Genomic DNA, 108917 nt, shown 5'->3' with positions numbered 1-108917 from the left:
CCCCAAAAACCCCCCCCCCCCCCCCCCTCGCATGAATACCAGAGTAACGAAATCATCAAGAGGTGAAATACAATTTCTGCTTAACACTCACATAGATGTAGCAGATAGTCCTACACCTCGAAACACACCAGCTCTCCCACCACTGCCAATGACCCAATGTTAAGCTTTGCACTCAGCGTGTGCCTCCACCCCCCATTGAATAATCAACCCAAAAACGCATGTGAGTTCATGGTTTCCACGTCTGACTAAACGGCACAAGTTCAAGTTCACACCCCGACTCTTGCCCAGAAAGCTGTGCATGAACGCGAACAGCAGCAAATTTCGTACCCCCCAATTCCTTAAACCCAATCTTCAACGCCTCTGCCCGCATTGTCCTCGCCCATACATTGGGGTAAAACCTGATATCGCGACTGTATCCGACGGGTGTTTAGTGCAGACAGAGACTCTTGTCTAAAGTTGCACTGTTTATCCCCTCTCGCTCATCAATCCTGGCCTCCAACTCGATGACAAACCTGACAGCGTTATCAAGGGGCACGCGAAGGATATCAAGGCCAGTGGCATCGGGTCTTTCGATGGGCAGAGCGAATGGTTTGAGAGGATCTAGAGAGATGTGGATACCGGTGCTGGTACGACTTGTTACTCCGATAAGAATGACGAGCACGGTCTGTGTCCTCGCTACTTCGCGTAGACTAACGAAGCCATCTGTTCCTCCTTTAGCTCTTGAGTCACGGCGGTCGCATACGAGGATAACGGCAGGGAGAAGCGGATGCACTGAATAGTTCTACATATCCAACGAGATACGCTGTGCTTGAGCATAAAGCGACAAATGCGCCTCAAGATTGCGGTAGACTCGATGGACCCGTACCCGCAACCCTCACGGGCGCAGCGAAAGAATGGCCAAACTCGATATTTAGCTTAACATAACTTCGACGCCATTCTTCGTATATAGCCGCAAAGACACCACCAGACATGCAAGACTTCTCGGGGGCATGCGGAGCCCCTGTCTGCGCTGACTGGAGCCAATAAAATGCCGTGGGCCTGTTGCAGAGTTCCTTTGCTATTTCGCCTACCGTGCCCTCGACGTCGCGAACGACTACACGATAGCGGTCAATCGAGGTCCAAATCACTTTTTGCATCAAGCGAAATCGGGCTTCTCTTTGGAAGTGCCGGGATCGTTTTAAGTCGGCGAGGATGAGTGATCTTGGTAGCGATTCGAAGATGATCGCGGGGTTGCGGCATGGGTATGGTCGTCCGCCCATGAATTGTTCGTGGACATTACTATTGTGCTGCAGAAGGTATTGAACGCGGTGGCGGTTTTTTGTGCGTTCAGGAGGAACTGAAAAGAGATAATGCTCTCCAACAAATTGAGCGAGCGCTAGGTCTTCACTTTGGTACGCCAAGTATGGCAACCTGGAAGAGTACTATGGGTCTCTATGGAGACCGAATGTGTACGTTCGTGCGATTTGACAGTAAGAAAAGGATTTTGTAGACCGCGTGTCTGGTGAACAACTAAATTGCTGTTAGCCACGAGAAATCCATAGCTAGAAGTGATGACAGGCAATGTAGACAGAAGGAAGAATTGATACGATAATTCTCGCAAGTGGGAGAGCGTGTATATTGACAATCCAACCAACTCATCGCTTTACTACTACAATCCAAAAGCTACCACATGAGTAGCCAAAGCCAGCCGCAATCCAATTTGAACGCGCTTCAACGCACATCGAGCCATTCTATCCAATAAAACGCCAGCAACAGGAGTATTCGTGTGCTTAATCATTCGTGACTCCACCCAGAAAGCAAGCAAAAATAAACGTAACAATGCTCGCTTCCAGAACGCCAGGTAGTATGGGCCATAACAGATCAGGCCGCTCAAAGATATGTTTCGCTGCCACCCATGCAGTCCGTGGAGACATTTCCCACAGCGGTGCGTTCGATCCATAATGATCCTTCGCAATGAGATGGATCCAGCCTCGACAAAGATAGGAAAAAGGAGAAATTTGAGCGATAGGGTATAGTGAAAAGACGCAATCTTCCTCTCAGATTCGTCAAAACAATGGAGAGTAGAGTAACACAAAAGAAAAATGACTTCCAGCTCGTCTAGCGGGGTCCACGCGGTCTCACACCAGCCTCCGTCGCGCTCCTCACTCTGATAGCGGGACGCCGTATCTCTGGTGTATCAGCCATCGCGGCATCATAGCTCGGAACCGGTGGACTTCTTTCGCCAGACTGCTGCTGATTCTGTAGGAGCGGTGCTCGCTCGTCCCAGTATCCGTTTCGTTCGTGGTCGGCCGTGTTGCGCAGGTTGGGCGAGCCAACAGGACTACTGTACTCAGGAGGGAGTTCGCCTGGTGACAGAAGACCAAGACCCTGGCGTTGGTCTACGGGGATTGTGGTTGTCGCGTGATCGTCGTGGCTAGTCCCTTCACCGACATCTTCGTTAGAATCGACCAGACTAAGGGCGGCTAATGAGATGTCGGTTGGACTGCGTTGCGGACCGGGACTCGTTGGCACTTGGCGTCCGAGACGCATTTGCTGGCTGCTGGAACGGCCGTGGCCAAAACCGGCTTGGATGTAGCTTCCGCCCATGCCTTCTCTTATGCCCTCGCGACCAGAGTCGAGGAGTATGGATCCTTGTTCGCTGCCGTAGGGAGGTGGGGGTGCGAGGCTGCCGGTTTGGGGGGCTAGACCCCATTTCTTGACGTTGGCTTCGATGAAGACGAAGCCCATTTGGCCGAAGTTGACGTGAACTTGGCATGGGCCGTTTGCGCCTACGGTGGGGAAGAAGTTTTGTGTTTTGAGACCGTGGGCAACGTCGTCGAGTTTCTTTCCATTTCGCGTGAAGAAGATTGTTCCTGTGCGAGGTCTGTATCCAACGCCAATGACGTCTCCTTGAACGTAGGAGGGACCGTAAGCGGAGGGTTGGAAGGGCTGGTTGTATCGGCGGTTTCCGTTGGACATGTACGATATCGAGGCTTTGTGGTATCCTGACAAACGTTAGTAAACGAAAAAAGAGAAGGCGTGGTCGTTGACAAACCTGGTAGTCTGAACAACGGGTACGGCTTCGTTGTGACGCCAATCGCAATGCTAGTGTTCTCGGGCTTCTCGTAGACCTTGGCTTCCCAGTAGTAGACTTCGTTTTGCTTCGGGATCGGGAGGTTGCTCTGGACGCTGCACTCCGAATCAAAGAACTCAATTTCCGTGCGGCCTTCGACAAAGCAGTTGGCAATCTCTAGTTCGGGCTCAAATTCCCAGGCGGACACTCCCTTCTCTTGTATAGCCAAGAACTGCGATAGTGATATGTCGGTTTGAACGGACTCGGGCGGGTTGGCTTGCACAAAAGCTGTGGAGGTTAGCTGGTGCTCTCCCTGCACAATAACCTGCCTGGCATACCTTTCGCTCTCATGTACTCTGTTCTTTGCAGGTCGTCCATATCCTCTAGCGCCTCGGCCTCCTCCTTGGCAAACTGCTGCTCGTCGTCATATTCACCCGGCCGTGTTATCCGGTCGAGGAAGATGCGCCCTGTGTTGGTGTAGCGGAAGTAGTAAACAATGGCGGCAATGATAAGGCACACGCCCGCAGCGCCCAGCACGGAGAATATGCCTATCATGATGCCCTTGGCCGTCGAGCCGAGAGTGTTGTTGTATCTTGATATCCGCACGTCATCGAGCTGTGAAGCCGGTTCTCCGGTAAGGATGGTGGCATGCGCAAAGGGCGCATTGCCGGTCGGGTAGTAGGACCGGGAGAGCGTCGTGTGCGGCGAGCCCGCTTGCAGCGGTTCTTGAGGCAGCATAATCGACTGCTATGGGGGTTGCGATTCGGTGAGGGCGGGTGCGATGGGCGCAGCAGCGCTCGTTCCGGGATGAAGTCGTCCAGTGGAGTCGCTGGACGGATCAGTGGGGGCCGGTAACCACTCGTTGACGTGCCGCGGCGGATGGCTGGCAGAGCTGGCGACAGGGCAGCGACGCGATGGGGCGTGGTGAAGGTGCGAATTGCCGTCGGTAGCAGTGCGCCGTCGTGGGTGAGGGTGAAGGAAAGGCGTCGAAGTGTGATGATGGATTGGCGTGATTGTGAGATCGGCGTGAGACGTCAAGTGCCTGACGCAGCTTGGCTTGGAATCGCGCGGCGCTTTGCCACCTCCGCCTGCACACGACACTCTGAGCCCCCGGTCCTGGATTCTGCCGATCTACCCGTCACGTTACAGATTCGCCGCGAAACACCACACTTGGGAAAATCAATACTTTCGTAGGCTTCAACGGCGTCCCTTAGCATTGCGCTGGCTCCCTTCGCCGTCTTGAAGCGGTAATCTCGACCATGGTAGTCGTCGCGCAGCAATCCAGACCGAAAAACCAACTCAGACTTGCATGGCCACGACATCATGCGTGCACTACTCTTCTAGAAGGCTGCGAGCTTTCCTACGACACAACAGAAAGTGCTAGACTTGCATCACTCTCGGTTCTGGTCCCTCGCAAAAAGTAGACATATCGCTACTCCAGACATGCCAGAATAGACAGGCCAAAATTAGCACTTGACGCGATTGCTTTTGTTCAAGCGCGGGGAAATGCTTCTGAGGCACTTGATCCACTGGCGAACCCATGTCGTACAGTCCTGAAACACCAACATAGCAGAGCCGCCTTCAAAGGCGCTTCAGCAGCTAGTGTCTGTGCCTGATATCGGTAAGCCCTATCAATATCTCGTTACCGCATACATAGCAAGTGAAGTGCTCTTTTGAGCTCGTCTTGATGTCTTGGAGTTGTCAATATGGTTCATCCTTTTTCATCACGCAAGGGGACTTCTTTGAGTCGCGACGACTTCATAGCCTGTTGACATCATGTTGTGTTACATGGCCGATTGCACTGGAATTTGTCCCGCGCTTCTATCACACACAGCCTGGACATCAGTCTTGCGTTGTTCTACGGATAGGATGCCGACCCGCTCGCCATTGACGTCAAAGACGTCAAAGCTCATACCCTGAGTAATCGATAGCGGCTCCAATACGTTAATGAGGAAGAAGCAAGAATAGTCATGAGTTGTCGAATAAGGCGTATGATACATGACTTGATAATTTGAAGGAAGCAGTTGGAAGTTTGGAGACAGACCATGCTCTCTCAAAAGAGGCGTAACTTCAGTAATGGCTTCGTGCATGGTCCAAAGGAGAGAAGTCACTTAGGTAGTGTCGATTATTGTCAGATGACATCGAACAACAATACATTCGCGCAGACATTTGTTCGGAATGGTGTAACTTGAACCTGCATCAAGTTGCACGGGAACATAGTAGTAGACAACTGTCCGTGGGGGTATTCATGGGTGTGATATTCTGACTTCACAGACGGCGCATGCAGACGCGGCTCATCGACATAGGCTGCAGGTAGTTCAAGTCTGATACGAGCCCCCGTCCTCTGTCATCAACTGAGGATGGTGAGGTCCTAGTGACGCACTCTTCTTTTTGGATCAGATGTATTGCTTTGGCCTTGCTGGCAGCCATGGGGCTGTCGCCCTTGTGTAACTGTAAGGAGGCTCAACTCTACTATCATCATAACACAAGGCCCAATATGTCCATGTCATGGTACACGCGAATCACGCAAGCACCCAAGTGAGCAATGGATGCTATCCGGAATCAGTTCTGTGCCTTGCTTACAGTGGGTCATTGACCATCACAATGTGACTTCCGTTGTCGGCGCCTTCTGGCTCTTGACGACTGGCTCGTGTTGTCGACGTAATGCTGGTACATGGGCTGTGCGGTACCTTGAGCGTGGAGAAATGTATTTCGAAGACGGGTAGTGTATTGCGTGACTGAGAGAAATGATCGCGCCTTGATGTTCTTGATGCTTTTGAGACTTCCTCACGGGGTCTCTGGAAGGGAGGTCGAGGAGTAAGGGTCATCGAGCTAGTAAAGTGAGACAAGCTTGGAACAGGAAGGAGCGATGGCGATGCACGTGATTTCCCTGAAGCCCTCACATGACTTTTAAGGTGCTGCCCGGACGTCAATTCTCGACTGACGCGATACCGGACGGCGTTATCGAAGCAGGAGCACGATGCAGGTGCTGCGGTACGACGTGTGCTAAAAGCACCGACTTGTACAACAAACGGCTGATGACAGGTGCTGTTTTCGACTACCGCGCAATATCGACCATTGACATACCGTGTGAATGATGAGGCGCGATGAGGGCGACTTTGTTTGTTGGCGTGGAAGAGCTGGGGAATGTCTTGCACGCGTCTCGCAGTCACGTCGCCCTTTTCTACCGAGCCCGCCCGACTTGGGCGGTCGCAAGCAGGCACATCACCCCAGCAGACGCGCACTCACTGAAATTACGACCTCGCCCGCTTTATACCGCCCCTGAAGCTCACCGTCTCGGCCTTGGTAAAGGCTGACTGCGCTCGCATCCTCGACTGAGTCGCACGGCAGCTGCTCCTTCCTAGCTCACCGCCCGCTGCGCATAATTGGGTCGCAAGCAGAACCCACTGCACGTTACGGGCTCCCGCGTCATTCTCGAGCAAACTTGTTGCACTACACGCAAAATATTACAGCGAGGAAATAATTTGTCGGCCGCTAGAAAAACATGTTCGTCGCCTTGTAGCCCGCCCTATTGTCTGTTTCGCGTGAAAGGCTGGTGAGCACTGCCCCTCATTGTTCATTCGCCCATGGCTTTCCCCATCAGAGCTAACCATGAAGCGTACCAGCAGAACAAGCTTAAGTCGCCAGGGTCTACTCTTTTTTCCGCCTGCTTCACCTCCGCAGCGCAGCCCTGCTTTTCCGCACATACCCAATTCGAGGGTGCTACTAGACTCTCGCACACACCTTCCCCGCACTGCGAAGTAATCCACCGCAAATATGGCGTGGCAACCCCAAGAGGAGCCCCTGCGACAGCTGGCGCAGTGTCTGAGGGACTCGCTGAGCGGCCATGATCAGAATGCGCGCAAGAATGCCGGAGAGGTTCGTCTGTCCCTGCTATACATCGCATTGCTGCAATGTGCTGACCGCGGCGACCACACAGATGCTCAAGTCGGCCCAAACTTCACCTGATATCGACAAGTACCTCGCCTACATCTTCTCCAGCAGCCAGCCCCCGTCCGTCGTGAACATGGACGCCTCTCAATACTTCCAGACGCGCGCTGCCGCTGCCGTTATGCTCAAGAACGACATCAAGACCGGCTACAAATCGATGCCCGACTCCACCAAGGACTACATACGATCAGTGATACTTGCGGGATTGCAAGACTCGACTACGCAAATACGGGGCTACGCGGGAAATGTCATAACGGAGATTGTGCGCCAGGGCTCTATCATGGGCTGGCCCCAGATTCTCTCAGAGCTGGTCGGCATGGTCAGCAACGCCGACGGCAATGTCTCGACACAGGCGCAAGAAGGCGCCATGGGTGCGCTGCTGAAGATCTGCGAGGATAACAGGAAGGCTCTGGACCGGGACTACCAAGGACAAAAGCCCCTCAACTTCCTCTTCCCCCAGCTGCTCGAACTCACAACGAGCCCCCAGCCCCGGGTACGCGCCGACGCATTGGCCGCTATCAACGTATTTGTCCCAGAGAAGCCCCAGGCCGTCGTCGCGAACATCGATATGCTCATGCAGCAGCTTTTCAAACTAGCCACTGACCCCAGCGAAGACGTGCGGAAACACGTCTGCCGAACCTTCGTCCACATAGCCGACATCGCTCCTCAGATGATAATACCACACATGGAGGGTCTGGTCGAATTCATGGTCGCACAGCAGCGCACCGAGAACAATGCAGATCTGGCTTTGGACGCGGCCGAGTTCTGGCTGTGCGCCAGTGAGGACGAGAAGATGAGGGACCACCTTGGACCATATCTGGCCAAGATAATACCTGTATTGCTATCCAGCATGGTGTATAGCGAGGATGAGATTCTCCGTCTAGAGGGTGAAGAGGAGGACTATGAGCAGGAGGATCGGGAACAAGACATCAAACCTCAGTTCGCATCAAGCAAGGCCGCGCGACTTACCACAAACGCGAACGGCGAGACGGTCCCAGGCTCGAATGGAGCCGGATTACCCACAGGCGATGACGATGGTCTCAGCGACGGCGAGATTGACGACTTTGACGACGATGACGAGTTCGGCGACCCCGAAGAGATGTGGAACCTTCGAAAGTGCTCCGCTGCGGCCCTTGATGTCCTCGCATCCGTCTTCCACGAGGCCGTATTCCAGGCGACTCTTCCATACCTCACAGACAACCTTAACCACGCTGAATGGCCCAACCGGGAGTCCGCAGTTCTGGCTCTTGGCGCTATTGCGGATGGCTGCATGGAAGTTGTGGAGCCGCATCTTCCCATGCTCACTCCATTCCTCCTGACACTACTGAACGACCCGAAGCCTGTTGTGCGCCAAATCACATGCTGGACTCTCGGTCGCTACTCAGGATGGGCTGCGCATCTTGACGGGGCTGGCAAGAAGCAGTTCTTCGAACCAATGATGGAGGGCATTCTGGTGAAGATGCTCGACACCAACAAGCGCGTCCAGGAAGCTGCGTCGTCAGCCTTTGCAAATCTCGAGGAGAAGGCCAACGTTGAGCTAACCCTATACTGTCCCGTCATTGTCAAGCAGTTCGTACAGTGCTTTGCTATGTACAAGGACCGGAACATGTTCATCCTTTACGACTGCGTTCAGACACTGGCCGAACACGTCGGACCTGCACTGGCAGACGACTCGCTCGTCCAGACACTTATGCCCGCGCTCATTCAACGATGGAACAAGGTGTCAGACCAATCAAGAGAAATGTTCCCATTGCTGGAGTGCCTCTCCTATGTTGCCACAGCTCTCGGACCCAAATTCGCGCCATATGCAGCTGGCATATTCGCCAGGTGCATGAAGATCATCCACCGCAACCTCGAAGAAGGTCAAATGGCGGCTGAGATTCAAGGTTTCGAGCCTCCGGACAAGGACTTCTTGGTAACAAGCCTCGACTTGCTCAGCGCCATCATCCAAGCCCTCAACTCCCAGGACAGCGCGACACTGGTCACACAAGCACCAAACTTCTTCAACCTACTAGTTGTCTGTATGCGGGACCCAAACAATGACGTGCGACAGTCTGCATACGCACTTCTCGGAGACTGCGCCATCTACGTCTTCCAACAACTCCAGCCCCATCTGCGAGACGTATTGACCACCCTCATCACACAGTTAGACGTTTCGCGGATAGATTCTAACAGTCTCGACACTGGATACTCAGTCATTAACAACGCCTGCTGGTCCGTAGGCGAGATTGCCATGTGCCACAAAGAAGGCATGGAGCCCTATGTTGAGCAGTTGCTCCAGAAGCTGGGTAACATCCTCTTCGACGAGCGCGTTCCAGAATCTTTGAACGAGAACGCAGCCATTGCTCTCGGTCGTCTAGGTCTTGGTAGCGCGCCCTTACTCGCCCCCCATCTCGCTCAAATCGCCCCTCCTTTCCTCCGCGCCATCAGGAAAGTGCAGTGGACAGATGAGAAGTGCCACGCACTCACTGGATTCATGTTGATTGTGCTCGCCAATCCAGGAGCCATGGAGCAATCGCTTCTGGAGTTCTTCAGCGATATGTCACAGGCTGATCGGAATGTTGTTCGCGGACCTACGGCTGGTCGACAGGTGCAGGAGACGTTCCAGAAGGTAGGATCACATCCATACTTGACAACGCGGAGTACATTCAGCTAACACCGTTACCAGGTCATCCAACAATACAAAGGCATGATCGGCAACTTCGACGCCTTCATCGGAGGCCTGCCTTCGGAGCAGCAAGCTCGCTTCCGCGAACTGTACTCGGTATGAGTCGAAAGCAAAAACGTATCAACTTCCGATACCATCATTTCCCACATGTGTGTGTGCTACCGCGGGCGTTGAATAAGGGGACAAGGGCATGTCTGGTCTGGATCTCAGCTTAGAGGAAGAGGTGGAACATACCGGAAATACCAGATAAGAGGAGGAAATGGGACTAGTGATAGCATTTTCGGCAGGCAAATAGGGGGGTGGCGGGTGATATCTATATAGAACATGTGTGTTTTATCTTTCTTTTTTCTCTAGCGAGCGCAGCGGTTTTCAGTTGTTTATGCGACGAATGAAGAGGCGATGATACGCACGCACGTATGAGAACATTTCAAAGGCGTTTTGTTTTGAGCGAATGTAGGTAGTATAGTAGGTAGTCTTAGTTTAGCTTAGTATTAGTTCAAGTTCAAGTTTTTTCTCTACGGCGTCTTCTCGATTTAGCCACGTCGCCTTTGACGCACGCTCTACGTGCGCTATGCTCATTACATTGAGAGGCGGGTGGAGTAGCAAAAAAAGATGGTCAAAAAGATGGTTCAAATGGCAAAAACATACAACAGCGGGGATTCCCCGGTGGTCACCCACCCGAGTACTAATCCGCCGGTATCTTGCTTAAGTACCGCTGAGCGAACGGGAAGCGCTGTGTCTCAAGATCCTGTGGTCGTATGTGGAAGGTTGAGGATTTTGATGGAATATGAAGTCGGGTAAGATCTGGAGGGAAGTGTGAGTTGTGGGGATGGCTGGGTATGTGGACGATGGGAGATGGAGTGGTGCGTTGATATCCAGCGATGAAACACTGCTTCGGCTGGCGTGGTGATACGATGTACTGCGGCCATGCTCACATTTAGATTCGGCGCTAGATTCGGGTCGTGGCTACCACATAGCGTAGCCTGACATCACTCCAACACTACACAGCTCAGCCTCACATTCAGCTCGCAACAGCCACGCATCTCTTGGCCGCGCTACAATCACTGGAACGAGGGCTCATGCCGCAAGAAGTTTGTATTTGTGCTCATGTCTGGTTGGGCGTATCAACCTCCACAAATATTAGTTACGGCGAATGAGACGTGCGAGTACGAACGATTGAGTAGGAGTGCAGTTTGCCAGTGGATTGGGGTATGACCTCCGCTTCAGACTACTATTATTACCTTTCGCTAACTCATCGCCAGAGGGTTTACCAATGGGGCTTCTCCTCGATACAGCTCTTCTGCATGGACATCAAGCTCCTAGTCTGGACGATTGGAATTGTCGCAGTATCGTGGCGCGCCCAACCACCAAGCTCAAGCGGGGCAGAGACACTGTCGCTAGCACACACATAGCTGTGCTTGAGCTCGTGGCGGCAATGTCGAGAGAGCTTGGTGTGGACGTTATCGACCACAAGGCTGTCTCCGAAGAGCAGGCACCAAAGCGCATCACTGAAGTACATGGAGGACGCATTCATATGACTCTTCACTCGTCATGGAGATGCGACTGCCCGATACATCATTTCGGCGATGGCTGGCGGAGGATACCTAGGTACGTGGTGGTATCTCGTAACTTTAGTATTTGTGCTCATGTCCAGTTTCATATGGTGAGTCGACGTTTGGTTCTGCATCCAGACGATTGGACTGACGGTTGGTCTTTTGTGCGCGCTTCTTATGGCGACGACGCTGAAGAACTGGGATATGATGATCTTGGCGTGCACGATCCTTTCGTTTGTATCAGTTGCTATTCTCCAAGTAGGTACGCCGTAGAACGATGACGAGATTTGTTTGCGGCTCCTTCGAAGCACATCAAGCACGATTCGACCCTGGATCGCGGCGTATATTTGGGCTGTCAGAGTATGCAGGAGGCATACGATCATTTCCGGTGAAGAATTCAGTGAAGCTGATTCGATGGCGGGTGGCCATGGTGGGGTAAAGATGACGAGTGGGCTGAAGGTTGCTTCAGCCACTCGGCTGATCGATTCAGCTGCCTTGTCTTAACGATATGTCAAACAAAAATCCTTTACTGCCCTAAGGCTGTACTTCTCAACATGTTTCAAGCTTGATCATCCGATTTCTAAGACACACGCAGACACCGACACGTAATGTCAAAACTCGTACTTCGTCTCCGCGGCGCTCCAGCCCCCAAGATCCACACGTCACCGTACCAAGTCAGTTCGGGCACGGGAGAAGTAAGGACTATAGATCCAAAGCTTTTTCCACCTGGAACTTGCACCTCGTGCCAAAAAATCACGCTCGATGATATCTTGGCCTCCTCAGCCCGCTTTGGCGGAAGGTGCTGGCTTGACTATGTTCAAGATCTGCCCACAAATTGTACTATGTGCAAAATGATCGTTGAATGCATCCATTCCCGACGTGAGAATGCGACAACCGGATATTTTGATATTGGGTTGGGTATCGATCATTATTATATTGGGAGACGAACCCGCGAAATTTATGTGTTTGGTTGGCATATGGATTGGCGCAGTGGGAGCCATGGAGATGGACTTTTCCGCATACATGCAGAACCAGGTACGCAACTCATGGCCTTCGCCTCTACATCTTCGCTTCTATGTCTGACACTGGTAGATTCATACGCTTCAAGATTTGTGCAGGGCAGACGCGCACCATCATCTAACCTTTCCAACAGCACATTCGAAAAGATCATCCATTGGATCAGTGAATGCGATGAAACGCACACGGCTTGCTGGACCCACCCATGGCAGTCCCTAGAAGCAGAGATGCGATATTTGCCTGCCAGAGTCGTCCATGTTGGGTCTGCAACTCGACAGCCACATTTGTACATTTCCCATTCACAGCAGAGCGATCGCTACATTGCGTTGAGCCATTGCTGGGGTACTAACTCACCAATTAGAACGTTGAATGCGAACATCGAACAATTTAGAGAAGAAATCTTCCTCGACGACCTGCCGAAGACCTTTCAGGATGCGATCCGTGTAGCGAGACGCCTGGGTATTGAATACATATGGATCGACTCATTGTGCATTGTACAAGACGATGATGATGACTGGATTCGAGAGTCCGAGCGCATGGGTAGCGTTTACATGAATGCCTACGTCACCATAGCTGCAACTTCGGCGACGGATGGAACCGGTGGATTAGACAGCATCCGCGCTCAAAGTAACTGGATTAAATTCCCTTGCGATGGCTCTGATGAAGCCAAAGGATATATGTGGTTCACCGATGCCGAGTGGACTGCTGAAACCGATGTCACTGATGCACCACTGAACAAGCGTGGTTGGGTGTTTCAAGAAAAGATACTTTCGCGGCGGATTCTCCACTACACTGCCACACAGGTATACTGGGATTGCAAGCGGCGCTTCGCAGGAGAAGAATATGAGATACAATTACACCCCACACTGGCATCATCGAGCTTCTGGCACTCAGTGAAAACCGTTCCTCACGTTGGAACGACACTCACCGAACGCAAAAACGCAATCAGTCATACGTATGATGGTGTCTCATTCTACCATGAATGGAGAAACCTGATTCACTATTACTGCACCAGACAATTCACCAAAAAGAGCGATCGATTGGTAGCTTTGCTGGGAATCATCCGACATGTTGAGAAACAGACAGGGCTTCGTTGCATCGACGGCCATTGGGACGACGGATCATGGAAGTTCGTTGGAGGACTAATGTGGCGCCCTAAAGAACAAAGAGCGCTGCTGGTAGTTGATGACGATGGGCGATTTAGGCTATGCTCATCGTGGTCGTGGGCATCTCTAGAGGGACCGATAGAGCACCCGTTTCGCGTGATCCTCTTCGAGGGTACCCGGGAAGCCTGGCAAGACTACGGTCTGAAGCATTGTGACCTCCATCTCGAGGCAATCGAGCACCCAGTCTACGTTCCCTGGCGAAGCCATCCTCTGAAGGTTTCGGGCATGCTGAGAACCTTTTACAAAGGTGATCCTAGAGAGAGTCTACGAAGAGGAGCATTTGCGGTAAAGGAAGAGGTGTCAAGTGTCGCTAGAGGGTGGGTATACTTCGACCGCGACGATGAAGAGCCTGAGATGTTCTATTTTTCGCCTGTGTGTCTTCGTGACTCTGTAGTTGTATGTCTTGCTTTGATCCAGAGACACGAGGCTTATGGCAGGAAGCGTTGTTTTGAGCGTGTAGGTCTGGGGCAAATTCATTTTGATCTTATGGACCGTTATCGTATAGAGCGTAAGAGCACAGGGCTTTTTGAGACCTGCGAAAGATCAACGTACTACATAATTTAGTCATATTTGCTACATGCAATAAGACCATAAAGCTTGTAATGCCAGACTTCAAACCCTAGGCTCAATCAATCGACATGTAGTTGTGCGTAAGCTAATTCAGCGCAAGCACGATCCAAACTAGTCGCATTAAGCTACCTAAGTATGACCGAGTCTTCCCTCCCCTGCTCTTCGTTCTGCCTATCTTTAGCCTCAGAGACTTGAAATGAAACTGCCTATCTCACAATCTCCGAAGCATACTTTGGGCATTCAACTTTGCCTTCGTTCCTTGTCGGCTGTGCTCATCTTTAATCGGGGACTGCTTGAACAATTATTGAAGAAGCAGTGAACTTAATACATCACCGCTACAGCAGGCAATCGCATGTGAGTTTCCGTCCAAACCCAGCAACCCAACCTTCATCGTTCACTGATGACCACAAAGGCATTCCGATTCTCTACAAGCCCTTCCATCCTGACACAACGTCAAGCGAGCAACAGCTCGCAAAGCCACCAACTGCTTATTACTCAATTTAGCACTATGTTGATGCTGACAGTTTCCAAATTTCTCCAGATAAGAACACTTCCCAAGCAAATAGAACTGGTTGCAGAGCCTGCGACCTTTCATCGCCATGAAGTCTTTGGACGTGTAGCTCAGCGGTGAGTCCACACGTTCGCCAGATTTGTTAAGGAGTACTGTAGCAGCTGTAGTAGGCTGCTTGGTGACAGCGGGGTTATGCGCTCTAGACGACGAAGATGAAGAAGGTCCTGTTGGAACCTGAGCAGCGGCCATTGCGTAGTCTGCCGATGGTGTTCGTGGCGGAGTCGGGAGAGACACCGTTGCGCGCCTAGGGGTGATCACCAGCATTTGGCTCCGGAACACCTTGTCGAATGATGCAGTGTGGTATCTGTCCTTGATCGCAGCTAACTCGCGGGCGAATGGCGGGCCTTCCAAGAGGGTGATACGGCTTCGTACTGCGTCGTCTTCGTTGTATGGGCCTAACAACCGGGCATAGCCATTATCGGCTGAGCCGCCGAAGAGGATTTGCTGACAGTGCATGTCCGCTAGATCGTGCCGAAACATTGCTTTTGAGAGATGAGTGTTTGCGTGTGAAGACTGGGCGATGTATTGCGTACCTTTGATCTTCTCATCCGAACACTCTTTGCCGTTACCAGCATCAATATAATCACACATGGGATCGCCCATATTGAAACCACGTACAAACTCGTCAAGTGACGCTAACTGTGGGAGAATTTCAGCGTCTTTGTATGTCTTCGCCAGGCCCTTCATGTTCGCGTAAACACGAATGACCACCTGGATATGGTGGGCCAACGCAGGTGGAGATGATCGAAGTTCTTCCTCAACAGCTTGTTTGAGTAAGCCGGCGGCTCTCTTTCCACCTTCTAGTCCGGCTTCCACAAGGTCATCATTGAACTGAAACCAGGTTAGAGCTGACGGATGGTTGGAGGTAGAAGACTTACCAGCACACAGTCACCATCGATCAAAACGGATGCGAAGGCATGACGAGCCTTCTCGGCTCGCAAAACCTGAATTTGCTTCTCGGCGTCTTCGATACGATCGCGTGTCAACTTGATCACGTCTTTCCGATCACGAAGTTCGTACTCGGCCTCTGACCACCGAGCAGAGAGATCGGCCACCAATGCAAACAAGTTCTGGGTTTGGAGTAAGTGACTGAAGGATCGCTGAGGAATGTCTTACTTGCCTTGATCAAGACATGCTTCTGATCGTCGTTCGTCTGGCAAGTGTCCCACACGCCTTGCAAACACTCCAACTGCGCTTGCAGATCCGCCATTCTGTGATCTCGAAACGTTGCAGACGCGAAATGGTCTCAATGATGAGACTCTTGCAGCAGAAAGTCTGGGAGAGAGCAGAAATAAATAAGGCTGGCAAGGACTGGGTTCACAGGTAAGTGTCTAGAGGCGCAGCACGAGGCACGTTACACAGCATTCGTCTCGTCGAATACTCTTCGAACGCATAACAATGCAGGCGCCAACGAACCGCTCATCCAATCATTCGCATAGGCAGCACATGTGCATCCATCCTCATGTGCTGTACACCCTGGTCACATAGCCCCAGCGGCACGGTCCGGTGTATTGAATGTTGCCTCAGGCATCGTTTCCCGAGAAGAGTGTCGAATTTGAGGCTTTGACGTGGTAGTAGGCGCTCGATGTCGTTGCGCAGTATGAATTGGACGAACAGAAGAACTCGTGTTTAGTAGGCACGCCGCCACCAGCGCTTGCAACCAAACTGGGTTGAGTACGACCTGTCGAAGATCCATCCTTCTTCTGACGTGCAATTAGACCTTGTTCAAATTGAAAACTAACGACCCTAGAGTCTGCGTTAAAGTTAGGGAGCATATCTTTTATTTCTCCACTTTGATGTAGGTTGCAAATCCTAGTGTCGAGTTCAGTAGTGGTTCAGGTTGCGATAGATGCGATATCGCGTCGCAACAATGCGGTAATGAGTGGCATGGAAATTCTCCACAGCCCAAACTGAGGCATAGTAATTCGGCACTCATGATCTCGCGATTGAGTCATGATAAGATTCTGAAGTTGTATGACAGCGCGACATGCGCGTAAGGCTGGAGGACGGTTCCCCGCTCATCACCGCGGGACAGCTAACCAGGCAAATGATGTACCTTTGAAGGACCGATAGTATGAAAAGACGTATCAAAAGAGATCGGTCATGTGAAAGACAAAATAGATGGAAGAGCACATGCGGTTCTTGGGATAGCTATAGTGGATGATGGTGCAGGTTATTGGGTAGTGCAAACGCTGATCGGCACCGGTCTAGCCTCGGCGATAGCGTGAGCGGCTGGATGATGATGGGATCACAGCAGTGGAGGAATGAGGCACAGGTCACAGCCGCTCAACACTTTCCCCTCAATCTCGGCCTCGTAGGGCGCGTAGGATTATAAGACCTCCCTGCCCCCATCTGCCATTGTTGGGCATCGATAGCACGCTGAATCATCCGCCCCGCTTCGCCAATCGCGCGCAACACGGTACCACTACCATCACGCCCAACGTCCCGTACCGTCCGCCGTATCGCTTCGCCGCCCCACAAACAGGCTAGCAGGCTATTTATCAGCAAGCGCCCATCCGAAGTTGGACGAGATGGCCTCGCGCACTTCGACACCTTCGCGGTCGCGTTCCTCCTCCAACAGCAGCAGCTCTTCCGACACCACCATGATAGACGCACCGCCGCAATCAGCCAGTCGCCCAGCGCGCCTCCGCAACCCTTCGCATTCGCGTAGCGCCGCACTGCCCACGCCTACAGCCTCCCAGATGCCGACCCACGAAGTTCTTCCCGATTCGTGCTTCTCACTCCTCTTGTCTCTACCGAGAGAGCTCCGCGATCGCGTCTACACGTATGCCCTGGTTTCCAACACGCCGTTCCTGTGGCCCGGTGCCGTGTCCCAATCGGCGTACAGCAAACATCGCCATGTCAGCGTGAACCTCCTCCGGACGAACAGACAGGTTCACGACGAAGCCGTGATTGTTTTGTACGCACAGAACAAGTTTCTATTCACACATCCCAGCGACTGCAACATCTTCCGCGTCGTCACGTCTCCCGCCTCGGCAAACATAACGAGCGTGTACATCCGCATAAAGGACAAGGACCTGCCATTATGGACAGCATATATGGGAAGCGGGAAGGAAGTGAGGAGCCTAAGAGCTGATCTGCCTAAGTTGAAGAGTCTCTGGGTATTCCTCAAATTGGGAATGTGCCCACACTTCATGTCAGGCGTACTGGCTGGGATACAACGCCCAATGCTCGGACCCCAACCAGCGGGACACCTACCGGCGGTTCAGAATGCTGTGGGACATCAGATACACACCCTACAGCAACACGTCCAGAACGCCATAAACCAAGTCATGACTACCGCCGGCGTGCAAATCGTCGGTGGCACAGGCGGCCATGCGCATACTCCTGCCAACGCGAACCAAGTCCCGCCTCCGCCCCCGCCAGCTCCCGCTATGCCGTTTCCGCAATTCATGCAAGGAGCGTTAGGCATGGGCGGCCATGGACAGCAGCACCAACAAGCGATGCCAGCACCGCACGCCCACGGCCAGCACAACCACCCGCCGAACCCCAGTCCGCTAGCACAACATCTCCAAGCCCAACAGGACAATCCCACCGTCCAAGTCATACACCCACCTGCTCAGCAAACACCACCACCCACAACCCCCACGAACGGCGCAGACCCCAACAAGCTCTACTCCGGCATGATCCGCTCCAACCGCTTCAAAGTCGTCACATCGCTCTGCCTCCAACTCCACGACGTCTTACACACTAAACCCACTCCGTCTGCGCTATCCCCCGTATCCTCCACTTCCATCACCCCTACCGAATCGTTCGGCACACGACTACGCGAATTACGACAAGTCGGACCCGAACGACCCACTGATCGAACTACTGGTGCTAGCGCCACGTCCGGTAACCCCTCCCGCCCCCCCAGCGACAGCAAGTCTTTCCCCAAAACAACGCAATGTGAGACCCTTCCACCGCCGCCCAACACGGAGATCAAAATTGTGACTATAGTACGACCGGGCAAGAGATTCGTCAAGAGGCTACTTGAGACTTTTCCGGATGAGCTGGAGGTTGATCCCGTGACTAAGGATGCCAGAACAAGGTTTAGGAAGATGCATGGCGTGGATGTTAGTTGGGAGTTTAACGGGTTGAGTGATGTTGAGGCGAGCAGTGCGGGAGGGGTTGTGGTTCCTTGGGACGGGGGGTGGTGAGAGGATGGGATTGAAGGGGGGAAGGTCAAGACAAGATTGGTATGGTGATTTGGACCTCGAGGGGACTATTGAGGCGCTGTATTTCGGCCGGGTGTTGCAACTTTTCTCATCTTGGGAACAAGACCTAGCCTCATCCATTAGACTTTCATCTAGCAAAGTCACACTAGTACAATACTCCAAACCTAAGCATAAACATAGCAGAACGGCCCCCCAACCGTACTCATCGCCTCCCTAATCGTCACATTCCCAACCCCAACGTACGCCCCCAGCGTAATAACATCCTCCAACGTCCCTGCCTCCCCTGGATCCCCCACCCCACTCGTCCCACCCGCAATCGCCTCCTTCCTCGCCTCCAAATCCATATTCTGCCACGTCCAATACACACGATCAACCATAGCATGATGCGCAAAGAACGCAGGATCCGCAGGCGAATTGATGAAGTCGGAACCTGCGTCACCGCCGATGGTGTTGTGGCCGCCAACGTGAGGACCCATTTTGCCTTGGGCGAATTCGCCGCCGAGCACGGTTTGGAAGGATGTGATGGTGGTGTTGTCTTTGATTAGGGCGGCGACGACGGAGTCCCGGGTTTCGGCAGAGGATTGGAGGGAGATGTCGCGGGAGAGGCAGCGTGGGTTGTAGCCCAGGCCGTCGGGCTGGGGGTTGGGGGTGGGTGGGGGGAGGGAGACGGCGGCGAGGGGGCCGAGGTTGATCTTCCAGCTGGATGGGGGTGTTAGTAATGGGCGTTGTTGGAGTGAAGAGAGATCGGTGGGGTGATAGTTACTCTTTGAATGGACCAGATGTTACGCAACCGCCTCCACTTCCGGGTTGAAGCTGGATGTAGCACTGTTCGGTTGATGGGAAACAGACTGAAGTTCTGTTTGCGATGTATGCGCCGTCTCCTGACATGCTGGTGTCGCTGCCGTCGAAGAAGGGTGAGGCTTTTGGGTTGTCTGCCCAGTGGCCCCTGATGGTTGGCATAGATGTCAGTATGGGTCTCGCGGGTTCTACGAGACAGGTACGTACCAATTGTAGTAAGGCTGATACCCTTTGTACCCGCATTCATTCCTCAGCATCTGCTCGAAAGCCCACGTATAGTAGCGGTGCCAAGTTAAAAAGTTGGCCGTGCCATGAATTGTAAACGCTTGCAGGATGTGGGTAACCACAAGGTCATCGTATCGGCTTTTTGCTCCTGAGGCGATGGCTGCGGGTGTCTTTGCTGGCAGTTTCGCTAGGCATTTTACGGCTTTGATGTAGCTGCGCCTTTCGTGTTTACTCAAGGCTGACCTGCAGTGTGTGAGTTGGAGCGGAATGGGATGGTAGGTATTCATCTGGCTCACCAGTCTCGACGAACGGCTACGTTATCCAGTGTGCATGTTCCTGGGTTCGGTAATGGGTTCTCTGAGTAGTAGGCCTGCATTCGATGTAGACTTTCGGCAGCTAGGGCGTCTACCTCATTAGGCTTGTCTTTGTTCGTTGCGCTGGCGGTACTGGCTAAGGCCGCTATCAGAAATTTGGAGAGCTTCATATCTGGTGTCGGATTGAGAGTGACGTGAAGAAACTTTTATGTTGGATCGAGAACATTCAAGATGCATAAGAACTGCATTGACGCTTGGAACCGTACCAACCAAGAGCATACCCTGGTATCACTACTTACCCGGGCTGTTATTGCCGTCTCCCAGCACGTCTTAGGCCAGGCGCGAGAATCCTTCGCAGCGTGCCGTAAGCCGCAGTGGGGCGTTCAGAGTAATCATCTGCAGTGCTGTGATCTAGTCGCCATCCTTCCAAGCTGTGGAGTGTAGTTGTTGTGTTTATGTGACTTCTTCTTCCAAGGTTCTCCAGGGTCCTTGAGAGTGTGCATGGTATCAGAGGCGTCTTCGAAAAAGGAGTATCATTTAGAACTGCATTTGCGATCCATTGTTTCTCATAGGAGCGGTGTTGAAAGTATCTGTTGTGCAAAGTATGAAGGTATCTACCACCTTCGAGGGTCCAGACATGAGAGTTCCCGCATGTCGCCAAGGCGCTAGATTTGGCGGCATGCACGGTGCTCCAGGGTCCATTCTTCCGGCTGTGTCCCGCGGCGCCTTCCTTTGTATCTTTCCTCCAGTAATCCAACGTTTGAGGGGGCTGTTAAACCTTCGGAGAAACGCACGGCTGCGTAGCCAATCCACCTTATACAAGGGCAAAACCAAACACCCAAGAGCCTACATTGAGATAAAAACACGCAAAGTAGGTGGGCTGACGTTAACGTAGGCTCTAGGCGTTTACTTTTTCCCTTGTATAAGGTCGATTGATTGCGGCAGCAGGTGCATACCATTGGGCGACGGCGCGCTGACTGCATCTCGCGTGGCACCGCCCCCAAAGCTGAGAAACATGAACGCCCAGAACTCTGCCATAGCCTTGTGGCTATGAGCAACCTTCTTTTATCATCGTCTTACACTCCTGCAACTCATCACACAGCAACGCCTCCTTCAACGACGAATCTCACAGCTACCGCATGGAGGATATTTACCGACCGCTCGAAGGCGACGAAATTCGCTTTGTGAGGATTCAGCCTGGTGCCTGGACGGATCCCATTCAATGCGATATGTTATATCTACCGCTGCCTAACACTGAAGTCGATCTGGTAGAGGCATGGTTTTCGGGTAAACCGCTGCCGAGATTGCTGAATCAAGAGTTATATGACCCACGGTCCTTAGGTCGGTCATCACCAGCAGAAGAAGAAGATCAAGACAATGATTCTGCTGCGGCAGCACCCACGTCCAGAATATCACCTTTTGTTGCATTGTCGTATGCATGGGGCGATCCAACCCGCACGGAAGAGCTACTTCTCGATGGCCAACCTGTACAAAAAACCGTCAATCTTATCGCTTGTCTGCGACGACTGAGAGCTTTGCTGAAGAGCAGCAGCATATTCTGGATTGACGCGCTGTGTATCAATCAGGCAGATGAGGCAGAAAAGTCGGCCCAGGTACCACGGATGGGAGCGATCTATGGCGCTGCAGAGCTTGTCTTAGCCTGGCTAGGAGAGAACGAAGCAGACGGCGGCATCCAGGAACTCATGCGTTTAGTTCATGAAATGGATACATATGACGAATCGGAATCCGAAGATGATGACGAACTGGAATCCGGAGACGATGATGACGAACTAGAATCCGAAGATGATGAGGGCTGGGATGATGAGGTCAATCGTTGCATGCTCAGAATCTCTCAGTTCAGCAACATCGAGCTCTTGGACATCTTTCACGCTGCACAAGATATCTCGAGACGGGCATGGTTCGAAAGATTATGGGTTGTACAAGAAATTGTGAGGGCACAACATGTTGTCCTCTTAGCGGGTTCCCATTGGTGCGACTTTAAAGAGTTTTCGTGTACCTGTCTTTATGTCAACAAAGTTGTTCGAGATCGACAACTGGCCGATGTGGATAGAGAGACCATGACTCGACTGTCAAGTTACCTCTATATCCATGACAAAGTCCGCGAAAAGATCCGGCATATCTTCCACTGGCATGATATCGATTCAGACGGCTCTTCTATTCTGACACAAGATGCAGATGTGCCTTCTGTGTCAACGCAAGATGTAGACGAAAACGAGAGTGTCATTTCCCCATCGCTTGAACATGAAGAGTAAATCCCTGAATACTGGACCAACGTGCTACAAGAGCCAAACTGGAGTCCCTTGCATGCAGAAGAAACTCTCAGGACACGGATTTTTGCCGTTATATTGGAGGCGGCGTTTTCGAGTATGATGGTAACACTCAAAGCAACACTTCCCCATGATTACATCTACGGCGTACTTTCCATTGGTGGTAACCTGAGATGCCCTGATGCGCTGGTGCCGGACTACACACTTCCCTTTGCTGAGCTCTTTCACACGTATAGTATGGCCATATTGAAACACACAAGCGTTCTTTCCATCATTCCTCGCATCACAAACAAGCTTGAAGGAGTACCCAGTTGGGTTCCAGATTTTCGATCGCCTCGACCGGTTTTGTTCAATGATTTCTATCGTAAACGTGGAAAGATCAAGATCATGGAAGACGGTCGGGTCTTGGTAACACCAGGTGTCCATCTAGGCGAAGTGGTGCTCGTACACGGGCGCTATTACGATACTGCCTGTGAACTCCAGGTCCACGATATCATCGATCATTTCGACAAATTCATTGAGAGCGCCTGCGCAAAACAATCTCTGGACAAAGAAGATGTTGTGTCGCGGATTCTCGAGAAGATATCTAGGTGGACACTAATGGACATGACAAAGAGCCAGATCGAAGAGATATATGACGACTGCCTGTATTCCTCGTTACTCGTGTACGATCAAAGCAGGACCTTGTCAAGCGACATAAAGATTATCTTATCCAGGGAAATTGCGGAGCTTTCGTGGACAGTCACTTCGCAAGGGATCATTTCTGCCCTGGTAAGAGACGACGATAGACCGCAAACAGGAGATGTAGTAGCCTTGATGGATGGAGACGTATGTCCGTGGCTACTCCGCCCTGCTATCGCATCTGGCCAAGAGGAATTCTTAGTCGTCGGAGCTTGCCGAGAAATTGTCCAGCAACTGGGAGAACATAATAATTATCGTGGTACGCATCGCGAAGTCAGGGAGTTCCGTTTAGTGTAGCTCCGAAGACAAATCTCAATTCGTTCTAATACGGACCACTCTCTCAGTAGCATTTGGCCCCAATGACAAGAATTGTCTATAGGTTTATCCCACGTTTCACATTCTCATCTTGTCAAGCAAAGCACCCATAACGCAAAATATGTCCCGACAGATAAATTACAGAGGTCCGACACATGGTTTCAGGCGGTTCCGTACTCAAAGATCGTCGCAGTTACTCTCGTCTCATACACACAACCTCTTTTCCTCGAAGAAAGAAAAGAGAAAGTGTAGTGTGCATCCAGCTCGAAATCTGCTGATGGAACAGCGGATTGAGCGAGGCAAGAGACCGTTCTACAAAAAGCGCGCACGTTTGGCTCCCGAAGCTTCGCGTCGACAGCGCGTCTCGCTTCACGAGTTGGTGAGGGCAGCGTTGGTGGTGTACCTGTGAGAGGGTGTGTACGACATGAGCACACAAACTTCACACGCGCGTGGTGATGGTGGCACCAGTTGTGGTTGGGCAGAGTAGGCGGGAGAAAGCGCGGCGTGAGCAAGGGAAAGTTTTTCACGATTATGTCATCGTAGCACTAAGCCTGTAGGGTACTAGCGTTCACTGTCAACCCGCGCAATTCATCCCAACTTCTGCCAGTTCACGCGGCATGTTCAGCACCCGCCAATCATCATCGTGCGCAGATGGAGTGCCCAGGGTCCTGGATTGGCCGCCGGCTTCGCTTGCAGCTTGCGGACGTTTGGCATGCCGGACTGGTGTTGCGCTAGAGTTTATGTGGCATCCCGTGGATATCCAAGCCGTGCGTGTAGAGTCAAGCGATGTCTAATCATTAACTACAGTCCTGTCTGCCTGTCTCTCATCTCCTGTTCTTGATCGCGCGATCTCATTCGCGACATGTCTTCCAACATGGCGGCCACCCGACCGGATGAGAAGGCGACGGCCTTATCTCCCCATGACGCCGAAACAGCCTTGGACCCAACGGCAACCGACAAAGACATAGCAATCAATCTCGTCGGCGAGCACGCTCAAGACATTGACCCAGCAATTGAAGCAAGAGTTCTCCGAAAGATCGATTGGTTCCTCATCCCCGCCATGATCGTGGGTACGTCAATCCCACCAACCTCGTCCATACCATCCATCTCTCGCCATCATGACTACCGCATGATTTCCATCTAACATCGAAGCTCAGGCTACGGTCTAGTGTACTACGACAAAGCCATCCTCGGTTCCGCCGCCCTCTTCGGCATGACAACCGACCTACATCTCACCCAAATCCTCTCTCCCGCTACACCGACTTCCCCAGCGGTAATCTCCACGACACGTCTCTCATGGGCGACTTCATTGTTCTACTTCGGGATGCTAGCAGGCCTCTACCCCCTCACCTTCGCTCTCCAACGCTTCAACCTAGGCCGCATCCTTGGCGCAGTCGTGCTACTTTGGAGTCTAATATGCATGTTGACAGCCGCTGTTACAGACTACAGGGGATTGTATGTCCAGCGCTTCTTTTTGGGATTCGTGGAAAGTATCATCCCGACAGGTTTCATGACGATAGTAAGCAGCTACTACACGCAGCGCGAGCAATCCGTGCGTCAGTCTTGGTGGTTCAGTTCCACAGGTCTTTTCACCATCATCGGCGGCGCGCTGAACTACGGCTTCGCGCAAATTACGTCAGGCGCGCTGAGGAGGTGGCAGTACATATACCTGCTCGCGGGTTGTCTAACCTTCCTCTTTGGATGTTTCTGCTTCTTCATCCCAAATTCATGCGCCGAAGCCTGGTTCTTGACGAAAAGCGAGCGTGTCGTTGCTGTTGAGCGACTGAGGAAGGGCGCGACGGGTGTGCGGTGCCAGAAAATCAAGATGTATCAGCTCAGGGAATGTGTCACGGACGCTAAATTCTACCTCGTATTCCTGCTCATGGGTAGCGCATATACGGTCAACGGCGCAGTCTCTGGATTCGGCCCACTCATCGTGAACACATTCGGCTGGTCGCCCCTGGCATCCATTCTTTGGCAATTTCCTCTTGGACTTATCTGCCTCGTTACGATCCTCCTCTGCGGCTATCTCTCCTCGCGTCTACCCAACATACGAATCATTCTCCTCATCGTAAACTGCCTCCCCGTCATCGCCGGCTGCGCGATGATCTGGAAGTCGGAGTGGACATACCACGCACCCACCCCAGTCGCTGGCTACTCTATTATCGGCACTTTTGGCGCGGTAGTCAGCCAGACGATCGTCATAGCCATGTCCAATGTCAGTGGTGCGACGAAGAAGAGCGCCATGGCTGGCACGGTGTTCGTAGCATACTGCGTTGGCAACATCGTCGGTCCACTGCTGATCAGGAGTCAGGAGAAGGGTGCACATTATCCTAGGTTGTGGACAGGTCTGATGATCTGTTATTGTATCACGATAGCGTCTGCGGTAGCGCTATACGCCGTACTGAAGAGGGAGAACAAGAGGAGAGAGACGATGAGCGTGGACGAGGAAGAAAGGGATAAGATGGCGTTTATGGATTTGACGGATGGCGAAAATATGTATTTCAGATATGTCTTGTAGGGTATCATGGCTGTCTGCATCGGAACTTTGGGGAGTTGAGCGCAGTGTATATGTATCATTTGTATACAATCTCTATAAACAAGTTCTTGTTTTAGTAGCTAACGTTGAGTCCCGCCCTGTGTACCTACAATATCGCTCTATACTAATCTAAACATGCTTAGCTGCCGAAGCTATCTAGAAACCGAGGAAGCGAGCGTAGACTTACTAGCTAACCTCTTACTCCTTCTCGTAACCTGATGTTCACCCTGGAAGCACTGCGCGTCTCAGCGATATACTCAACGAGTGGAAGGTCGATTATGCGCAGCTGCGTTTGATTGGTCAGACCAATGGTAGGGGACCATTGCACGACGAAACCACTGGCAAGGATTGCGAAGGTTACAAGGTCCGGATAGACTTCCGCCTTTTGAGATGGATACCAGATCGACTTACCATAATCTCTTCAGGAACTGCAGTCGCTGATGCTGATCTATGGGTGGCCGGATAACTTTGATCGTGAGAACTGTAGGAAGTCTATGTTAAAGCGAGATCAGGAGAGGTGGGAACGATACTGCAATAGGACTAGGAACGATTAGCTAGCTTAGAACACACGACCGCGATGTTGAACAAGTTTGTCAATTACTCTAAGATATATGCCTTCTCCTATCTGTTCTCACCTAACCTCACCCCATTACTCCACCCTTATACCTCGCCATCTATCTACCTATATTCTACCTCTCAGGCATATACATAACCCTTTTGCCTGTTCTTGAAGATGGTCCCTAGTAGCAAAGGGCAAGTCTATACTATGCTTGTACAACTAAGTAACAACTAGTATCCGATCCTCACATCTTCGCCTTATGTGCCCTTTCGCATGTGCACTTCCTCTTCGTCGATGGCTCGCCGTTGTCGTAACGAATGAACATGGCACTTTGTTCTGCAGACCTTTCGGCCAAGAAGCGGTCCATCGAATTCATGTTGTTTGTGTACGTGTTGGAGGCTGAAGATAAGAGGCTGATATGGTAGGGGCAGAGTGCGACGGTATCGGTTGACCTCTGCTGAGGTAGATTGACTGTACCACTATGCGTTGGTCAGTAAGAGAAGACAATGGGGTTGTCAATGATGAAGGTGTACTAACGACGAAGTAGCTTGCTGAGCCATGGTGTATGGAGAGATTTGGATTGTGACGCTGGCGGCGAAAGAGGCAAAGGCTTGAATGGATAAGAGATGATGGGATGTCTGGAAACGAAGAGGCACAAGGAGTAGACATCTTTATACATCTTGAGGGGGGAGGGAAGTGCGCATCAAGGACAGGTCAGCCTCTCAGTCCTGGAGCAAGTCTTGGTGAAGGCCCGAGTATGCGTGATGCATTTAGAGTAACATGGGTCAATATGTGTTAACATGCTCTTGTCAGGTTGGCGGGTGTCTCGCGTTATGATCCCGCTGTCTGAATACGGTAAGAGCCTGATTTTAATCGCAGCACATTGGTCTGCCGACTTTGGTTCATCTTGGTAGGCCACCCTTGCAGGAAAGCCACAAAATCCGAGTCTTTATATTGGACAGAGAACTTTTGTTTACCTTGGCTTTTGGATGGTGCGCATGGATGTAACGTCCGGGGTCGATACTAAGCTTTCACAAGCTCCACCCTCATCGATTTAGATCCACCTTAGTGAGAGCATCTCTTATTATCTTATCGGAAGTATGGAAAGGATGTACTTGAGATAGGTGGTGAGGGCCGCCGCTCGTCTGGCGAGGGAAAGCGGTGCTTCCTACTCTTTCGCTCGCGGCATTCATGGCTGGACAATGGTAACGGAATTAGTAACAGAGAGCCTCGAGATGCTGAGAGCAGGCACTGATGGGCAGTGTGCCACAGCGCAATGGCTAACGTCGTGTTGCTTCGCTAGGCGTTCTACGCGTCGCCGCTCAAGCGCCGGTCACGCCCGCATCACGGCCATTGGCCAGTGAACCTTTGCTCGACTTGGCACGCCGATCGGTGTTGGTTTCAGAATGGAGGACTCTTGCAGGCAAACAAGGCGTCGGCACACCTTTAGCCTGTGCAGCGCCAGAACAAATGTGCGTCAGGGAACGTCATCCCGTTGGCTGTCGAACTTTTGTTCGTCTTGGCTGTGGCACGTGTCAGAAATTCCAGACAGGGTACCAGAACGCCATAAGAAGGGGATAAGCCAGCCTGCCGCAATACAGCAAGTTCGAGATTTCGACAGCCTCTCTCCTTCCGATCAAGCAGCGGTCCTTACAATATCTACATTCTTCTTCTTCTTTGCGCCCGGCTTGACTGTCACATCCACGTGTGCTTGTCCTTGATGAGTTCAGCCGCGTCAGGATCCGCGGATCCTTGGGAGAATGTAAAACCGACCCTAGAGTCCCTCTGGCTGACAGAAGGTTGGAAGCTCAATGACATTGTTGAGGAAATGAGGAACAAGCACAGCTTCCATCGAGTGTGCGTCAGGCATATCCCTTTCTGTCTTTGGCGAGAGGACCTACGAGCTGACAGGTCTAACATATAGCGAGCGCCAATACAAAACCCAGTTTGGAAAATGGGGGTGGTCAAAGAATGTTCGCAAGAGTGAGATCATCAAAGCTGTGAAGCATTACAAAGGCCGTGCTGCAGTCGGCAAGTTCTCCACACGAGTCGCTATCGATGGGAAGCAAGTTGATCGTCAGAAGGTCAGACGGGTGATGAAAGAAGAAATGCGAGAAACCGAAAGATTAATCTCCCTTAATCGCAACCAAATCACGACCGTAGACGGACACGTGCTGCCATTCACCAACAGTTTGTAAGTAGTCAACGTTCGGATTGTATGCTCGTGTACTAACGTCAAAGCTTCCTCAAATGGAACCTACCCTACGCTGCCATACGTCACTCATACGTACGACCTTTCGATCATTCGTCGCCCTTCGATCAACCAACGCCCCATAGCAACATCGAAGTTACCACCCCCTCATCGGCCGCGTCCCCAAACGATGCACCTTCACCGACGATCCAGCTCACGAAAAAGCTCACGATGGTTGAAAGAGCCGGCATGTTTGCACAAGGTCACCATGAGAAGCTTTTGAAGGCCCTGAATGGAGAAGAGAGAAGGTAAGACCGAAGCCGTGCTATATTTCTTTAGTTGACAATATAGTAGGGCCTTGTCCGACTGGCTGTACCAGTATTGGTTCTTTTGCTTCAAGACCGCCAAACACTGGGGTAAAGGACCAAGGATATGGACGGCGGAGCTTTTGAACTTCGAACAGTATCTTTCCACAGGCCGTTCTAGTCTTCCAGGAACGCCCCAGGATTTGACACACGGCTCCACACCACATAGCGACGATGAGCCAACGCCACCTTCGGATCTTTGTCGATGGTACGTTCATGTGCATGAGCAGCGATATGAGCCGATACCGGAAGACGTATCTGAACCCCAAGCCTTTCCTCAGCCCGACCCTGATGACGATACCACCTGGGCATCATGGTCTCCAAGTGAGCAGCAAGCTTCATTGCAGGCGCACCTGCGAAATGCGCTTGAACACAATGACTTCAGCCCTACCCCTGCCGCAGATCTCCCTGTAGCGATTCCACAGATTGCCAAAGCTGCAGACGAGGAACGTTCGAGCGAGTTGCTCGTCGAGTCTCTTGGTTTCAGCATCATGAGTCGAAATCTCGATCAGATTGTGCGAGTCTTCCTGCAGTTACAGGCCAAACACATCGATCCAGCATTAGCGCATCCATTTCATCTAGCAACGAGTTTCCTCGATGGGTCTAAATCTTGTTGCGATGTGTTCGTTGTGGTCTCGCAGTTTGTCGATCCAGGCCATGTCTCTGAGATGTACCTGGATGAGCATGGTCACACCATACTTGACAACCTGATGATCACGATCATCAAGTCTCACACAAGCGCAAAACCTGTTGTTGTAGACGATAATCTCAAAGACGTCTCACGTTTCATCGGAGAAGAAGTCGATATTTGTGGCCGTTGGGATGCAGACTCCCCTTGCGTACGCCAGCTTCATGCCCATGGCTGTCCATCGATACCGTCTAGCTGGAAACACAAGTTCTGCAATACATCAATCCAGGCAATATGTCACTGTATTAACCGGATGTTCCGGCGTATGCCACACCGTCTGCTACTAGAAACACCAAGTGGATTATACATCCGACGCTGCTTCGGTACTGACTGTGGCAAAAAGTTGCAACTGCAACCTTTGCATAGTCTGGTAATGACGGCGTACCATCTTGCTACCCAGGGAAAGAACGGTGAAGATCTATTTGGTATACTAGCGTGCGCTCTTTGCCTCATATTTCACGGCTTTGACCCTTCCGTCCGAGCTGATGTTTCAGTCGCTGCGTTGTTATCACTTGACTCAATCATTGAGTGTGATCACGAGGAGCTTACGGCTGCAGGACTTGCAGAGGAGATTCAATCTGTACCAGCATTCGAGACTTGGAATGCCGAGCTCAGGACAGGATGGACTGCACTGGCCGGCGTACTACGTCGTTGTGAGACAGCGCATGTCGAGCAGGTCGGCAACAGAGACGACGACTCAGAGTCGAGTGATGATGATGCCCATTTTATGGGATCCACTGAGCCTGATCACACTTTGCTAGACGAACATTGCTATGGAACCGACGTTCCGCTCTGCTTTTATGGGAGGAAAGATCTCGGTACATTATGGTGTTCGGTTCAAGCGGAATATCTGTCGTATCGACGTCTTAACGACGGACTTGCCTGGACGTCGCGGTATTTTTCGATGGAGACTCTACGAGAGCAGCTAGAGCAAGATGAAGACCTTGTGGTGGGATATGCTGAGTACAGTTTATTGAAAGCTCACTGTGCCTGCCACAGCTTCGGTCGCTTTCCGATGACGCTGCTGGATGACGCGATCGATCCTAATCTTGCAAATCTCGATGTCTGGGGGAGGGCCACATATGAAGTAATCGACTTAGAATGGTGGGAATAGAATGGTGGTCTGGTTGAGCTTCTCGTCCATTCAGTCATATACAAGCAGCGTACCGGCGAATTTGAACAACTATACACAGAACACATGGTTCTCCTACTCGTTCCCGTTCTACAAGATGGACTTCTAGTAGAACATAATTTCTCTAATAGATGGCTGATAGGCTAAGATTCGGTGTCAAGCATGCTGGATCTGCTGGAGTGTGCCTATACAAACTCCGAGTTCAAGAAACAAAATCCTTACTAACACTGCGCCTTAACCACCACCACTGACGGTTCATCCATTTCTGTAACTCGAGCTCGCGTTTACCGATTAGTATTACTATCGTGTCCTACAGCGAGGCGCCGATGTACTTAATCATGATAGGAAGGCTCGAGCGCAAAAACCAGGAGATGGCAGGTGGAGTGCCCCATGCTTGTGGCGTCCATTCAGAGGATCGTACGTAAGCGCTGGACAGCTGCTTTATTAGTAGCGCCTACGCGCTAGTGCATGGCGGAGGAAGCCACCAACACAGGACTGTGTGCTAATAGTCCGTATACAGAGAGGAGGCTTACTAAATACAAAAGAATTAACGTAGGTGCATGCTTCGCGGTCTAGCATGCTTCGCGGTCTACCTGTGCTAAGACCCTACTAAAACTACCTCTACCCTATAATGCCTAATTAACTACACTAGATAGAACTACTAAAGGAAGCTAGAATATAGACTACGCTTTAGGCTATTAAATAAGACGTAACTCTCTTATTGCGACGCGCTACAGCTACCTATAACGTCTCTTATATAACTCTACGCTATTAACGCGCTAGATAACTCTTATAGGTAGATTGCAGGCTAATAATAATAAGTTTGCATAAGACTAAGAAGAGAGTAATTGTTTAGTATATACTTAACTTAGTTAAGCGAGAATTCCCCTCTCGCCTTATAGATATAGCTAATATAGCTAATTCCTTACGCGCTAAGCGCAATCTAGCCTAGGTTAGCCTAAGATAGCCTAGTATATTTGTTAAGCGCTAACTAGAGCTCTAAGTAAAGTTTAATCGCAAATACAACTATAAGAGAGCTCTCTGCAAAGACTCTATAGCTATCTAAGCCTAGTTCTAGCTAGTAGCTAATATAAAAGCTAAGTATAGCATCTAGAATAAGAATACTTATAACTTTAATAAGACTAGCTTTATAATAGGCATAATATTAACTAGAGCTATAGTTATAGCTTTAGAGAAGCGAGAATAACTAAAGTCTATCTAGCTAGGCAATTACAAGTAGACTATAGTTATTTAGAATATTAATGTAATAGAATAGACTATTCTACTCTATATTATCTTTAAAAGGTAATATTACCTCTTTACCTAGTATAAAAAGAACGCTATACCTTAAAATTAGTTAATCTTAGTCTCTAAGAATAGTTAGACTATAAATAAGATTAGTTTCTAGTAGTTAGAGCACTTTAATGCCTATATAGAGAAGCGTACTATAAAATAGCACTAGCTACTTATTATTAACAAATATAAGAGCTATAATACTCTTTAGTTTAAGTAATACTGCAAAGAGAAGAAGATTATTACTCTCTATATGCCTCTACACTTATCTTACCTACTATAGCTACTTAATATAGATTATTTTAGGCTATTAAAGAAGGCGTATAGCTACTAAGCTAAGAAGCTAATACGTAACTAAATTAGCTATATTATAAAACTTAAGTTTCTACTATACTTTAAGCGCGCCTTTAACGCTGCAATTACTCTTAGTAATATCTAAGAAGAGTTTTAAGGCGCTAGATTAGTTCTATTTAACCTAGAGAGGGTTATAATAGGCCTTAACGTATAGTTGCGCACCTCTTTACTACTACTTATTAGCAACTTGCCTTAGCTATCGCAAACCTCTAGCAATACTCTTAAAATAGAGTTGTAATTAATGCTAGTAAAGCAAAGGATTTAGAGATATATAGATAGCTCTCTAACTTCTATAGTAGAGGCCTTTAAGAAGGTCTTAAAGAGCGTAGTAATAATTATATATAAGCTAGTGTTAGCCTAAAAGAAGATTACTAAGCTTTAGGCAGCTAATAAGGCTACTACGCAGCGCAAATTGCATAAAAGCAAGCAGGTTAGAGTAGAAGAGTCTATAGTAGTAGAGAATAGCTAGCGCAGGATAGCTTTATAAGAGTTTAGAGCGCGTAATAATAGAAGAAGAGCAAAAAGGCTAGCGCGTGTTAAAGAGAGTAAACTGTTCTAAAGACGCTGTAGACGCTGTAATAACATAGAGTATAACGCGCAAATATATAATTATAAAGTAGAGGTAGCCTCTTAATTTTATTTTAGTATCTTTTATGCTATATTATGCTAAAGTAGGTTGTAATAGGCTATAACAGGGGGAGGTTTTAGTAGGGTCTTAGCACAGGTGGACCGCGAAGCATGCTGGACCGCGAAGCATGCACCTACGTTAAGAAACTTTGTAATGGTTAAGAGAAAGGTAGGCTTCCTGTCTACTTGGCTATATATAAGTAGTGTACTAGCAGATTAGTAGTTAGGTAGGTAACTACTAGCAAATCCCCGCTGTTGTACGTTTTTGGCATTCGAACCATCTTTTTTGCTGGTGCTCGTGAACCTTGTAGTGAGGAGAGGGAGGCGTACAGAGGAGTGCGTGCGTAGATACGCAGTACTAGTAGCGGTGGCGAGTGCTTCGTATGCTTGCGAGCAGACGTATACTTTTGCAAAAGTTTGTTAGCTTAGGTGTACGTAGAATGGTAAGCGACAGTGAAATGATAGGATAAGGGAAGAGAGGACGACCGTTACGTTGTGATGTAGCGTCCTGTGGATAAGTCTTGATTCTCAACACTTGGTCTTGACACTGGTGTTGTATTGACAGCAAGACAGGATACAGCACACATAACCACGTCATCAACAGTCCATCACAGGAAAGACATCAGCATCAAGTCTACGCAGTAATCATTACAACTATAAACCACCGGCCAGCAAATATACCCATTCCACAGAACATACCACTTCAGAAATCAAAGTAGTCAAAGTGGTATAAACGCCTAGTTCCAATGTTATGATTGGGAAGTTGAAGCCCCGAAGGCCCCGAAGGAGGAAGAAGAAGTGAGTGTACAAAAAAGGGTGGATGGGAATGAATCTATTATTCTCCTTGGCGAGAAGAAAAGCTATAACAGCTTTTGCTTTGCCTTACAAGACTTTTGGTGCTACATGATTGGGTTGGAGAGGGTGCTGTGCGATTCGGGTTCGACGGGGGGATGCGCATTGGTGCTGGGGTCGGGAGTCGCGGGATCGGGGTGCTGAATACGTTTCGTGTCGACTTTAGGCAAATTCGGGATGACCGCAGCCACCTGGAGTCTTTTCCGCGGGTGGACGATAGGTTGAGACACCATTGACCAATTCCCAATGTCCAAATCTATGGACACCATCGTTGTACGACGAAACGACTCCGCCTCCTCCTCCGAATTGGGACGCATGCGACGACGCTGCTCTATCAAGGATTTCCGGGTAAGTGCGAGGGACGTAAACCGATGACCCAGGGGGAGCGAAGTTCCGTGCGCGACGACATTCTTCGAACGGATGGGCTCCGTACTGTGCTTCGAGGTGCTGGGATACGCGAGGGGGAGCTAGAACCTATGTTTTAGCCACATGCTAGACGGTACCTCCAGAGAGGTTATCCAACATCTTGGCCAACACAAGATTCAAGCAGTGCTGGGGGAGGGAAGGGGTATCAAGACAATCAAGCCATTACGCCTTGGTTGCCGCCTGGGAAGGGGAAGTCAGTGGGCTGGAGTACATATAAGGTGGGGATGTCGATTTCACTAGAGAGGAGCGGGGCGGAGGTAGGGGTTGTAGCCGAGCGACGTACCGACTTGACGCTTGATCTGTTCACGTGCCCATCGAGCAGTGTCTCGAGTCCGGCCGCTGAAATCTTGGTTTGCGCGTGTCTCCCTCGCCATCGCGGTGAGGAACTCGTGACGGAAGTACTCCCGGAAGTCACCAGCTGGGAACGCATCCGCGAGGTCACTAAATAGTGTTAGTAGGATATATTGAACGAGGGACGCCTGTACATACCCGATAACACCACACGAAGATCGGAGGAGAGCCTCAGTGCGGTTGCTGTCTGCTTGGATAGTGCGGAGAAGGTCGAAGATGGAGTCAAGGTATGGGACGATGAGTTGAGCTGTAGCTGTTAGTGTGGGATCAACGTCTTGGATTACAAAACTTACTCTTGTTGCTGCTCTTCATGGCAACGATGCATCCGTCCCATGCATCCATAATACCCTCACGGAGAGAGGTAATGTAATCGATCATCTCGTAGTTGCCCTCGGTGGTCAATGTGACTTGTCCAGCTTGTTGCAGCACTTGGGCAACAACAGTCAGGTAAGTCTCGAACGCGCCGTGGATGGCATGTGCGATATCACCAAAGCATTGCAGGATAGCTGGCTTGAGCTGGTTACCAAGTTGAGGGCTGCGGAGGTTGTGGAGAAGCGAGTTCATGAAGGCATCGCAGAATGGCTGGACGTTCTCGCCCAGAGATCGGGTGATGTCAGAAACCAGACCAATGGCCATGGAGCAGAGCGCGGGCTCTTCCTGGTTGTTAAGAGCATTGTACAGGAATGGCGAGAAAGCCTCCATGTACTTCTGGAAGTCCTCCTCGAGAGCCGTCGCGATCGAACCAATGGCGGCAAAGACAGTGTCTGGAACACTGGACTTGGGAGGCAGAGACGAAAGCAGACTCAGCAGCGCCTGCATGATGCGGTCGGCCTGGGGCCTGATGTCGCTCTCCATGCGCTGGATGATGGCCATGATGACACTAGCCAAGCTAGTCTGCATCTCTTCGAGAGTCAGCTTGTCCTCAACGTTGACAACCTGCGATTGGAGTGCCATGGACTTCTCCAGACGCTCCAGGATGACGTTGGCGAGCTCGTTGACGAGAGGAACGCTGTCACCAGCGGCGTTGTTGACGAAGGAGTTGAGTACTTCGTATGCGGCTGTGCGGAGAGTGTTGTCGGCATCAGCGCGCTCGGTGACCTGCAAGAGGCTCTGCACGCTCTGTGCGAAATGAGGCGACAATGGGTTGGTTGTGCAACCGGGCTCTCCGGCGAACCTGTCAGCCAAGTTCATCAGCGACCAACAGCACGATGCGGCCATCTTAGGGTTGCTGGCGAGACCGTTGAAGAGAGCTCCGATCAGAGGAGGCAGGTGCTGCTGTGCGTCGAGTGCGCTGGGAACAGCCTCGCAGATACGGCCCAAGGCGTATGCGGCGGAGTCCTTGACGTGGATGTTCTGGTCGTCCATCATTCCGATCAAAGTAGGCAGAGCTTGCTTGACAATTGGGTCTAGCACACTCTCCTCGGGACCCTCCATGATGGCACCGAACGCGGAAACGGACGCATCACGGTAGTGCCAGTCTTCTGAGCGGATGTACTTCTCGATGAAAGCAAGGACTGGGGGCATAACGCCGCTACCGACACACTGTGCCCAGAGCTGCAAACATTGGTATGCGGCGCGGGAAGTGTTGTACTCGTTGTCGTCGGCGTCCTCGTCTTGCTTGGCAAGAAGCTCGAGAAGCACTGGCACGACCTCTTGTGTGGCAACTCGGGCAAAGTTGAAGTATTCGCGGAGCTCGGTGGAGCCCTCGGCTTGAGCTTGAGTGTTGTCGTCCTCGATGGCGATTTCCTCCTCGCAGACGGTGCACCAGAACTCGACGGCCAGCTTGGCGACATCCTCTTCCTCGCTCTTCATGCCTTGGATGGTAAGACCGAATAGCGCCTTCTCCATATAGAAGCGCATCTTGTCGTAGTACAGACCCATGATGCGGTTGAGACATCCGTACGAACCCTGCTGGATGCGGCTGTCGTCCGCTTGTGTGGCTTCGCAGATGACCTGCATGATGTAGTTGCGCTCGCCCTCATTGTCGAAGTTGGAGCGTACAAACTCGATCGAGTCGCTGAGCGCGTTGATGGCGGCTACACGGACGTCGTTGTTGGCCTCCTCCTTGCGGGCACCCTGAACGACAGCCGTCAGGATAGCGTTGGAGTGCTGTGCTAGCGCGTCCCTCAACTCTACGTCGTCTGTGTCACACACGAAACCGATTGTGGTAAGCGAAGACTGCTTTTGGGCGTCGCTGCCCTGACCGACACTCTCGACGAGCGAGGTCATGAGCTCCGGCCATTGATTGCGGGGTATCTCGATAGCAGCCACGGAGGCGATGAACTGTGCGGCGGCGGAGCCTACATTCTTGTTGGGTGTGGCCAGAGTCCGCAGGGCCATGTCCTTGACCTGCTGCTTGATCTGGGTGTCGAGGCTGAGCCATCGTTCTTGGACCTGACGTAACCGGGCATACTCGCGAGCGGTGAAGGCGTTCTTCAGGGCCAGGGCGGCGGCCTGTCGGATCTGGGGCGCGGCTTGTTCATTTGCGAGTTCGCCGCCGAGGACGGTGAGGTATTGAGGCTGAGGATAGACGTTAGTGGATATGTTCTGGCTATGTCTCGGGGGGCATGCAGCCTTCTGGCAGCGGGGGACTCACAAAGTCGGAGTCGGCAGCCTGGATGAGCTGTTGCTCGGCGCTGTTACGGATGCTAGCGTCTGCAGAGGGGTCAGTCGAGCTTCTAGAAAAGTGCGGGTCTCAGTAGAGGCAGCATACCGGCGGAGTAGGTCCCCTCCAACACCTGGTTGATATCCATAACTGCTGAAGGGTGCTTCAAAGATTCAGGCGGGGTATCTGGCGGTGGGAAGAATCAAAGGGCCGCGGTGGCGGGAGAAGCAGAAGGTGGTGCGGCAGGAAGGCAGGGAGTGGTGAGGTTGCGGAGGGCGTCCGTCGTAGGGAGGGAATTTGAAGCGAAAGAAGGTCGAGCGTAGACAGGCCTAGTTCACGTGTTGTTTTCCTCCTAAAGGGTCTGCCCCACTAACAGTGCGGACTTTGGTGCAAGGAGACGGGCGTAAGGGCAGCCAGTCAAAGAGCAGCAAGCAACAGGCAAACACGGCGTTTGACAGTGAGACGGCGTCGTGAGGGCGAGGGTGAGGTGAGAAATTTATTCTTCCGCTGCTTCAGGCACCGTCGATGGGTTCGTTGGAGGAAGGAGCGGCGCCCGCCTGGCAACGGCGCATTGGCTCGCTTGCGCATCGTGCTTTCCCCCCCAGATTGAGCTCGCCCTCCCGCATGCAGCCCTGTGAGAGCCATGACACTGAACGAGGGTCCTACCGTCCTGCACAGACACTGCATAGAGTTATGACATCCAGCCTAGTCGTTGTGCACTTTGAGTTCTTAATACTGTTACATCGCGTCGCCGTGGTTCTGTCTGGAAGCCAAGCCAAGCGTCTACCTGCAGCCCGTCAATCACCCCAAGGCTATTGGACGATACACGCGCATCATGACGAATCGCATCGATGCAAAACTCTAGTACGCGAACATCATCATCTTGGAAGTTCCCAGTCATCGCGGCAGCCTACATCGTGTGTCTTTTAAGTAGTTGGTAGCGACGGCAGCCTACAACTGAGCCTATGTATGGACGACTATGAAGAGGTCACAGGGAACGAGTCTTTGATTAGAACTGGGTTCATGAACGACCGTGTATCGAATTAAGTGCTCACGTGTGATGCTACTTCATCAGGGAGTAGATAGAAGGTATCCTTCTCACGGTTGTTTGACGCCCCTTGTTGCTACTGGCAGAGGGTTTGACTAGGCCTAAACTATATCTCGACTATAACCTTTGCCCCGTGTCTGCCTACAGGGCGTGGAAAGGCCAAAAGATGAGCTTCTTCCGAGGATCGACATAGTAGTTCTATATACAATGCATCCAACCCACTCGCTATATCATCAACAAATACAAGAAACCCCCTCACATCCTCCCACTAGCCCTCGGATTCTCCGCCTCCTGCCTCCTCCAATCCCTCATCTCCTTCGTCCCCAGACTCCCCAAACCCCCCTCGCCCCTCCTCTCCCAACCCCCTAACCTAACAACCAAGCCCGTCGCATTATCTGCCCCCTCACTCCCCGTGCTCGTCTCAGTAGCAAAAGCCACAACATCCCTCGCCGCCTGCTCCGGCGTCTTTGCCTCTTTAACAATATCCACAATCTCTTGATCACTAAGATGACCCGACACACCATCTGAACACAAGATGAGGAATGAGTATTCCGCGGGCGAAAGTTCTATACGCCGGATTTCGGGTTCTGCGCTTACGCCAACGCGTTTGTGTGCCATGTCGCCGAAAGAACGGGTGTTTGCCAGACCGGACATGCGCTCTTCGCCGAAGGAGTCTGTGACGAAGGAGGCGGCGAAGCGGCGGAGGCGGGTTGCTTCTTCGGGGAGGGAGGGGTGGTGATTCGATGTTAGGGGTACGGCGAGCCCGGTTGCGGTGTTGCAGAGAAGAATCCTAGTATCGCCGACATGAGCGGTTATGAGGGAAGATGGCGAGGACGGGTGCCAGAAGGGTGAGGGCGTGGGCGTCGAGATGAGGGCTACACTGCATGTGCTGCCGCCTTTGAAGCGGCTTGTGCCGCCGATGTTTGTGCTGGTTTGGCGTGAGGGCTGCCCGAGGATGTCGTCGTCGTTCAGAGCCTTGTCTGCGCGGACAGGGTCTTCTTCCTTTTTGCCGACTTGGGCGGCGACGAAGTCGTAGTCGGCTTTGAGGAAGGCGTATTCGAGGACGGTCTCGATACCGATGCCTTCTTTGACGTCTTCGGGTATTGTGGGGTTGCTGGTGTGACGCTTCTCAATGACTTCTTTCTCAGCCGGGTGGCCGCGTCCGCCTGCGGACATGGAGAAGTACTCGGGCTTGAAGCGTCTGAAGTAACCGCCTACGAGCTCCTTCCATTGCTTGACCAGCTGCTGCTCGAGCTCTTCGGCTTTCCGTACGCTGTCTGACTGTCGCACTGGAGCAACGCCTTCAATTGGACCGTCCATAGATTTGGAGCCGGCGGTTGGCAGCTGGTCTTTGCTTCCAGGCTGCGGCGGCTTCATAGCTGTTGTGCCCGGTGGCGTATGCGTTTCTATAGCATTCAGGCTCTCCTTGTCCCTCTGCCTTCGGTCGCCAGAAGAAGCCTCGCCCTTGGCCTTTGGGTTGCCAGACTGGGTCTCGGTTCTTTCCCGTGCGAGGCTGCTCGTGAGCTCAAACTGCTTGGTCGCCTTCTCCAGGTAGTCGTGTAGCTGCTCCCTCAGGAAGCCAGAGCACTCAGCGCCGCCATGGCCATCGAAGACGCCAAAGTAGAAGACCTGCGGATCTCCACTCGCGCCTACGTCTGGTGTGACCTCGGTGTCCGCGCTCTGTCCCTTTCTGCTGAGAGAGATGGGGCGCCGCCGTGCGAAAGCGGGGAGGTCAATGGTGCCCGCCTGGAACGCATCTTCGTTGTATGGCCGCGACCCCCGCGACAAGGAGACGCCGAAATGGTGTTTTGCGCTCTTCAATGGTATGCGGACGACGGTCATCTCGCGCGACGTGCCCACGACGGCAGCCGGCGACCGCCCCGACTTGTCCGCATTGTACGGCGTGCTCTTGTCGCGCGGGAGCTTGTGGTGCAGCGCAGGCTGGGTGACTCGCGAGTCAGGATGCAGCGACGTCGATGGTATGTGGGTTATGAAGTATTCGTGGAAGCAGCGTCGCTGGCGGGGGTGGTGATAGGTCGGGGACAGCCTGGGGGCGTGGGCGCAGATGCAGGCGACGCGGTGTCCTATCGTGCCTCTTTGGGCGTGGAGGTTCGGTTTCCACATGTCGTCTCTTGCTGCGAAGGACGCATGGCGCGGTTAGGTGGGTAGTTATGTCATGGTTGGTGACCTTGGGATAACCAATTCCAAGCTCCAAACTCGCCATGTTCCGCTGTTCCTGGGGCCGCACTCCCGCCTTTGCCTTTTTCGGCACCTCATCCGTTAGCCCTACTCCACCACGCCATCAGGGCGCCGAGGTAATGTTGAGCGCCGCGACATTCATCAATATTCGAGAGGCCTTTGTTGAGCCACACACCCTTGTCTGGTCAGCTGACAAGAGATCGATTGCAGTTTGGGATACCACATTGAATCGACAATAGTCCAAGACGACAACCCATCTGGGGCCGACGGGGTACGCGGGACTCAATCATAAAGTAATAATTTGTATTACTGACAGCACATTGAGTCCTCCTGGGTCTTCTGTGAAACTTTTGATATCTTATATACGCGTAATCGCAGTTCAGTGCATTATATCATATTATCGTGCCTCGTTGGTGGTGCACCTGGGGCTGGGCTCATCCTCCCCTTCACTACAATCATCCTTTGCACATCCGCCGTGGCAACAATCGTCGGGCTCCACGGATCTAGATCCTCGCTGACTCTGTACACGCTGTGCTTCTTGTTGTTCTTCATCTCCTGCGCGACCATGTCTTGGCTCCTCAACGCAATGGAGTCGTCGGGCTGTAGGGACCCTTTGCGTGAGTTGGAGTAAGAAGACGCCTTTGATCGAACATCCGAAGCGATTTTGCGGAAGAGCGGCCGAAGGATGGCGATTGATGCTGCGATTATGCCTGTGCCCGGCTCGGCGGTCGCCCATATTGTTGCTTTGACGGCGTCGACTAGATAGTTGTTAGTACATGCTTGAATGCTGTCATGTAGGTGAAGAAAGACTCACCATGTAGTCCCGGGCCGTTATATCCCAGTCCCTTCAGGTAGACCATCCTGAGGATCGAGCTCACACTGCCCACTGCACCCAACGCCATAACCATGCTAACGCTGATCTTACTCCTTCGATCGAGGTCACTATCCAGCAGGACGGAGATTGGTATCAATACAAACGTCCAGTCAGCGATTACGTTGACGATGCCGTAGAGATACCCGGAGGTGAGAACAAGAACGGATGGCAAGCAGTTGGGCGATGACGGTGATCGCAGGTTATCGGCGAGGCGTGTTGGGTCCCCGCAATGAAAAATGATGATCAGGACGTAGTAGAGGCCGTATGTTGCGCTGATGACGAGAACGACGTGAAATAGATGCCTTTGCCATCTCTTGGTAAGGACCCTTAGAAAGAAGAGACCTAGCGAGACTTTGAGGAAGCTCGTCGTTAGGACGTAAAAGACTTCGGAAAGTTGAATAAACTGCAATCTAATCAGCACTGTAAGGGATAGTAAGTCTAGAGGCATACTCACAATTAAAGTGACGTGGATGTCCTCTTCGCCGAAGAGTTTTCGGTCCATGCTCCGAAAGGTGATGGCCATTACGAAAGCGCAATAGCAAGTAAACAGTAAAAGTGAGGCCACCATAGCAGCGTCGTCCCAACCTGGAGATCTCGTGATGCGATACCGCACCCATAACCGCAAACCGACTGTAACATAGCTCAAGATGATAAGTGTTATTATACCATAGAAGGTGATTCGACCCAGGAGCACCAGCTCCATAAGCTTTTCGCTTGCCATAGTTTAGAAGGAAATTAACATTGATGTAAAGATATAAGGTCCGAAATCGGAAAAGGACCAACCACGCACTGGCGGAAGATTAGCAGTCGAGAAGTAGCACGACGGTGAAGGATCCGAGCTGCAGGTAGAGGTAGCCGGGCATTATGAACGCATGGCCTTGACCACGATGGCCGCGGTAGGAAACATCCCGGTAGAACGCGTTGCATGCATGGTGAGGGATCGGGTGTGTGGTATGGGTCATGAACTTTGTTGTTCTGCAAGCCTTCACCGATTGGCTACTGACGTAGGTGGTAACCCGAATGGTTTGTGAATGACCTGGATGTCGCAGCTCAAGCATCCCAGATGTTTGGTGTTTAGTAATGTAACCCATGCGGATCAGATCCCGCCACAGTGTTCTCGGCAGTCCGAAGAATGTTTGATGCGTGGGAGCCCCTGTTGTCATGGTCATGGTGTCTGGAGAGGCTCGTCGATCTTGAAACACTGCTTCCACGTCCAGCGGGTGGGCATGAGCACCGAGGTCATGTACGCTGGGGAAGCTGGCCTCATCGATGACGCTATGAAAGAAAGCCTCGTCGGATTGCGAAGTCGTACCATATCTGAGTGTGGATATGCCTGTGAATACTCGGCTTTGCCGATGGATGGGCTGCACTACTGAATATTCCAGGAGGTAGTGCCATCCGCATAGGTCTGGAGTTGACTCATCAGAAACACAAGTTTCGATACAAAGAGCCTCGACGACTCGTTCTCCGCATGACAATAAGGAAACGCGCTCGATGTTATACAAATCTGGAATTATGGTATGATTGACAGCGGAGTGTACTTTTGACCATGTATCAATCTGCTCTCCAAGATGCGATAGGTTGGTGTTCTCGAAAGCTCTCATGTTTGACTAAACAGTCCGTGTTTGACGAGGGCGCGTGAGGCGTGTTTCGCGTGGGCCTGATGCAGAAGGGAACATCCCCAAACGACTCCCGTGCAGATGCGGCGCGCATGTTTGATCGTCCCAACATTAGGGGAGAACCGAACCCGTGGATACCTGAGGCGAACGTCACTCGGTGTTCGCAAGGCCCACGGTTGTGGCCACAGGTGTCAAGGCGGGAAGGCCCGTGTGGTTGAAGATGGTCCGGGATCTCGGCGACATAGTTGCTCCGACCCTAGTGCCTCGGCAAAAGTTTTCTTCTTTGTATTCGAGCTGCCGCGCCTCAACTTTTACTTCACATGCGCAGTGCGTTCGCAAGGGAACGTCTTTGAACACTATGATCTTGGATTCTCACGATCATAATGTGCAAAGTGATCTTCTGCGAAAGCCTCGCGCATGTGCCTTCGATCAGGGCTCTCAGCGCGTCACAGCGCGCGACATGACTATATATTAGACTTCGTACATGCTCACTTCTAGTGCAGCGCGAGACTAATCCAGCGTTTGGTAAGTTCAGTCATTCCTACATCCTCCCCTTTCATGATGAAAAAAAGACAAAATTCACAGACCTGTTCGTAAAAATTGTGTCGAAAACTTTGCTTTATATAATCTGATCACCTTCTTTGGCTACCTGTTTCTCTCCGTCCACATTAGAGAGCTCATTGGCTAACAAAGAATAGTTACTCGTCTATACGATCCACTTGTCCACGATACCAGGCGGTCCGGAGTCTTGTTCAACACCACATCTGCTTGAGATAAGCCATCGCCACGATGATGAGTGGGGCTGTTCTTCAATTGATAGAGCAACTCGAACAATGCTGGTAATTCATCGCCTGGCCGCCCTTTCAAGGCCGCTTTGTAGCTCAGCACAATGATGCACACCATAGTATACTTACACTCGACATTCCTTTGTCCAAATCAAATCTGTAACCTCACAAGACTCGATGAAAGAATCTCGTGAGCTCTCATATATATACGATGTGAGCCGTGTTATCTGTGCGTCCCGTACGCCGTGAACCTATCAGATCGCTCAAGCTATGTATCCATCTACCGTTTCACGCATCTCGCCAATCTCTCTAAGGTCACACAAGGATCAACCCGCAAACACATACACCCAATACGACTTACAGTCAGGACTTCCAACGGTTCACGCTCGTCAGCCCGATTCGATAACAGATTCTCATCTACAAACAGGTCATGCTCATACAGTATCAGGAACCGGTTCCGGCGCTGTGCTTGGTCTACCCAGTACAATCGATCCTTGCCTTCTCGGCGAGTTTGACTTGGCGCAGTTCAATCTCAACGAAGACTGCAACGATGATATGTTCGGTCTAGACTTCGACTGGATACCTAATAATGGCCTTGATGTGCCCATGGATGAGGTGCCTTTGAACGGGGTCGACGCAGGTGCATTCCAACTCGGTGACTCCTCTCAGGAATACCAAACTGGCCAAGGATTCGTATCTGCGCTTGTGCAAGATAAGACCAATGATCAATCACATCAGTTGGTCAACCAGAATGAGGTTGGACAAGTGTCGACTGATTTGGTTCCCGTAGAGCCGCATGGCTACCAGCCTACTGACCCTACCTATGACTTCTCGCAGGATCTTGGTCTCTGGGATACTAACTTCCAGATCCCATCTCAGTTCTTAGACACCACTCCCGGCTTATCCGCGTTTCCGGGTGGCAACGCGTTCATGCAGGACATGTCGCAGTACCCTGTTGCTGCCCAGCCTTCACAGACGTATCCTGACCCATTCACATCGATTTACCCAGTTCAGCCGTACTACCAACCAACACAACAGCCGTATCCGCAACAGCACACTGGATACGTGGCGATGCCTACCGAGCAGTATACTGGATCACACCAATTCAACAAAACCTTTCCTTCAAGCTCTCGCCAATCCAGTCGCCCTGCACCGCAATTACCCAAACGTAAACGTACTCGATCTGGCTTCGGATCTGATGATGACGCTTATGTCACCAAGCAACCTCCCAGGCAGCTTACACATCGATCCCGATCATCAGTAGATACTCGTCACGATTCTAACGTTTCATGCGCGAGCTCGGTCAGCAAACCGGTCAAAGTAGCTGTCGTGCGAGCTGGAGAAAAGCCAAAGAAATGCGACGACAAGCCTTGGGTTCGCGTTAACAACACAACTAGGGGCGAAACCACGCGTACCGCCCGTATCAACCAACACGCAGAAGAAGGTCGCAAGTACAAAACCAAGCCTCTTCCTCACGGCAACTGGTCATCATCATCGGGGTTTAAATTTGAGTACAGCCAAAATAACGGCATGCACGAGTTCAAGAAACGTACCATGACTGCCCGCGAGATTCATGAGTACATCACGCAGTATCCCGGCGACAATCTGCGCATTTGGATCCAGCCCGTAGCTTCAGACTCCGCCCGTCGCTATGCTTCTGCATCTCACAGCCACTGTCGCTTCGACGCATGCCCAATGCGTGTGTACACCGGCAAAGGCACAGCGGAAGTCGGCAACTACCGCGTCGCATTCGACGAAAAGCACCGAACCTACGGCACTGGTGTAGTTGATCCGTACGACTGCGTGGGCTTCGCTCATCTATACTGTATGGAGCGCTTCCTAGACTTTGCCTACATCTGCCAGGTAGCTAACGTCAAGGTTGATCAGCGTGTAGGCATGGAGAAAGAGCCGAAAGGTCATTTCGCATCCGCTTTCGGCTCGAAACATCATTACGAAGCGGCGTTGGCTAGCAAGTTCATTGAAGCTGCTAGCAAAGGCCGATTAGGTGATACCCACGAGTTCTCTGACTACCCCGTCCATGAACACTACAAGGGTGGTCATCCTAAGCCTCACGAACGCACGCTCATCTACGCACTCTACGGCATGAACATGAAGCACCGCGCGAAGTCACAGATGAAACAGTTCATTCTCCAACGTAAGATCCGCCCCGGTTCTTTCCCCGTTCACCGCGGTGACATGGAGGTTAAGCTTGTTGACAAGAAGATCGAGAAAATGGATGTATACATTGACTACAAACGGGAGGGATCAAAAAAGGAGTTCGACTACTCAGCCTACTACGATATCCTTCATCCAGAGATCAACCAGCGCATTGCGGAAATGGAGAAGAAGCGAGATGAATTCATCAAAGAAGACGAAGCGGGTATTGGTGGTAAGCGCAAAACACCGCGTCGGACTATTACTTTTGCGGACTCGGATGATGAACAACAGGCTCCTTCGCGGAAGCGTTCGCGGTCTAAGAAACGTCAGGCTACTGATAGCGATTCATCTGATGACGAGCGTCCGGCACTTAAACGCACGTCTACGGCACGATCTACGGGACGTATAACCGCTCTCTCCGACTCCGAAGACTCAGACTCCTTCGAGAAACTCATCAACGGCCCCAAACCCCGTCAAGGTTCCCGCGCAGGCCTCCGCAAGAATCAGCGCATCAACCACTCCGAGCCCGCCGAACTCCCTGTGCAATCTGCCGCGCCTCCTCCGTCTAGCGATTTCATGTCCAACTACGCGCCCGCCATTCCCTTCGACGACCGTAAACAAAGTCTCAGCGCCTTCTTCCCCGCTAACAACGATCCGTCTTGGTCTAATTTAGACCTCGATGAGTTTTCCATTGAGGGCATGGATGATGTGTGTATGGATGAGGAGGCTGTTGATGCGCTTATTGGTAATAATGCGAAGTATCGGAGACAGAGTTCGACGTTTGAGAATGGGCCATGGGCGGCTGGGAGGACTGCGAGTTTTAATGCACAGCCCGTGTCTGGGAGTAGGGAGTTTAGGAGGGAGGATCCGCCGAGTTGTGTTGCGGAGAGGGGAATTGTGGAGGAGGTAGAGGATGGGTCAGTGGGAGGAATGAGGAGGAGTAAGAGGTTGGCTGGTAAGGGTACGCCCGCTTCCTCTGTGACCGGTTAGTTTAGGTAGTCAACATGCTCGGGTCAAAACAAGATGGAGATATCTGTAATCCGAGCTGGAGTTGGTACAAGCTACCAAGATAGCACCTCGTTTATAAGAACCGTATACAGATTATACATATAGTACGTGAAGGTTGGTGCACACGCTACTACAATCCTAACGCCTTCAACAAAGCAAGGTACTCTGCATCCTTCACGGCTCGGTAAAGCTTAGCATACTGCCATTTGGGCGAAATCCAAAAGAAAAAGCACAGTACCCATGCGTATCCTGCCAGTCTCGCCACAACGGCAGAGCGGAACATGCGGCCATAGCTACCATGGATCGACAACAGCCCTTTAGATAGCTTCGCAACTTGTAACTCCACCATGACAAAGAAGAAGCTTGTCAGAAAGAACTTGATGTCCCTCAAAGGATCAACAGTATCTCCGGCTTGCCAGTCTGAAATCGCGTGGAACAGTCCGGAGACTAGAAAGGTCCAGAAAGCGACTAGAACTTTTTCACTCCGCGAGCCGGCTCTCATGCCTAACAAATTTCTAGTGATCCGATGTCCAGAGGCGATGCACGCGGGCGTGGTGAGTCTGTGCCAGAACCGTGACCAAAACCGCCCAATACTGTAGGCTTCCAACGGAGAGCCAAACAGCGGTCGCCACTCTTGTGGCCCATCGATGCGCAGGACTGCAACAAAGAAGATGGAAAGGATGACATGGCACGTATCTAGCATGAGATACGATATCCAGATCCAGTAGTACGACACGAAGATACGAATCTCGGTCTCTCTGGCCGTGATCGGCGGCCCTGGATGTTGAAACAAGAGTCGTTTGATGTAGCCTTCTCGCTCAGGCGCAAAGTCTTTAGAGATCAATCGGAAATGGCCCGGTATCGCTGCTACGGCATACCAATGTAAGATCCAGCAGAACATCGACTTGGCCAGCCGATTACACGCGAACCCTACTCGCTGTGAAGGTAGTACGTTTTCATCTTTCATTCTTTGCGGCAGTGTGACCCAGTCTACACGCCGCTGAGGATCGCACCAGCTCTTATAAGCGTAGATCCAGCGCTCTTTCGTTATGCCTAAAGGCAGCTCAAAACTCTCGAAGAATAACAGCGACATAGCATCGTGCATCCAGATGCATTGGAACAGGCCCCATAGTGCTGGAATTCCTTGGAACTCTGGTAGGTAAGAGCATGTGCAAAGAGAGACGATTGCGCTACCCATTAAGAAAGGCGATAGGTAGATGCGCATCTTCCTGGGTGATTGGATAGCGAAGAGGAATGTTGCTGTTGAGAGACAGAAAGCCAAGATCGGGGTAAAGGCCGCCAGTGGTGACATTTTCAGGATGAGAAGAGTTTGAGAGTGAACGGTCGATGCACAGAGGGGAATCAAGATATGCTGGGAAGGCTACGCCATTTATATATCCTACGCCGAGCACGGCCTCCAGCGTGCATGGCATTCAAAGCCAATTAAGGAAGTTCGGCTACCAAGTCTTCCGTTGAGATTAGCGCGTCTTTGCGCACGCGTCCTTTTGTTCTATATATCCGCTCCAATACATATGTAAGCCTTGTATGCTTGGTCGCCCCGAAGCCTGTGGCTCTCATGATCACTTTAATCCGGAACTTCCGGGATAATTCAGAACGCATGTTTCTATTTGCTTATAAAGAGATATGTACTATCCCAGACGAATGTGCATACAAACATCGACCAGCTGGGCACCATGCTGTGCTATCACACTTCAATCGAAAATATATGAAAGAGTGACTGTTGACGCGAAATGCTAGCGAACGTGACATTCTCGTGCTTTTGAATAAACCCATTAAAGTACATCTCCAGTACTCTGACAATCTTCCGTGACGGTAGTTTGCAACTCGGACACCAAGAGCGGGGAGCCTTCCAATGACATATCTTCAGAGAAGACCATTTGCAAGATTGACCAAGTTGACCATTTGATCCTGAGGCAAGTCCACGTAGTCCAGGCAAGACGTTCCGCAAGGGATAGGGCTTCCTTCATCAGTGAACAATGCCGCAAAGTTCATGCACTCTGGCGCTAGCCCTTCAATGCGCATAGCTACAAGTCACGATTGTTAGCACCCAACATTCTGAGTTAATTTGAGAGCAACATACAGTACTCGCCCGTCCTTGTGAGCGTGACTTGTCGGCCCTCATTAGTGACCCTGCACTGCTCGATAGATTCTTCAGAGACACCTGGAGGCCAGTCTTCAGACTGACGAGTAGCTATCTCGATAGGCTCGGTCCGTTTGCTAGATCGTGTGAACTTGCGGGCGCAGCACTGAGGCACATCGAAAACGCCCCCGGCACCGAGACCCACTGCAACGATACCGCCAGCAAGTGGAGCAGCGACGGCACCAATAACTCCGGATACGATTGCACCGGCCATTGGTGCTGGGCAAGAAGGGATCGTGGACAGCGCTGCTAGAGCGGTGCCCGTGAGAAGTAGTTTGGTATGCATTATGCTGGAGGGATTGAATTGTTTGGTTGAAAGAGTGGGAGTGGGGATGTAGAGCAACAGTATGATACCGATGATCATTCTTATAGCAAGAAATGGGGGGCCTTTCTTTCGATCCCAAGTAAGCCAAGATGGATTGTTTTCAATGTCTCTCGTAACTTCACACCAACATGATCCTTCCTATCCGGCATCTTTAATTTTGCCTGAACATAGGCTCGGCAAGGCGTTTCGACTCCAAGCCGTACACGAATTTAACCCATCTAATCACAAGCAGGATACACGGGCCCTGCACCTATACATCTTATCCATACGTAATGTTGCATGCAACAACAACTCGATATATACAGGGCAACGATCCTTCTGACATACGCCCCGTCTCAAGAAGGTGGTCGCTACGGTCCGATCCCAACATCCTTCTCATCCTTCCAATTCTTCTCACACACCTCAAGCTTCTTATCCTTCTCGTCCTTCCTATTCTATCCACTCTTCTCACGGAAACACGGCCTCAACAATTCTACGGCCAAGATACGACCTGCCTGTTTCGTGTGAGTAGCTCAAGGCAACCTTCCAAGTCTATGAGGTGGCCGAGGAATCCTTTCTCACCATGCTTTCGCCTTCCTCGTCATTGTATCGGTAACGACTGAAAGCTTTCCCGGTTTGCCAAGATACGTCAAATCGCTAACAAGGGGATGACGGTGTCCTTCGCTGACGATTATACCTAGATACTTTTGTTCAAATCGCACCAGTACTATTGTACCCTTCTTGAATACAATCGCTCTTTCATCTGCTCTCACAGCTGCTGCCGCACTCTAACTCGATCACTTCAATATGCATTCACCATGGCCTTCGATCTCTCGAATCACCAGTATTGCTCCCATCGTTTGGATGGTGGGAACACTCATCACATCATATCTCAGTCTCTGCATCGTCACAAACTCCACGCATCCAATCCTCGTGGTATCCTCACAATCCATGGAGCCGACTTTCTATCGAGGCGATATCATCTTCCTATGGAATAGACAGGAGACGATCCGAGTTGGCGATATACCTGTGGTGTGGTTCAGCGGGAAAAAAGAGCCGATGGTGCATCGTGCAATTAAGATCGAGCACCATCAGAGCGTTCATTTTGATGAGAGTAGCAATGAAATGACCATACAAACAAGGCACGTTTGCGAATCAAAGTTGAATAAGTCTCTTTCATCTAGAAAAGGCTGACGTAAAAGTGCGTAGGCAACTCGTGCTGACGAAAGGTGACAACAATGCCGTTGACGACGTTGGCATGTATCCCGATGGGCGCGAATGGGTTCATCGCGAGGAAGTGGTGGGTCTGGTGAAGTGCTCTATCCCGATGATTGGTGGGATCAATCTGTTTATGAAGGATCATTTGGAGGCCTTGTATGTAGTGCTGACGGCTACCTTGGTTATAGGAATCCTACTATAACGACTGGTTGTAGAAGCGACGCTGTAGCCAGTAGCATTTGTAGAAACAAGATAGTAGTATTGCTACTAAACCGATAAGTCGAGTAAATCGCTTAGATTATCCAAGCGCCACGTCGGAGTTACGGCACATTATGTCTTTTATTTTGGAAGTTTTGACCATGCTGTGCCACCCGGGCGTAAAGTACGGAGGAGCTCGTACCAAATTGGTCACCCCACCCTACGTCAACCAAGCATTGGCGATGTTGGTCCCACTGGTTTGACCATTGTTATGCACAGAGCTACTGCCATTATATCCACAACGCTGCGAACTTATCAGCCACTTGCGACACTCTCGCCAGGCACAACATGGGCGCGAAATCGGATTACACCCAGGGCATCGAAAAGTCGGATTCGACTGATGCCAAATCCAACGCCAACGTCAACAGAAACAACAGCGATTCCAACGAGACACCACCAATCTACTACGACGCTGAGCCATCAGCTCAGCCACCAAAATACCCTGACAACCAGACCATTTCTTCTACATCACGGCCCGCGCCCACAAATCAACGACACAGCAGCGGCGCACCAGCAAGTACCATCGCAGCAGTCCTCGGTTCCGAATACACCGATTTAGATGCTCAGCGACGAGCAGACCGCAAGAAGAAAACCCTTCGCGAGCGCTGGAATGATTTCAAAGAAAGAAACTTTGGCGACTATGATCTTTCTGAGGATAGGGCTGGAGCGGGGAGTGCGGCGGAGTGGAATGTGCAGGGAGGGAGGGTAGGTGGGGGGATGGCGAGTCCGTATCGGAGGAAGGGGAAGTAAATTGGTGGGGGTGGGGTGTGGTGATGTAGTGATTGTGTTCTTGTGGTGATTGAGTTATGGTAGTGGATATGGGAAGAAGATAAGAGGAGAGATAGATATACAACATTCAAAGCGCGATACTTGACATCTTCCGTGCCCATTTCTCCGGCACTACTCTCCTTATCTCCATGCGTTATCTATCGCCACTTACAACTCCTTCTTTAAGAAGTGCTCAGGCCTGTGATCTGTCTCGTAATCGACATGCACATATGCCCTCTCTACATCAGGCAGACTCTCCAGCTTGATCTGAAGTTCCTCGGCTACATCATGTGTAGCACGTAGAGTGGCTTCAGGGTCCATGACGATGTCGACTTCGACGATGAGACGTGGACCACTGTGGTAGGCGCGTACGGTGTCGATTTGGAGGATGGTGGGGGAGTGTGTCATCGCTGCGAGCACATTTAGTAGATTGAAGGAAATAGTCGGAGTGGGAGGATGTCTTACAGATATAAGTAATATGCTGCAGCATCGCAGTATCAGCCGTCACACCAATGAGGAGCTGGAACTCCGAGTACGCCGTCCTCGACCAAAGGAAGATGATGAGAACAGAAAGTATCATCGCGCCCATGGGGTCCAACCACCACTTCAACTTTGATCCACCGACACTGGTCAAGACACCGAATCCGTTGATGAAGAGATCGTTCCTGTGATCCTCCCACAGAATGCGGACTTGGCTGTAATTGTTCCTCAACGCCCAACAGTACAGGAATAGCGAGAACTTTGTCGCGAATGCTATACTGACGGCGATGACAGACGGAAGGAAGAAGTCGTTCGTCTCAGGTCCGTTGTGTTCGGCGACTGTGCGGATAGACTCGACGATAATGACCACCGAAACGGTAATCATAAGCGCGCAGAACGACAGGTTTCCCGCTGTTTCAATCCTCGCCTTCCCGGAGGGAAACTTCCTCGCATCAACCCTCGCAACAGCGCGATTGCACATAATCAGCGTAAGATTACTCAACGGATCAAACAGCGAATCCGCCATAGTCGTAAACAGCGACAACGACCTTGAACTAACCGCCGCATAAAGCTGCAACACAGCCAGTATAATATTCGCCGCAAAACTCCCAATAACCGCAATCTTATACTTGAGATGATTCGCCGTATCCTCATCCTTGGCCGCCGCCCTATGCTCCGCCACGGGCTTAAGCAACCTCTCTATATTCTCATTTTGGGCCGAGTAAAACTCCTCTAGCCTCTTCGCTGACGTCGCGGCCATGTTGAGGGTGATGGGACCGCAGCCATCGCGTTTGCGCGAGGTGTTGGCGCGGATGAGGGCGAGTTCGGATTCGGGTTTTATGGCGGAGGAGAGGGAGTAGGGGTCATTGTCGGGGGTGTAGGAGGGGGGTGATTGCGATTCTAGGTCTGAGACGTCGGGGTGGTGGCGGATGTGGCGGGCTATGGGGTCGTGGGAGGGTGTTGGGGCGGTGGTTTCGATGGCGGTGCTGCTGGCGTCGTTTTTGCGCGGAGTGGAAGCGTCGGCATGGCTGTGGGCGTGTTGCGCGCTGGGGCTGTTGTTGCTGCTGCTGGCGCTGAGGTGCGCGTGGTGGGGACTTGATGTGCGTTCTATGCGATCCGGGTGCGTGTGGAACGGGTGCGGTTTCATGGATATGGCGCGGTGCAGATCGGGTTCGGACATTGTTGCTGTGGTTTATCGATTCCGCACACTGAAGTGGCCGAGGTGGAAGGATGCAGATGGATACTGAAGCAATTGCGCGCTCCTTTCACGGATGCCAATGATGGCGGCGGTGAAATAGATCCGGTGAAGCAAGCCAGCCAAGCGCCATAGTCGCGATCGACCGCTTGTGGCCAAGCTTCCAGCGTACACGTGGGGGAGATGTGCGGCGTGATGATAGGTGAACTTTGTTTAATCGTTCCGACTCCTTTGTTTGCAGACTTGCCTCCCAAAGCATTGCGGTATCCTGACAGACCATCCCGAGGTCTCTGCAAACCCAACTTCCAAGGGCCATCTATCATCTGTCACCATGCACCCGTACCACGGTACAAAGTACTACCGCGTACCAAGCATGCCTCCATGACCTAGCGCGCGGAGTCTATCGCGCCCAGCCCGCACGCGCAGCAGCATTCCAAGACAAGATCTCAAGGTGTCTTATCGATAAGACCCGCACCCATTCCGTCATCGGCGCCCCGCTCACCTCGGCTGGCCTGCCACGTTGAACAGAACCACGTGCGTCACGTTTCTCACTTGCACACTCAACATCTACGGATGGATCTTGAACCCTGCATATACCTCACCAGCCCACACAGGATATCACCACGACTTGCGCATACTCACCGATGAGCATACAGGTCGGTTAAGCATTTGGTGTAGCTGCCAAGATGGATGAGATTTGTGTTTACTGAGGGTTTGGTGGGGAGGGTTGGCTGGTGTTGTGCTTGTGGTGAGGTTTGGGAGTGTTCTGGATTCAGCGGATCGCGTGATGGAGAGGAAGAGGCGTACGTGCTGATATATCAACAATCTCCATCGACCAGCCACAGCATTGTCGTACAAGTAGTCCTGCGCCTGCAAACCTTGGAAACCTCCCCGTCTCATCCTCACTCCGCTCATCGCACACGCACCCATCCTCTTAGCCTAAACACGCCCTCCCACCCCAAAAAGGTGGAGTAAGTCACCTCACCTCGTAACAGCCCCCTATATGTCCTCTTTTAAGCCCATCACACGTCACCTCAACAACGGTCTCACGCACTCCCTCTCTACATTCGGCAAACAGCGATATACATGTTCAAGTCTATATCTAACTACATCCAACGTGCGTGCATGCATGCATGCGATCAACATCGCATCTCCACTAGCTATTTAGCCACCACCAGAATCCGGGGTATCATAATGCTCACCCCCTGGTCTATAACAAAGTGTGAAAGGTATTGCGGGAAGATGGAGGATGTCTTACCGTGTGTGCGGTACTTGGTGATGGAATGGCGAAGGGGTAAAGAGACGGGTAAGAGACGTGAGGGGAAGGAGGGACGTACGCGGAAAAAGGATAGAAAGATGTTGATGCGTGAAGATGTGAGAGGAAATGGACACATGCAGCGCTGCCCTCAACACTCTAGCCCAAAGATGGCAGCCAGCCTCACTCTCATCCAACCCGGTCATATAAAGATCAACAAGATCAACAGCCACAAACACCGCGGCTTCGGCATCGCAATTCCAGAAGCCCTTTCCACACACCTATCACTGCCGATCTCTTTCCAACCCGCTGTCTGCGTTAATCATCCTTTCTCCCGCTTTCCCGAGACGCGCGCGGAAGCACGAATTTACCATGTGAATAGACACGAGACGAAGGACAAGGGTGTCTCAGCATCCATGTCGCGTATACTCCGCGTCTACGGGTGCCGGTGCCGGCTGTTGTATATTGCTTGCTGCAGCTTGTGCTACGGTTGTAGACAACGTGCAGGCTCCGTATGCCGGGAATCGAGGGGCATGGAGGGGAGATGGGAGGGTGGGTATGCGATCGACTGGGCCGCTCTCGCCCGGTGTCGGTGGATGGAGTCGTGTTTGGCATGCGCATGTCGGATCTGCGTTCCAGTGATGCGCCGAGCCCCCAATGCTGTGCATACTGTGTCTTTTGCGGTAAAGGAGCGTCACGTCAACGCCCCCCAACGTTGCCATTAGTTCCCATGCATCCAGCACGCGCCCTGCGCCCCAGAATCCTGCGCCGCACCACCAAACTCATATTCATTCCCTAGGCCAAACGGTGTCTCGAGCATATCCGGTAAGTTTGTGTCCCACATCATGTCGTCCCAAAAGTTATTGAGAATAGTTGGGTCATTGCTGGCGCTGGCCCAGGTAGGTGTTGCGGGGTTGTAGTGGTGGCCGAAGGAAGATGGGTGTTGCTGTTGGGGTTGTGGCATCGATGGGTGCTGAGGTGTGTAGGCGGCGGCGTGGGTGTTGAGCATGGGAGGTGCGGTCGAGGTACCGGGGATGGCGAAGTGAGTGTGTGTCTGGCTGTGGGGATGAGGATGTTGTGGGTGGTATTGCTGGGGGTGCGGGACGTGTGGCATGGTTGGCTGGGTTTGGTGTGATAGTGTAGAGACGTTCGTTTTGTACGCTGCGTAGAGGCGAGTGACTGCATCTCCACTTCTTTTCGCTGCGATACTCCAGTCTTTGACTGTTTCGAAGAATGTGAGTGCTGTTTCGATACTGGTCTTCCATTTCTCGACTTCTTCTGGCATGCTGGTGTCGCTGAAGAGGGAGACGAGTGGGACCATGCACGCTTGGAAGCAGAACCAAACTGCGTTCCAACCTGAAATGAGATCAGGCATGCATTCCTGGCTGATTTCTTCGATGGTCTTGGAGGCGATGAGTCGGCATTTGCCTACTGCGACCTTTTCGTCTGCACTCAGGGCGACCCATGGGGAGCGTCGGAGTGCGGCAGTGAGCAAGATGGGGCGGTGGAGAATGATGCGGATGTTCTGAAACCTCCACTTCATGACCAAGCGCGTTCGTCGGAGAAACTCTGGACACGGCTCATCGGGGTTGGAAAGGATTGATGGGAGCTCTTCGTGCCACTTTACAACCTGCGCGTCGTAGCTGGCTGTCTCTGCAGAGGAAAGAAGTGGCGACTCGACAAGTCGGTCCTGTATCCTCGTAGCGATCTGACAGAATGCTGAGGCGTGAACTAGAGGAAGGATCTTGAGCTGCTCGATGTACTGAGGGCTATTGGGTAGTGGAATACTCTGAGGCTATCGTGACGTCAGTATTGCGCTTTGAAACATGCATCAGTAAGTCTTACAGCGTTCACAGCCGTGCCTGGTCTCAGAACAGTAATTGACGGCCCCATTCTTCCCAGCGAAGGCCGTCCAGTCGTAGTCGAAGCCCACGAATCCAAGCAAAACAGACTCCACCAGATACGCCGGCGCATCTCAGGCGATATCGAGTCTTCCTCACCCGGCGCCATAAACTGTCTACTCGCGTCGCTCCGCTCTGAGTACTCACGATGCAGACCAAGCGCAGTAGCCATACGAAGCGTACCCCCCATCAACGAATGCGCTTCATTCGGGCGGTTGAGATAATGCATGTAGTATCCGCTCATGATAGCCAGAGCCTGGAGGACTTCCAGATTGCCGCTTCCGAACGACTCGAGAGACAGGTGCCGCCGAGACCGATTGAAGTAGACATAGTGAGCTTCGTTGTCCGCAGCTAGGGAGGCAAGCGACCCCAGCGCGAAGACCATGTTGAGTAGTGCAAGCCATGCTGAGTCCTTGCGGTTACCGTACAAGAATGTAGACCAAAACTTGCGCTCATCGATCATAGGACAAAATGGATGTACGCGGTCGAAGTAGCTCTCGAGCAGTTCTTGCCCATGCTGAGGAGGCGGTAGAGCATCAGGTCTGTTATCTGCTAGCTCCGGTGGCGGTGAACCTGCACGGCTTGGTAGCGCAGTCTCCTGGCTGTTGTGTGCGATTAGTGAACGTGCCTGAGGCGCGCATCGCACGATAACCTTTAGTGCGGCTGTGATTGACGAGATGCCAACGTAAGAAGACAGGCGGTCGACCGACATTGATAGCCCGTTCACATCGTCGGAGATGCCTTGGACACGGAGTTGGTGCTTCCGTGCCTCGTCCCAGTAAGGATCTTCAGGCGGCGCCTGCTCGAGCGCTTCCAAGCTCTCGGCTCCATCAGATCCAGCTTGGGCGTCGGATAAGGCTTGCGAGTCGGCCGCCGATGGTGATGTCGTTGGGTGGTTCGCGGAGGATGACAGAGCCAGTTCTAGCAATTCTTCCCGCGGAAGACTAGCAAGCGATTCCAGGTTCTTGACTCCATACAACTTTGTCAAGATGGTCTTGTACTGTTCGATGTTGTTGGAAAGCTTGTCGACTAGTCTACCAACCTGATTAGCGCCAAATTTTTCCTGGCCGTGTTCTAGAATGCTCACTTTCTGCTAGGCACAACTCGCTGTGCAGGCTTCGAATAGCCACATGCCTCGGGGTGCTGATACCATTGGCATTGTCCGCAAGGTTGTGAACCGTCACACCGAATCTTGCGTCTCCTGCATTCGACACATGCGTTGCTGGTGGAAATCCGTCGTGAGCCAGGCGGTCGTGATGGTTTTCCCGCGCTGTCGCTGTCTATCCCGGGCGAGCGCATACCCACGGACGACTGGAAGGTATGGAACATGTTGCGATGACCTCGGTGGTACGTCGGCTGGCCACGCACTCGACAGCCACGAGCTGAAAGAGAAAGAAGTTCAGACCAGAGTTGTCAGACGACGCTGCAGGACGCTCGATGAAATATGTCGTGACAGGTCAGTCTGGAGGGAGGCGAAAAACCAAGACGATGGTCCAAAGTACCAGTGGTACGTCCCAGGACCAATATAACAAGACTCGGAACTAAAACGTCGACGAACCGGGATCTGATATATCAGAGACGCTCGGTAGTGCAGTTTGAGCTGAACGCATACCATCTGCAGCCTGAATAAAAAAACGAGAAAGTGCACAGAGGCAAAAACGTAAACGTAGGTGCGTCTGGCTTCCAGGCATGTGCCGTCATAATCCTGCAGAAAGCTTGTGTGTATGAAGTCGGCGCGCGGAAGCTAGTCGCAAGTCGCAGTAGCAGGGCCGGAGCGACAAAACAGCCTTCCAGAGTGGACTATTCAAGAGGGTATAATCCCCGCATTATAGCCTACAGCACCCTGGTGATGCATGCAGCAGGGCTGACTGGTGGAGTTTGGCAAGATGAGGAGAAAAAAAAGTGCTGGCGACCGTTGAGACGGGCGGACGGGAAGGGATTGCGTCTTGCCTTGCTTCCAGGGCTTGCGAGGGGGAGGGGAGGGGGTGAGCCAAGCGAGATTGGTGTCGAGAGATGGGAGCGTGCCGCTGCCGACGGCTTCGAAATGCGTTCCAGAAGAGATCGCGCATGTCAGTTGCCTTTCTCGTCCGATGGGACATGAAGCAACCCTTTTTTCCCACCTGGCCGCCTGCGGCAGCACTACTGCACGTCGTTTCAGCGCGTGCGGATCCTTCCCGCCACGATCAAGCAGCGCATACTCTCGATCGCATGTCCGCGGATGAGAAAGGATGGCGGGTCTACGTTAGAGAACGTGCACATGTGTGTGTGTGGGTCTCTGGGGAGAGCGGGTGGTGCGCTGCGAACCTAAATTCCAGACCCAAACGTCGAACACCATGTTTCGGGTACTGCTCACCCGATCTATGAAGGCCGGTCATTACAGGCAAGCTGCGTTACAGGCGAAAGAAAGAAGAGGGTCTGCGCGTATTCGCTACCATGGCCTTCTGCCGGCATATTCAGTATCCAAAATAAAAGTCCACATACCAGCGTCCGGGTCGCGATCCTTCCTGGGCCGAGAGCACAGCGTAGTTGCTGCGAACCGGCTTTGCGCGATGCATGCGGCTAGGATGCATACTGTCTGCACCCTTTACCCCATGCAGCAGTACTCTGACCAGTACTAAGAGAGCGCTGAAGGAAAGCATCACCGGCTATTTGCAAAGCTTCGTAGGTACTGGGTATGAATGCTCTATCATTACCACAAATACAAACACACAGAAAGAGAGAGGGGTCGTCCACCACCTTCCCATCAACCCATCGCTCCTTCCCAAGCCTCGCGACTCGCAAACTGCACCACCATCGCTGCGAACTTTGGGAACCGGCTTTGCGTGACAGCATGCGGCTAGGTTGCATTTACCTGCACCCCTCTACCCCATGCATGCCGCGTTCAACCAATGCGACATCCCGCCAGCAACGCCATTTAATTTACCCTGGAAAGATAGACGCCTTTCATATCCAGGCCTTGGCAGGCCAACATGACGACGGGCCTATAGCAGCCTCACATATAGGCCGCCGGTTCAAACTCTATGTATGTACTCGACAATGCGTAGTATTACCGTTGAGTAATCTAGTAATTCAGTTATTGTGAGATCTGTCGCTCCTTGCCTATAATGTCCGTATTCACAAAGTTTATGTTCGATCGCCTGAGATGGCTGTTTACGCAGGGCCGCTGGATGTTGCTAGTGATGATGTGGTGATGAAGGACTTGGAGTGCTGGCGCGTCAGCATGCGCGAAGACATGTTCCTCTAACTAGATGTATACTTTGCATTACCACATACTCCACAGCAGTGTGATCCTGCATCCTTCCCACCTCATCAAGCGACCTCCACATTCCGAATCCACAGTTACGAGCTGATCCTTACTCTTTGCCCAAGTATGTCCACCTCAACGGTTCGTCTTGCTTACCCAGCCCCTTGACCTTGATGACCTGCTCATCGCCAGGAACAACATCTATAGCGCTGTCGTGAACGAGGACGCCTGAGCGCTCCTCAAAGACCAGACCCTTGGTCGGCTTCTGTGCCTTGACTGTGATAGTCTCGCCTTGGGGTACGACTTCCAACCCGCGGTCCTTGAAGTCCAGATACTTGAGCGGCTGTGGCCAATCGACGTCGCGCGACACGATTTCGCCATCGACCCATATGCGTACGGCTAGGACATGCGGCTCCTCGTTCCGGTTGTCGATCGTGCCTGCGAGAACGTCGGTCGTTCCGTTCGGTACGAGCCTGATATCCTTCTTGACGATCTTGTTCTTAATCTCCTTGCCGCTCTCAACGCTTATATACCGCAGCTCAACAGTTGCGACCACTTCTTCTAGCCTCTGACTCGCGACCCAGACTTCGTAGTCGCTCGTTGGGGGCACTCTGGCATGCACGACGCTCCAATCAAAATGCGCCCGTTTGACTGCCACAGCAATTGGGGCAAGTACGCGGCGCATGGCGTAGTAAGCCGGTTTCTTGCGCTGGAAGTAATCGACGATGGACCACGAGGTAACTGGCCAGCAGTCGTTGAGCTGCCAGACGAGTGCACCACCACAATGCCTGTTTTGTCCCCACTGGCGCCTCCAGCCCCTGTAGCCGAACATTAGTGCTTCGGCTTGCGACAGCTGTGTAAGGTGGATGAACGACTATTCGCTGTCAGTACCCTATACCGGCTATATTGCGGCCCACTTGGTCTAGTTCCCGACCATGAACCGGGTAACCGTCGGACGGCACATACCTCTAGGTCGGTCTTGGTCCGGAAGTTTTCCACCAGATACGTGGCTATTCGCCGCTCGTGGCCGTCGGCCTTGTTGTGGAAATCAAGCATGTGGCTTTGCGGGTAAAGCTGCGAGGGGTCGGTGCAGTAGTACTTGATCGTGTCGATGTGTGGGAAGGCTTCCATGCCGAATTCGCTATTAAAGCGTCCCCCGAGCGTGTCGAATATTTGGTACTTCTCTTGTGTGCCGTGCCATACTGTATCCATCATTAGCATACTATATGTGAGGCAATGTGGAAATTGTTACCATTCCACTGATGCATGTCACCCACTGTGGGGTTTGACGTCTTAAGTCCGTCGCCCCATGGTGACCCTGGGTGATATGGCACATGTGGGCTTTCCGCCGCAACGACGTCGGGCAGCAGCTACCAACGTGTACTGTCAGCGTAATGGTATTTGCTAGTATGCGATACGCACGTACCTTTTCGTATATGTACCTGGCCGGGAAATCGGTCTTTAGCCAGTTGTCCGGGTTCTTGTCCTCGTAATCGTAAGTCAAGCCATACGACTCCTGCACCTGGTAGTCCTCATTGTTCCCCGCATAGATGATGATGGATGGGTGATGTCGCAATCTGGTGACGTTGGCAGTGCACTCTTCCTTGATTGATCGCAAGATGTCCGGAAAGGCGGGATAGTTGCCGCACCCAAACATGAAATCTTGCCACACAAGGACACCGAGTTCGTCGCAGAGCTCGTAGAATATGTCTTCTTCCCAGATGCCGCCGCCCCAGATTCTGATCATTATTTGATAGCCATCGACCATCATCTCGAGCCATTTACGGTACTTCTCCTCGGTTACGCGGGGAGTGAATGAATCCGCGGGGATCCAATCCGAACCGCCACAGAACACATCGACGCCATTGACACGGAAGTAGAAGCTTTTGCCAATCGCATCCGGCTCCTGAATGAGTTCGCCCTTCCGGAATCCTGTTCGCCGTGATATCTGATGAACGTCTGTGCCATTGGCAAGGACCGTTGCAGTGACAGTGTACAGCGGCTGCTCGCCATAACCGTGCGGGTACCACAACTTGGGACTGCTGACATGGAAATCCACTTTAGCAATGCCGTCGCTTATCTTCGCAGTCTCTCTGAAGACACGTTGATCACCATCGTATACATCAAAGCTGACGCTATCCGCCGAGTCGCCCTCAACGGTCGCAGAAATGGTTCCTTGGACGGATTTGAGGCTATCGTCAAGCTTGTAGTCCACTCTCAGGTCTTTTGCTCGTGCTTGATAGGTCTCCAGTCGCACTTCGCGCCACGGACCGCAAGTGTTCAAGATCGGTCCCCAGTCCCAGCCCCAATGATACTGGGCCTTCCTCACGGCAAGCCTTGACATGTCGCCGTTGAATCCGATCCATCTGTGGTCCGGATACATCTCCTTGATCTTGATGGCTTCAAGACGTGCGGAGGCGAAGTTGATCTCCAAAGTGTTAACGCCGTCGGAGCTGAGCTTCTTAGTCACATCAACTCGATGCGGGACGAACATGTTGTCGCTCTTCAGGATAGTCTCTCCATTGAGCTTGACAGTAGCGAAGGTGTCGAGACCGTCAAATGCGAGTACATGTATAATGCCTTCCTTCGCCTCCGGTACCTTGGGCAGCTCGACTTTGTAGGTCCAAGTCTTGTCCGCTACCCATTCTGCTTCAAGTTCATTGAAGCCCAGGAAGGGATCTGGAATCCTAGTCTTCGTGTCAGTTCTTCCAAGTTCATGAAGACTTTGGAATGTGAAACGTACTTCTCATTGTCCATCAGGTCCAGGTGAACATTCGTAGGGACCTTTTTGACTGGCATCCACGCATCCTTAGCAGAATCATCACCCTGCTTGAATGTCCATCCTTCCGACAAGACGTGAACACTCAGAGCCTGTGCTTTCGCCATGATGGTCGTCGTTCAAGATGGTGGTAGTCGATCAAACTCGTGACAGCAGGACGTGGCTGTCTGTGAACTACCAATTGGCGGGGTAGCTTCAAATGAGAGAAGAGTACCGTCCTCTTGAATGACGACTGGAGACCTCAGCCATACCACATCAGACGTTTCACCACTCCGGAGCAAGCAGTGCCGCGTTGAGCTCCATCTCGCGCTTAACGTGGTCAAGAAAGGAAGACGGAGTACCTGCTCCGCGCCCAAAGCAGCTAGCGCGATACCATTTGTGGATCTGACGTCGGAAGATGCGGTCTTGAGCCGCAGTTCAGCCGTCCAGCGGCCACGAGGTGCAGGTATAGACGGCGAGTTGCGAGATGGTAGCGGTCCTGGTCGCTCCGTGTCGAATGCAGAAGTTGGAAGTGTTGTGTAGGATGGGAGAGGCGCAACGGCAGTGTTCCGGGTGGTGCAGCCCCACGCGGTGTGGGATGGTGCCGGCGTCGTGCAACCTCAGGATTGCTTCTTTGACAACGGAGGTGAATGGGCTGCCGGCTTTCCGGGGCGGCATATGTAAGCATGCAGTAAGCCTTCGGCGGCCAGGTAGTTAATGTAATGGGGTGTTTAAAGAAGAATTCGTACAAAGACAAAGGGTATAGAACTATCCGAATATCAGACGACAGCAACCACCAGAGCTATCCAACCTTCAACTACCAGCAACAGCGGAGCTTCCAGACCCTTTCTGACCATGTGCGACCGCATTGCTACCAAAAGTATGAAGCTGAAGCAGCAGCTACCACAGCCGAGACGAACGCGAGCAAGCTGCCGTCATGTCGGGAGATCCCCGACGCAGCGCTTCTCCGGACCTCGTCACTCCTGGCCTCGTTCATCATCATCGTGGTCTGTCTCTCCACCCTCCCATTCTGCGCCAACGCCAGCATCTTATCTCGACTCGTCGCAAGGATGGTTGTGGAACGCGCACCAGGACAAAACACGACTTCGAAGCCGGCGCCAGAGGGGATGATGAAGGTAGAGAATTGGTCGTCGAATGCTGTTGCGGCTGTTAGTCATATTCATTCTAATTGTTCAGTGTGACTGAACGTACCATAGCTGTATGCATCCGGACAGACGGCCTTGACGTTCTTGGAGTACTCGCTCGGTTCGCATTTGTTGGGTGAATTGTATTCGCCTGTGCAGCAGTCCTTGGGCTGGTTGTTCTTCGCGCATGCGGAGAAGCATGGGTTGAATTGTGGCCGTTGGATGTTGTCGTCAGGGTACGGGTATACGCCGTCGCCAGGCTTCTCGGGAGGACTCTGCTGTAGATCCCATGGACACCATTTGGAGATCTTATTCTCATCTACGTCCTGGTCGAAGGAGAGTGGATACGAGGTATTCGTGCGGAGGAAGTTGGGAAATTCTGGGTACGGGTTGTAGCCCTGGGTAGCCAGGAGCCCGTCTGTGCCTTGACATGACGGGTTGGTGAGGTTCGGAGGGATGTCGTCGAGCGTCACGTTGTCCAGCGGCTGGAGGACAATTGCCATAGGGACATTGTAGCCATCGACAAGCGAGATGTCGTAGTATGTGTTTCCGTCTCCGGCGTCCAACGTGAATTCGGCGAGCGAAACGGGTACGTCTCCCTGTGTCTGAGTCAGCGGGAGTCGATTGGAAGGCGGTAAGGGTATGACATACTCCGACTTGACAGTTCAAGGCGCCATTACAGTCGCCAGATGTGCAAGCCTTTCCACGACCCGATGCAGCAGCAGTGCCATCGTCGTTGAAGGTGCAGTTTGTTCTCCCCCAGACTCGACCCTGCCAGTCCTCTGATACAGTCTGATTCCTCGTCTCTCCGGGTTCAAGCTTGAAGCCAGTCTCGCCTGGACCTGTGCCGGACTGCGTTCCAATACCAGGCCAGATGGGCTCGGGACACTGGTTCGTCACCAGCAGGGGTGTGATGTCCAGCTTCCTTCGATTGGTCTTCCAGGGTGACTTAAATGCCATGTGGTGATTGGGCCCCATGTGATGAATGGCGTCGGCCATAGGCAGCGCGCTCAGGCAGAGGAGGGTGCATAGCTGTGCGATAGAGAGGCGGTTTATAGACCGGGTATGATCCCTGTTGGACGTAACAGCAGACATGATGGGCTGTGACTGCGCACGGCGCATGCGCAATCACAGAATAGGTCTTCGTAGTGAGGAATGGTTGCTAGATATGTGATGCGAGGGTGCAGATCTGCTGAGCTTCGTCGCAAAGGTATAGAGATGAGCGTAAGGTTGTGAGGACTTTGAAGATAAGGCTGGGAAAGGTGGTGAGGTGAAGGGCCGGGGCCCTGCACCGCAAGCAAGGCACATATCCAAGGATTGGCTGTTGTTGGCTGCAGTGAAGAAGTCGCGACTTGGTATCCGTCAGTGACGCAATGTCGTGTCCCTGCCCCTGGCAGACAAGGGTCCAGCAAGGCTGACGGACAGCCTCACAGCCTGTCATTGGCGTCCACGCCATGGCTTTCCAAACAACGGGCCGATGAGTTGGTGGCTTGCTTGATGGTTGCATTCTCTGAGATAGGCATCTGATAAGATGTCTGGGTCTCGGTCGTTGAGCGTTAGTCGACCTTGTAGAGATGTTCAGTCTTATCGATTAGTCTTGCTACTGCCCTCTACAAAAAAATGCAAATGCGACTCAGGCACCCAGATGGCTTCGCAACAATGCAAGCTGCATTCGGGTTCTCATTGGTAGCCATGCAACGCGTGAAGCATGTGAAAGACGTGAAGGCGTGACCAAGGTACGCCGGATTGTGTGGCGCACTAGATCCTAGAAAGGTCCTTCATGATGGCAATATCAATGGACGTAGGACTTTACGTCGACCTAGAAATTATAGACTGATTGAGATGCTGTGCATGCAAAATAATGCGATGGAATTCTGTCATCCCCTGGGGCGTTAGGCGTCAGGCGTTGTCGACATGCAAACCACGACCGAAAGCATCCGGGCAGCGAAAGCGTTCGGACAACGAAAGCGGACAACTAGAACATCAGTGATCCGACTATGGGCATGAGCAGAGCGCTACAAGAGACCGAGGCCAATCAGCGCATACTACGGCGAATACCAGGCGAGGGGAAATTGCATCTCCTATTCGCGGTCTGAGATTTCGTGGTGGCATCTCGGAGGTGGAAGCGCACGAATGCCGGTCTCGCCACCATTAGCTGCGGGTGGTGAGATCTGCGCATCTCTTGGCTCTCCTGACAATTGACTGATTGCTACATTACTCTCCGTACACTCCCGCGGTTGTATTGTTACTCTACCGCGCATCCTCCCACCCTATACGCTCCTTCTCTACATCGTGCTGTTTTCCACTGCGCCGCAGCTTCTCTCCTCTGGCACCGAATTAGTGTCGCCACGCAACCGCAGCTATTCACCACACCGCCGAGACCAGTGTTTGAAGATACACCGCTGGACACATATAAACAACCCTCGCCAGTCCCATTCCTACGTACCGCAAACAACCCACCGCCGAACATAGACTTGATGTCTACAATCACCACAATGCCCGGCCGCACCCTTCCGACGATTCCAACCGCCGAGGTGCGCGCGCACAACAACGAGAAGTCCTGCTATGTCACGATTGGCACCAAGGTCTACGATGTTACCGACTTCCTTGATGGCCATCCCGGTGGCCCCGAGTTCATCCTGGAATATGCGGGCAAAGACATCGAGGCAATCCTGAAGGACGAGATCTCGCACACCCATTCCGATTCCGCATATGAGATTCTTGAGGAGAACTTGGTGGGCTTCATGGTCCCCGAAAGTCTCCTGAATGGCGTAGTCAAGAGCTCGAATCCTGCAGATATCGTGCCTCTGCCATCTTCCGAGGTTGGCAAGCTGGAGCTCAAGGGCATGGAACAGGACGGCAAGCCGCTGTACGAAGCAACCGGCATGTCATCTGCGGAAGATCTTTCAAGACCGACGGACCCGAACCAGGACTACAAGCAGCACAAGTTCTTGGACCTGAGCAAGCCGCTTCTGATGCAGGTCTGGAATGGTGGATTCAGCAAGGACTTTTACCTACAGCAAGTGCATCGCCCGCGCCACTACAAGGGAGGCGACTCCGCGCCGCTGTTCGGTAACTTCCTGGAGCCCCTCAGCAAGACGCCGTGGTGGGTCGTGCCATCGCTCTGGTGGCCCTGTGTCGCGTATGGAACAGCCGTTGCGTTTGGTGGACTATCCTCCGCGACGGAACTTGCTGGGTACTGGGTCTTTGGGCTGGGATTCTGGACCATTATCGAATACGTCCTGCACAGGGGATTGTTCCACTTGGACGAGTAAGCACTCCCCATCCACATGGATTCATCTTGTACTAACAACAAGCAGCCACCTCCCCGATAACCGCGTCGCGATCACCCTCCACTTCTTGCTCCACGGCATTCACCACTACCTTCCCATGGACAGATACAGGCTCGTCATGCCACCTACACTCTTCGCTGTCTTGGCGGCACCGTTCTGGAAGTTCGCACACGCGATCATATTCTGGAACTGGTATGCCGCTCTGGCTGCCTACTGTGGTGGTATCTTTGGCTACACCTGCTACGACATGACACATTACTTCCTCCACCACCAGAAGTATGTATACCCATAGATCACTATGAAGGACCTCGCTAACAAACTGAAGGCTACCTCCCTACTACCAGCAACTCAAGAAGTATCACCTTGCGCACCACTTCGCCGACTACCAAAACGGTTTCGGTGTCACCAGCCGCTTCTGGGACCGCATCTTCGGCACTGAGCTTGAGATGGGACCCTCCAAGGTCATCAAGTCGACTTAGATGGCGACGTACGAATAGACTTTTGTTATTAGACACCCACCTGTCACCACGTTGTCAAGACCGGCATTGAAGAAGGCGTTCAGCGGGTCTGCAGGGCCATTTTGGGTCGATGCAGCTTTGATGTTTGTAGATAACTTTATGACTCACTACCTCAGATAATAGTAATGCCAACAATCACTTCACTTCTGTTCTGTTCACCTTTCTTCGGTCACTGCCCATTTCCCTGTTGCGCTCATGGCGGCAGTCACCTCCGCACGTAACTTGCTGCCTATTAGTCACACGGACCCTGCCAAGGCCCCTCGAACTTTTCAAGTTATCACGCCCAGGCCTGCCTCTCCACTTTCCACTCACCCACCCATTAACACGTCGTGCTGCACGAGCAAAGCTTCAATCAAGCACCCATTTGTCAAGTGCATCTCGGTCAAGAGGTCATTCGGCAAGCGCCAGCAGTATTATTTTCTACGTCCGTTCGATATCGCAATTGAAATCAATACTTGAGCCCCAGCTCGCCATCACAACAACACATCGCCCATTGCAGTGACATCGCGCATCACTTCCACCAGCTACGCTTATCGAGAGCTAGGAACCGCCAACGACGTCGCCATGTCTACCCAAGCCGCAGTCGAGGCCCTCCTCGAGGAGACCGCCCGCGAGGTCGAGATGAAGGACGCCGAGCGCAAGCGCACTGCCAGCAGCGAGGCGCGCGACACCGACAGCCGCCGCGACGACCGCCACTCAGATCGCCGTGACCGCCGTGATAGGAGCCGAGACCGTGGGGACCGTCATCGTGAGTCCAATGGAGATCGCCGTCGCAGCCGCGATAGAGACCACCGCCGAAGAGACGGAAGCCGTCCCCGTTCTAGCAAAGGTGCTGACACAGATGAAGACCGTGATAGGCTCCGCCGCAGCAGCTCGCGCGACCGCCGTGGAGGTCGTGGAGGCCGTGACCGCGGAGGCGACTTCTACAGCGGTAGTGGTCGTCCGCGTTCCCGTTCCCCTCGCGACCGTGGCAACGATAGGTACCGCGAGAGGTCCCGCGACCGTCGCCGCAACGGTGGTGATGACCGTCGCAACAGCCGTCGCAACAACACCCCGCCCAAGCCAGAGGTCACCGAGGACGACCGTGACAAGCGCACCATCTTCGTCCAGCAGATCTCCCAGCGCGCTGAGATGCGCCACTTGCGCAGCTTCTTCGAGCGTGTCGGCCCTGTTGTCGAAGCTCAGATCGTCAAGGACCGAGTTACCGGCCGTAGCAAGGGGTGAGTACTCACTTCTCCGTTCCTCATACACACATGCTAACATCCGTCCAGTGTCGGCTACGTTGAGTTCGAGGCTGAAGAGTCTGTCCCTCTTGCACTGGAGCTGACTGGCCAGAAACTGAAGGGCGTCCCCATCATTGCCCAGCTTACTGAAGCCGAGAAGAACCGTGCTGCTCGTCCTTCCGAGGGCGGTGCTGCACCCGGTGCCAACGGCGCCCCCTTCCACCGTCTCTACGTCGGCAACATCCACTTCAGCGTCACCGAGAAAGATCTCCAGGAGATCTTCGAGCCTTTTGGTGAGCTTGAGCAGGTCATCCTCCAGCGCGATGAGTTGAACCCTGGCCGCTCCAAGGGATATGGTTTCGTTCAGTAAGTCGTCTGTTCATGTTCACTGCGACATCATTTGCTAATACATCACAGGTTCGTTGACCCCTCGCACGCTAAGAATGCTCTCGCAGAGATGAACGGTTTCGAGCTCGCCGGCCGCCAGATCCGCGTTGGTCTCGGCAACGACAAGTTTACCCCCGAATCGACCGCGAACCTCCTCCGTACATTCACCCAGCAGGCTCAGTCCTACCAAGGCTCTGCCTTCAGCGGTGCTGGTGGCCGTGGCGCCTACGCTGGCGGTACTGGTGGTGTCTTCGACCGTACTCACAGCAAGGACGACCGTGGCGTTAGCGGTGCCTCTGCTCTTGACGACTCTGATGTCGCTGGAGTCAACTTCAAGACCTATGACCGTAGCAGGCTCATGGACGCTCTCGCTCGCCGCGACGTCCCCGGAGACTCCAGGCAGGGTGGTCAGACTATGCCTGTACCCACCACTCGCAAGGCTCCTGCTCCAGCCCCCGCCGCTCCCATGGCTTCCAAGTGCGTCAAGATCGAGAACGTCTTTGACCCAGACGAGTAAGTCCTCGCATCTCCTCCGTGACATTCGCTAACACATCACCAGAGAACAGCGCAACTACGGTGACAACTGGAACAAGGAGCTCCAGCACGAGATCAAGTCCGAGTGTGACAAGAAGTACGGCAAGGTCGTTCACATTGCTGTCGACGCCAACAGCGAGGGTGACGTCTTCGTCAAGTTCGACTCCGTCTCCGGCGGTGAGAAGGCTCTCCAAGGTCTCAACGGTCGTACTTTCAACAGCCGCACCATCCGCGCTTCCTACGTCGTGGACAAGATCTACAACTCCCTCTGGGGTGCTGCCGCCAGCAGGTTTTAGCCGACCGGTACGTCACAATTGTCGTGGGGTGCTCGGTAGCCACTACTGCCGAGCATACCCAATCACTCATGTGTGCAGTATACCTTGATCGGTTCGTACGGTTTCTTTACGGCTCATTCTCTCGGTTCACTCTTACGGTTTCTACTCTCGGCACACTCTCACACCTCTGGTACGTACGCATGGCGTTGACGGTATGATACGACTCTCTTTCTCTCTTCTTGTTCTTCTTTTTGGGCGTTGCTTTTCAGGCTATGCTAGCGAAGGTGTACAACGTGCAGCGCTTTGGATGGTGGAAGCTGCGTTGTCAAGATCAACATGAGGGATGAACAAACGTTCAGAGGTATGATGGATGAAGGTCTTGGTGGATACTGGAAGGATAAGGTCTCGGTGAATGACGGACATGATTGTTTAGGCGGATGATGGGCGAGAGCTTGTATATGGCGTGGGACATGGCGGTGGAGGAGTGCTTACTTCGGTACGTTCTGTGAAAGGACTTCGGTCTTGTTCAGATCTTTCACTTGGTCTCAGGTCTCCTCACATACGATTGCACATACGATTGCACATGCATCAGCGACACTTTCCACGGAAGCGGAGGACTCATTGCTGCTAATAGCACATAGGACCAGCTCGTCTCTTCTTGTCTTCCTGGATGACTTGTCTGCCAATAATCATGTGTTTAGATACTCTCTTGGATCCCTCGTTACTATGGCCTTCTTGATGTGGAGAGTGTCGGATGTGGACTGGATTGATCAGGCTGTGGTTGTGGTTGTGGTTTGACCCTTCTCCGCTGCTGATCATGTTGTTGCCTGACGTCGTGATAGGTTCCGATTGTATCGTTTTGTTGTGGCTAACTAGAACTTTCGAATCGCCGCACTCTCACATTCCTGGATATTGACATCACATCGCGTCGACCATATGACGCATCGGAGTCGGTCAGGATCTGATGGCTCCCATATTTTGCTCTCTCTAGGTCCGCTAGAATAAGTCCCATGTGTCGCGTCGATGAGCATATATGACTTCACGCGGTTGTCCCGTTCCATGTGTTGTCCTTCTGGAGCATCGCATCAACAAGGCCGCGGAAAGTTGAGTCCTCTACCTAGGGCGACCGATATTTCACGTCTGCCGCGGTGGCTCATCTGCATTCACCGGCTAGTGACAATTCCCAACGTTTGGCCTCAGCGACGTATACTTTATAACAGCGCACTGTAGTGACTGCTCAGCGTGGTCTGCACTAGGTGAGCAATTGATCGTAGATACCCGCTATCCTGCCATACTCAATGTCGCTTGCATGATTCTACACCAACAGTGTCGACGTGCATGGTTTCCCGCTCCTGCTGATGCACGACGGCATGACAAAGCTGGACGGGGCGGCTAGATTACTCCTAATGGCGAACGTGGTCCAATCATCAAACGAAGGCGGCTATGCCTGATTCTACAGCTCCTCCGTGCATGCATTGCTTAGTAAAACTAATCTAGTCCTAGAGCTTACGGTGGCCTTGCGGCTGTAAAATGCATGCCAACTTCGACTCCAGTCCTGCAAACGACAGCTAAAGCTCCACTGGAAGCTACCACATCCACAATGCCGATCGAACCAGAACAGCCAGACACACCAACGGAAAGGTCGATACCTAGTCATACCTCCGAAACCAGTACAGTTGTTCCTAGAATCGACCGACCATGCACGCGATGTGCATCACTCAGTCTCAGCGTCAAGAGTTTCGTGATCAAAGACGACAGACCTGCTGAGATGCGCATGTCGCTCGAGTCCCTGCGGTCAGCTAACGAACGATTTCGTCTTGGGACCCTTGGAAGCATCAGAGAGCGAGCTGCAGCGTGCCCCCTATGCGATCTTGTAGTTAGTTTCATCGAAGAAAAGAGACACGTCGTTGGCAAAGATGCAGTATGTCATTTGACCTGGGAAATGGACGGGCGCGCTCCGGGCGACACCAGGCGCGCGCAAAGAGGAAAACGGACCCGTCGACTGAGAGTCACATGGAGTGACCTATCACTTAAATCCCTCGAGGCATACTTGGTATTAGCAGCACCAATGAAATATGCGATTTCCGATCTCGATTATCCCAAGCAATTGAACAGGGAGACGCTGTTCCTCGGCCGACGCTTCGGCGCAACGGAAAGCAAGAAGAATCTCATTCGCGAGTTCTTACGACTCTGCGAAACGAATCATGACCGTCGCTGCACCCAGAAGATCGGTATCGAGAACCCTTTTCTTGAAACGCTGACGGAGCCGTACTTCGGCGTTATCGATATCGAAAACGACCGTCTTGTTCCCTTGCCATATGGGGAGACGGAGGGCCATCTCCATTTCGAGCCATATGCGGCTGTGAGCTATGTTTGGGGAGACACTGGTGCGATGGACTATCGGACGAAGATTGAGAACATTCAGAATCGAAGGAAATCTGGTGGACTCGCAGCTACTATCCGAAAGCTACCGAAAGCTCTCGCACAGAGCATTCGCCTTGTTCACGACTTGGGGATCAGGTATGTTTGGATCGATGCATTGTGCATCGTCCAGGATAGTAGTCACTCGTGGAATCTCAACGCGCGAGCCATGCATCTCATATACGGCAACGCTACGCTGACGATCTGTGCCGCTGACGGCGATTCACAGACGGGTCTGCTAGCTCTAGACGACGACCAACGGCCGCAGCAACGAATCGGAGCTTATGCCGAGGGCGTGCATCTGATTCTGCATCAGCCACCGGAGATCAGCATCCAGACATCGAAGTGGAACAGTCGCGGTTGGACATTTCAAGAACGCATGCTTTCGAAGCGGTGCCTGATATTTACCGGCGGCCAAATATACTTTCAGTGTCGCTCTACGGGAATGTCGGAAGATATCTTTGCGGACCCGGAAGGCCGAGGGTGGTCGCTGGATTTGGTCCAAGCCCCTCTTCAGATGCTCACGGAGCTCAAGCAACGCAGCATGTGGTTTTATGCTCACTGCGTTCATCTCTACACGATGCGCGAGCTTTACGAACCGCTCGATATTCTGGCAGCTTTCAGTGGGATGTGTAAGCTGATGGAGGGTACTATGCAGGCGCCCTTTGCATTTGGGCTTCCGACATCGCACTTCGACCTCGCCCTTTTGTGGGAGCCACTCGACTTCCTGACTCTACTAGACTACGACAAGGTCTCGAAAGAACCAAAATACAAGGATCTCAAGTTCCCCAGCTGGTCGTGGTGCGGGTGGAAAAGTAATGGCATTCAATACAAAGCCCAGATGGTCGATGGTTGCCTCTCTGATGTTCACGCTTGGCTGCAAGAACACACATGGATTGATTGGCATATTAGAGATGGCCACGGAAAACTGCGTCGTCTCTGGGACAGAGATTTTTCCCTCACTGATCGTAGTATTGACGACAAATGGAAAGGGTACCCCGCATTCGAACGAACTGAAGAGCAACCCGTTTACGAGTCTGGTAGTGAAGATATCAGCGATATCAACGACACTTACAGTGCGATCGAGATTCATAAAGACGGACCTAGTCACGATGAAACTACTACCTTTGCCCGTCAGATGAGTAACACGCTTGGCAAGAAAATATCGAAGCCCATACGCTATACTAGCAAAGTAATCTTCGACGATGTACCCAGCCGTGATACGCATGATGGCTACGGTCGACCGTACCGACGTTTACTACCGGATGGATCCCAGGTACCCCTAGTGGAATATGCGTTCAATCTAACGCTACCTGAAGATCCATACCACGTCAGGACATCAGCACCCAGACGGCCTACGGACGGCCTGAAAGAATTTCCCGATCAGCCATTCTTACAGTTCCTCACCTGGAGAACCTCATTCCACATCGTGCGCTCAACCGAGTCCGACGTGAGAGACGACGATGTCGGAGCAACAAGAGCGCGATGCCACATCGCAGACCGACGCGGCGATAAATGCGGGTCCATCGTTGTCAGCAAGGAATGGCTTGAGAAGTATGAGGCCACGGGTCAGACCATGTTCGAGTTCATCGCCATCTCAGATGCCCAATCGTTCAGTCAGCAAGAGTTCCCCGTCTGGACATACTATCTACCCAAGGAGAGAGTGGAATCTGAATGGGATCTCTTCTTCGTGCTCCTGGTGGAGCCGTTTCCTGAGGAAGGCATCTATCGGCGTGTGGCACTTGGCAAGGTCTTTCAAGCGGCGTTTGCTCAATCTCCCGACGAGTGGAAAGAGATCATCTTGGGGTAGCCAATGTTCTCGTGCATGACTCTCTATCGCTTCCTCATCTTTGATAGATCGCGTGCATGTTCATTGAAACCTTTCGTTTCGATGACGTTGTATCGCATCGCGAACACGCGCAAGACCTGTGCAGGGTATATAGATAGCTGAAAGAATAACCGTTCGATTTACTCTCTTCGTACGTCGACGCGTTTGTGGGAGGCCATGTATTATCCAACGCAATGTGTTGAATGCTCATACCATGCGCACAGTAACAGGCCGGGTTCGGAAACACAAAAGTGTCTTCGGAAGTGCGCCAACACCGACTCTTTCAAACACGACTCCTTCCCTCCGGCTTACTGGTGTGACTACCAAGACGTGATACATGTACTTAGGACAAGTTTCCACATCTCGACCGACTACCACACACTCAAGTGTTTGTGCGTCAATAATGTCAGTTCTATCGAACTTCACCCAGCCCATCTCGGCACTACCTGCTGCGCTTCGTACATCGCAAGCTCCATCATCCCTCGGTTCGACCTTACACTGCTGTAAGCGTCTCGTGGTAGCCTGTAGTTCTCCATCTGCCAATCGGATCTCAGAATTCCACTCAACCTCGCAGCACTCGACTTTGGTATATGCAATTCGCCCATTGACTGCCATCCATGACCACGAAGGTACCTGTCCGTCTGGTGCAAACTGAATCCGCTGCATCTTTGCAGTGTCAGCTCGGTGCCAGAGTAGACTTCTGTGCAGATAATCATCGAAAACGCCATGCGAAGCCCTCATCTTGAACGTCTCAGCCAGTCGATCTACCAAACCGGAAATTGCGACAGGCCTATCAGTAGGATTGGTAAGGCCGAGCTGCGAATATCTTTCGAACAGGTCCTGGAATAATCGGATCTTGTCGCGTCTTCGACGGTGCATGAGAGATGCTGGGAACTTTGGGTCAGCTAGGAAAAGCGCTTTCGAGCTGGAAGTGCGTTAGTGCCCGATCCTCCGGTGGGCGATCCTACGTCATTGCAACTCACTTGCGCATTCGAGTAAGCGTTTCGCAGCGTACCCCTCCACCACATTCCCAATATGTCTGGTTGGCCGTGAAGTGAATAGTTCGTCGGGACAGTGCTCGCTCCTGTAAGACCCAGGCTCGCTGGTTCAAGACGCCGTTCTCGACATCGCTATGGTAGTCGTCTATGATTTTGCTGACGTACATGGTTCCATATGTGCTTGTGTGCACCTTGGCACACAGCGATTCTGGGTCCCGCAATTTTGATCGCTCCAAGAAACCCTGGGTAGCATCTCCAGCAGACGTTGCGGCAATCGTTAGGCAGGCATCGCCGAAAGTGCTGCCCATCCGCCCCGACTCCTTCCTCCAGTCCTCGAGATCATCATCGTACTGAACAATGCATATGGAGTCGATCCATATGTACCCCTTGCCGAGCTCACGCGTTACCGTGATAGCATCCTGAAAGGTTTTTGGAAGCGTGTCAAAATCCAGACCCCACGTACATCTGGACTCGAGGTTTGCAGAAGACGTACAGAAAGATCTCTTCTGTGTTTCCGACAAGATACCCCAGCAATGTGACAAAGCGACGTACTCCCCTCGCTCACCTGGTCTAGATACATGAAGTCGCAGCCGATTGCCGCTAACATCGAGGACTCTAGCGGGCAATCGAGAGGGTGTTCTAGGGAAGCATTCAAAGCTTTTGTGGTCTCTACAACACACTCGCATCCACTCTCGAAAAAGTTCAAAACGACTAGCGATATCTGGCAACATCGGGAATCCGACCTGCATACCCAAGAGCGCAGCTTCGGATCCTATGTGAAATGATTAGCTCTTTTTGAGGCCCGGATATCGAGCAGACCAACCTGGAGCGGCGCATATTCTAAACAACGACGGACGATCGCTTTTCAGCATCTGGGCTTCATCACTCTCGTCGAGGCTTGACTGTGATAATCTCTTGCAAAGCCCACACGACCCCATAATTCTACGAAATTCACGGAACCCTATCGATTTCTCCAAACAAATGCTGGTACAACGTGTACAGAGGCGCGAAGCCAATACCATCTGGTCTATCTGTCGAATTTGCGTGTAAAACAATGCTGCGAAAGAATTGTCAACAGGAAAGGTCCACTTGTCTTCCATTTTCCAAAGTGCCATGAGATGAAGTTCGAACTCTTTCCCTTTTGGGTCAAGCTCCTTTTTCAAACGTAGCAGGAGAGGACGTATAATGTCCTGAAGAATCGGGTTTGACACTCTGCCTCCATTCTCCTTCATGAGCCTAGCAACGTTCTGACGAATTTTAACTGTACCCGGGACTTTAATTTTGAAAAATTTGTCTTCCCATGATTCCATCTCCTGAAACTCTGGGGTATAGATGCCATCGTCATAGTCAGTAGTGGTGGTAGGTAGATCGGGCGGCTTCTGATCGAGCAGTCGCGCATTCTGCCGCTTGATAGTCGTGCTTTCGACAATATCTAGATTGCGCTTCCTGGGCCGAAGTACGCGTCGTTGAAGATCTGGCTGTCGCGCCGTCGCCTGACGGCCCATTTTGTTGTTGTCTTCAAGAGCGCGATGAGAACTCTTTTCGTTTCGGAGCGTATGGATTGGAACTTCAATGGCTAGAGTGTTATGTGTCGGTAGACAATAGACTGCAAGAAAGTGGATGAATAATACGACGCGCAAAAGCTTTTTACGTTCGCGGGCGAACGAGCCAGACGAGCAAGTTACGAGGAGGCGCAGCTGCTGCGGAGGGCCACGCTAACGCTGTGTCACCGCCACGATGCTGTCATGGTCTGTACAACTCGAAACCTTGGAACACCGGTTAGAAGATGCAATTCCGCGCAAAGTCGCTCAAACCTATCCACGACCGCGCGTTTTACGACTAGAGATACTGTGTTTAGCGATGTATACTTGAAGTACTGGAGTATCAGACAATGAGTCTTGAACAAGAGAAGGCAGTGTAGCCTTGCAGCATGCGTCGTAAGCTGGAATGTGGCTGCCTCCCCGGTATGATGGGGCTATGTTCCCGAAGTTGTCTTTTGGGACGAATCAGCCTGACACGTCAAACTTGTCGCGGGGTCGTGCAGCGACAAATGCCTTGCATGTCAGTTCTTACGAAAGGTAGTCGAGGGCTGTAGTATGTGGTGCTTAGTATGGGCCTAGTATACTCATCATCGCGTTGCAGTGCGAACACCAACATTTCCTATATCGGCCGAAGCTGCAACATCCATAGACCGTCGCGCTCCCGGCCTCTCGCTATCTGAACTGTTATACACTCCATCTACTGCTTCCTGCGACGACTGCACGCACAAAATTCACTTGCCTGTGTAACGAGGCTCATTTCATTTTCAACGTCGATATTAATGTCAAGATCACCAATTCCTTCACATACGACCATAGGATCATGAGAATTAGGCTTCCCGTCCGCTCAGCCATATACAAGCATGATACCGGCGGATTAGTAGTTAGGTGGGTGACCACTAGCGAATCCCCGCTGTTGTATGTTTTTTGATGTTTTTTTGCCCATCTTTTTGGCCCATATCCAGGTCGGGCAGGTAGGCCGACGCACAGAAGCAGGTGGACAAGGCTGGGACACACTAGATATAGCCGTCTACATCTTTGACACACCTTGCGCGAGATCGTCAACTGCGTTGTCTTGCGCTACCTCGATCTTCGCATCTACAAGCCTGTCAGCCAGAGCATCCATCTCTGCGTCATCGGAGTAAGGGCTATCGTGCTTTCTCTCCACATCCATGTCCACCTCGTACACACTTCTTATATCCCAAACCCCTTCCATCGTGTTTCTTTTTTGTCCCAAGACTCTGAACCCCTCAAGATACTTAATTTGGAAGATACTTGCTCTATCTTCTGCTTCACAGATCCTACCGCCCTTCGCCACGGCTTCCAACACTGCTTCATACGTCCAAAGCTGTACGTTTGTCTCTACGTCGTCCGTCACCTTCTGCGAGGCCGCTCGGTTCTTCTGATGGTCCTCGAGATATCGTGGATACTGGCTGCGTATACGGTCTTCGATGCAGAAGGGGCAGATGAATGGATGCTGATGCAGGTTTTCCTGTCGCTTCAGCCAGGCTAAGGGGAGTTGGGGCTTTGCGGAGTAGATACTGCGCGTGCAGTTCGATGAGCATGGCGACTTTGGGACAGGGAAGCACACCGGTGTGGAAGGTGGGGTAGGTGGTTTGATGATGTGTTCGCAGTCTAGAGTGTGGAGAGGGGAGGACGGGTCGTCGCAGTGGTTTTGAGGCGGCGGCGTGGTGAGCGCCATGGTGGAGTGCGGTATGGATTGGTTGAATAAGTCGCGGGCGGGAAGAATTCGGGGTTGGGTGTGAGTGAAATGGTAGGCTGTGGTGATGGAATTGTGAAGATATAATGTGGACGGACATATGGTAGAGGGGTCAAAGTGCAAGTGAGATTACAGCTGTTCGTGGGCTGGCTTATCCCCGAAATACAAGGACCACCTTCATTGAAGGTGCAGTGCATCCGCTATAGTCGTATTCTTCTTGGCTACTGGAGCCCCAAGTCCCTCTTTCTTACCAGGCAGAGCTCCTTCCAGCCATCGCTTGTGCTTTACATCCTGATAACCCACGACCCTAAACACCATCTCCTTCCCCATTGTCCGTTTCGCTTTTACATACATCCCTGTGCTCATTTCCTGGAGTAAGTGGCCACTTTTCCGTACCGTGCCTGAATCTTCACAGCGCACATTGAATACAACGCGCTCGATTGAGTGCCGCTCAGGGAGACTACGGAACGCGTCGCGCCAGCTTTGGATGAAGGGAGTCATCAATGGGCCGTAGGTGTCACCGTCGTTCAGAACATCATCGGAAGAGACGAGCGGGGAGATCCCTATGTGCAGCACTCTGATTGCAGTGACGGGCACTGAGAAACAGTCGTCGACGGACTTGCGTGAAGACTGCGGCTGGAGGATGTGGATGTCGGCATCGGATGTGGCTAGCTTGCTGCCTAGGACTGAGAGGGTCTCGGGATCGTTGATGGTAATGAGTATGTATGGTGTGTTACCAGGCATGGTTTCTTCGTAGATATCTGGGCATTCTGACGATGCGGTGAGGGTGTCGGGATGCTCGGTATCTGTTCTCAGCTCTAAAGAGACTGGCATCGCGAAACGTTGGTTGTTTGTATGGATTGTCAAAGAAGAAGGGTGTGCAGAGGAGTGAATGTCGATGTTGATGTCGAGGCTCATGACGTTTCGCCTCCGCGCGATGTTGACGATTTAGGCAACCATCAAGGCAGCCAATGAGCGTGGCTGTCTTCCATGCAGCTGGTAAGACTGTATTGTGCTTTCTGACATCATTCTCCCTGAGTTTCCGAGCTATTGGTCTCTGGTGCCGATACATCCGAATATTGCCAAGACAAGACAAAGTCCCGCAGTCGTTCACTTCCCGCAAGTGTCGGTCATCTCGTGGAACGAATGCTTGTTAGGTCGCAAGTCAAGCAGGCACAACAGCAATCAACGCCCAGGTGTGGAAGCAGAGGTAGCAAGCTGACGTCATTCCTCAATCACTCGTCAGTCGCGCCTACCCCAGCTTCACGATACCTCAACCAAATCTCTGGTTGTGTTACTATATACTACACCACCTTGTGAACATCACATCACCAAATCATCCGAAGACGCTATAACACCCTCGCTATTTGCTGCGTACGCGACGCGCATTCTGAAGTCATGGGCGAGGTGAAGACTGCGCGGTTGCTATTGTGCGCGACTTGCCCTTCACTAACTACGGCCGCGTGAGTATGGCCATTTCAGGAACTCACACCCAACTCACCCTCACTTCTTGACGGTGAACTCTGAGTATTCAATCCTATTGTCGCGAGGCCGACTCTTCTCTCTCGACTCACTCGACCTCGCCTGACCTACAGTCCAAGCTACCGGCCACCCACCTACCTCACAATCCAGATCGCGCTTGCCGCCGACATCATCTTGTTTCCCAACGTGTTCTCTTCGTTAGCACTCATGTCGTCGTCTGTCATGAGACAGTTCGGCAACATGCTCGCCACTCGGCGGTCGCTCCCAGGACAAGCAGCCGCGTCGTCGCCATCCACCAAGCAAAAGACCGACTCTAAGCAGAAGCCCGACGCCACACACGAGACAGTCACCTATCCACGAGTCCTGGGGCTACGAGAACAGAACTCCTGCCGTAACGCATCCATGTCCTACGAGCACCTCCTCGAATGCGGCCACCTCATCACCACACCGACGCCCGATGAGCGATGCGCACCCAATTGCTACTGTGTCGAGCACGGATGGCATGAGATCAATGGCGACGAGAAGAAGAAGGCGAAGATGCTGCTGTTCTACTGCGACGCGTGCGTAGAGGAGGAGAACGAGAAGCTCGTGGCTGGTACTTTGACGTCAGCAGCGGCAGGTATGTTCACTTGCTAATAGTAACGCTCACGACGATGTTGATCGCTTGACAGAGAACCTGCGTCGAACACTACGCGAAAAGGAAGCCACGAAGCGCGAAAAGCAGACGAAGTTTCGCAAATGCTACATCGCACTCAAGATCACTTCCGTGCCTTGCCACACCGACGGCGCACTACGCAAGAGTTATACGCCGCGAAAAGAGCATCATCCTTTCGATATTTCGATCCCTCGAGTAGGCGACAACTTCTTCGAAGATATCCTGGTGAACCCGGTGAAGGAATCGAAGGCGCCTGGCAACACTCCCGCGACCGCGCCCGGAGAAGCAAACCACTCTGTAGTCGGTAGTAGCCCAGCCAATCTCGGCGAAGCCGGTGCAAACTACCTGCGATATACGGCAGCGCAATCCGCAGCACCCAAGGCACCCAAAGCCAAGCCGAGTGCCTCCAACGCTAAGAAGACCGCGTCGCTGTCTGCTCCCCGCGAGGCTGCCGCAGCATCACCGGTGGTACCAAGTACCAATGTCGCGCAGAAGATATCTCCAAAGCAGTCGCGCAAGAGGCCCATTGTCATCGACGACGATGAGGAATACGTGGACGCGCCGGAGAAAGAAGCAGAGGGTGTCAAGAGAACCAGGAAACGACAAAAGGCTACTTCGTTGCCGTTGCCACTGCCAGCTACCCCGAAGAGGAAGCCAGGACGTCCTAAGGGAAGCGGTCGCAAGAAGGTGTGAGGGGTTGGCGGATACAGGTGGTGCGAAATCGTGAGGATGTGGAGGTGATGACGAGGTTGGAGATTACGAGGATCGGGTGGATGCTGCTATGCGATGCGTGGATACTGTCGTATTTGCCAGGCTGGTATTCTGGTATGGGTACATATTGAATGGAACATGTCGTTGATGATGCTGCTGATGGAAGATGTGATGAAGATGATGATGGATGGCCAGGGTGTGCGATGTTGCTTTCACCCCACTTGGCCTGCTGACTAATCTGCATCCTGCCATTTCGGCGCCCGTGTTCTCTCCATCGTGGAAATCGCACTATTGAGGTATAAAATAAACCTGCTTGCAACTGGCATCAACGCAGAATCCCACGTCCATCTTCAAACTGTAAGCCATCCAAAGCCAACCTATCAAAAACCCCCCATATCGCGATCTCCAATCTCCTCACCCGCCAATCACTCACAACACACCAGTACCATAAAGTATAGACAACGCAAAACACACACCGCTCATAACCAGAAGTACCGCGATGGTCGTGTTCACCCATTTGCCCTGCCTGTACATCCCAGTATACCGACGTCCACGTCCACCATTTCCGTGCGAGGAGAAACCGCGTTCTAGATCAGGCATACTGCGCGCTTGCTGATTTTGCTGATCGTGCGGGTTGGGGTTGATGAATAGGCCAGCGAGTAGGTGATTGGCGGCTAAGGAGTCGCGAGCAGCTGTTGAAGGGTCGGTTGAAGTAGATGTGGAAGTATCGTTGTTTGGGGTAATTGTTGAGGGGGTTGATAGATTGGTTGTAGGGGTACTGTTGTCTGGGCATCGTAGGATTATGGGTGGCATCGCTGTTGCTGTGGGTCTGAGTGTAGTGAATCTGAGCGAGGTAAGTGTGAGAATAATCCCGGCGCTTTATAAGTGAATGTGCAATGGATTTGTTTGCTGTAAGGGTGGATGGATGAAAGAAATGTGGTTCTGTGAGTCCCTTCTAGACTACTTGGTCGAGAGTCGTGGAACTGCCGACATGCTTCCATAGACGGCTGCATGGCTCTCACCATGAATCATTCCTCAGCGCCAGACTCTTCGATGTCGTCCACATATTGTCGAGTCGCAGCGGCGAAGGCCCCCTAAGCAGCATATACCACTTTAGATCCTTGGACGGAACGTAGGGTATGTTTTCCAAAGCCGAAGAGTGGTGGACGTACTGACAATATTCTCGGACAGTCGCTGCAGCCTCCATCTCACTACCGACGACCCAGACCTTGTCACACCCACCTATGATCGTATTTGCAACGACGATAAGACCGCCCACTTCGATTGACAGGAGGCGATTCTCCAAGGTTTCTGTAAAGACATCCAATGAATTCTCAAGAAAGACAACATTCTTTAACCGAAGTCTGACCGATAGTCGAAGTAACTTCTGGACTGCGATCCGGTTCAATTTCACATTGACGAGACTCAACGTGTCGAGACTGGAGGTCCAGATCGGACAAAGAAGCTGGGACCATCCAGAAACCAGCCCGATCTGAGGCATGGACAAGTGAAGCGCGTTGTTCTCTGCGAGCGATCTTCCCGAAAAGATCAGATGTCGTAGATTTGGACAGCGTAAGGTGTTGGGCATGATGAAAGTGTCGTGGACCAGCCTTATCTTCAACGAGTCGCTGCTATACGCATTGGACTTGTCGCCACTGTCAAATTTGTATTCCAGGGTAGTGAGATGAGAGAGTACAATCTTTCCGGCGGGAAAGCCGACGAAGCCTAGTGTGTTGAAGTTGATGGAGGCTTTCCGAAGTCGCTGGCCCTGGCGGTGATCTACGTGTCTAAGCAACGCGTAAAAGATGTTCATAGAGTGTCTGCTTTGAGCTTTCGCGCAGGTATACCGTAGCGGATAATTTTGAGCGAGACCAAATGAAGGGAGAACAATGTTGCCGTTATCAATTTTGCAAAGCTTTTGATAGGAGACTTGTTCCATGAGACGCAAGCTGCTAGTCTCCATGAGTGGTGTATGCTTCGGGCACGCTCTATCCACGGAAACTGGAAGCATGCTGCGGGTTGGACGATAGCAAACTGTTTCCAAGTTGATGAACTTGTCCATCCAACCTAGGCTGTTATCTTCTAACCATGTAGACCAAAGACAGGGATCTGTCATCCGGTCGTATTGACAAGGGCGGTGGAACTCGCGGTCACGATAGCTTAGGCCTGCCCTCTCGAATTCTGTAACTTCCAGTCGTCTGGGCGCCGCGTCTTTGTACACCACGGCCTTTACGAGCTTCGCTCGAGCCGGATCATCAGCGATGCCTTTGAGTACGGCGAGGCTATTTGGATTCGGCGCAAAGCAAACAGTGCGATAGAGATGTTTCTGGAACCCCGGTTTGTTGCAGGCCTTGGAGGTCAAGAGGAAGCTGATGACATCGTGGGAACTCTCGTTGTTATTGCAAACCACGTAATCTAGTATGACATCAATAAGCTCATTGGGGAACGGCAGCTCACTCCGCAGTGGAGTTACCGGTGAGTAGTTCTCGTCATGAAGTCGCAGAAGACGTGGCTGATACATGATGCGAGTTTGACTATCGGCCGGCGTGATTGGCCAGGGTACCATCTGATCCATGTTAGCTATGAGTTGAAAGGGTGTTGAGAGTCGAGGTCAGCATCAGCGACTGATACAGATATATACAGATGCCCGTCTCGCGTGTCGCATGAACCACACCAAATGAACGAACGGTATCACGTGTCGCTCAGCCGTTGGTGCAGCTCTCGTGAGCACTGACAAACGATGAGAACAGTGATAGTAGTAAAGTCGAAAGCTTTGTTGCTCTTATCGGTGTTCTGGCTTGCACTGAGTAACAGTGGTTTCGTGGGTGTGTTGTATGCATACTCCGCACGCGTAGCGACATGGGTGTAGCCCCAATGTGGGGCCTCTCACAATTGGGTCAAGTACGCTTGGAGCGCACATCTGCAGCCACGTTTGTTGGAGATGTGCAGACAAAAAACATAACGCTGTATCGCAATACTTGACGGTTTTTTGATTGCCCGAATGTCCTGAAGAGTATTGCGAAAGAGCCAGCCGTTCGCGCCTTCATCCCGAACCTACGATGGCGACGAATACGACGAGCACAACCGACTTTGAGCTTCGCCTTGCAAGATTCTCAGATCTTTCTTCGATAGCAACAGTATGGACAGCGGCATTCTTTGACGATGAGATCATCGGCGTGATCATGCATCCGCATCGCAAGGAGTATCCGGACGACGTGTACTGGTTTTTGCTGCGCGGTATCCGAGAACGATTCTGGGACTGGAGACATCGATTTCTGGTTGTGACAGACAATGAGAAGGTCGTTGGTGCCGCAGATTGGAGGAGGCTAGGGAAAGGCGGAGAAGGCAGCATGGGTTTGGGACGAACAGATCCACGTATGTCCATCGCAAGGCTTCCTATAGCTATGAGCGTGTCATTTGGCTTACTTTACCTCTGCAGGTAACATCATCGCGCCAGTTTTGAAGGCCTACCACTCTGTCTCTCTAGCGCTATTCCCCAATCGAGCGGCTGATCCTGCACGCACATCCTTCCTCGATACCGCAGTCGCGAATTCGGAAAAGTACTGGACTGGCCATCGCACTGAGTGCTGGGACTTGCACGTCTGTGGCGTACACCCAGACTACCAAGGTAAAGGTGTTGGAAAGCTGTTAGCCACATGGGGTGTACACGAAGCGCAGAAGGAGGGCGACGAGGTTGTCGCTAGTGTCTTGTGTGGAGAAAAGAATAGAGGATTTTACGCGAAGGCTGGTATGGGTGTTCAGGTTTCGGAATCGAATGGCGATGGAGGCGGCATCGCGTTGTTCACGAGATAGATCGCGCGTGCGACGCGTGTCAGCCAATGAGGATTGCCGGAGCTATGCCGACGGCATCGCGTCTTTCGTGACGCGTCTGCGACTGCCATCTCTTCCTCCCCATCACGTAGCGCTTTCCATCATCACATTCATCTCTTGCCCATCGTTAATCGTTCCTTGTGAATTGATTAGACAGCACGCAGCACCGTAATGGAGGTGAGAAGGAATGACCGAAAATGCCGACCGCGCGGACCGAGCGTGACTGCCTGGCAGCAACACATAGCTGCTGCTACCCGCCGTATTAGATGACTTCCAAACAATGAACCCTTCTCCTCCATCAATCACTCTTATTCCAGAATACAAAATATGAGATTCGCTATTACATTCGCTGCGGGCGTCGTGCTCCACGCTACTGTCTTCGCCAGGCATCGCGAATGGGACCGCCATTCAGCCAGCATCCTATCCTCAGCATGTGTCCTCTTCGCAGCTACAGTCATAGCATTTAGTGTTTTCGGGAATGCCTCCTGGATCTCTTCTTTCGCTTCCGTGGGCGTCATGACCGCGTCCTTCGTCAGCGGCCTTCTCAGCTCCATGACTGTGTATCGACTATTGTTACACCCTCTCAGATCATTTCCAGGACCTATAGCTGCACGGATAACCAGCTTATGGGTCATCAAGCAGAACTATCCTGACCTCGACCTATATGTCAAGATGCGCAGCCTGCACGATCGATACGGGGACTTTGTGCGAATAAGTAGGTTTGTCGAGCATTCAAACGAGTGCGTTGTTAATCTTGTGTAGGGCCACGAGAGATTTCGATCTGCCATCCTGATGCGATATCGAACGTACACGGGCCGAGGAGCAAGGTCAGGAAAGGCGAATTCTACGATCAGACCCATCCATTTCACAGCCTCCAATTCATCCGCGATACGAACCTCCACACGGGACAGCGTCGGTACTGGGACAGAGCTTTTCGCAGTCTAGGTCAGTGATCTTCGCTTTCGTTTGCTTCCAAGCAACCAGGGTCGAGCATACACCCCCTTCTGTCCTGCCACTTCTAATTCCACATAATCGACGTCGCCAGCTAGCATGATGAAATGTTAGACTATCACAGCTAACAGCTCTAGCACTATTGGGATATGTGCCACGACTTATAATGCACTATCGAACCACTGCCAGTATACTTACGAATCATGCGGTATCAAGGAAACCGATCGACGTCAGCAGTACCTTCTTAGACCTGTTCTTTGATGTCATATCGGACTTGACATTTGGCCAGTCTTTCAACACGCAGACCACGAAGCAGCGAAGTCCGATCGTGGTAGAGTTTCTCAGCAAACAAAAAGCACTTGGCTTCGCTTTGCTGAACATGCCTCTGCTCCACCTCGCTAAGAACATGCGCATATCCGTGAAGAAGCAGAAGTCCTGGGAAGGTTGGTATGATGAAGCATTGAATGCCCGCAGTAAGGTAAGTCAGCCAAGTTCTGACGAATTTCTAATCTTGATGCTCATGTGCGAAGAAGATTGTTTCGACGTCGGACATATACACATACCTGTCGCAATCCAACGCCTTCAGCGGCAACGCTCTCAGAGAGGCCAAATTAGCTATCGTTGCTGGCGCTGATACAAACGCCATCACAATGTCTAACATTTGCTATCTGCTATGCCGTCATCCCGAGTACCAGGCAAAGCTCCACGATGAGTTGTCCGGCTTACATTCTCTTTTCCCCGACGACTATGATCTGATGTACAAGCCTTACTTGAATGGTATCATCAACGAAGCATTGAGATTGCATCCGCCTGTCCCCTTCGGTCTTCAGCGTGTGACACCCGCAGAAGGCGCAGTCATCGCCGGCCGACACATACCGGGCCACATGAATGTCACAACGCCGACGTACGCGCTACATCGAGGTAGTGGTCTCTCTTCCACTTGTTGCAGCTTGAGCTGACCTTTTAGATTCCCGCGCGTTCGTTCAACCGAATGAGTTCATACCCGAACGCTGGTTCTCCCGCCCCGACCTCATCCTTCGCAAAGACGCATTTGTGCCATTTGGCTCCGGCACGTACAATTGTGCGGGCAAGCCTCTGGCTATGTTACAGTTACGCATGGTCCTTGCCATGATCTCCCGACGGTTCACTATGGCATTTGCTCCTGGCCAGGAAGCTCTATGCCAGTACTTCATCGATCATCAAGCCGACTGCTTCACGCTCCACCTTGAGCCCCTTCCTTTGCTTTTCGAACGAAGAGGCGTGTGAGCAATACCAAAGTGATCTTGTATCGCGATGTGGCTGGTACATGACCGCATGCTACAGCGGCGAAGATGAAACATTGCTACTGCAGTTTGCTGATAGATCTAAAACAACCTCCCTCAACCTCCGTAGTTGTAGGTATTCACATGGATTTTTATGAGCTCTCAGGACTGGGAGTGAAATGCCGCATGGGCGGCGAGAGAAAGCTGTCACCCAAATGACCCTGAAGTCGGTAGTTGTGCTCCCCTATGGTTCGCTTCCAACCCACACTCCGTTCGCTACCACTGAATTACAGCAGCCCTTTTCCCTCCCGCTTTGACCTCAGCCCAAGTAGTCAGAATTATGGGCTTCATGAAGCAAGGCAGCCAACGTCCCCTCGGCAGGCGCCGCACTCTGCACGACTTGCGAAGGGCAGCGCGCAGCCCCAAGCAACCTGTTAATTCCGACCAGACCTTAGTGCAAGCAACAGACGCGCGGCAGGCTCAAGATAACACGTCACAGCTGAAGAAACGCGCAAGCACCTTCGGCATCAAGAATGCGCTCACCAAATTACGCATCATCAAAACCAGCGCAGCCCCCACGCCGCCAATCTGGACCCAGTATGAGCTCGTCAAACGCATCGGCTCCGGTGGAAACGGTCTCGTAGATCTCTGCTTCGACACCTCAGCCGGCATCCTCGTCGCAGTAAAGACTCTGACCCTCCCTAACCCCGCCGCACCTTTACCAGAAGCAACGATTCTGCAAAACCTAGGCCGCCACGGCAACATCATCCGATACTACAACAGCGTCCTGAGTCCACCGCATCCTTCTCGCCTCCAATTGATCTTCGAATACTGTCCTAGAGGCGATTTACTGGACTACCTGGATACGCTTGATGGACCTATCCCCGAACTATTCCTTTGGCATGTGTTCAAGCATGTTGCTTGTGGTTTTGCTTTCCTGCACAGTCGCGGCGTCGTACATGGCGATATAAAACCCGCCAACATCCTCCTCACCGCGGCGCGAGAAGGCGAGCGTTTCTCCCTACCCAAGATCGTAGACTTCGGCGCTGCGTCATGTAACCCGCCACCAGAAATCCCACGGGGCCACTTCGGTACACCGTCCTTCCAACCCCCCGAAGCCGACTATCGCCACGGCCCCGAATCCGATCTGTGGTCCTTGGGAAGCATGATCCACGAACTGATACTGGGTCGTGTACCTATGCAGAAAGTGCGGGAGCTGGATACCGATGCCGAGACTTGGTTTGGGGGGAGTGGACGGGAGATACCGGATGGTGTCGTTGCGCGTGATCTCTACAAAGAGTTTTGTTACTACCAAGCTGGTCACGTTGTTGAACGCACACGCATCGATTGTCCATCGGAGTATACGACGAAAGTATACAGTACCCTGCTGAACCACTTCATGATGCGCGCGCTTGACCTCGAATGGGAGAAACGTATCACGGCTAGCCGACTGTGGGACCTGTTGCCTAAGCTCGAAGCTATTGTGCAGGATCTGCATATCCTGGGCAAGCCTGATCTTCTCGATAACCCCGAGGAACGAGGGGACACAGATGGTCGAGGGGACATGAATGGCCGAGAGGTCGTATGCGTCGCCGACTCCCAGATGCTCCGACAACTCTTTGAGAGATTGGCACGGTGTGCGGATTGGGCGAGCCATCAGGAGATGCGGAGGAGAGGGATGCAGTTGTTGTTTGTTATGGAGGAAGAGGATCATTTTGCGGTTTTTAGGGCGCTGAGAGATGTAAGGGGCTTTTGGGGTATGGAATGGTGAGGTTTGACGGCTGGCGGTGCCAGACGTATACCAAGCGGTTCGAAGACCGCGGTACCATTGTCTTCAGGAGGGGCCCTCAGGCACACAACATCCGGTATCAGACGCCTATGCCGCGATGCCGCAACTCAATATACCGTGGACAAACATCAGCGAAGCGGATGTTGCTAACGAATGTTCGCTCATTCGAGTCGTACCAATGGGATTGATTGCATGTTAAACCAATCCCAATCACTCACGAAACTTCTCCTGTTCCAAGTATCTATAATCATCCATAGCCGCCACAACCCACCCCTCAAGCCTCCTCCCCTCCAGCTCCCCAAACTCTTCCCTCCACTTCCCTCCCATAATCTCCACATCGATCTTGCTCCTCAGATCTCCCCTAATAACCCCCGTCGACCTATCCAGCGTTTCCATAAACTCCAAATGCTGTGGATCATGTGTCGTCTTCGCCGCAATCTCCGCCTTACTCGACGTCGCATTCCAGGTAAACTTAAGCTTCTGCGGGTCCAAGCCAGCACGTTTGCTGACGCTAATAAGCATCTGGGGATTCGCGACGACATCGTCTGCATCGAGGATGATTCCGGTGATACCGAAGGTATGTTTGTAGAGATCGTATAGGGTACGTGTCCAGTGGTAGGTGTTTACCATGGTGGCTTGTTGCAGTACCTTCTCTGGGCTTGAGTCTGAGGCTTTGAGCACGCGGTAATAAGATGAGAATGCTGATGCTGGATGACGGATCACGAAAATGGGATACCATTGCCGAAGAAAGTCGTCGGGAAGCAGGGTCCCATTATACGTCGAGTGTGCGGAGGGAACGGACCACGCATCTTCGCTTCCGAAACTGGTACCAGAATAGAAGCAGTACTGCGCAACGGGATCGGATATTGATATGCTGTGTTCGCGGAAGAACGCTGTCTTGCCCTGGCGTTCGGCTAAAGCGGCGTATTCGGTGACAGTAGCAAGACCTTTTCCGTAATGATCGATCGTTGCTGTTCGTTCTTCTTCTGTCCATTCGCCGGGCTTTCGAACGCGCTCGCCATCGAATTTCAGCTTGATGGCGGGACTGAAACTGTGGCCATAGTCGGGTAGGTCGGGGTGTTGGAGTATGTCGGGCTGAGAGGTTATGTTCAGGATTTTGAGGATGAGGTTCGAGGCGGTGCGTGGGTGAGAGAAGAATGCTAGGCGGCGGGCGTTGTCGGTCGACATGTCAGATGATGAAGGTTGGGTAAGGTTCAAGTGAACGGAGGCGAGGTCTTTGCCCAGTCTTTGTTCTTGAAAAGTTTCCAGGCGCTGATAAATTTATCCACTCAAGATTACCTGGGTATGAAGTACGGTGTAGCGAAACGAGGTGCGGGGCTGTCACACGCGTCAGGCGACTTGCTTTTTATATGCGGCTGCTCGAACGGGAACGTTTGTATGCGTGCATCACGTCACGTCATGCATCCGAATACTGTCGTGATCATATTGAGCCGAGTTCAAGGGCATTAGCCTCGTAGTTGGGTACACATGCTGCTGCTACTTACAATATCGGAAGTGGTTGGTAATTGCACACAAGCCTTTGCAAATTACATTTCATCTCAACAAGCAGGCTCGCGAATCTGCTTTCTTCTTTTATTTACACGTTCACCAAATCCAAGAACTCATTAAGCTGTACCCTGGCTCTGCCATCCTTCTCCGCCCATGCTCGGCCAAGATTCTCGCCAATTCTTACAGCATTCTCACGCTTCCTTTGCCCAGTCTCCGTGAACGCTGCATCAAGGATGGCTTGCACTTCGCGTTCCCAACCACTCATATCGCATGTTGTATCCTCCGTGTTCCCCGTGTTTAGAGGGCAGCGATCAACGCGCATCTTTGTGAACTCGAAGCCAGCGTCTATGGTACGCGCCATGTATGCGATATTGAGGGGCTGGTCGATGGCAAAGGGCCAGCCCATCCTGGTACATGTAAGTAGGCATATTGAATGAGTCTCGCAGTACACACATTGGAACTCCTTGGGTGAGGGCTTCCATGATTCCATTCGCGCCTCCGTGGGTTATGAACCATCCACAAGCCTATATCACCGATGTCAGTATTGTTCATGGAGTCAATGAGAGGAGCTGTGATTCAGACATACCTCATGAGCCAGAATCGCTTGTTGCGGCACGAATGGCGATATGATCGCTTTGCAGCTGCCAAGGTATTTGCTCTTCAGTCTAGAGCCCGTGTGGGCATTCGGATAAGCGTGCGCGAGTATCTTGAAAGATTTTCAGTTGTGCCTTGCCTTTCAGCGTTCTTGTGCTCACTGCACTTACGAAAGGATGATTGCGGGCAACGATGTAGTCTAGAAGAGTCTCGAGGTAATTAAGAGACGACGGCCTAGGACACTACAAATTAGGCCGAGGAAAGAGTGGGCATGAAGCAGACGAGACACTAACCAATGCTCAGTGCCAAAGCTAATGTAGATCACACTCTGCTTTCCGTTTGTAATGAGACATTCGTCCAGAAATTGGGTGATGGCGGTACCCGAGCCTTCCGGGCATGTATTGATCTCTATTTCGATAGCTTTGGCAGAAAAGGTACGAGTGCCTCGAATGAGCGGCAACATAGGGCCAAGATGGAACGTCTTCCGGTCGTCATGACTTCCAATCCATTGTGATATAGCATCGAGACATTCCACACTATCGTATTCTGGAGCGCATGCTGTCAAGAGCCCGTCAGCTCGTTCCGCAAATCTGAAACGTTAGCTACTAACAATGTAGTCCAAAATTTGTGCAATATACCTCGTCATTGTGGCCTCCGCAGCATGGATCTTGCTCGCTTTGTCACCCACATCTTCAGGATTCAAATCGCGACACGTCATTGGAGGCATGCCTGGGATTGTGACGCCGTCCTCACAGTCGTGCGAGTCCTGACTCATAGGCTTTCCACTTCTTCCTCCGAACTGTGCCGGCCCGCACATGTGCATGAAGCCTCCTGAAAATGCCATCATCCATTGGAAGACGGGTGGAGATGATTGTTCAGATTTTACAATCTCGAGCCATGATAATTGGAATCCCTTCATTGAGAACGATCAGTCGCGCAGTGTGAACGGAAAGTTAGATCACCCTACATCAAGTACGACCACCGAAGGTCTGGGGACTGCTTCAAGTTCCTTCAACGTAGAGCAGCATCTCACAGGTTTACTTTCCATCAAAGCCTTCCAAATAAGCTTGAACTCATCGTCCAGAGATCTACCCTCTCTACCATTTGATGGCAGACCGATGACCCTACTCCGATGTAAGTATAGACCGACAAAGACATCAGGAAGCACGCGATGCTTCTGCATCACAATGATGCTTACCTCACTTTGCTGGAGTTATCGAGTTGCTCAATATCCGTACATCTTGAAACTTCTTGGGTTACCCTATCGACAACATTACCGGAACTAGCTACCAGTATCGTGACGGAGACGGCTCTTGAATACGCTATCCGCGCAGATAGGATGCACATGGAGCGGAGATGACCTGGTGTTGTGTCAGAATGCTGACAACTTCTCATCTCTGGATTTACGTACTCCAATTTGCCTTACAAGAGAGGACGACATGGCTAGGAGACATGTTGCAAGCGATATTTTCAGGGCCCGAGAAATTAATTTATGTGCTGATGATATGCTGATGATATGCTGATATCGGATCACAAAAGCGCAAGTTGGCGATGACGAACGTGATATGTGCAGCGCTCAAGTATGTTGACAGTCAGATTTGCAGGGCTATATTTTGGCTAGCTAGCGTCCATGAACATGGTTCATGCATTGCCAGCGCACTCTGTACTACGCCCAAATCAGGCATGGTTCGTTGATCAGTATACTCATGAACTTTGATACCGAAGCCTCGCGCTCTCGCCAAATTCTTCACGCCCTCTACCGTCTGTCTGTAACGCCAATGTCGGATGCAAAGCGTTTGCAGGTGGCCATCTGGTAGGTGAAGCCCGAAAAGAACTGAGCGCCAAAATCTCACCAAGACATTTTAGTGGAGGTGGCATCGCTGGGATGACTGTTGCGGCATTGCTGGCAAGATATCCAGATGTCGACGTTCACTTATTTGAGAGCAAGCCAGAGATCCGCGCCATTGGCGCTGGCATCGCAGTATGGAAGAGATTCTGGGATATCTTCGAAGAATACATGGATATGGATGAGCTGTGTGCTTCTAAAGGCATACGATGTACTCCATGGTCAGAAGGCACGTACTGCAATTTCGTTTGAGGACGTAGCAGCCGTAGTCAATGAGTATCTGCTAGCAGCTAACTCCACTCCAGTTCGTGGGCCCGTCCTCCGGAAGTCCGATACACCCTCCGGTGGAACAGACTTCTCGCAGATACCCCATGGACCTAGACTTGTCCCTCGAGATGCCCTTCTGGACATACTTCATACGCACGCCGATACTGGACGATGTCATATCAAAACGAACAAGAAGATGAAGTCATACATCCAAGAAGATTCTGGGAGTCTCACCCTGCTCTTCGAAGACGGTAGCGACTTCACAGCTGATGTGCTCATCGGGGCTGATGGAGTTCATTCACGCGTACGACGGCACATGTTTCTGGGCAACGATGTACTATCTGCACCTCATTTCAGCGGTCAGTTTGCGTACAGGATGAGCTGCCCAAAAGCCGATCTCCAAAAAAGGCATCCCAATAACGTGGCGTTAGACGGGTTCAAAATAGTAAGGCGTCCTCCGAGTGCACTAGCTCATTGACTGATCATGGCGGCAATGCGCGCAGTGGTGCGGAAAAGGAAGACACGTAACCTCGAATACTGTCCGGGACGACATCCAGATGACGGCGTACGACAATGTCTTTGATGCAGACGGGGTGGCGCCCCCTTTCGATGGCCCGTGGGTTGCCGAGGTGCCATCTTCACAAATCGCCGAGCGTTTCGCCGGGTGGGAACCAGACCTTGTCGATCTGCTGCAGGTTCCAACGGCTGCATCGCGATGGGCCGTCCACGTCGTACACCCACTTCCAACCTTCGCAACGGACCGCGTGTGCCTGATCGGTGACGCTGCGCATGCCATGACACCACACCAAGGTCTTGGTGGGGGTCAGGGTGTTGAGGATGCATACATCCTGGCTCGCTTACTAGGGCGCCCCGAGATGACGGCGTCCGATGTGCCGCAGGCGCTAAAGATATACGACACCGTCCGTCGGCCAGCTTCGCAAACGGTATCGCGGCAGTCGTTGGTGAACGGCCTGACGTATGGGTTCTTTGGCGTGGAAGCTAAGGCACTATCTCTGCCTGAGATAGGAGAAGAGTTGGTTGAGAGTTGCCGGTGGCTGCTTCAGGACAGGGGTGCGGAAAAAGAATGGCTGAAAGCGAAGTCTGCACTCGCCGCCGCGCTGGAGAGATGCAAAGACGACCCGGCTTCCCCCAATCTCCTGCCCGGCACTGGGCATCGGGAAGCGACGGTATGTCACCATGGTTGATGAGGTACTGTGGCCCTCTCGTCACCTGCCGGGCGCTTCATGGCAACCGTTAGACTTAGCGATCTGGGTTTTAGACTAGAAAAAGATTGTGCAGTGCATCGGACTTGTAGATGGTCTTTGGGCACGCAAAGCCTATTGCTGTTTGAATTTTCACCAAAGCTCTCTCACGTACTCGGGGTACGCTGTTTCTTGACACCCCAACTCCACGCCGACACGTTGTCGTGCTTGTAAAGACAGCGAGAAAAGAGTCGTTACCATTGTATCGCCTACCACATCACCAGGATGGCATCAAATCAAATTCAGCGCATCATCGTGCCAGATCAGGAACGAGCAAGTCAAGTCCCTAGTGCAGCGACCGTTGGTGCCGCAGTATCAATCCTGCACAGGGACGGGATAGTTGTTTTGGAAGACGTCGTGGACAAAGCTGCCATAGCAAAGCTGAATTCTGTCCTCACCGAGAGATCTGAAGAGCTGGCCAATGATCCATCCACGCATTTCAATCAAGGCAAAGCTACCCGCAATATCTCACAGCCACCGCCTGCTACACCCGAGCTCATGTTCCAATCAGTCTGGGCAAATCCTTTCACAGCAACCATCAGCGCCGCAATGCTAGGGCCAAGCCCACGAGTGCATTACGCCAATGGAAATACAGCACTATACTCAACTGAGCGACAAACCGTTCATGCAGATCTCGACCACAATCACCTCCGCTTCCCTTTCGCACTGGTGGCGAACTACTATCTCATCGACACATGTCCCACGAACGGCGGCACGGAAGTGTGGGTTGGCAGTCACCGAGACACCAGTCTTGCCGATCATGTCGATTCGCGCGACGCGCCGGGAGGCCTTTCAAGTATTCGGCCAGAACTTGTCAGCGAAAGGCTCAAGGTCCTTCCGCCGGTGCAGATCTCGGTCAAGGCAGGAGATCTTGTGCTTCGGGATGTGAGGCTATGGCACGCAGGGATGCCCAACAAGACTAACGTGCCCCGCATCATGTTAGCTTTTCTCATATTCCCCTGGTGGTATCAGGCGCCCATGAAGATGGCACTTCCTTACGCAGCGCAATCACTGGTGCAAAGATGGACGAGGGAAACAGGGCTGGAATTCGAAATTGAGTGGTTGAAGGAAGACGAGTCACCGTCGAAGTTCTTTGTCACCACTGCCTCGGCGAATGAACATGTAGTGTATGGATGAGGAACGATGAAGACCGGGGGTCGCCAAGATAGCATGCAGTGAAGTGTCATGCACGCCATACGAAATCAAGACTGAAAGAGATTAATGCCATGCACGACCAATTTGGGCCCCTTCAGTGCCAGTGGACGTGTGAGCAGGCGGGGGACCGAGCTGAACCAGTATCATTGCCAGGCAATCTGGCGGGGTGTAAGGCCTATTAAGCTAAACTCTTTGGAGGTTACCGTCATCGTCATCAACGCGACTTCAACAAAGAACCACTTCAAGATCAAGATAGATACGCGAGAGAACTACCAAATCATCACAGTATTCATTCATACAGAATACAATGGCTGATATCGATGTTGAAGACGTCCTTTCTCGACTGACCGTCGCCGAGAAATGCGACATAACAGCTGGTATGTTGAATTGACTACATACCCAGGTACCAGTGAAGCTCTTCTAATATTGACATGATCTTAGGACGCGACTTTGCACACACCGTGCCTATTTCACGGTTAGACATACCAGCACTAAGAACAAGTGATGGTCCAAACACGGTGCGCGGTACCCGTTTCTTCAACTCAACGCCAACAATATGCCTACCAGCTGGGCCAGCTCTTGCAGCCTCGTGGGACCGGCAGCTCTTGCGCGAGGTAGGAGGCTTATTAGCCGATGAATGTATCGCAAAAGGAACGCATGTTCTGCTCGCACCCTGCGTGAACATTCCACGCACTCCGATTGGAGGCCGTGGTCATGAAGCCCTCGGAGAGGACCCTCTTCTCGCGGGTGTTCTTGCAGGCTACATGTGCATTGGTATCCAAGAGAAAGGAATCATAGCCACGCCGAAACATTTTCTCTGCTCTGATCAAGAACAAGGCTGCTTCAGCATGAATTGCATCGTGACTGAGCGCGCTCTACGAGAGATTTATCTCATGGCGTTTATGTTGACCATCAAGATCGGCGACCCGGGTGCTATTATGGCAGCATACAACAAGATCAACGGTGTTCATATTACCGAAGATGAGCGGATCCTGACTGGAATCTTAAGGGAAGAATGGGGCTTCCGCGGTCTTGTCATGAGCGATTGGTGAGTAGCTTGACACTTTCACCCTTGAAAACATGCTTTCGGGAAGACGCAAACGCTGACTTCCTAATGAATAGGCACGGTCTATATGCAACAACAAGTCCAATACGAGCAGGACTAGACCTCGAGATGCCAGGGCCCAGCCAATGGAGAGGAAAAAGCCTCGCACACTCACTCCTAGCCGACCGCCTCAGCACGCGTGCCCTTGACAACTGCGTGCGGCGCGTCCTGAATATGGTCAAAGAAGCTGCCCGCTCCAACATTCCTGAGAACGCGCCTGAAGAGCCTTTGAACCGCGAACAAGATCGCAAACTACTCCGTCGCGCTGCAGCCGAATCGATCGTCCTGATGAAGAATGAGGGAAAAGTGCTTCCGCTTGATCCCAACAAACCCGTCGCCGTGATAGGTCCAAACGCTGCTATCGCAGCATATCGTGGTGGCCGCATTGCCCATCTGCGACCGTACTATGCAGTGACCCCACTAGATGCCATTACCCAGCGAAGCAAAGGAGAAGTTCGTTTCTCTCGTGGAATATACAATCACAAAGAACGACCTCTTCTCGGCCACCAGCTCCTCACCAAAGACGGCAAATCCGGATTCGACATGTACATCTTCGCGGAGCCACCAACCGTTGCGTCGCGTACCCCAGTCGATCAGTACGAGTTCCTCAACTCATGTGGATACTTCCTCAACTACGAGAATATGGATCGTGTCGATGGCCAGAACTGGCACGTGGATATCTCAGGGCGCCTTGTTGCAAGCGAAACAGGGCCCTATGACTTTGGCGTTAGTGTGCAAGGTACCGCGAATCTTTACGTCGACGGGAAACTCGTTGTAGACAATACCAAGGACCAGCAATTTGGCGAAGGCTTTTTCCGCGCGGGTACCGTGGAGAAAGTCGGTACTGTCCACCTCACCAAGGGCGAGACATACGACGTCCTAGTGCACTGGGCTGGTGCGCACACGTCTGATCTCATCAAGAATTCGCCACTTACTTTTCATCCCGGCGGGCTACGACTAGGCGGATGCTACCAGATGGATGTATCGGCTTCAATCCGCGCAGCTGCCTCGCTAGCGGGCCAGGTGGACCAAGTCGTTGTTCTGGCGGGCCTAATGGGAGACTGGGAGAACGAGGGCGCGGATCGACCCAACATCGAGCTCCCACAGCACACTGGCGAGCTCATTGAGAGTGTACTGGATGCGAATCCCAACGCTGTCATCTGCATTAGTTCAGGGAGTCCAGTCACGATGCCGTGGGCTGGTCGAACCAAGGCTTTGCTGCACGTTTGGTATGGGGGTAACGAGACGGGACATGCGATTAGCGATGTTTTGTATGGCGATGTCAATCCGTCGGGTAAGCTACCGCTTTCCTTTCCGCTTTCGTTGCGCGACAATCCCACGTGGCTGTGTAGTCAGGCAGAGAGGAAGCGTATACTGTATGCCGAAGACGTGTACGTTGGATACCGCTTCTACGACACGATGGAGAAACCTGTACTCTTCCCATTCGGTCACGGCCTGTCATACACCGAGTTTCGTCTCTCTGGTCTAAAGCTCGAAGTGAAGGGTTCGAAAGAGAAGGCGGTGATTACGGCGCAGGTCAATATTGACAACCTGGGTGACCGTGACGGCGCGGAAGTCGTGCAGGTGTATATCGCACAGCGGAAACCCAGTGTTGGTCGTCCGGCGAAGGAGCTTAAGGGATTTGAGAAGAGCTTTGTTGCCAAGCAGTCTAGTACTACGGTCGCAGTTGAGATGGAGCTCAAGTATGCGTTAGGGTTTTGGGACGAAGCGGAAGGTCGCTGGGCTTGTGAAAAAGGCGAGTATGATGTTTTGGTTGGCACGAGCAGTAGAGCAGACTTCCTCCGAGATACTTTGGTTCTTGAAGAGACGTTTTGGTGGGCAGGTCTATAGATGAACTGTGAAACGAATGCTATTCTCATTTCTAAGGAAGCGGGCAAAATGCGTCTGTTCATCAACCCAAAACACTACAAGCAGAATCTATTCAAGCTTCATGACTATCACGACGTTGCTTGATCTTCTCTTCAAACGCCATACCCATGGGCAATGTCTCATTCAAACCAGCAAGCGTAGTCTTGATAGTTCCCAAAGCAGCTTGGTGGCCTTTCACTACATCGACAAAGTCTGCCGTCGCCAGCAACAAATTGAAGTGCTTCACCCATGAGTCCTCGGCCGCGGATATCTTGAACGATACTGTCATGAGCGGCTTTCCATGACGGTACTTGACGCCGATGAGCCTATTGACGGCATCGAGAAACCTCGGGTCGTCGCGTTCGCCGTATTTGCGTGCTGGCACGCCTAATGAGAGACGGAGATCTCCGGGTCCCAGCATGAGGCAGTCCACACCATCTGTAGCGGCAATGGCATCTGCGTTGTCCATTGCTAGCTTGATTCAGTCAGCACGAGGTGTGACTGCCGTCTCCGCACTGATGACATACCTGGCTCTCGATCTGGCAGATAACTGCGATGTGATTGTCTGCTACTCGATCGTGTGTCAAACCGTGGGGCGCTGTGTCTGTGATGCCAGGCACCAGGGCGCATGGCGATAGTGATCGGTCTCCACCAGAGGTTGCATAGCGACACTTGGACACGGCTTCGGCAGCTTGCTCGGCGGTATCGATATGTGGGAAGATGATTCCTGCAGCGCCTGAATATGGATAAAGATGCGATGATTAGCATTTGTTGAGAAATACTGTCGCATCAGGAATGTGTCGGTCTACGACGATGCATGTACTATGACAGTCATGCAGCTGAGTGGACATATGTAACATACCTGCATCAAGCGCGTGCGTGAGGAGGTCCGAGTGTGCAGATGGAACGCGTACGACGGCAACCGTTTTTCCTTCGCTACAGAAGTTGATGGTGTGGATGATGCGGACTAGGTTCTCGGCATCGATTGGACTGGAGTTAATGTTAGAATTGTGGCGTGGGCTCCAGTGTCTTCATCACTTACGTATGCAGCGCATCGACCATGACGTAATCCATACCCAGCACAGCAATGGTACGGGCGACCATTGTATGCGGGAATGCCATGATCGAGCCAAAGAGGTAAGACGGTGGAGCGGAAGGGTCCATAGTCTTCCGCATGGCATGAGCCAAATTGGAAGGTTGAAAAAGTGACGTCGCTCGGTGGTGCTGCATGTCGCCGGCTTTGTGATGCAGGCTGGATAAAGGATCGAATAGCCAATTAGAGAGAAAGAGGCTCACAGGCTTGAGAACGTGGTATGGCTTTGTGGGATGTCTACGGCGTGGCTACTGTCTCTTCGCCTCGTGACACAGTGATTGCGACCTTGCTTTATAATGCCGGTGCATGTTTCATACAACTTCCTATCACGGTTTCGGGGCGCGAATGTTCCTCCAGAGGGCTATGGTCATTGTTTGCTAGCGCCGCTTTGTGTGCATGTGTATTTCGCCGAGATAGTTCCATTGTGTATGCTGTGGACGGCTCTCGCGATGATAGATACTCATTAATTGGCCCTGATCAGGGAGATCGATCTCTTGGGATGATGGTAGATCGCTCCTCTCATCGATACCGGACCAATGCACGGCCGATGTTGGGACGTTTCGCTGGCTTTGATGGAATTCGAGGCTCATGCTATAGATGCGGTGTTAGTGCAATGACAGATGTCGCGAACAACATCTGGAGCAGGCCAACATGGTTGGTATGCAGGGTGTGGATCATCGCTTCTGCAGTTCGCAGGAAGCTAGCTAGTTTGGGGAAATGGGCACCGGGGCTGCCCGTCATCGCGCGAGGGTACTCCCGTGATCCACCGAACCCAATTACCCAAAGAGTATGAAGCGTTAGGTGCTAACTTTGTGATTGTCTAAGGAAGGCCACACACACACCATGTGCGTAGAGGTATGTATTGGTTCGGCGCTCGGGCCCACGGCTAATCTAGCTCCAAAAGCACCATCCGAAGAGCCTCGCGGAGTGTGTTCAGTTCCTGTGCCGTCCCCACTGTAATCCTCACACAGCCTTTACATCCGGGTTGTCCACCCACGTATCGAATGGAAATGGCGTGCTGCTCTCGTAGCTGCTCAGTTAGGCGCTTTGCTAGTACGTCGTCTCGTTCGCCTAGCGTTACAATGGGGACGAGTACGAAGTTTGCAGACTGGCCACCGATGGCAGCACCAATGCGATTACGCGTAAGCAAGGGGTCTGCAAGCATCTTGACCAAAGTGTCCCTGTCAGCCATGATCTGGCGCTGCAGTGCAAGTGCAGATGTCTGGCCGCTTTCGGAGAGCGCTCGCTCGGCAATATCCAATACCACACTTGACAGCTTGTATGGCATTTGCACCTTGGAGAAGATGTCTATAATGGCAGGATGCGCAATGGCCATGCCGACCCTGGACACCTTTAGCGTTGCACGACACAGAACGTGAGCTGGAAGCTGGCTGACTGCCGACGTACCTGATTCCGGCAAGTCCATGAGATTTACTCAGAGATTGTACGACGATCAAATTGTTGTATCTTGGCAAGAGTTGCAGAGCTGAGGCCTGCGTTGCCGCTGGCGTGAAATCTATGTAGGCCTCATCGACAACGACAATGCCCTTGAAAGCTAACGGTAGCGAGTCTGTTAGCTTCTGTCAACGTGGAAATCTGGGCAGCACGGACCGTTGAGATCGAGAATGCGTTGTATCTGATTGATGGGAATCAGCGAGCCTGTGGGGTTGCCCGGCGACGCTAGGATGAGCAGCTTGATGTGGGGATCTTCCGAGAGTGTCGCGCAGATCTAGACGTGGCCTTGTCAGCCGTGCATCACGCTTGGCCAGATTGGGGATAGACAAACCTGCTCTACCGGAACGTGGAAGGTCCCATCGTCTGCCAGGCTCTGCACGCACTCCACCACACCGACGCCTTGGAGCGTTGCACATACTTTGTACAAGTCGAACGTAGGAGGCGAGACGAGCATCTTGTCTTCACCAGGTGTACAGATCATTCGTATGATGACATCGACAACATCCGACGCGCCAGACCCTAGCCCGACCTGGTTGATGGCTAATGGCGAGTCGTGATTAGCTAGCGAACTCGGGCTTCACGACAAGAGAAACGACATCTGTACGTACAGTCAAGACCTCGCCACTGCACGACCCGCCGACGTAGGGATACCTGAGACGCCGAGGGATATCGATGCAGGTTGTCGAGATTGATTGAGCCCTGCAGCATATTGCGCCACCAGCGCATGGGCGCGTCGAAAATGCGGGGCTCATCCTTGGGCGCAAGCGCCAGACAAGAACCGGCGGAGTTCTCGTTGGCATCGAGACATACAGCTGCACGTGCTTTCTCGTAGTCGGACGTGGTTGTCTGGTATTTTGGGAAGGCGAGAACATTCGGCCTGATACTGAACTCTAGCGAAAAGTGGCTGGGAAGTAGTGTTCCAGGCATGACGGGCTTGGGGTGGATGGCACACACATTCCTTCCGAACGGCAGATTTATATATCGACTACATGTCGAAAACGATGCTACACCCGATGTTTGGGTAGCCGGATGCAGCCTTCACGTCAACCTGCGCAGTGGCAGGCAAGCGGTCAGCTCGGGCAGCAGGGATACGGCAACCACCTATCCAAGTTTCTCCACTCTGTCAAGACTCTCTCGGATCTTGAGTAACTGTCAAATGTATCTTGGTTCGATGGTATCTCGAATTATCGATCATCACGCTTCTTCATCCCTTCTTCTGCCTCCAGCCGCAATCTTGACTACTTCAGCGAATCACAGGCGTATTCTACTCGGAACTACTTCTCAACGATTCAAATCATGGAACAACGAGAATGGAGACGTGTTAAGGCCGATACCATGAACTACTCTATCGAGGAACTGGCCAAGCAGCCAGAGCCGTACACGTTTGACCATCCTCTAACCGTCGTCACCTATTTTGTGTCATGGTCGCTATGGGCCGTCTATCTTACTCGCAGATATCGAAATCTCCCGCCCCTCACGCAAGCAGCAAGTGCTTCTTTTTGGCTTCCAGGATTGATATTCTTGACGGAGGTGCTTCTCCTCCTCCCAGCCATTTTCAGTGCGCTACATATGGCTCTATACATCGTCTTCGGCACACGCAACAAACACCGTTCGTCCTATCGACTTTCTGGACAGGAAGCGCCTACCATCGATGTCTGCATAACATGCTGCGGAGAAAAGCTCGACGTCATCATGGATACAGTTGCGGGTGCCGCCATGCAGGACTACCCCTCGGCGAGCTTTCGCGTCTTTGTACTTGACGACGGCGGAAATGCAGCGCTGAAAGATGCCGTTAGCGACTATAACCGCTTGTATGGCACATCGGTTGAATACCTTGCAAGGACTAAGTTGAAAGGCGAGTCTCACTTCTACAAAGCGGGAAACCTTCGCTTCGGGCTGGAGACGACAGAGAATTTTGGCAAGGGCTCCGAATACTTTGCCAGTCTGGATGTCGACATGATAGCGGAGCCTGACTGGCTTCGCCGAGTTGTGCCGCATCTTATTCTCGATTCCGGTATGGCGTTGGCATGCCCAGCACAGGTAAGAATCCGGCACACCAAGAAACTGTGCGACTACTGAACCAATGCTAATGCAAATAGTGGCATTACAACATTCCCAACCCAGACCTGCTCGGTCAGGCCGGCCCGGCATCCATGGAAATTTTCGAACCGATGCACGACAACATTGGCCTCTCGCATTGTTTTGGCTCGGGTTATATTGTCAGGCGCAGCGCGCTCAAGCAAGTTGGAGGGTGGCCCAAAGTGCCCGTCGGCGAGGATATCTTTTGCTCCTACATGCTGGCTGGACATGGATGGGGTATCGCCTTTGTAAAGGAGTTCGTACAATACGGTCTTACCGCAGGATCTTTTGAAGCACTCAGCAGACAGAGGATGCGCTGGGTACGTTACCGCCCAGACATGATGGTGAAGTGGGCATGTGGTCGGTCGTTAACAAGTGCATGCAGGCCGACGGTGATTTACTCTTGATGAAAGGCATCAATTTCTTCATCCCATCACGAGACCCGGCACCTCGTAGGACTGTTCCGCAGAGATTGTCCGCCATCATCAAAATATTGCGCTCCTTCACCGCTGCAACGGATTGCATCGCTATGATCCTCTTGCCCGTCACATTATGGATTGCGAGTAGATGCAACGGAGGTGTAGCAGGGCAAACGTGGGGCTCTGAGAGACATAGCTTGAGAGGACTTCTCCTGGCCACGATACTCATGGACAAGATCAACAATGCCATGATCTACTGGAAGGTAGGGCGGCAGACGGAAAGCCGGTTTTGGGCAGCGCCTTGTGAGTATCGCCATGAGCTCGTCTAGCTAAGTTGAAGATTAACACATATGGACAGGGACCACAGCAAGAATGATATACTTGGCGCTACCGCAGACTATCGTTTCTTTTACAGCCACAGGAACAGTTCAATCGGCAGTCAACGAGCGTCAGGCCCGCCTGCGCAAAGGACTCGCGACCCGAATGCTGTCATGGACGATGTTGGCGTACTTTGTTTACACCACGTCTGCCCTGGCGGCCCTGGGATCGGTCCTGATAAACAAGCCGGGTAGAGGCGGGCAAGGTACAGGCGCGGCACTACGTCTGGTAGAGTGTGTCTACAAAGTGTCGGTGCCGCTCCGGTACATGACATCCCCGCCCACCGTTGCGGAGCGACGAGAACTCATGGAGCAGGATGAGTTGGGCGTATACCGACCGAAAGAGAAATATACCATGAAGGTAAGCAAGCGGGTCACGTGGCTGGACGTGGCAGAGGTTGCGATGATGGTCGTTCTGGATTGGATGTGAGGATACATGCGACGTAGATGGCTAGATTGGACTCGGCTGATGTATAAATGTGCTGCGGCATCTCCCAATAAACTCTACCGTTCGCACCACTAATTCATCGTGAGCACCGCCACCGGCCGGAACTACAATCGCCCGATCGCTTCCCATGTCGCCGACACTCGTCCAGGCGCACGTTGCTCGCGAAATCCCAACACACAATGCTGGAAATCACGAATCTGAGACGTCACGGCGCAGATGGGCTGCACTACTCGGCCCGCACCTGGCACACGCCTTGAATGCCAGCGAGTCGTATACAACCAGCGACATCAATGGCCACCTTGCCTTCTTCAACGACCACGTCTGTTCCTGGCTGGGACAAGGGCCGCCGAGCCCACTGCGCCCTGCTTTTCCGTCGGCGTTAACATGCGATGCGACACCGCTGGAATTAAGCTACAGCTGGAATGGCACCACGTCGGTTGCGGTCCGCTATGTCGTCGATGTGGTTGCGCCAGACAAGACTCTGACTCGTTCGGCGTCTCTCTCCGCCGCCCGTTTGGCGATTGACGGGTTGACGCGTGCGGGAAGCGGCTCCGGGGCGTACCGTATCGACATGCTGCCGGATGTGTGGGTGGCGGTGACGGCGCGCCTCGCCTACTGGGAGCACACCGTTCACCCGGCCCTCGCATGCGACTTATGCAGCCCTTCGTCAACGTTCATCGGCTTTGACCTTGCTGCTTCATGCGCACGCGGCAAGCTGTATTGGCTACTACCTTCCTGTCTCTCTCCCCAAGGCCTGCTGGACCTCTTGGACGACGTCTTCGCGCTGTTGCCATCCGACATCGTCGCTCACTGGCGTCACGTGCGCCACTACCTAAGCTCGCATGGCGCCAGCGAGTTGAGGCCGCGCATGCTCTCGATTGATGCTTCGCACTACCCTGCTTCGCGCATCAAGCTATACAGCCGCTGTTATTTCAACTCGCACGCCTCCTTCTCCGCTATAGAAGTCCTCCTCACTATGGGCGGGGCCATTCCGCTCCCCCCACACAGCCACTACGCGACCCTGTGGGCCCGTCTGCAGGCCAGGTACCGATCAGATCCGCCACAGTCGCGCTACTGCATGGTTGTGTACGACATATTACCCTTGCAGCTCAGGAGTAAGCTCTACTGGTTTGCTCACCAGATGCCCTGCGGCGACGGCCTCGTCATCAACGACATCCTCGCCGACTTCGCCCAGCCCACTGACCTACTTCGACGCCAACTCCGCGCTGGCCATTTGTCCGAAGAGTCCAACTTCATACGGGAAATTGGTCTGGCTCAACGAGACGGCGCTTTCGACATTGCCACTTACATCAGCCCTGCTTTGTTTTCCTCGTAGCTAGCCCACCTAACTCCACTTACTCCGTCATACCTGCTCCCGAATTTCTCCCATCTTGCCAGATTTAGGGAGCTAGCCTCGTTTCATCGTCTTCGTCCTCCATCCCAGCGCCCAACCAACGGGTTATTTGCCTCGTCAACACTGACACCACGACGAACAGACCCGCCGACACCCAAAACGGGAGATACGTCCACTGATCCCCCTTTTGCATGCCACTCATCAGTAGGCCTGCGAACATGGGGCCACTCACAATGCCGGCCATCCGATCTGCCACATTCAGACCCGTATAGAGCATCGTAATCCGATCTTTTGGGATCGATCGGGTTACGCTCGACTGCAATGCGCCGGCCATACCCCACCCCATCATATAGACGAGTATGGAGCATATGAACACCACCACCCTAACTCCCTCTAGTGTGCTGAGAGATGACATCGCCGCTCCCAACATGCCCAACAACGTTAGCCATTGACAGACAGTAACCAGACCGATGTCGAGCTGTGCGCTTGGGAAGCCTGCCCTTTGCAGCTTGTGGAATGACCATGAGAATCCTATCAGCGTCATGGCTGCTACCAGACGTTGACCCGCCATCAGGTAGTTGGTGTGAGCGAATGTCCAGTCAAAGCTACGACTGCTCCACTGCTGCACGATGTTGTTCACCCCGTGTCCTAGCTCGTTTAGGAAGACAATGGCCAGTGCCATGGCCGTCGTGGGCTCGAGGAATAGCACCGAAACTCGCCGGCCTGCTGTCGTTATCGAAGTCCATATCTGTTCTCTGACGTATCGCTCCAGGTTCTCTTTCGTTCCGTCTCTTGCATGCGCGAGTAGAGGATTCGTGATATCCTCGGCCTCCCCTTCTCTCGTCATGGACCCCTGCCTTAGGTCGGGTGGGTCCGCAATCAAGCAGAGAGCGGGAACAGCCAAGCAGTGCATCGCCAGACCTAGTAGTGCTGGTGCCCACAAATTGTCTTGCATGAGGCGCGCCCCCACCATCTGGCCGACGGCATTGACGATAAGGCGCACGGCGTTGAGGAGAAAAAGAACTTTGCTCCTGCATGTCTCGGTTAGCCAAATTTGGACTACGCCATGGTGGAACGGATACGGTACAAATGTGCCGCAGGCAGGCTCTCGGCGATCAAGGCGTTGGCGACGCTCAACAGAACGCCATCGCCACCACCGAAGATTCGCCAGAGAGACTGGCCCAAAACGAGCCTGACATCGAATGTCTGGTGATAGTAGCCTGCATCAAGGTTGCGTCAGCTCGCCGGTCTACTATCAGTCACGGCGAAGGAGCCCTCATGACTTACAGATGCATATGTAGTATGTGAAAGTGCTGACGGCGCCAGCGACATTGGCAGCTAGGATCGTACGTCGACTGAATCGTGCGCAAAGGGCCGCATATGGAAATGCTGTCATGATCTCTGGTATTTGTTAATCGCTTTCATGAGAGCCAGCGGGACAAGAGCCTCGTAATGCGCTCTTACCAATGATGGATGATACCGCCATGTTGTATGCATTGATCATGGCCAAGTCTTTCTGTACGGATATTGCTTTGCACTTGTCTTCGGTCAAGTCTGTATCCGAGGGCACAGCTCCAGGAGAACGTTTGGCGTGATAGGAACGACACAAGTCCAATTCGACGATGCGTAAGAACGGCGCTTTGCACAATGCCTGTCCCAATGACATGACCACCAAAAGGAGACCACATCCTAGAGCAGTGTGATATTTCGAGGCAAGCATGGCGTGGGAAGATTTCGAGATTTTGGTGCAAGTGGAATGGCGCTGCCGATGTGAAGATATTCCGTACCCTGTTCAACTCACGTGCCGAGCTGGTGCTGCAGCCTGCGCATCATTCATCTTCAACCTTGATCGCTCAAGATTGCAAAACGTTGTGTGCGGATATCTATTACGCAGAAACCCGTTCTTCAATCACCGAAAGTTCCTTTCAATTGCTTTTCTTCCTCATCGTTCTAAAAGATGGCAATCATGGAGGACAAGCACCAGACTGTACTTATCATTGGCGCAGGCATAGCTGGGCTTGCTCTCGCACAGGGTCTTAAGAAGGTATGTAACACCACAGTCGCCCGCTTGCTAATTCCACTTATTGACAAAGCAAATAGAAAGGGATTCCATTTCTGGTTTTTGAAAGAGATGCATCAGCCGTGAGCCGGCCCCAGGGATGGGCTCTCACCATCCACTTCAGCCTACCACTATTGCTAGACTTTCTTCCCGAAGACATTGCAAGCCGATTACATACCACGAAAATAGATCAGGCTCCAGGACAAGATCAGAGTCACTCGATATTTCTCAACCTGGAGACTTGCACGTCTAAATGGTCTTTGCCGCCCACATACGGTAACCGCATGCGAGTCGTGCGAGGTCGACTTCGCAACATGCTCATGGAAGGGATTGAAGAAAGAATTCTATGGGGAAAGAAACTGGCGTCATTTGAGGACGGGGCAGAAGGCGTCAGGACGGTCTTCAGCGACGGAAGTTGTTACAGCGGACAGCTTCTAGCTGGAGTGGACGGTTGTCACTCGACGGTCCGGTCCTTGCGCTACGGAGCGAAGCTCTCGCAACCCACGCCCATCCCAGCCTGCTTTCTAGGCACCCAAGCACTGGCCACGGAATCCCAGATGAAACCACTGCTTGCACTGGACCAGACGCTTTTCCAAGGCTCGCATCCAACGCACCCTGCCTGGATGTGGTTTTCCGTCATGGAACGCCCGAAGCCGGGCGGAGCGGACCCCGTGTGGCGCGTGCAAATCTGTCTCTCCTGGCTTTCCTCCAACGGGCACGCAGACATACCCAGCACAGACAGTGGGCGCATTGCCTTGATGAGGCAGAAATCGGCAGACTTCCACCCGACGTTCAAAACTATCTTCCATGATATCCTGTCTGATAGCCACGGACCCGTTGTTAACGTGCCTTTGGAATTCTGGTGGTTACCTTGTGATGACTTGCCCGGCGATGCAAAGGGCCG

The 108917-nt window shown here is 52.3% G+C and overlaps 31 protein-coding genes across 31 annotated transcripts; 17 read left to right on the top strand and 14 right to left on the bottom strand.

The window, feature by feature from the left end:
- Positions 1-2097: 2097 nt before the first annotated feature.
- Positions 2098-3790, bottom strand: SSH4 (Rsp5p-dependent ubiquitination, sorting of cargo proteins at the multivesicular body; the record flags this gene model as incomplete). The annotated part of the gene is made up of 3 exons (XM_051440411.1): positions 2098-2984; positions 3035-3340; positions 3391-3790. 3 exons carry the CDS (start codon positions 3788-3790, stop codon positions 2098-2100), a joined length of 1593 nt encoding a protein of 530 aa, XP_051285765.1.
- A 3039-nt stretch (positions 3791-6829) lies between these two features.
- J4E90_010898 (uncharacterized protein) lies at positions 6830-9773 on the top strand (the record flags this gene model as incomplete). The annotated part of the gene is made up of 3 exons (XM_051440410.1): positions 6830-6931; positions 6993-9614; positions 9672-9773. The coding sequence occupies 3 exons, from the start codon at positions 6830-6832 to the stop codon at positions 9771-9773; spliced, it is 2826 nt and encodes a 941-aa protein (XP_051285764.1).
- Positions 9774-14371: 4598 nt separating this feature from the next.
- J4E90_010897 (uncharacterized protein) lies at positions 14372-15758 on the bottom strand (the record flags this gene model as incomplete). Its single annotated transcript, XM_051440409.1, has 3 exons — positions 14372-15379; positions 15427-15575; positions 15665-15758. 3 exons carry the CDS (start codon positions 15756-15758, stop codon positions 14372-14374), a joined length of 1251 nt encoding a protein of 416 aa, XP_051285763.1.
- Positions 15759-17250: 1492 nt separating this feature from the next.
- J4E90_010896 (uncharacterized protein) lies at positions 17251-18708 on the top strand (the record flags this gene model as incomplete). Its single annotated transcript, XM_051440408.1, has 1 exon — positions 17251-18708. The coding sequence occupies one exon, from the start codon at positions 17251-17253 to the stop codon at positions 18706-18708; it is 1458 nt and encodes a 485-aa protein (XP_051285762.1).
- Positions 18709-18890: 182 nt separating this feature from the next.
- Positions 18891-20233, bottom strand: J4E90_010895 (uncharacterized protein; the record flags this gene model as incomplete). The annotated part of the gene is made up of 4 exons (XM_051440407.1): positions 18891-19425; positions 19490-19672; positions 19732-19992; positions 20046-20233. The coding sequence occupies 4 exons, from the start codon at positions 20231-20233 to the stop codon at positions 18891-18893; spliced, it is 1167 nt and encodes a 388-aa protein (XP_051285761.1).
- A 3976-nt stretch (positions 20234-24209) lies between these two features.
- On the top strand, positions 24210-25868 carry J4E90_010894 (uncharacterized protein; the record flags this gene model as incomplete). The annotated part of the gene is made up of 2 exons (XM_051440406.1): positions 24210-24417; positions 24505-25868. 2 exons carry the CDS (start codon positions 24210-24212, stop codon positions 25866-25868), a joined length of 1572 nt encoding a protein of 523 aa, XP_051285760.1.
- Positions 25869-28867: 2999 nt separating this feature from the next.
- J4E90_010893 (uncharacterized protein) lies at positions 28868-30055 on the top strand (the record flags this gene model as incomplete). The annotated part of the gene is made up of 3 exons (XM_051440405.1): positions 28868-28944; positions 28991-29613; positions 30033-30055. 3 exons carry the CDS (start codon positions 28868-28870, stop codon positions 30053-30055), a joined length of 723 nt encoding a protein of 240 aa, XP_051285759.1.
- Positions 30056-34609: 4554 nt separating this feature from the next.
- J4E90_010892 (uncharacterized protein) lies at positions 34610-37477 on the bottom strand (the record flags this gene model as incomplete). The annotated part of the gene is made up of 5 exons (XM_051440404.1): positions 34610-34814; positions 34863-34971; positions 35018-37244; positions 37321-37379; positions 37438-37477. The coding sequence occupies 5 exons, from the start codon at positions 37475-37477 to the stop codon at positions 34610-34612; spliced, it is 2640 nt and encodes an 879-aa protein (XP_051285758.1).
- Positions 37478-38632: 1155 nt separating this feature from the next.
- On the bottom strand, positions 38633-41973 carry J4E90_010891 (uncharacterized protein; the record flags this gene model as incomplete). The annotated part of the gene is made up of 4 exons (XM_051440403.1): positions 38633-40393; positions 41030-41334; positions 41391-41853; positions 41905-41973. 4 exons carry the CDS (start codon positions 41971-41973, stop codon positions 38633-38635), a joined length of 2598 nt encoding a protein of 865 aa, XP_051285757.1.
- Positions 41974-44124: 2151 nt separating this feature from the next.
- Positions 44125-47001, top strand: J4E90_010890 (uncharacterized protein; the record flags this gene model as incomplete). The annotated part of the gene is made up of 1 exon (XM_051440402.1): positions 44125-47001. The coding sequence occupies one exon, from the start codon at positions 44125-44127 to the stop codon at positions 46999-47001; it is 2877 nt and encodes a 958-aa protein (XP_051285756.1).
- Positions 47002-48903: 1902 nt separating this feature from the next.
- On the bottom strand, positions 48904-49394 carry J4E90_010889 (uncharacterized protein; the record flags this gene model as incomplete). Its single annotated transcript, XM_051440401.1, has 2 exons — positions 48904-49064; positions 49121-49394. The coding sequence occupies 2 exons, from the start codon at positions 49392-49394 to the stop codon at positions 48904-48906; spliced, it is 435 nt and encodes a 144-aa protein (XP_051285755.1).
- Positions 49395-51248: 1854 nt separating this feature from the next.
- On the top strand, positions 51249-51710 carry J4E90_010888 (uncharacterized protein; the record flags this gene model as incomplete). Its single annotated transcript, XM_051440400.1, has 1 exon — positions 51249-51710. One exon carries the CDS (start codon positions 51249-51251, stop codon positions 51708-51710), a length of 462 nt encoding a protein of 153 aa, XP_051285754.1.
- Positions 51711-51896: 186 nt separating this feature from the next.
- On the bottom strand, positions 51897-53388 carry J4E90_010887 (uncharacterized protein; the record flags this gene model as incomplete). The annotated part of the gene is made up of 2 exons (XM_051440399.1): positions 51897-52138; positions 52194-53388. The coding sequence occupies 2 exons, from the start codon at positions 53386-53388 to the stop codon at positions 51897-51899; spliced, it is 1437 nt and encodes a 478-aa protein (XP_051285753.1).
- A 1991-nt stretch (positions 53389-55379) lies between these two features.
- J4E90_010886 (uncharacterized protein) lies at positions 55380-57888 on the bottom strand (the record flags this gene model as incomplete). The annotated part of the gene is made up of 3 exons (XM_051440398.1): positions 55380-56453; positions 56504-57622; positions 57865-57888. The coding sequence occupies 3 exons, from the start codon at positions 57886-57888 to the stop codon at positions 55380-55382; spliced, it is 2217 nt and encodes a 738-aa protein (XP_051285752.1).
- Positions 57889-59912: 2024 nt separating this feature from the next.
- J4E90_010885 (uncharacterized protein) lies at positions 59913-62689 on the bottom strand (the record flags this gene model as incomplete). Its single annotated transcript, XM_051440397.1, has 5 exons — positions 59913-60677; positions 60770-61005; positions 61056-61173; positions 61230-62490; positions 62547-62689. 5 exons carry the CDS (start codon positions 62687-62689, stop codon positions 59913-59915), a joined length of 2523 nt encoding a protein of 840 aa, XP_051285751.1.
- A 743-nt stretch (positions 62690-63432) lies between these two features.
- J4E90_010884 (uncharacterized protein) lies at positions 63433-64666 on the bottom strand (the record flags this gene model as incomplete). The annotated part of the gene is made up of 3 exons (XM_051440396.1): positions 63433-63719; positions 63774-64305; positions 64358-64666. The coding sequence occupies 3 exons, from the start codon at positions 64664-64666 to the stop codon at positions 63433-63435; spliced, it is 1128 nt and encodes a 375-aa protein (XP_051285750.1).
- A 1535-nt stretch (positions 64667-66201) lies between these two features.
- Positions 66202-67478, top strand: J4E90_010883 (uncharacterized protein; the record flags this gene model as incomplete). Its single annotated transcript, XM_051440395.1, has 3 exons — positions 66202-66977; positions 67027-67275; positions 67325-67478. 3 exons carry the CDS (start codon positions 66202-66204, stop codon positions 67476-67478), a joined length of 1179 nt encoding a protein of 392 aa, XP_051285749.1.
- A 603-nt stretch (positions 67479-68081) lies between these two features.
- Positions 68082-69957, top strand: J4E90_010882 (uncharacterized protein; the record flags this gene model as incomplete). Its single annotated transcript, XM_051440394.1, has 4 exons — positions 68082-68737; positions 68789-69106; positions 69158-69640; positions 69687-69957. 4 exons carry the CDS (start codon positions 68082-68084, stop codon positions 69955-69957), a joined length of 1728 nt encoding a protein of 575 aa, XP_051285748.1.
- Positions 69958-72004: 2047 nt separating this feature from the next.
- Positions 72005-74167, top strand: J4E90_010881 (uncharacterized protein; the record flags this gene model as incomplete). Its single annotated transcript, XM_051440393.1, has 1 exon — positions 72005-74167. One exon carries the CDS (start codon positions 72005-72007, stop codon positions 74165-74167), a length of 2163 nt encoding a protein of 720 aa, XP_051285747.1.
- Positions 74168-80130: 5963 nt separating this feature from the next.
- On the top strand, positions 80131-81271 carry J4E90_010880 (uncharacterized protein; the record flags this gene model as incomplete). Its single annotated transcript, XM_051440392.1, has 2 exons — positions 80131-80542; positions 80595-81271. The coding sequence occupies 2 exons, from the start codon at positions 80131-80133 to the stop codon at positions 81269-81271; spliced, it is 1089 nt and encodes a 362-aa protein (XP_051285746.1).
- Positions 81272-84348: 3077 nt separating this feature from the next.
- Positions 84349-85102, top strand: J4E90_010879 (uncharacterized protein; the record flags this gene model as incomplete). The annotated part of the gene is made up of 2 exons (XM_051440391.1): positions 84349-84664; positions 84729-85102. 2 exons carry the CDS (start codon positions 84349-84351, stop codon positions 85100-85102), a joined length of 690 nt encoding a protein of 229 aa, XP_051285745.1.
- Positions 85103-86237: 1135 nt separating this feature from the next.
- On the top strand, positions 86238-87337 carry J4E90_010878 (uncharacterized protein; the record flags this gene model as incomplete). The annotated part of the gene is made up of 3 exons (XM_051440390.1): positions 86238-86549; positions 86602-86992; positions 87039-87337. The coding sequence occupies 3 exons, from the start codon at positions 86238-86240 to the stop codon at positions 87335-87337; spliced, it is 1002 nt and encodes a 333-aa protein (XP_051285744.1).
- A 336-nt stretch (positions 87338-87673) lies between these two features.
- Positions 87674-89104, top strand: J4E90_010877 (uncharacterized protein; the record flags this gene model as incomplete). The annotated part of the gene is made up of 1 exon (XM_051440389.1): positions 87674-89104. The coding sequence occupies one exon, from the start codon at positions 87674-87676 to the stop codon at positions 89102-89104; it is 1431 nt and encodes a 476-aa protein (XP_051285743.1).
- A 228-nt stretch (positions 89105-89332) lies between these two features.
- J4E90_010876 (uncharacterized protein) lies at positions 89333-90310 on the bottom strand (the record flags this gene model as incomplete). The annotated part of the gene is made up of 1 exon (XM_051440388.1): positions 89333-90310. One exon carries the CDS (start codon positions 90308-90310, stop codon positions 89333-89335), a length of 978 nt encoding a protein of 325 aa, XP_051285742.1.
- A 409-nt stretch (positions 90311-90719) lies between these two features.
- Positions 90720-91222, bottom strand: J4E90_010875 (uncharacterized protein; the record flags this gene model as incomplete). The annotated part of the gene is made up of 2 exons (XM_051440387.1): positions 90720-91038; positions 91218-91222. The coding sequence occupies 2 exons, from the start codon at positions 91220-91222 to the stop codon at positions 90720-90722; spliced, it is 324 nt and encodes a 107-aa protein (XP_051285741.1).
- A 2030-nt stretch (positions 91223-93252) lies between these two features.
- On the top strand, positions 93253-94543 carry J4E90_010874 (uncharacterized protein; the record flags this gene model as incomplete). Its single annotated transcript, XM_051440386.1, has 2 exons — positions 93253-93630; positions 93842-94543. 2 exons carry the CDS (start codon positions 93253-93255, stop codon positions 94541-94543), a joined length of 1080 nt encoding a protein of 359 aa, XP_051285740.1.
- Positions 94544-94825: 282 nt separating this feature from the next.
- On the top strand, positions 94826-95737 carry J4E90_010873 (uncharacterized protein; the record flags this gene model as incomplete). The annotated part of the gene is made up of 1 exon (XM_051440385.1): positions 94826-95737. The coding sequence occupies one exon, from the start codon at positions 94826-94828 to the stop codon at positions 95735-95737; it is 912 nt and encodes a 303-aa protein (XP_051285739.1).
- Positions 95738-96062: 325 nt separating this feature from the next.
- Positions 96063-98711, top strand: J4E90_010872 (uncharacterized protein; the record flags this gene model as incomplete). Its single annotated transcript, XM_051440384.1, has 3 exons — positions 96063-96132; positions 96197-96803; positions 96878-98711. 3 exons carry the CDS (start codon positions 96063-96065, stop codon positions 98709-98711), a joined length of 2511 nt encoding a protein of 836 aa, XP_051285738.1.
- Positions 98712-98802: 91 nt separating this feature from the next.
- J4E90_010871 (uncharacterized protein) lies at positions 98803-99833 on the bottom strand (the record flags this gene model as incomplete). The annotated part of the gene is made up of 4 exons (XM_051440383.1): positions 98803-99204; positions 99257-99465; positions 99592-99719; positions 99772-99833. 4 exons carry the CDS (start codon positions 99831-99833, stop codon positions 98803-98805), a joined length of 801 nt encoding a protein of 266 aa, XP_051285737.1.
- Positions 99834-100708: 875 nt separating this feature from the next.
- Positions 100709-101158, bottom strand: J4E90_010870 (uncharacterized protein; the record flags this gene model as incomplete). The annotated part of the gene is made up of 1 exon (XM_051440382.1): positions 100709-101158. The coding sequence occupies one exon, from the start codon at positions 101156-101158 to the stop codon at positions 100709-100711; it is 450 nt and encodes a 149-aa protein (XP_051285736.1).
- Positions 101159-102846: 1688 nt separating this feature from the next.
- On the top strand, positions 102847-105936 carry J4E90_010869 (uncharacterized protein; the record flags this gene model as incomplete). The annotated part of the gene is made up of 4 exons (XM_051440381.1): positions 102847-103317; positions 103377-103676; positions 104172-104513; positions 104749-105936. The coding sequence occupies 4 exons, from the start codon at positions 102847-102849 to the stop codon at positions 105934-105936; spliced, it is 2301 nt and encodes a 766-aa protein (XP_051285735.1).
- Between the last annotated feature and the right edge of the window lie 2981 nt (positions 105937-108917).

The sequence above is a fragment of the Alternaria incomplexa genome (assembly GCF_024043165.1).
Source record: "Alternaria incomplexa strain BMP 0042 chromosome Unknown scaffold_29, whole genome shotgun sequence".
Classification (NCBI taxonomy): domain Eukaryota; kingdom Fungi; phylum Ascomycota; class Dothideomycetes; order Pleosporales; family Pleosporaceae; genus Alternaria; species Alternaria incomplexa.
This window is presented reverse-complemented; position numbering and strand designations above follow the sequence as displayed.